Source organism: Sminthopsis crassicaudata, chromosome 5 (assembly GCF_048593235.1).
Source record: "Sminthopsis crassicaudata isolate SCR6 chromosome 5, ASM4859323v1, whole genome shotgun sequence".
Classification (NCBI taxonomy): Eukaryota; Metazoa; Chordata; class Mammalia; order Dasyuromorphia; family Dasyuridae; genus Sminthopsis; species Sminthopsis crassicaudata.
This window is the reverse complement of record NC_133621.1, coordinates 114,216,409-114,322,594: the sequence shown is the minus strand read 5'-3', so window position 1 is coordinate 114,322,594 and position 106,186 is coordinate 114,216,409. Positions and strand designations below refer to the sequence as shown.

Below are 106,186 nucleotides of genomic sequence, written 5' to 3'. Positions count from 1 at the left end.
TGAGAATGTTTTGTCCGGAGGAGGGATGCCTTAGAAGATGGGAAAGGGCAGTACAGCTGTCTCATGGAGGAGTAATGAGATCTGTTCTGCTTGAGAATTAGAAGCAATTGTTCAAATTGAACCTAGACATAAATTTACCCTTGAAGGAAGGCCTTCCTAACAATTAGAACTAACCCGGAGTGAGATGCTGCAGAGCTGAGTGACTTTACTGCCTTTGCCTGTCAGCCTTAATTTGCATCTACTTCCTATGTGCTTATGTAAGGGGACCGATGGGGGTGGGGGGAGTCCAGATCTCCCAACATGGGCCCCCCTCCCCCGCATCCTGGCTGCTCTTACCACATGGGTAGGAGGGGCTTCCTTTGATTGGCTGTGTGGCCAAACCAGGCCAGACTGAGCTAGTCCCTCCACTCTCCTGCTGCATCCAGAGGAAGATCGCAGTTCAGCCACTGTGTGGATGTCACAAGCTGGACGGGAGAAATGGGCCTGAACCTGTTCGTTTCTGTTCTGTTATTTGTCCCCAGCTTTAGCATTCCCCTGAACCTGGGAATTCTAGCCACGCCGACCTTGGAGCCAGGGGGCTGCTAGCCTGGCAGGGAAGCCTTAGAGAAACCAGGGTGCTGGCACTTGAGACCAAAGGCACTATGGACTAGGAACTTGGGACTGTGCTATAGAGGAACTGAATCCCCTCTCCAGAAACTGAGGTGGTGGGAGGGGAAAGGGCGATTAAGTATCACATGTTGGGCAGTAAGTTTGTATAGTTATCATTATACCTTTTGAAGTAAATATTTTTTTATAATTCCAATGGCTCCTGGTTAAATAGAACATGGGTGCAAGGGATCACCCCCCTGTCCTGGAGGAAACTGGAGGCTGGGACTGTAGCCCTTTGTGAAGAGCCAACCTCCACACCCCTTTAAGAGCAATGGAGAAGCCTGGGCATGGATGAAACGTAACACATCCGTCCTTCCTGGGAGGACAGGCCCAGGGAAGCCAGTGTTACTTTGACACAAATACATGCTGTTTCCCCAGATAGAATGGAATCGCTTCACAGGAGACGTTGCTCCCCGTTACCTAGGAGGTGCTGAATGATGCTTGTTGATTGATGGATTCTTGTTCAGGTTTGAGTTGGGCTTCTGAGGAGGCCCCATGCAGCTCTCAGATTCTACAGTCCTGAAATTTTCCTCATCACTCAAATGGCAGAGGGAGGGAAAGGGAGAAGGGAAGAGACTAGCACCTACGACACCATGGGATCATCAAGGGTCACAAAGAGAAGTTCAAAGAAATTTTTTTTGTTGTTCCAAGTTCTCTCTCCCCATCCCTCTAGCTTCTTCCCTACCCACTGAGAAGGCAAGCAAGATGATATCAATTATACATGTGAAGTTATGCAAAACCTATTTCCATATTGCCAAAAAAGCAAGAAAAATGAAATGAAAAAACATGCTTCAATCTGCAATCAGTTCTCTTTCTTTGGAAGGGAACAGCATTTTTCATCATGAGTCCTTTGGAACTGTCTTGGACTATTGTATTTATCAGAGTAGATGTCTTTCCCAGCTGTTCATTATTACAATATTACTATTACTATTACCCTGTCTTCTCACTTCGCTTTGTATCGTTTCATATAGGTCTTCTCAAGTTTTTGTGAACCTCACTCCTTCTCATTTCTCATAGCACAATAATACTCCATTATACAACTTGTTCAGTCATTCCCCAACGGATGAGCATCTCACCCTTTACCAGTTCTTGCCACCACACAGAAAGCTGTTATGAATACAGATCCTTTCACTTTTACTTTGATCTTTCTGAAATACAGACCTGGTAATGATATTCCTGGGTCAGATTTATAGCCCTTTGGACATAGTTTCCAATAGATCTCCAACATGATTGGACCGGTTCAAATGCTAGTTTTAATAGAGAAAAGAAGCTAGATTTCAACTAAGAGAAGAACCAGAGTTCATTATTCAATCTGCCTCACCTATTGGTCTAGGCATGAAAGTAAATTAAAGCAGAGAACAGAACTATGCAAACCAGAAAACCAGTAGAGTCAGATGGAGCCCAGGAAGAATGTGAGATAGGATTTCAGAATGGGGAAGGTTGTGTTTCCTTCAGACACTGCCAGTCAATATAATTCTAAATATAACCCATGGCATATCACTTGAAGTTCTGGGCTCCAAGGACCAGGTTTAACCTTGAAGGACTCTTGATAATAACTCTAGAAGTTTATTTTCCTTTCCACCCAGCAGTCTCCTTGGGAGAATCAGAATTTGTGTCTATTAAGGACCTAGACTATTGAAAGCTACCAAGGATGGCAACATTAACATAGTACATAGGTTTATTCAAACAAAGCATATAAAGAACAAAGAAGGGGAAGGGGCATTTATACAGTGTTTACTAAATGCCAAGCACTTTACAAACATGATCTCCTTTACCTCTAACAACAACCCTACAAGGTAGGGTTTTAATATTAGGTATTAATAGCCCCATTTTACAGCTGAGCAAACAGGCAAAAAGGTGACTTGTTCAGTGTCACACAGCTGGTATATGTTGGAGGCCAGATTTGAACTCAGATCTTCTCTACTCCAGATGCAATGCTGTATCCAGCTGCCCCTAAGCAGTGACCTGTCTCCAGGTTAAGTAGTGTTCCTTTTCCCTTACTTCCAGAGTCAATCACAGTTCTTAAAAACAAATTCACAAAACCAGCAGATGAAGTCCCAACTGTGTGACTGGTGGGGATAATTTCCCTGGGAACCTCCCCATTACCTCTTTTCCTCTGGAGTCTCAGCTTACTTCCCAATTCAGACATCCTTACATAGAGTCTGCATTGAGTTTCTCAGTTCTTGGCTCTGCCCACGTCAGTGAAACTACCATTGATCCCACTGTGGCTCACCATTCCATGGTTACCTAGGAAGGGCCACTACCTTTATAATGGCACCGTATTTTCCTCTTGCCCATAATATAGAAATTCTATTTTTCTTCATAGAACATTCTCTCAGATTTTAAAGAACTAGATATTTCGTTAAAAATAACATTAAACATCAAGAACGTTTGCTTAGAAACTATTTATACTTAAATTTCAACACATAAAGTATCACATGTTTTCATTTTTCCCCTTCAAATTTTCATTCTTGGTCCATTCATTTCCATGTACCTTTTCTCATATTCACAAGCATGAGTCCGGCATTTTTCATCCATTCTGCACATGGGAGGTAAAAAACTGCTCATGTTCTATCAAATAAAATCCTTTCTGTAGTCTGTTACATATATTTTTGTTATTGCATTTAAAAATATATATATACTTTCTACTTTGTTGCTCTTTGAAAAGTCTCAACTTTGTCACAATTGGACAAAGGGGAAGTGGGTTTTGTTCATGTTGAAATTAAGAGATTAATAAGGAAACTGAATATTTCAGAGGCCAAGCAAAGAATTATGGCAGTAGGAGAGCATGGGGCTTTCCCTCCTCAATCCAAACTTGGGGAATAGATTGATTAAGGAAAAAAAAAAACTTTTAGAGCTCAGAGAACCACAGGAGGTCAAAGAGCAATGGAATGTCAGACATGTGCTGTCCAGCTTGAGTCTGATCAAAGATCCCCAGCACAACTTTTCCAGTTATTAAGCATCCATCTAGTTTTAGACTGAAGCCTTCTATTGAGAGAGGACTTGACAAGGTCATTCATTTCATTTTGGGATAATTCTCACTGTTTAGGATATTTTTTCCTTATATCAAGTTATATTCTGTTCTATTGTCCCCACAGTGTCGTTCCACATTCTCCCCGGGTTATTTTCCCACAGATGCCTCTAGTTTCAAGCCATTAAGAAGCTGTTCGGGGTGATTAATATCACCCAGTGTTCTCTATGGGGATAAATTAGGACAGATCCAAGGAACAGGCTAAAGAAGCATGAAAGAGGTTGGATGGAGTGATACTCTCTGCAACAAAAGCAAGGGCTTTCTAGAATTTCAGTCAGGAGCCTTTTTCTTGAAGCTAAACAAAACCTAAAACTCTCAAACTTACCTCCTTGGGGGATGGATGCATGGAATAAATCAGCTCCTTATAAGATCATATTTTCATTTTTGTCCTTGTATCCCCAGCACTTAGCATGGTATCTTGCATGTAGTAGGTACTTACAAAATGCTTGTTGATTGATTTCTTGTCCACTGGTCCTTTTAGTCCTGTCAGATTCTTCATGATGCCATGTAGAGTTTTTGTGGCAAAGATACTGAAGTGGTTTGCCATTTTCTCTTCCAGCTCATTTTTTTCTCAATATTATTTTATTTTTCCAAATACATGTAAAGATAGTTTTCAATATTCATTTTTGTAAGATTTTAAGTTCCAAATTTTTTCTCCCTTCCTCTCTTACCTTCCCTTTCCCCAAGATAGCAAGCAATCTGAAATAGCTCGTACATGTACAATCATTTTAAACATATTTTTATATTTTTCATGTTGTGCAAGAAAAATCAGACCAAAAGGGAATGAGAAAGAAAAAGCAAACAGAAAAAAAGAGGTGAAAATACTATGTTTTGACCTACATCCAGTCTCCATAGTTTTCTCTCTGGACGCAGATGATATTTTCCATCCTAAATCTATTATTCAGCTCATAGTACAGATGAGGAAACTGAGGCAAAGTGAGTTAAGTGACTTGTCAAGATCACACAGCCAGTAAACGTCTGAAGCTAGATTTGAACTCAAGACTAAGAAGTCTTATGTCCAGTTTGGTGCTTTTTCCACTGTAATATATGACTACTATTATTATTCCACTGTAATACATGGCTATTATTGACTAATAGATGCATGCAAGGTGTAGTGAGCTGCCGTCTCCAGAAGCTGCCAGATCGCTCTCTGGGAAGAGATCTGCTGTGTCTTCTACTCAAATCTCTCCGACAGATTCTTCTTCCTGTAACGAACCGTTGTCTCCAGGCAGTTGCTGTTAACTCTTGTCCAAAGAAGTGACTTCCCTTCCTGCAGAGAGCTCCGTCAAGCCTGATGCAATTCAGAGTCTTCTTCTCTTCCTGGAGTGCTGTCCTCTTTATCCTCCCAGAGAATGGGCGTGGGATAATGCAAGGGCTTCTGGGAAGAACCACTTCAGCCAATGGGCTTGCTCCTTCTATCAAGTCAACCTGAGTTCTCACCTTGTAATTGTCCAGAAAACCTGAATTCTCACCTTGTCACTGTCCAGACAACCTCAGTTCTCACTTAGTAATCCTAACAGCAAGGATACCCTGACAAGCATTTATTCACCTAGGATTTAGTATCTGAGAAGTAACAAATGGCTGCTTCTTGACTTTATAACTGTATTCATGGGATTTCCTAGAGTATCTATGGGATGGTTTCTAGAGCAGTTGACACTTTCATGCATTTAGAAAATAATGACAAAATGTAATCTTTAAAAAGAAGTCGAATCTTTCAGTTTTTATGTTACATTCACTTTTTCCTTTTCTTTTTCAGGTTATACATGTGCATTAATTTTTATATATTTTCATATGAGTCATGTTGGGAGAGAAAAAATCAGAATATGAGAGGAAAAAACAAAAGAAAAAAAAAGGTGAAAATAGTATGCATTGATACACATTCAATCTCCATAGTTCTCTCTCTGGGTGTGAATGGCATTTTCCATCTAGAATTTATGGGGATTGCCTTGGATCACTGAATTGTTGAGAAGAACCAAGTATCATAGTAACAGCTTGCTGTTACTATGTGCAATGTTTTCCTGGTTCTGCTTGCTTTACTCAGCATCAGTTCATATAAATCTTTCTAGGCTTTTCTAAAATAAGCCTGTTCATCATTTTTTTTTTTTTTGGTAAAACAATAATATTCCTTGCCTTTGTGTACTTTTTCAGTCACTCTCCAATTGATGAGTATCCATTCATTTTCCAATTCTTTGCCACCACAAAAAGAGCTTTACAAAAATTTTTGCACATGTGTTTTCCCCTATCTTATGATTATTTTGGTATGCAAACCCAATACACACTCACTTTTAATTATATTTCTATACAACCCCCTGCCTGGTGAACTATCTCTTGTAACAAAGAACAAAAATAAGAGTTGTTCAGTCAAACAAGACTGATGCCATATTCAATATATTATGGGGACATAGTCCCCTAACTCCTCAAGGAAAGGAGAGAGGGAGATGCATTTTTTCATTTCCTCTCTAAGGTCAAACCCGATCATTATAATTATACAGGCAGTGTTCCACTCTAGACAACACACAAGTATATATGTTGGCGTGTTCATTTTTCGGGTTGCTGTGGCCAGAAAATCAATCATTTTGTGTCCAACCTTTTGATGATGAGGTGAACAAATCTACACCTAACCAGGCTGGTTTTGAACAACAGACCATTGCAAGTTCCTACTCAAATCTTTCCAAAGTAAATTTATTAGTTTAAGGACACAGCAATGTATTATATAAATATATATTATATATGTATATATCATATATAAAATATATTATAAAAAGCATAATGTTAACTATATTTTAAAATAGAAAGTTTTAGAAAATTTCAGAGAAGAAAACAACAAAAAGGTTTTTCAGGAAATAAAAGGCAAAAAGAAGTCCTTGGGGAAGAAAAACAACGTCCTCCAGGCCTTGGTCTGCAGAGGTGGGCCTCTGGCCAGGCTCCAGGCCCCATGCTGCTTCCTGATACACCAGGGAAGTCCATGAATTGGACCACAGCCACACTCATGGTTTGGGAAATACAGCCTTCAGGACCGTCTTATCAGCACTGGCCTCCCCTTACTCTGGCTCTTGCTCGCCTTATTCAGACAGCAAGGACTGATAAAGACCCCAAACTGATTCAGTGGTAGCACAGTGTTTGGATAACAGGGACGGCAGGAAGACAAGAGTGGGTTGTAAGGGGGTGTGAACGTAGAATGTGGTCACAGGGACTTTGGGTTCTAAAGCCAAATAAATGTTTTTGGAGATGGAGGCCTGTGGCAATAAATACTTCATGGTGAACTTTAACCTCAGAAGAAGATTGTGGGAAGGACTCATGCTGATAATAGATCCATGCTCCAGATGTGTAAGTAGTCCCTGCACATGGAGCAGCAATCTGGAATGTCTACAAGATGCAAAGTCTTCCATGATAGCTCCAGCCTACTTGTCCAGGATCATTAGCCATCACTTCCCTGCCATGCCATGGTTCTGCCAAATTGTTTTTCTTCCTGTTCCTTACACCAAGAAACTGCAGCATACCTCCCATCTCTCTATTCTTTCAGAGGCTGTCCTCCACTCCTAGACCGCCCTCCTTGCTCACTTTTGCCTTGAAGAATCCCCTAGTAGCCTTTAAAGCTCAGCAAAAGCACTATCTCCTACTTGAGGCCTATTTAACCTCTCCAGATACTATTCCCCCAAACTATACCATTTTAAATGTTTTATTCTAAATTTTACAAACACCAAATGAAATGGGCAGTCTTGAAGAGGAGAGAGACAGAGAGACAAAGACAGAGACAGAGAGAAGAGAAAGAGACAGAAAGACAGAGAGAGACAGAGAAGGGAAGAGAGAGCAGAGACAGAAAGAAAGATACAGAGACAGAGAAAGAGAGAAGAGAGAGAAAGAGACAGAAAGACAGAGAGAGAGAGAGAAGGGAAGAGAGAGCAGAGACAGAGAGAAGAGACAGAAGAGAAAGAGACAGAGAGAGACAGAAACAGAGACAGAGACAGAGAGAGACAAAACAAAGAGAGGCAGAGAGAGAGAGAGACAGAGACAGAGAGAGAGAGAGAGAGAGAGAGAGAGAGAGAGACAGAGACAGAGACAGAGAGAGAGAGAGAGAGAGAGAGAGAGAGAGAGAAAGAAAGAGAGAGAAAGAGACAGAGACAGAGAGAGACAAAACAAAGAGAGGCAGAGAGAGAGACAGAGACAGAGAGACAGGAGAGAGAAAGAGACAGAGAGAGAGAGAGAGAGAGAGAGAGAGAGAGAGAGAGAGAGAGAGAGAGAGAGAGAGAGAGAGGGAGGATAGCAGGAGCAGATCAGAATACTTCAGGCTGGGTATACTCTCTGTAGCTGGCTAAAATATGTGTGTGACCCAGAAACCCCCGATTTATTCCTTGGGCTCCAGATGACTTGAAAATGACTGCTGAGTCATGAGGAAGTTCCCACTCAGCAGACTGTCAGAAAAGACAATTGAGGCTGTGCCCTCTTTTGTGCACCACAAGTCAGAGCCCTTCCTGCTCCTGCCCCTAGTACTTGCAGCAAGGGGAGAAGGGGGCTCCCTGTTCCCTCACCATCCTCAGCGGCAATGGTGGCTGGAGCACAGCACAGAGAGGCAGGAGGCAGCTGGGGGCCTCCTCCCCGAGCACAGACCTGCAGGATCTAGAGGATGTTCTCAGCTTGGTGGGCCACTTCATGCATTCCTGAGCCAGTGCTGGCTGCCAGCAGGAGCTGCTTCCTGTGAGTGTAATGCCTGAGAAACTGAGGCAAGATAGAGCTTAGAGAGTTTTTAATATTTTATTAATTGGAGAATATAATTGACTGGACAGGACTCTCATCTCAAAGTATCCAGGGACGAATGTGAGTTCACAAGGATATATATACCTATATATACTCACATGGCTTAGCTACAGGGGTAGACCAAGGCAGGGGTGGAGTCAGAACATTGAGAGTGGGAAGTTTCTTAGAACCATTTGGTTCTGTCAGGATGGAGGGTAGGCAATAAATTCTTACTAAAAGCCAGAGTCAGGATGTTTGAATAAACAGAAGTATCCCCGATGGTCTTATCTCTTGGAATATTTTAGAGGGGCAGTGTCATAAATTCTTGAGGGCAGAAGGAGCTAGGAGCCAGGAAGTCTGATCTGCCCCCTCATCTCCCTTTGACAATTTATAACCTTAGAGCAAATGATCCTCAGTCTTAATGAACTGGGGGAGGGGGAGGGGAGGAGTTACAACTAAGAGGATTGAGGCAGAACAGTTAAGGAAACTGAGGTAGAACAATTTAGGGAAACAGAGCAATAAGGGAAATGGAGGCATAACCAATTAGAGAAACTGAGTCAGGACAATTAAAGAGAACTGTGGCACAACATGAGGACTCTTCTGAGAGGAAAAGGACAACCACAAGATCATTCTGAACCTGGAAGAAATCAGAAACCGTCCTGGCTGTTCCCTGAGTCACTCGGTGCAAGCGTAAGATGAAATTAAGATGTGTGTTCAGCAGCCCCACAAAATGGACAGCTCGATGGAGGAATGTGGGGAAAGCTGTTATTTTTAATAATTGGCTTTTAGGAGGTTTCAGTATTTCTTTTGTGATGGAGGAAATGAGCTGCTATTCATTTTGTACACTGAACATCTTCAAGAGTTTGGGAATTTGGGGGGGGGGGGGAGGAGTATTTAAGCTATAAACTATAAACCTGTTCTAAGCTTTTTTTTTTTTTTTTCCCTGAGGCAATTGGGGTTAAGTGACTTGCCCAGAGTCATACTGCTAGGAAATGTTAAGTGTCTGAGGCCACATTTGAACTCAGTTCCTCCTGACTTCAGAGCCGGTGCTCTATCCACTGCACCACCTAGCTGCCCCCTAGGTTTTATCTTAAAGTGATTCCCTTCCTCACCCCGGAGGGACATTGTAAGATTGGAAGCATAAAGAGCCACAGAGGTTATTTTCCCTCCAGGATCACACTGGAATTCTGAAGCTCCTTCTGCTCAGAGCCCTTCTTCCCTCACTCTTCCCCTCTGCAATCTATTGTCATGAACCTCCTGCCCATTCCTCTCGTTCAAGACTTTATCTCCAGACTCTAAGCATTTTCCTCTGGGTGTGCCCCATTTCAGGAGTGCCTTTCCATATCATCTCTATCTCTTGGCTTCCTTTTAAGTCTCTGCTAAAATGCCACAGTCTGTAAGTCTTTCCCAACCCTTCTTCATCAAAGTGCCCTCCCTCAGATACTACCCCCAATTTATCCTGTGGGACTCTTGTTTGCAAATTTGCATGCAGTCCAACTCCATCCAATAGACTGTGAGGGGCTTAAGAGCAGGAACAACTTTGCCTTTCTTACTACTATACCTGGCACATAACACATACTTAATAAATGCTAGGTGACTGAACACAAAGAAGCCAGCCTCTAACAAACGTTTCTATTTGGGATCAGGTTCACTTTCGAGATCAATTTGGACTCTATGCTAATCCAGAGAAGGAGTCTCAACTTCTGTTTTTTGAAGTTTTCCCAAATCTTAGTGATTTCCCCCGAGACCACTCCCAAATTATCCTACATGCTTTGTTTTCAGATTTTTTTTTTTTTTTTTTTTTTTTTGCCTGTTTTCTCTCCCATGAGACGGTAAGCTCTTTGGGACTGGGGACTATTTTTTGACCTTTTTGGTATCCCCAGTTCTGAGCACAGTGCCCAGCACTTATCAGGTGCTTAACAAACTGTAGTAAACTGATTGCTTGTTGATTGACTTGTTGGTTAACTGATGTCCAGGGTTAGGGAGAGTCAAAAATAGCAGGAAGCAAACTACAGATCTAAGTAGAAATCTTCCAGGATTGCCTTACAGTTTACAAGAACATTTTCATGCACGTTATCTTATTTTGATCCTCACAACAATCCACTGTAATGCAGAAAGAATAGGTATTGCCAATGAGACATGGGAAGCTTAAGGCAGATGAAATGGTCTAGAACCCAGGGCATCTACCCAGTCCTGCAGCCAGCATTCATTCCAGTAGACCAAATTATTCTTTCTCCTTGTACTTTCGTATTTCTTAATCCTGCTTCTCACTTATATACATTTCCTACTTCCCCTTTTCATGTCTTGGGTTAAAGGAAGCCTTCTCTTGCTCATAGTAACACTTAGTGGGCTTGGGATTTGTTTTGTGGACATAGTGGGAGGTGGAGACAGAAGATTGCAATGAAGCTCATTTCCTAGAGTTTTGAAGAAAAAGGAATAGTAGGAATAGCTGCTGGATGTTATGAATTTATTCTGTTCCTATCCATGTTTTAGAAGTAAATGCGTTAGCTATCTGGTTCTTCCCCCTCCCCTCAAGCCCCACCCCCAACCCAAAGACACAACTCAGTATATACACAAAGACCGCATCCAGAGCAAAGAATCTCCAGGCTGTAGCACTGAAGCTGGGAAGGAGAGGAGAGAAAGTTCAAAGAGTGAGGCGGAGTGCAGCCAAGGCCTGGGCTGGGAGCCAGGTAGGCTGGAAGGGGAGAGAACAACCGCCAGTTACCAGAAGACTTGGATGCTGACGATGTGGCAAAATCACATCTGGACAGCTGCTTCTACCACGGGCTTGTTGGTCTAGGGGTATGATTCTCGCTTAGGGTGCGAGAGGTCCCGGGTTCAAATCCCGGACGAGCCCTATTTTAATTGTTTGGTGTTTTTTTGGTTTTTTTGGACATTTTGGGTGAAGAGGCAGCTTAGTTTCTCCATCTTTAAAACTGATCCGCCCCTGAGGTCTCTTGTTCTAGGTTAGACCTTGTTCTAGGTTAATGACTATTTTAGAGCCAGGAACTGCCACTGAATTTCCCCATATGCATCTTGTGCTTATACCATACTAAACGTCTCTGGCTTTCACAAAAGCCAGACAGACACAGGATAGTTTAAGATGCATCTGGGGAACACTGGGCAAAACAGTTTTCCTTATGAGTCAGTGTCCTTAATTGTAAAAGGGCGTTAGCCCTAGATGGTCCTAGAGGTCCCTTCTGGTTCTGACATTCTCTGAGGATGAGAAGGGTCAGGGTTGATGGTCAGACCTCTAGCTTTCCTGGCTTAGTCTCCCTCTTAGTGATTCACAATAATCTTTTTTTTCTAAGAGACTCTGACAGAAGATAGTGAACCAAAAGAGGATTCCAAGAGGACAAACTGCAGGCAGAAGCTAAAGGATAGGAGTAAAAAAGTCCAGTTGCTGAAGTAAAACCCAGAAGGCTGCAGAAAGCAAATGAGGGCCAGGAGTGAGAAACCAAGACAGTCAAGCGAATGATTTTCATAAATCTATAGGAAGGATGAGCTGCTCAGATGGGATTAGGGAGGATGAGCCCCTGAATACAAGGAAGGGGTTTATTAGAACCAACTCTTCTCTGAGCTGATTACTAAGATGACAGGTTTAGGTCATCCACTATGGGCATCCCACGGGGAAGCAGTGTATTTTGGTGGTTAGGGCATTACACTAGGTATCAGAAGAGTTGGGTTCTAATACCAGCTTTGCCTCCAAAATAGCTGTGGGATTGAACAACTTGACCAAATGTCCCTGCCTTAATATTCTGACTTGTAAAAGGGGATAGAGGAAGGCTAGACTAGGTGACCCAGATCTAAAAGTGTTTGTCTTTAATAGAACAGGATTTGAGTTCCAGCCTTAGTAATCAACCCAGTCCCTCAAAGACAGATCAAATGCAGCAAACTACAAAGGAGTTATTCCTGAATTTTACCTCATTCCTGAATCAGAGCCCCTTGAGGCTAATCTGATTGGCCTTGACATTTTATAACAGACCCAGCTGAAAGCCCATCACTAAGGATGATTCTGGGGGTCCTGAGGAATTCAAAAGGCGCAAGGGGAGCCTCGTTAGAGGATCCTGAATAAATTCAAGATAAAATTGGAATCAAACTAAGACTACTTTGGAACCTGGGTTATGGATACACTTCAGTCTCAAGACTAAGGTAAAGAGAGTATAGACAAGTTAGAAAACTGGGAGTTAGTTCTATTAGGTATAATACATGTCTCTATGGGAAAGATTTCTGAGAAATGTGGTATTTATATGTTTGAAATTAACTCAGTAGAGGTTTAGGGATTGGAATTAGGGATGTATGCATGTGTGTGTGGGGGGGAGGGGATTGAATTTGCCCAAATGTCCTCACTTTAGTTTTCTGATTTGTAAAAGAAGGGGATAGATAAAGGCTAGACTAGACCAAGATCAAAAAGTATCTGTCTTTAATAGAACTGGAAAAACTTATTTTTTAAGGTAGGCTTAGTTTTTCCTAGTCTAATAAACTGTGTATATCCTAGCCATAGAAGCAGTTAGGTGATAGTGATTAGAATCCTGGGCCCAATGTCAGGAAGATCTGATCAAATATGGCCTCAGACACATACTAGCTGTGTGACTCTGGGCAAACCATTTAATCTCTGCCTTAGTTTTCTAAATTGTAAAATGGAGATGAATGCATTTACTTCTTAGGGTTGTTGTAAGGATCAAATGGGATATTTGTAAAGTGCTTGGCACAGTGCCAGGTACATAGTAGGTGTTTAATGCCTGTTTCCTTTTCTTTCTCCCATACCACCTCTGTATCTTCTTCCTCCTTCCAGTCTTTTTTCTGTAGTCCTAGTTGATTGGTATCTTCCTTCTTATGACCTCAGGGTGGAAAACTAATTAGATTCACTTTAAATAGAACCCTCCCCTATAAAATACCTGTACTATCCTGACCAGGGAGTTTCCTGAGCAACATGAAGATGGAATGCTGGATCAAATTCTAAGAACAGCTTCTTACAAATCATCTTAGATTCCCTTCTGTGGCCATAGCTAAGATTCCCTTGCAATACTTTGGTTGATCATTTCTTTGCCCTCCCCAGTCCCACTTTTGGGGAACTGGCTCTTTCCCAGCCGATGTGAGGGTTGGTGGGCTTCCTTAGTTTGGAGGTGTCAATCCTGGCACTGGTAAGGGGAGAGGCTGTAGACTGCTCCAGCATCCTTGCTTTGTTGCCTGTGGCCTCTCCACCTCGAGCTTCCTTGAGCATCAAAAATTGAGTTCCACAGCTTTCTCTTAAACAGGTCAAATAAAAAAGCCCATGGCTTTCAAGCCCTGATGAGGCCATTTAATTTTTTCATAAAGTCTTTCTAACCCTAGCAACAACTGATAACCATGTGTACTTGGCAGTGTGTGTCCATGTATGACATTCAAAATTGAAGGATTAGGCGAAGACCACATCAGAGTCATAAGGAGGTATTTCTGAACCTTGGGCAGAAGTGGGTTGGGCTGGGTAAGAGTAGAGATAGCAGGGGAGAGAAGGTCCTGTGGCCCCAGAAAAAAGAAATGAGCCAGGGGGTATCCCTAGGTTTCTAAGCTTCTGAAAAAGGACCAAGAAATCCTGGACTCCATACACACAAGCAATTTGGAAGTGCCCAGGAGAAATCACTTAGCCTATGGGCCTCTATGAGTAGATAGAAAAAACTTTGTGTATATCAATAAGCTTGTGAGTATTTCTGCATTGCTATCACTTTCTGGTGGTGGTACCAATTCCTATAGGAAGGTGGCCCTGGCAATGGAGTCCTGAAGGCAGCCAGCACCCAGAACGTCACTGATACTCAGTAAACTGGAAGGTCTGGCTTTCAGCTGGCATCTGCCATTTAACCAGCTGGATGAGCGGAGGTCCTATAACTTGTCCAATGAGTAACAGAGCCAATACCTTACCTACTAACAGAGTTGTCGGAGAATGAAATAGGATATGTGAAAACATCCTGGAGCACAAGCATGGCACACGTATGCACGTGTGTGGCTGGTGCCGTGAAAAAGCAGTGTAGGAAAGAGAGAGGACTGGCCACAAAGCCAGGACCACACGTACACATGTCCAGCCCCTGACATTCCTGATTGGGAGATCCTGAGCAAATCATGTGACCTCCAGGTCCCAGGTGCCTCTCCAAGGCTACTAATAAAATCACAGATCCAAGCCAAAACAAAAGACAACCCAATGCTATGTGTATACAATTCTTTCGATACATAATGGCAATCACATATCTACAGTAGCTACAGAGTTGACCTGGCAGAAGGCCAAGTACCTCAAACGTGCTTCCCCTGGTTCTATAACCAGCTTGGACTCCACCAATCTCTGCCTTGGCCATCAGAAAAGATTAAGACTTGGCCATCTGCCTAGCTGCTGAATGCATCACCACCAACTCTCCCAGCTTGCAACCACTTCCTCTGAAATTGATAATCAGATCAACTCTATCTTTATTACACTGGCACACCAATACACTTCTATACCCGTGACTCTGACTTGCAGCCTGCTGAGGCCATAGGGCCACCCCCTGTCCCTCATACCAATGTGGTCCCCTCTTCCTCGTCTTCCACTATGCTCTCTGAAGACTGTTTCTATGCTCGCAGAGTCGGGACCTATGGCCCTATCTCCAGAAGTTAGTTTGAATATATTTAATATTTGTTGTTCAACATGTCCAATTCGCCATGAGCCCATTTGGGGTTTTCTTGGCAAAGATACTGGAATGGCTTTGCCATTTCCGCCACCAGCTAATTTTACAGTGGAGCAGACTGAGGCAAATAGGGTTAGGTGACTTGTACAGGATCCCATAGCTAGTGTCTGAGGCACTCTTATCCAGCATGCCCTCTAGATGCCCCATATTTCATATTTACTTCCAAGTATACAACATTTTCTTCTCATAGACCATAAGATCCTTGGGGACAGGGAGTGCTTTGGTCTATATTCCCAAGCACTTTAACAAAGTTACTGTTATGAGGAAAGACACAATAATGGCTTGTGGAATTCGATTGTATTAGGGAAAGAAGAAGGTAGAAGTTCGGCATTTATAAAGAAACCAAATCCCACTTAACAAAGGGCCGTGTGGGACTGTGGATATATAATAAAGCCTCATGACCTGACTCTAGAGGCGGAGGAGAGGGGCATCCGGGAACAAGAAAGGCCCCCATGTCACTCAAGAGCACTACTGAGATCTGGGGTGGAAATATCCTCCCTCTCTGGCCCGGGGTGCTTCTCTGAAACGAGACAAAGCCCAGGGCTGGCAGTTAGCTGGCTGAGGTTCTTTGGACTTGGAGTGTGCTGTGCTTGCGGATGATCATTCATTCCATCATGGGAAACGCCATATTAGAGGGGTGCTCCAGCTTTCCCGGACAGTCTAGATGCGCCAGAGTGCTGCCTCTCAGTCCCCGGTGCTCCTGGGGCAGACCCTCTACCTTGCTTCTCATTGCCTCCCGGTGTGTGTGTGGGGGGGGTAGAGGTGTGTGTGGGAGGGACAGTGCTGAACCCTCTCCTACCGCAGATCTAGCACAGAAGCAATTACTGAACTCAGAAGTCCAGCCCAGCTCCCAGACTGCTAGCCAGTGAACCTGTACTGGCCTTCCTTCTTGGGGCCAAGGCTGTGGCGCGCAAGGAGCCCCGGATTTCTGGGTCCCTTTCCTAGGAGCAGGGCAGGTCGGCAGCAGCGAGCAAATTGGGGGTGGGGAGGGGCTGGACTCTTTGGGACCCTGGGCAGAGAGAGAGAGAGGCTATTCCCTCCCTCCCCACCCCCGCCAGTGGTTGCGTCAGGTAGGCTGGGGAGGGGGGAAATGATGGAGAAAAGAGGGGAGCTGGTGGGGTTGGGCTAGGTCCCCGCCTTCTGCACGCCCTCCCAAACGGCTCCTCCTCTTCTCCTCCCGCCCTTGCTCCCCAAGGCTCTGCGGCTTCATCCCTCAGCAGAGCGGGCCGCGGCTGCGGCCATGGACACGGAAGCTGGGGATGGACCGGGAGCCATGAGCTGGAACAGCCAGTGCTCAGGTCAGGGCTGCAGTTCACCTGGCTTCTCCCATCCTCTGTTCCCCTCTCCCGTCCTCCTCCCCCGCTGCCCTTCCTCTCCTTGTCCCTTCAGCGCTTCTTCTCGGTCCGCAGTTCTTCCTGCCTCTCCCTCCCGAGGCCGAGATCTCCATCTTCCCCTCCCTTTCCCCCCTCCCCGCATGGCCAGACCCTCGGCTGCAGCCCCCCCCCCCCCAGAGGCTTTTTTTGTCATCCCGGTCCTAGCTGCTGCTCTAGAAAGCCGCTTCACCTCCCTTACCTCCCGGGCTGGCCCGGGCTCCTGGGGGAGCACACATATTTACAGCCCTCTCTTACCCTAAGCATAGTGAAGAGTGAATAACTGGAGGGGGAGCGCGGGAGGGGGCGGGGAGCGGGGAGAATTAGGTGGCAGTGATGGGATTTTACTCCCAGTTCAAATAACAGAAGCCCCCTTCCCATTGCCCCTTCCCTAATCCCCAAGCTTTTTTCTCTTCACTTCTTCTCCCCCTTCCATTTCCTCTACCTTCCTCCTGCTCCCTCATCTTCTCTCCTAAATATTCACCCTCTGCGCTTATGGGGAGGGAGACAGATAGACAGATACAGATACACACAGAGACAGACACACGGAGAGAGCTGGGTTTTGATCAATCTTGACTCTTCAGTCAACAGCAGAACTGGAAATATGGGGGACAAAAAGCAGCCGATGTGGGAATCAAGAAGCTAAAATTGGCAGGAGAAGGGAGGAGAATGATTTAGAGAGTCAGGGGCAGCAGCAAAGGTGGGTGTGGAGGGGAACTGTGGTAGGCTAGAGATTCACAGAGGCAGGGTCAATTGCAGAGCTGGGGGTGGGGCTGATAGATGGGGACCTGTATTAGGGAGAGGTGTGTGTGTGTGTTGGGGGAGAGGTGTTCACTGAGTCAGAAGCAGAGGTCTGTTGTGGAGGGGAGTCACATTCAGGGTACACGGCAGAGCTGGGGATGGGGCAGGACAGGCACAAGCAGCCGACGTATGGGTGTTAGAATGGAGAATTGCCACAGATAACAAGCTAGCAGCAGAGCTGGATGTGGAGGGTAGGTAAGAAAGCAGCCTCAGAAGTGACCACTACAGTAAATGAGGGGGGTCAGTCAGGATTAGAAGTAGACCTAGGGTGGAGGCTAGAGCAGATGGAAGCAGTTGAGGTGGGGGGAAATCAGTCAGGATTAGCAGCAGAGCATCCGCAGCAGCAGAGATGAACATTTGTTTTTTGGGGGGAGGATCAGTGACAGAGGCAGGTGCAGGGATGGTAATGGGGGTGGGGTAGAACAGAAAGCAGCCACAGAGCTGGGAACTGGGACAGGATAGGCAGGGTGGTAGGACCAGGGTCAGCAGCAGAGCTGGGGCTGGGGTGACAGGGTAGAGGAGCTGGAACCAGCAGAAGTGGCAGGAATGGGGAGGTGCTTTCTGGATTTACATCAGACATCCTTGACTTAAGAAGCCTAAGGTGGTTACGCTCCCCAGTCTTAACTATGCCTGTCCCACTTCTTCCACAGGATTTCCAGTACCCCCTGCAGGGTCCTGTGAGGGATCTGAGGGCTGTGAGAGGAAAAAAGGCCAATGTTGGGGGTCCCTGGAGCGCTGGGGTCAGACCATGGATGGTAAGTTTTCTTGCCCTAAGTGGTTTTCTTTTCTTTCTCCCTTCCTACTTTTTAATTCCTTTCCTCTCTCCCTCCCTTGACCCCATCATTTCTCCTAAATTTTCCCATAATCCTCACCTCAAACTAAGGCCCAATTGTCGATTCGGACAAAAACCTATCCTCACTGTTTCCTGAAGAGGCCCAACTTTAACTAGGGTCTATCTTGTGGGATAGGAGGAAGTCACACCATAGCAAAATATTTCCTCATGAGCTCTTTCATCTGAACCACTGGTCTTCACTTCATCCCCACAAAATTGCTTGTTCCCACCCCCAAGGTTGTAGTTTGCCTTTCAAGCTAGACTCCCTTCTCCCCACAGCTAGACCTTCAAGGTTGGAAGAAAGGCATCATGGTAGAAAAGTCCCAATCTTAATCACAGGGCTGCAATCTGCTGTTGCTACCATTCAACCAACATTTTGCTGCTCTGCTAGCCATGCATCCCTCCCTGTACATTGTTTAAAGAACATATTATCATGTAGGTCACAATCCCACATTTGCCTTTCTGGAATCCGAGAGCTACTTCTTTCATCCCAGATGGCTTCAAAGGCTCCTACACAAAGTCTGATTTTCCTAGATTAGTGGACAAGCAGATGCCCTAGAAATTGATTTTAGAACTGGACGAGAGTTTGGAATCAATAACCTCTAAATTTCTTTCCAACTCTCTAATTCCCTATTCACTTGCCCCTAGACTCCAGGAGTCAGAAGTGGAAGCCAGGTGTCCATGGGAGAGCTTTCCTTCATAGTTTTGTCTCATGCTTTTGAGGCCCCACCAAAAAATCCTGTCATTGTGAGAGGTCCCAACCAAATGAAACTCAGTTGGCAAACTCCAGGAAGACTCAGGGAAATGAAAATATCCTGAACCCAAGTTCTACAGAGGGTACTAATGCATCATCTTTATCTGGTTATTTTAGCTGAATGTAACAGTCACAAATTTGAGAAATCTCAGCTAAAAAAAGATGATCTTGATGCTGGTGTGTGTGTGTTTCTGCATGTCTGTCTGTTTCATAGGAGAAGTATTGCTCCCAGCTTTGTATGAGGAGGAAGAGGAAGATGAAGAAGAGGAGGAGAAAGAGGAGAAAGAGAAAAAGGAGCCACAGGACAGTGATGTGAAGTCTCTACAGGGAGGCAAGCCTCGGGGGCTGAGCCTCACTGAGACAGAGCTGGAAGAGCTGAGAGCCCAGGTACTGCAACTAGTGGCTGAGCTGGAAGAGACAAGGGAGCTGGCTGGACAGCACGAGGATGATTCACTTGAGCTCCAAGGTAAGTGGAATCTAGGGTCACAAGTTCTCTACCTCTCAACATCTTCAAGCGTGATCTTCACATCTGGCAAAGCTCTTGAAAACTAAGAAGGGGGAAGCTGGCAGGAAGAGATGGAAGCCTTGACAAAAGCCAGGATGTTCTCAGGACTTGGGACCTCTCCTTAATCTACTCCTGCTTTGTTTCAGGACTCCTGGAGGATGAGCGGTTGGCCAGTGCCCAGCAGGCAGAGACCTTCACCAAGGAGATCCAGAAACTCCAGGGTAATGCTAATATTTGATGTAGAAAGCAAGGGATAGGGGGATGGCGAGGTGGGCTCCATTTTACCATTTTTCAAGGGACTAATCCCATCTCTCTTACCACTTTTTTAGTCATCCAAGATGATCTTTTCAAAATTAGAGAAGCTAGCCCAAATGTTCATGGGGACTCTTTGTGCCCAACCTAGAGTAGAGCATCCCGAGCTCACATGGGTCTGATAAGCCACAGGCAGACACACTAACTTGACTGATAACATTTTGGTCCTCTTCGAATACGAAGGACAGCAACCAACCAACCTTTTCTTTACCATCCTCTTATTTCCCCTGTCTCTCTGGATTTCACCTTCCACTTTTCCAACCATCTTCCATCCTCCTGTCCCATGCTTAGCTCTTTCCCCCTGGCCCTTCTCTCTTTATTCACTCATTTTCTATTGAAATTCCTCTATCTCACTCTTCTGATTCTTCCTGTCTTTTTTGCCTCTAATCTCCTTTTAACTTACGCATCCATTTTCCTCTGATGCTCAGGTCAGTGCCAGAGGTGGGTAACCCAGCTGGATGTTGGGATAGGTGGATTAGGAGTAGGGGCAGGGTCACTCCAGTTCTGAAAAAAACTTCAGCATGGAGAGTGCCGCATGCATCTTGGCTTGGCCATATTCCTTGACCCCTGTCTCTTGCTTCAGAAGGAATCAGGATTAGGGCAACTGAGTCAAGCAGAATCAATAATACTCACAAAGCTGCAAAGTTGTGTAATAAGGGCTTGTATTCAAGAGGGGCTCTCTTTAGCTACCAGGAACCCAACAGATGACCTAGAAATCTCTTCCCTTGTGCAGCTATCTCTGAGGAGCAGCAGGGTAGGTGTTCCAGATCCCTCAGCAACATCAAGGCGGCTTTAGTTGGCTCCTTCCAGCTTCCAGTTTCTGGGAGATGTCCTAGAAAACAGCTTCAGAGCAGCCCTCCCCAGGGAGGCAGGCCAGTGTGGGACAAAAGGAGGAGGAAATGGGGAAACAAAGAACAGAGAGAACAAAGAGACGGGCAGGAATAGAAGCAGACAGCTGGGGCAAAGGGAGGAACAAAGAAGAGCCGAGAGAAAATGACAGAAGGCAGAGAGGTAGGAAAAAGGCAGACCGTGAGGTAACCATGGATAGAATGGCCAGAGTCCCAAGTCAGCGGCCCTGGGTTCAAATTCTGCCTCCGCTGCTATTCCCAGGACGAGTTCAGAGAAGCTGATGAATGTTCCTTGGCTTCCATTCCTTATCTCTGGAGACATCAGTAACCTGGGACCCTCAAACACGCTCGTTCTCAGGAGCCCTTTGCAGCTGGGGTCGCTTCCTGAGGTCAGCGCAGCTGATTCTCTTGCTCCGGGCTCTGAAGCGCGGGCCGGATCTCCGAGTGTATTTATAGCCGCTGACTGTAGGCTTCAGGCAGGGATCCAGTGCTCCTGCGGACCGTGCACACGCCGGCAACGCGTCCGCCGGGCCCAGGCTCTGAGCTTAAAAATATCTGTGGGTCACACGCGCCCGTGCAAACCCAGAGGCAGAGGCTGAGGCTGGGGAGGTTGTGGAGGAAAAAACTGTGCGGGCAGTCAGAAGAGCAGGGCTCCTTGCTGGGCCCTGACCCCGGCTCTGGGACCTGGGCTGCTCTCTCCTTATTTGTAAATTAGCCAGCTCCGCCCCCCCCCGGGGGCTGCACGAGGTGTCGGGGCAGTGCCGAGTCCGGGGCGCACGCAAAAAGTGCTTGTGACCCCTCTGCTTCTTAAGACGCAGACTACTGGCCGGTCACGTGGTTATAGGGCATCGGCGGGCGGAATCGGAGGCTGATCCTGGGACTGAAGTGGTCCTCCTGGACGCAGTTTCCTTATCTGTTAAAAAAAAAAGGGGGGGGGAATGAGGAGTAGAGAGATCCTTTCCAGCGCTCTCCTCACGATTCCGTGGTTCTCCCCAGCTTATACAGCGAGCACACGCATTATGCCCCGGGCACACGCGCTGACACCTGCCCATGCGCATACACACACACTCACCCACGTGCGGCCCGAGGCAGCCGGATCAGACCGCATCCCCACCTTCCTGCAGGGGGCGGCAGAGCGTTTTTCTCTCTCTTCTCTCTCTCCCTCCTCCCCCTTCTAGCTCTTTGCAGCTCTGCGCCCGTGCACTGCCCGTTTCCGCCGGCAGGGGGCGCGCGCCCCCGGGGGGGGGTAGGCCGGGCCCCTGGCCGGCAGGAAGCGGCTACTATAGCCCCACGGGGCCGGGAGGGCCACGCGCAGAGGGGGTTCACCCAGAGAAACTACTAAGCGAGCCGGCGCAATGGAGTCCCTGACCAGTGAGTGAGAACCGACTCTCCGACCCGGACCCAGACCCCAAAGCCCAAATTCGGCGCAGAAACCCCGCCCTACCGCCAATCAGCACAGACCCCCTCGGAGACCCGCCTCGTCCCCTCCTGCCCCTTTTAAGGCCCGCCCTATTCCTGCCAACTCCCGGCGAAGCCCCGCCCCCTTCAACTCCCAAACAAGCCCCACCCCCGGCGCCCACGCCCCGCCCCAAGCCCCGCCCACGCCCGCCAATTCTCCACCTGAGCCCGGCTCCCGTGCCCCGGCCCCTGCCCGCCTCACACCGGACGCTGCCTCCAGCTCCGAGGTGGGGAACGCCCGGCCGAAGGCCGTAGGATTTGGAGATGGAAGGGACCCGGCCTCAGCCTCCACCTAGGACCTTGGCCACTCCCTACGCCCGCTCTCTCCCTCACACTACGGTCGGTCCGTCAGTCAGTCACTCAGCGAGCACTGGCCCCGCCACGCGGCCAGGGGCTGGTGTGGTTCTGGGCCTCTTACAGAGGCCAAAAAGAGAGAGGGGGGGCCAGGCCTTCTCTCCGGGAGAGGGAGAGGGCTCGCAGCATGTACATGCTCAGTAGAGATGAGATTTGTGCAAAGTAAGTAAGGGCAGCGCGCTGCCCACCTGCCGCTGGCGGCCGGCGCCGGAGCAGCTTGCCTAGTGTGGGGGGTGAGGCCCTGCCGCGGCGTAGCCAGAGGGCACCTGACACGGACTCAAGGCCAGAGCTCCCGGGGCCGGAGCGGGCCACCTCCGCCAGCGAAGTTAGGCGCACTGAGAGCCGGCCTTGGAGTCAGGGAGCCCTGAATTCAAGTCCTGCCTCGCCTAGCAAGTCTGTGGCCTCCGCTTGTAAAGTGAAGAGACTCCGGGCCCTTGAAGGTCCCCTTGGATCTCCATGTATGTGGTGTGTGAGAAACGGCCTCTGTCGCCCCTTCTAGCTCTGAGGACCCGAGGAAGTGGTGGGGGTAGAAGAAGGGCCAGAGGGAGTTGCTCCCCACACGAAAGCCGGTAGACAGAGCCCCGGTCACTGTGGAAGAGTAAGGCCAGAGGAAGGGGAAGCCCGAGGCTGCCTGCTGAGCCGAGGAAGAGGAGGGAGAAAGCTGTCCCAGCACCAGGGCCAGCCTAGGCCCGCTTAAGGACGCTGATGAGCTGAAGAGGAGATGTCAAAAGGCCTTGAGTGCGGCCTGAGGATAGGCCCTGGGGGGGGGTAGTCCTTATGAAAGAGGAATCTCAGTGATTAGACGCGGCCCCCAGAGGAGACCGAGAGCAATGGTAGCCCTGCTCGGGAGCGGGCTTGGTGTCAGGAAGAAGGCGAGATGTCTGAACGTGGGGAGGTGGCGGGCCCTGGAGGACTCTGAATGACCCCAGTCCTGTGTCACCCGAGGGGGCACGGACGGCGGGAGCTCAGTCACAGTCTGTTCTGTGAGGTGGCTTTTTGCCGGCAGAAGTACTTTTTAGGCCCTCTCTTTCAGCCATTCATTGGAGAAACTCCATCAAGGCTCTCAAGTGACGCTGCCACCTTTCCAAGCTCATCTCACGCAGCCGGGCTCCACACCACTGCCGGGCTCCCCGCGTGTGTCACGCACTTTCTGCCTTAAGAGTTAGAGCTGGAAGGACCTTCAAGGTCCCCCAGCCCAAGCCCTCGTTTTACAGCGAAGGGACTGAGGCCCAGTCCCCGCTCCTTCCTCTCTTCAGGACTCACTTCTTAACCTCCTTCCTCTTAGGAGCCTTCTCCGGATGGCCCTCCTCTGCAGGGATCGCTCCCCTGACCCTCCCTGCAGGAATGATCCGTTCAGACTAACTGACTTCTTATGTGTTTGCATATTGCTGCTTTGTGACTGCGCTCCAGTTATCTCACTTGTCTGTGTTTTGTATTCCAAACTAGACAATAAGCTCCTCAGAACCAATACTATCCATTCTAGCACTGAGTTCTAGAACTGAGGCAAGCATCGAAAACATGCCTGGGTCAAGCACCAGGAAAGGTCCCTCCAATTCAATTTTATAGAAAATCTTTTTGGGGGGAAGGGGTGTGGAAGGGACTTTGGACCCAGGAACCCTATTTGGTGGTGGGAAGACAGAGGTCAGGCTTCTTCCACCAAAGCCTGCCCCTGGGAGGCTGGTACTGGTGGTGAGAGCAGGGAGCGGTGGGAGCGGGCTGGGGGACTGGGCAGCTGGGGAGGACTTTCTGGGTAATGAGGACTGGCCTTGTAGTCTGGGACCCTGGGTGATCTCTCCCTGACCTTGTAGAAAAGTGTAGAGAAGATGCTGGCCTGCATTAAGAGAGGATAGTTCCTCTACTGAGAGTTCCCTGTACCATTGAAATCCCTAGACTTACCACAACTACTGTTGGTACCTTCTAAATTTGGGTACACTGGCAAAGCCTGGTTGCTCATTCCTAGTTATAGTTCTGAAGTTTCCTGCTGTTAGGGATTGTCTTTTACTACTTTTGTTCTCTTTCAGGAGCTCATTCTGTGCCCAGAGTAGTTAAGTAAATACTCGTTAAAGGAATGACTCCCAGCCACCCAGCTTTACTTACACTGCTCCTATAGCGTCCTCACTTCTGAGTTTTATCCCTGCTAGTGCCCCTTACTTTCCTTATTTTCCCAATATTAGATTTCTTTGGAGATAGGTATGACATATAGAAGTCCTTAGAACAGAGGCATCCAAATTTTTCAGTAGTGTATCATATGTTCGAAAATCTATTATGTGTGTGCGGCTCACATTAACCTAAATGTATAATTGCATTCAACCGGTCCAAGCCTGCCAGCATGACCCCTGGTGTCAGTCACAAAGGCAGCTGGTATTGGCTACCTAGCTTATATGTGCTAGCTAATTAGGTTAAATAAAACTGGGAGATTGAAAAGATCTCATGTACAATCCAACTTGGGCTCGGACTGGCTGCATCTGGCCGATGAGCCACAAAGACGCACATCCTTTTGAATCCTTATGTTTCCTTGGGTAGGTTTAGGATATTAAATTCCTATTGTCCCATAGAGCCACCACAACATGTAACTAGAAGCAGTGACCAGTTGTGAACACCCAAACTAACTCCAGGGGAGCATACATCACTGGTTTACTTGGATGACTAGAAAAAACATAGGGAGAGTTGGAAAAAAGATGAGGTGTTTGTAAAAAATGAAAGGCTTGGCTGTGTTCTTTAATCACCCTCCACTCCTGGTCCAAGCTCTCATGGCCTGACTAATGAAGCGGGGCTCCCTTCTACTCTTCACTCTTAGTTTCTTGGCTGGTAACCATTAAATATCTTTCTCCTACTATGGGCAGAGCTATTCCTCTCCAATGGGGCAGAGCTTGGGGCCCCTAGAATACCCATAAGGGAAAAGAATTAGTTGTTCTCTGGGGATCCAATGGATCTGTGCGCCAGTTGTCTGACAGCCCCAATTTCCATCTCTCCTAGGTGAACTAAGATCCCTTAGAGAAGAGATCTCCATTCTTGAGCAAGAGAAAGAGACTGAACTGAAGGACATAGAACAGGAACTGCAGATGGCCCAAGACGAGATCCATACTCTGCGACAGGCAGCAGAGGATGCTGCAGTGGAGCATGAGGGTGACATAGCCTCTCTGCAGGAGGACCTGTGCCGCATGCGCTCCCAGCTTTCGGGCATGGAGCGCATGCAGGAGGAGTACGAGATGGAGATCAATTCTTTGCGGTCTGAGATCCAGTTGAAGGATTCTGATCACTCTGAGAGCTTGGTCCTCTCAGATGTTAGCTTGCTGCAAGGTACCAGGGCAATTTTTTGGTTCCTAGGCCAGGGAGGTGGGGACAAGCTAAACAGAGGAAGGCAGTGGGGAGGTCTCCATTGACGGCTGGGTGCAGTACCTTTGGGGAAAGTCTTCTGAATCTGGAGTACTGGACTTTGGCTTCTCGGGTTAGTTGTTATTTTTGGATAAAATATGAATGATAATGGCTGTAAAATATGAATAATAATGGAGTAGAAAGATGGGGGATTCAAGGTTCTCTCTGGTTAAGAAATATCGACAAGATCTACCAGAGTAAGACCATTAAGAACAGTAGTTTCTATCTGGTCATTCAGTTGAATCTGACTCTACATGATCCCATAGACTTTGTCCATGATGTTTTCTTGACAAAGATATTGGAGAAGTTTGCCCTTTCCTTCTCCAGTCTATCCCCATTTTACAGATGAGAAATTGAGACAAATAGGAGTAAAGTGGCTTGGCCAGGGTTACACACTAAATGCCTAAGGCTAGATTTAAACTCAATTCTTCCCGACTCTAGACCCAGCACTCTATCCTTTGTATCACCTAGCTGCCCCTAAAAACAGTGGTAGAAAGGAGAAGAGACTGTGCGATGTTAGCACCATGACACAACTTTGGGAAAATGAAAAATAGAGGAGAAATCTTGCCTGGTAGCCAGAGTCAGTGGTGATGTTAGGCATGCAGGGCAAAAATCCCAGCCAGTTTACAAACAGGGCTTGCCTTGCTGAGAAATCATTCCCTGGAGTTATTGTGGCCTTTTGCCTGGCAATTTCTAAACCAAATCCTGGCTTTCGGTCTAGTGCTCCACCTCATTAGCCTTAACAACTCTTACCACAGGAGAGAGTGGCTTCAAGTACATCTGAAATTAGACGGGAGGGCAAAGAGCTTGACCCTAGTAACTGCAGAGATGTCCCCAAATTCAGGGATTCCCTCCCCCACCCAAGTGAATAAGTCTCAGTTCTTGTCCAACTGTCTATTGGGACTGAGAGCAGAAGAGACCTTACTTTGTCCTGAGCACAGATTTAGTTTTGGAACTTTAGGAAGCCACTGTTCTATAACCTGCTTGCAATGTGGGTTAAAAGACAGGTGGGCAAGCCTTCCTAAGCAGGGAAAAGTCATTACCAGCTCTAGACTGGGGAGTTATTTTGGGAGAATTTGGACCCAAGGTAAAGGAGAAGTAAACATTGGTGCATTATCATGATTGAATAATCAAGAACGAGGTCAAGTCAAGGCAACATTTATTAAATATAAGCAAAGAGTAATATTATAATATTATAAATAATACTATACTCTGTCAAAATTGCTAATTGGCTAGAAACACAATGAGTACAGTCTTGTGTTTGTGGAAGTAATCAACAAGAATAACAATAAGACATGTTCTAAGACATCTTCAGAAGCTACCATATTGGCTAGTTCCTGAGGTTTTATGACCTCCTAGAGGGTTAATCAAAAGTTAGCAGATTCTTTCAAAGATTTCTGAGAGTCTTATTTCCCTTGGGGGACCCTTTTAAATGCTTGAGAGTTTCCGAGGGAGCCAACAAATAAACCATAAAGGGGAATCCCATAATCCCCACACATTGGGCTTCTGGGAGTTATCTAGATCAGTCTGTTCATGCCAGGTAGATATAGGGTGGCAGAGAGGTCAAGGGACAGCAGCTCAGCTTTCGTTCAATCTTTGTCACTTTTACAATTTACAATTGTTATCCCAGAGAGCTGCCTAAAGGAAGGGAAGATCTATTTTCAACATAAACTTAAGATAACAAGATGTTAGAAGAAAGCTTTGAGAGAATCTGCTAACATTGGATTAACCTCTAGAAGCCAAAGAATCTCCAGAACTAGTCAGTATAATGGTTTCTGAAGGCATGTTAGAAGGATGACTAGGGAACAAGGGCAGCACTGCCTTCCCTGGGGCTTGTCTTCCAAGGAACTCTGAGTTCTGGCTTTGAACCTTCCTTCTGGCCTTTGGGCATCAGTGAAGCTGGTGAGCTTCCCCTAGTCTCTTCTAGAGGAGGAAAACAGAAGCCAGCTCTCAGTGCTGTTTTTCCTTAGCATTCTTCATTATGTTTGCTCTCCACAGAGGAACTGCAACAGTTGCGGGACCGTTGCAACCTCTTGACTGAGGAATACAATGCCCTGCAAATGAGTAACAGCAGCCTGTGTGAACAGCTTGAGGAGATGGAGTCCCAGAGGTATTGCAGTGAGGATCCATTGGAGAAATGCAGGTAGCCTGGCCTCTCTGTAATTCTTTGTGCAGCTGCCCCACTCTTGCCTTTTAGGGAATGCTAGAAAAAGATGGTAGGTGGTATTATAACCGAGGAAACCAGGGAATATCTCCCCTCCTGCTAGCAGGTAGAGAGACACAGAGTCAGAGAGACAGACACAGATAGGCCCGAGCCCCTGGCCCCATCCAGACCAGATCATCCCATGTGCAAAGGGTTCCTACTACTAGGACTGATCTGCAGAATCCAAAGCCCATTCAGGCTCTCCCCAGAGTCTGATTGGATCTGGCTCTGAGGCGTATCCAAAAGTAGCTCAGATGCAGTCTCCATAGGTATTTTAGCAGTGACTTACTCTGTCACCTGAGGTCTTCCAGATATGGCAATAAACTGGTCCTGAGCTAAGTCCCAAGCTTGTCTTAGATCCATCCCAGAACCCACTAGCCTTGAAAGATTGTGGTGGGTGCAGCTCTCTAGGAATCTAGCTTAGTATGTAGCTGAGTGGGTTTGAGGATTTCATCCCAGTAGTCTCTTGTTGTTCGGCCTTGGATGGTATTGACAGATATAACACTGTCCCATTGTGGCTTTGGGGTGGTGGGTTCCAGAGAAATGAGGATGGCAGAAAGATGGTCAAAGAAGATGATGTCAACAGCTGCATGTCAGACTTCAGGAATGGATATGTTTGTGGATCTCCTATACCCCTGTGAGGAAGAAGAGGAAGAGGAGGAGGAAGAATCTGAGAACCTTCGGCAACAGCTTCACGGTGCTGAGGGGCACGTGCAGGAGATGCAAAAAAAGGTGGGCACCATCAAGGAAGAATGCTTTCTGCCACTTCACTTTCCTTCTGTGGTGGCCTAGGGATAGACATATCTATTCTATTCCGTGAACTTTTCTAAAAGCACCCACTCTGTGAAAGGCACTGTCCTAGAGCCAGGGACACAAGGATGAGAAACCACTCAGTCCCTGCTGTGAATGCACTTAGGGTCTAATTGAATGGGTATGCTATCTACATAGACAACATGGGGGTGTTTGTAAGTGAAATCCTTCTCTGACACCTTACCTTCCCCAAGGCCTGTTCCCTGTGTTCATAAGCTCTCCCTGCCATCCTTCTTCCAGTGTAAGGACCTGCATATTGAACTACAAGAATTACAGAAGGTGCATCGGGCCAGTGAGGAAGAGCAGAGGCGCTTGCAGAAGGAGCTGAACAATTGCAGGGATGACATTCATCGACTTAAAAGTTCCCAGGATGCCCTTATCAAAAGCCAGGTAACCCCTTCTCAGGGGAAGGAGAGAAGGGTAAAAGAGGTACCTGCTAGAAGTTGCCTTGCCAGGTGAGGGAGGGAGACCTGATGCTAGGCTAGACTTAACTAACCTTTGATCTTAATTCAGAGGTTTAGCCTGTGGGGACCAATTTTGGGATCCATGCAATGCTGCATTCTGGAAGCACTAATCATTTCTGAATGCATCAGAGGAGAGAATAAATTGAGACATAATGGAAATTCCTCAAGGTATCTGCATCTAAGGAGGAACCAAACAACACTATGAAAGGCCCTGCCATATCTGGTGGTAACCATACTTGCTCATGTCTTCTTCACCACAGACGGACGAGCTGATGAAAAAATTGGCTGAGCTGCAGAAGAAATACCAAGAGAGCCAGTCAGAGCAGGCAAGTCTCATAAAGGCACGGAATCAACTTCAGGGAGAGCTTCTTGCAAGTAAAGAAGAGCAACGTAAGCTCATGATTAAGAGGGGATCCCTTGCAGAAAGCAACAAAAATGAGAAGGTAATAGCAGCAGTGAGAAGTGAAGGAAGAGGCTGATATAGCCTGTCTTGAGACTTTGGGGGAGACAGCAAATAAAAGAAGAGTTAGAATCTGTGAGAGGGCCTTTGCATGACCTGTGGGTAAAGGAAAAGAGGGCAGAATCCATGTAGCACTGCCTGGATCATTGAAGAGCTATAGCTTCATCTAGGTATCTGCATCAGAGAAGATGCCAAGCTAGTGAAGTAAAGGGGAAAGAAAGGAAAGAAAGATAAGGAAAGGAGAGGAGAGGGGAAGAAAAAAAGAAAAGAACAAGAAGAGGTTCAAGGGAGGATGGGGAAAAGAGGAAAGGGAGGGGAGAGGAGAGGCCTCCAAAGGGGAGGAAAGGACAGAGGAAAGGAGAAGAGAAGAAGAGAGAAGGAGAGGAGAGGAAAGCTCTCCAGGCTGTCAGAATCTGAATGAGCTAGGCAAAGAGGTGAACAGGCAAGGCTCTCCAAAGCTAACTGCACTGCCCAAAGTTCTTTTCTACCATAGGAGTTGAAGGCCAAGCTTGAAGAATTACAGAATCGGTACAGCAAATGCCAGGAGGAAAACAGTCGGCTTTTAGATGCCCAGGAGAAGTTACAGGAGGACCTGGAATTTTGTGGATTGGAGGTAGAACGCCTCAAAAGTGTGGATGCCGCCAACCAGGAGGCTTTTAAGAAGGTAAAAGCAATCTGAGGTGAGGGACACAATGGCAAGAGAGAGTCTTCTTCTCTTTGGGATTCTGTGGGAGATGGGGGGAGCAAGAACCCATTGGAGTAATGAGCAAAAGGAGAAGAGATTGGGAGAGATTGGAGATTTAGGACTGTTTGCAGTCCCATGCTTCCCTCAACTTTGCATCTGAGCAACTTGTACACTTTTTAGTGTCCAAGTGAGCTAGGCAGAGAGGTAAACAGATAAGGTTCTCTAAGGCTAGCTGCACTGCCCAAAGTCCTCCTCCACTACAGGAGCTGAAGTGTAAAGCTGAAGAATTTCAGAATCGGTACTGCAAAAGCCAGGAGGAAAACTGTCGACTCTTGGATGCACAAGAGAAATTACAGGAGGATCTGGAGTTTTGTGGGATGGAGGTAGAACGCCTCAAAGCTGCAGAGGCTGCCAACCAGGAGGCTTTTAAGAAGGTAAAAGCAATCTGAGGTGAGGGAGAGAATGGCAAGAGAGAATCTTCTCTTTGGGGTTCTGTGGGAGATGGGGGGAGCAAGAGTCCTTTGGAATAATGAGCAAAAGGAGAAGAGATTGGGAGAGATTGGAGATTCAGGGCTGTTTGCGGCCCCATGCTTCCCTCAACTTTGCACACTTTTTAGTGTCCAAGTACACTAGGCAGAGAGGTAAACAGGTAAGGCTCTCCAAGGCTAACTGCACTGCCCAAAGTCCTCCTCCACTATAGGAGCTGAAATGTAAGGTTGACGAATTGCAGAATCGGTACTGCAAAAGCCAGGAGGAAAACTGTCGACTCTTGGATGCACAAGAGAAATTACAGGAGGATCTGGAGTTTTGTGGAATGGAGGTAGAACGCCTCAAAGCTGCAGAGGCCGCCAACCGGGAGGTTCTTAAAAAGGTAAAGGCATCTTAGGTGAGGGAGAGCATGGCAAGAGAGAATCTTCTCTTTGGAGTTCTGTGGGAGTTGAGGGGAGCAAGAGCCCCTTGGAATAATGAGCAAAAGGAGAAGAGATTAGGATTTGCAGCCCCATGCTTCCCTCAATTTTGCATCTAAACAGCTTGCAGACTTTTCATGCATTAGGGCATGCTGGGAATTGATCTACTCTCAGTAGCCCCTGGTAGAACAGAAGATGAGGTTGAACAAGTCAGGGAATCTCCTTTTAATCATAGAAAAAAAAGACCAAGAATAGGGTGAAAGCCGGTTATTGCTAGGGAGATTTCAGTGATTGCCTCCTATATCATAGAACAAAGACTTGGAGGCCAGAGTTCAAGACCTGGAGGTTCTGTACCAGGACAGTAAGGAGAAGCAGGCCCGGCATCTCCAAGTACAGCAGGAGCTGCAGGAAGCTCTTGACTTCTGCAATCATGATTTGGAGATGCTCCGGAATGCACAGAACCAGGATAACAAGGCAAACAAGGTAAGTATCCACAGAGGAAGTAGGGAGGTTCTCCCAGGGGGTAGCCAAGCTCCTAGTAGCCAAGCTCAGGGCATCCCCTCCTGTGGAATGAGGAGCTGCCCAAAGATACACAGCTAGGAAGAGAAGCCTGAGAGACTGCTGGAACTGTCCTGCCTGGCGGGGACTAGCCTAGGTCCCCCACTTTAAAATCTGGAAAATGTGGGACAACCACAAGGAAAATAATATGCTTTTTATCTAGCACCTTTTACATAGGTCATCTCATTTATCCTCACAACAACCAAAGAGAGGTGCTCTTAGCCTTCTTTAAAGATAAGGAAAACCAGGCAGGCAAACATTAGGGGACTTGACCAAGATCATGCAGCTAGTAAGTATCAAAGGCTTCTGAACTCTTCTTCCTACCTCCAAGTCATCCCTCAGTCCATTAACTGCTGAGGCAGAAATTTAGAAAGGCCTTGATGGTAATTAGCATATATCTGGTGCTTTGTGGTTTGCAAGGTACAACCCTGGAAGGTAATTGCCATCATTATTCTCACTTTTCAGATGTGAAAACTGAGACAGAGGTGAAATGACTTGCCCAGGGTCATGGCTAGTAGGTATCTGAGGCAGGATTAGAGTTCAGTCTTCCTGACTATTTGCTCTTTTGTTGCTGGGGTTCTCACAAAACAATAGATGGTGGAATTATTGCCACTATCTTTTAATCCAAGGAGAAGCACAGACAGAGATGTTCTGTACACACCTCATTATTAGGGCTAGACAGGTGCATACGGTGGAGATAAAGAAGCAGGCTCCTTCCAAGGCCATGTATCTGGTGACTAAAGCACTGGCAGGGGATCAGAACATCTGGGTTCTATTCCTGGGCCTTGCAGAAACTTTGGATACCTCTGGGCTTGCTCGCCTCCTTCTCTGCCCTTCTCTTTGGCCCTCTTCAGACTGAGCCTCTCACCTCACCTCTTTGCAGGGATGGAAGCAAAATCAATGGCTTTTGCTTTTTCCTCCTCATTATTAAGGTACCCAGATATTGGTAATTATCTTAATGGGGGCTGATATAGATGGAGAGATCTGAAAGCCTGGGGGAGAAAGAGGTAAGATGCTCATGAAGGAGGGCTGCTGGCTGTTCTCATGTGAGGGCACACAGGTGTCCCCAGCTGTCTCCTTGGTGCCTGTTCTCTCCCCGTGTCTGCATGAGGGAACTCCTGTTTGCAGTCCCAGCCCCCCCCCTCCACCCTCTCCCTGCTCTGGGATCGGGTATTTGGAGGATAGCCGGGCCAGAAGTCCTCCAGAATCAGAGGGTTCATGTACCAGGGGAAAGGGACAAAAAAACGAAAGACTACTTTGCCTCTCTGCTTCCTCCAGCCCCATAGGCCTTGTTCAGAGCAGCTTGTTGGTGGGGCGGGGGGAGCGCTTCAGGGCCCAAGTGCAAATATAGCCTTCAGATACCTACTATTTGTGTGACCCTGGCCAAGTCTGTCTGCCTCAGCTTCTCCTCTGTAAAACTGGGATTGTAGCTTCACCGACCCTCACACAGTGTGGGGATCATAGGAATTGATATGTAGACAGCACTATATGTTAGCTGCTATTATTATGATTATTATGACCATTTGCCCTGATCATGAAAGCAATTTTTAGAAGACTCTTTATCCCAAGATCTAATGGCTGAGTGGAGGTCAGATTCAAAAGGAAGAAGGGGCACAAGAGGGAGGGGGTGCTGAGTTCAGGGCAGGAAAAAGAGTAGTGGGCTTTCCCAAGATGACCAGCAACAGCTTCTACCTCCCCTCCTCCACAGTGTGAGGACCTGGTGTCTAAGCTGAAAGAACTGCAGGAACTGTACAACGTCAGCCAAAAAGAACTGGCCCAGCTGCAGTTTGAGCAAGCCGAGCTCCTGGAGAACCAGAGGAGGATGCAGGAGGAGCAGGGCCAGCTGCAGGAGGAGCTGCACAGGCTCACCTTCCCTGTGCCTAAGCCCAACCTCCTCCAGAAGGTAATGGTATTAGAAAGAGGAGGGAGAAAAGAGCAGAGGGGGCTCATGGAGAGGAAGAGAGCAGAGGGGACTCATAGAGGGAAGAATAGAGGGAGGTTCATGGGGGAAGAAAGGAGGCTTATGGAAGGTAGAGCAGACAGGGGCTCATGGGTAGGGGAGAGCAGAGGGGATTATGCTTTCATCAGGTCCCTTCCAAGCCCCTGTATCTGGTGACTAAAGCACTGGCAGGGGATCAGAACATCTGAGTTCTATTCCTGGGCCTTACAGAAACTTTGGATACCTCTGGGCTTGCTCTTTCCCTCTGCTTTTCCCTCTCTCCCTCTTGGGAAAGCAGAAGGGGCATGGAGGGAAACAGGTGGTTCACAAGGAAGAGAGCAGAAAAAGCTTATAGAGGGGAAATTCATGGGAAGAGTAGAGAAGACTTATGGGAAGGGGGAGAGCCGAGGGGACTCATGACAAGGGGGCAGGAAAGCAGAGGCAGCTCATGACTTTAGATACACTCTGACTTTTCTTGTACCCAAAAGGAGAAATTTAAAGGGTGGCAGCTGGATTTCTTTCTTGCCCACCCTTTCCGCAATTGGTTATTAAGAACAAGATTTGAGCTACTTAATGGACTAAATGCTAAATACAGCCTTTCTTAATGTGGCCCCTGACTGGTGTAGTTCAATCCCTGTCATCTATCTTGAGTGGCAGGTCACCAGGTAGATCACTCTTTCATTGGACCAGGCCAGTCAGGAAAGGCCCTTGGGAGGGGAGGGATAAGGCAAAGGAGTGGGCAAAGGCACAATACTCCTTGGTAACCACCCTTCTACCTCATCCCCATAGAGTCAAGAGTTGTTGGACAAGTTGGGTGAATTGGAAGAACTACAGACCAGCTATCAAAACCGGCAAGAAGAGCAAAAAAAACTGGTGGAGAGTCAGGAACAGCTGTTAAAGGAGCAAGTCCATGTGCAGGAAGAGCTTCGACATTTAAGGGAGAGCCAGACAGGGTTTCCCATCCAAGAAAAGTCATCATCTGGAGATAAAAGTAGCAAAGTAAGTGTAGCCAGGGGTGCTTGGGGGCAGGGCCACTGGGGCCTTCCTAAAGGGAAGCAGAGACCACTACTGCTGGAGGCAGAAGGATGCATTGGCCCAAGTCTGCCATCCAGCCATATGTGCTGCTCTGGGGGCTTGCATGGAGAAGGGCCTAGAAGCCCAGCCCGGGGCCAGTGCAAGCAACAAATGGGCACCCAACACAGTGCCACACTGCTAGCCTCTCCCCCTCCAACCAATTCTTTTTTACCCCTATTTCCCCTATTTCCTCATTTGTAAAACAAGGTTTTGTGGTTGTTTGGTCCTTTTGGGGATGTTCAACTCTGTGGGACTCCACTTGGGGTTTTCTGGCACAGATACTGGCAAGGTTTGATAGATGAGAAAACCAAGGCAGACAGGGTTAAGTTACTGTTGACTCTACAATTCCATGATTTTAGCATTTAAAATGTGGCATTCAGTTGCCATTTGAGTTCCTTTTGACCAAAGTTAATAGAGCCACTTATTTTTAGTTGTTGACAGTCAGTTTTCTATAGATCCCATTAAAAAAATCCACATTTCAGTGACCACAGCAAACTGTTCGTTGACAAACTACATTTAGGGAACACATCCCAATGTGTCAAGTACTTAGAACTCATACTGTCGGTGCTGGGATTTGGATGGGCTAGGAACCAGACCAGATGGGCCAGGAGAGCTAACACTGGGTGTCCAGAAAGACCAAAGGGTTATGGTGAGTCTTGAGCTCAGCAACAGGTGAGGACCAGGAGGTCATCCATTAGAGAAGTAGCATGGGAATCCTGGAGGTTTCTATGGGAAAGCCAGATTTTGGGGGCTTAGCAGAGACGGGGAAGATTTTTTAGAGACAGGACATTTCTAAGAAGAGGGGCAGAGTATGAAGAGCTCAGAGACTGGCGCAGTTAAGTAGGAGCGTTGGTCTTGGCAGGCAGGATGGAGCAGAATCAAGGAGATCCTACAGAAACTAGCGGAAATGCAGGCCAGAAGCCTAGAGAATGGGAGTGCAGGGCCCCGTGCACCCCGGAGCCGTGTTTGTGGAACAGATCTCACATTTAGCAAAGCTGACTCCAAGCCCTGTCTGAGGAACAGTCCCTAAACCCCAATTAGGTGAGCAGGAAAGGGGTAAAGCCAGGCCCAGAGCCCTGGTGACCCTCCTGCCACTGCCGATGCATGACCCTGCACCCCTGCAGAGCGGCCTATGAGACCAATGGGGGGGCTGCATTTCCTAAGGCCATGGCACCCTCTGTCTCCCGCACTGTAGCCAAGTGAACTATCCATCAAGATCCAGGAGCTGCACGTGCTGTACCAGACCAGCAACGTGGAACAGGAGCAGCTGCAACAGGAGCAAGGCAGGCTGCTGGAGGAGCGCAAGAGGCTGCAGCACGACCTGCAGCTCTGCCAGGAGGAGATGCAGCTGCTGCAGTCTCTGACTCCACGGCTGAGCTTCGACAACAGGGCCTGTTTTGCAAGGAGTTATATCAGCAGCAGCAGCAGCAGCTATAGCAGCGAGGATTTCTGCAATGACAGTGAGGACTCAGAGGTAATGGCTGGGGAGCTGGGATGCTTGGGGTCCCTGGGAGGTACATAACTGTGTCTGAGAAGCTCTCCTCCCACTCACCCCGCTAGCCTGGGTGCTGGGGCCCCCTGCCCAACCCCGCTGCTCCGGCCATCAGGTATCTGCCCCTGGCAGTGCCCAGAAGCTCACCACACACTCTGTCCCACAGCAGGTCCAGGAGGTGGTTGCTTGTGTGATGAACAGGCTACAGGCGGTAAAGGCCATGTACTTGATCAGCCAAGGTGAGCACAGCCAACTGCAGCTAGATATGATGCAGTTACTGAGGAGGCTAAGCTGTCTCCAGGAGGAGCTCGAACTCTGCCAGGAGGAGCTCAGGGAGTGTGAAGAGAGCAAGAAAATGGAAGAGCCTCCTCCCGTCGTCCTGCCCCAGAACAGTCCTGAGGTAAGTGCAGTGGGGCCTCGTGTGGGTCGCTGCCTCCAGAGGAGGCTCATGAGGATGCTACCAGGGGGCCACAGGGGCCCAGCTGGCCGGCTCCTGGTCCTCGCTCTCCCTTTAGAGCCATCGGTCACAATCTGGTCAGGCACCCACAAGACAAGGAGAGTGCAGACTGATCGGCATGAGTCCCTACAAAAGGAGGGAGGAATCCTGGGGAAGACAAAGCAGAGGCTGAACCGCAGAACAGAAGCTCTCTGCTATCTTCTTCTACCTGTCTCCCCATGCTGTGTCCTGTGGGATCTTTGGAAGTCAGGCTTAGTAACATTCAGGGCTTCCTTCCTTTGTCCCCAAGAAGGGGGATGACAATTGCCAACCTCTATTCTGACCCTAGAAACTCAGTCCCAAGTGCTCAAGTCCTCACGATTCCTTCAGGTCTCAGGAGCCAGAAGTGAACACTTCAATTGTTCCTCAGGAGATTATCAGTTAGAAAAATAAATATGTGATGAGCCTGCAATGGTTAGAGGATTGGACTGTGGGAGTCAGGAAGAAGACTCTAGTTCAAATCCTGACATTTAGCCTCTCTTGGCCTTTATTTCCTCACCTGGTAAATAGGGATGATAATAGAACCAACTTCACAAGGGTTTTGTGAGGCTCAGAGGAGATGCCATGTAAAGTGCTTTTCAAATAAAAGTGCTATGTAAGGGCTAGCCAATATTTTGTTGTTGTTCCGTTTGGAGTTTTCTTGGCCAAAGTCCCATAGTGCTTTGCCATTTCCTTCTTCAGCTTAATTTACAGGTCAGGAAACTAAGGCAAATTGAGGCAAGCAGGGCTAAGGAACTTAGCCAAGGCCACATGGTTAGTCAGTATCTGAGACCAGATTTGAATTCAGATTTTCCTGATCCAGGACCAGTGCTGTATCTACTGCACCACTACCCAGCTCTTCCTAACTGCTACTATATAATTAATAACAATAATTTTAAAAAATTGCTCACTGAATCTATATCATTGAGTCAATAGCTATTTTAAGGCCAAGTGAGAGACATCTTTTCTGTTCCTTCTACTATTTTCTCTCTCATGTGCCCTTCCTTGAGATATACACATTGGGGCAGGGTGGTGTGGTCTCTCCAGTGGTGGGGTTAGGTTGGGGGCAGTGCCCAGAGGCCAGGTTCCTTTTGTCTGACCTCGCCTTCTCCTAAATCTACAGTACAAAGAGCTCCAGTGCAAGCTCCGAGAGCTGCAGCTGCAGTACCAAGCTAGCATCGATGAGCAGAGCCGGCTTCTGGCCGTGCAAGAACAACTGGAATGTCAGCTGCAATACTGCCAGGAGGAGCTTTGGCAGCTCAAGGCCGAGAAGGTGTGCGCCTCGCCGCCGAAGGACACCGTGGACTGGTGCGACAGCAGCACCAGCGATATCAGCAAAGTGATGGAGAGGACGGGCCTCAAAAGCGGCAAGGCGTTCTGTGTGTCTGGCAGCCAGGTAAGCACCAAAGAAGCGGCCAGGTAAGTGGCTATTGCCAGGGAGCTCCCAAGGCTTGGGGTGCTTAGAGCAGGGCCTTTGGTCCAGCTTGGTGGTTGGGTTTCTTTGCCTTGGGGCACTCATGGACCCTTCTCAGAATTTCAGCATTTTTAAAATAAAGCATAAAATAAAATACACAGAATTTTAAACTTAACCAAATAGATTCAAGTCTAGTTATCTAAACAAGATTTTTAAAAAGAAGTTTACAGACTCAGGTAGAGTCCCTGCTTCCTGGCCAGCGATGGGCAGATTGGCAGAAGAGAGCTATGTCAAAGCCCTTCCAGCTTCTGTCTGGAGGGGCTACGGATGCCACTCTCTATGGTTTGGTCTCCAAGGGCCCAGCCACACGTTCTGGAACTGGGGTGTCTATTCTTGAGGAAACAAATATAGAGATAGGAAGAGGCAGGGCAGCTTTCCTTTCAAATGATTGAACCAACTGAGGAGAGAGGGTTGGCTGAAATAGAAGTTCAATTGGAAGAAATGGGGTTTTGTTAGGGGAAGCATTAAAAGGGAGACTGGGGTGCCTCGTGGCTGGTAGCCGCTGGGGAAGAAGGGCGGGCAGACAATGTCCATCCCAACTAGCTGTGTTAGAAGCTTTTGGCTTTTTTCTTTGAATAGAATAAGGAACGAGAGGAGAGAAGGAAGGCCAGAAAGTTAGAGAGGAAGGGAGAGAAGAGAGAGGGAAAGAAGGGAGAAAGAAGAGACAAAATTGGGAAACAGAAGAGATGTGGAGAGAGAGGAGAAAGAAAGGGGGAGTGGGAGGGAGGGGGAAATTGGAGAGTGAGTGGAGGATGAAAAGAGAGTGATAGAGAAAAACAAGAGGGGAGGGAGAAAATGGAAGAGATGGAAAGGGGCTGTGAATGTTATCCTGCAGTGCTTTGTTGATGGCCATATGGTCCAGTACTCTCACAAAGCATGGTTTTCTTGAGAGGGCCCCAGGAGGATGCATAGAAGTCCTTCCAGTAACCCTGTGCTCACTCAGCTTCCTCCTCTCTCTCCACAGAGTCAGGAGCTGGAGGTGGTTCTATACTACAAGGCCAGCTCGTGTGAACTGGGAAAAGAGGAGGAGCCTGAGGAGCTGTGTGAGACCCTGGAGGATGAAGAGCTGCTGTTCCAGGAGACGGAGGAAGACGAGCCAGAGGAAGGGCCAGAGGAAGAGCCAGATCCTGAGCCCGAGCCCGAGCCCGAGCCCGAGCCCGAGCCCGAGCCCGAGTCTGAGTCCGAGTCCGAGTCTGAATCTGAGTCCGAGACAGAACCCGTGGCCAACTGTATAATAGTGCCCGTGGTAAAGCACGTAGAATTCCAAGACCGACTGGACGATGGGCCAGATGACCTGTGGGGACAGGTAGGCTGCTTTGAGGATGAATCAGTAGAGCAGATCAATGTTCAGGATGCCAGACAGGAGGAAGAAGTCACCAAGTCAGAGCCCAAGGACCCCACTACCATCAAGATCCCTGAGAGCAAAAAGGTAACTGCAGCCTGGGCTGGGGGGCAGAGGACCCAGGGCAGGGCACCTCAGCACAGTGGGGAACCCGGCACAGGGGTGTGGGCAAGAAGAAATGGCGCAAGGAGCTGTCTGTAAGCCTGAGAGAAGGCTGGGCAGGCACATGGGAGAGAAGCGGACTTGCCCTCCAGCCGGGCAGAGCCGTAGTAAATTTCCTAAGGAGCAATCCCCAAAGCACCACTGACCCTGGGAAATCAAAGCCAGGGCCTGTGGAGGACCCCTGGAATGGGCCCAGGCACCATCCTGCCTTCCCTTGGGGCCCACAGGTGAGAAGTGACACAGTCTTTTCCTGAGCAGTAAGGAGACAGGGAGGCCCCAGAGCTTCCTGGCCTCCCGGAGGTGTACTGTCGGGGCCAAGCCAGACCTCAGCCAGCCTCTAGGGAGGACCCAGAACTAACCCACCTTGTGGCCCCTCTGGGGTGATTATGGGCCTTCTAGACTAGAATCATTCTTGCCCCAATCCAGGGCCTCAGGAACTCTTGGTTTTTCCCTCTCCTCCCTCCCACTTCTTTTCTCCTCTAGCAGTATCTGTTTTTAAATTGGGGCTAGGGAAGGGGAGGATTGGTGAAAGAAAACTCTTATCCTGTAAAGCCTTCTGGAAAAAAAAATGTGGGTATCCCTTAGAGGGATGAACCATTATCCTTGAGCTGGGTCCAAGAGCTGGAGTGGTGCAGGCGTGTGACTCCGGGGTCTGGCGAGGGCAGGCCTCTGACTCTGCCTGAGCTGCAGCACTGCAGCCAGAGGGAAGGGAAGAAGGGGAGCCTTGGAGAGAGGCCGGGCAGGGGGTGGCGGGCAGGCGGGGGAGGGCCCCCTGGCAGGCGAGGCCTCTCCGGGCCCCTTCCCCTCCAAGGGGTGCCAAGGGCTCAGCCGGGCCGTTGGCCTGGAAAACGAAGGAGGGCCATGTGCTGAGCCCAGATGATGCCTCCTCTCCTGGCTGGGGGCTGCCACGGCTCAGCCCCTGTAGCTTTGCACCCGCTTCCAGCCGCAGGCAGGGAGAGCCAAGGGCCCCCCAACAGAAGTGCTGCTCACCTGCTCTTTAACCTCGTGATTTCTTTCCCTCCTCTCTCCCCTCTGTTCTGCCATCTTCACTCTCTGTTGGCTTCATGTGTTTGCGTGTCTCTTGCCTTCCTCTCACCCCCTTCATATGTCCCCTGTGCTTCTGTTGTCACCTGACATGTTGCAGCCACCCCCTGACCCCGACCCCCCCCTCTTTTCCCTGCCTCGCGTAGGCCTGGTGGTCATATCGGCTCTGCTCTGGTGCTGGTGGGCTGAGACCTCATCCTAACACAGGTACTCGTATTGCTTCCTCAGCATCTGGGTGCCAGAGGGGAGGTGCAGGCGGTCCTGATGGCTCCCTCCTCCTCCTCCTCCTGCTCCCTCCTCCTCCTCCTCCTCCTGCTCCTGCTCCTGCTCCTCCTCCCTCCCTCTCAGCTTCTTCTGCCTGCTCCACATTACCCCTTCCTTCCGCATGGTGCCTAAGACAGAGCATTAACACCCGGGCTCTAGTCCTGGCTGCTCCTTGAACTGCCGGCAAAGATTCTGTCCATCTTCGAACCTCCTTCTCTAAAACCCCAAGAAGAATGGATGTGTACCTCTCAACAGAGAGCTTGTGGCCCTCCAGTGGAAAAGCTTCTGCTAAGCCCAATACGGTTGCTGCTTTTGTTTGCTTGTGGCCCTCCAGTGGAAAAGCTTCTGCTAAGCCCAATACGGTTGCTGCTTTTGTTTAACCATCTTTTCCTAGCACCATTGAACCCAGAGCTGCCCACTGAGTTCTCCCTGAAGCTACGCCTGGGTCTGCAAGAATAACCTGGACCCTGGTCAGTCCTGTAGCAGACCTCCCCACTACTGCCACTGCCGCCACAGAGACTAAGTATGCACAGGCCTCTCAGCTCCTCGACAGGGGGCTCACAAGCTGGGCCCCAGTCGCCCTGCCCCCCCCATCCCATCCCCTATGTCACTCACTGGCCAGAGCCATACATTTCCCTAGGGATCCAGGCTAGGTAGAAATGTGCTGTGCCTCTCCCACCTGGCCTGGCCCTTATCACAGGGACTCTCAGCAGGAAGCACACCGTGGGGGAGGTGGCCACGGAGAGAAGCCAGTGTATCTCGAGACAATCAGTCTTCAAGGACCTCGAATCCATCTTTCTCCTGGCCTCTTTTCACCTCCATAAAATAGTGAGGAAAGCCTCTCATTATTTTTACATCTCACAAAATCAAGGTCAGGCAAGGGACCGAGCAGAACCTAAAGCAACTGGCAACATTCTTCACCATATGTGAACGTTTTCTTCTCCATCCTTATTCTGACTCTCTTCCTTTCCTCTTGTCTCCCATCCCCACCCTACCTTTTTGCTTCCTCTTGGTCTTTGCTTTAGGTCTGCCAGTGACAACTAAAGGCATTGCTTACCTTCATTAGTGCCATTCAGAACTCGAGTTTGCTGACTCTGTTCTAAAGTTTCCTCTTTTTCCTAGTCTTCTCCTGGATCCTGACCCAGATTTTTAAAGCCCCGATAAGGGTACCCAAGGTTTTTAGCCCCCATACATTTAAACTATTTAGCAGTCTCTTAGACTCATTTGATATAGAATTTGAGAAGGAATTGGTGGCTGTTGGGCTAGCTGAGGCTGGATAGAAGCAGGGGAAAGGGGAGAAGAGGTATTAGACCACTGAACAGAAAATCTGAATTCTAATGCTGGGTGAGGCAATTTATTAGCGTGTGACATTGGGCAGATCATTTAGCCACTTGAGAGTCATCATCTATAAGGGAGGGATAATAATATGCCTTAACTACTTCAGGATCAAATAAGGTAATGTATGCGAGTGCTATGTCAACTGGAAAGCACCATGCAATGTTCTCTAGTATTAGGAAAGGATGAAATTCATTTTTGGAGAGCAGCTCTTTGGCTGATCCTCAAATTTTCAGGGGATCACTACAGTTGTCATAATATTAATGACTTTGATAGGTCCAGGATCTCATCAATCTGGGGACTCGATTAAACAATTCGGATCGAACTCATCCATCCCGTCTCATCTCCGGGATCCTTACCCATGATCTCCCGTTAGTCCTGCACAGGGTGTCCAATTAACTCGCTGGGGGCCCTCCTGCAGATCACAGGCTCTAGTGGGGCTCACGGACCATCCAGCTAACCCTTGGGTAGGCTCTTTGGTGAGCCGCCCGCCTTCCTCCTCAATCAGATACCCCCGAGGGCATCCGCTATGCTACTGATGCAGAAGCCATCCGTGGTTTTGATTCTTAAAGAGACTCTGGCATTCCACAGCTCCAAGCCACACCTGATCCCCAAAGAGAGCTGATCTTAATGATGATCAGATTGAAGAGCCTGGAAGAACTGGGGTCAGGGGTGGCCTGCCTCTCATACATGCTATTTGTGTGATCCTGGACCAACCACTCAGGCCCCCTCAGGGCCTGAGGCAGTTTGGGGTTGTAAGCTGTTGGGGGAGAGGAAGTTTCTCTCCAGGAGTAATCTATCCTAGGGAAATTGCAGGTCTGGTTAAAAAAAAAAATTAGTTCAAATCTGGCCTCAGACCTCAGACACTTAACACTTCCTAGCTGTGTGACCCTGGGCAAGTCACTTAATCCCAATTGCCTCAGAGGGAAAAATTGATACTTAGATTACTTTATGAGATTTCCAAAATGACTTACATACATTATCTCATTTGATTCTCACAAAGAGCCAAGGAAGTAGATACCCTGGGGGATGGTATTCAAATTTTACAGATGATACAGTAGAAGCTCAGCCAGGTCTTAACATGTCTGTGGTCATGCAGCTAGCAAATAGATAGGATTCAAAGCTGAGCTGTCATTGCACCAGCCTACTGCTTTGAGGACACATAGGAAAGATGCAGCTGCTTCTAAGTGTTGTCCTCTCTTGCCCTGCTCTCCCCCATCCATTGCCATGACGACTGGAAGTCACATCCGGACTTGCCTGTAAACCTTCACGGTGACTTTACCTTATCTTCCTCATTGGACCAAGGGGAAAAGTGAAAAAATGGATGTGAATAAAGAGAAATGGGTCAGAGGCAGATGTGGACATGGAGCCTGTTGGTGTCCAGGCTAGGTGACCCCACTTGTTCAGTGAGGAGCTAGAACATAGGAGCAGCTGATCCCCAGTTACCGAGAGGTCCCTCTCTAGTTCTAGTAGGGTCTGTCAGCAGCAAGGGTGGCAAGGTATTAAGGATTTGTCTGGCCTGTCAAGGAAAGGGTCTTGGAGGCTGGTGGCTCATTGTTGTTTTTGGTCCCAACAGAACTTGTTTGGAATGTGGAAACCGTTGGTGTTCCTAGCCATTGCAGCGGTGGCTCTGTACGTGTTACCAAACATGCGCCAGCAAGAAACAGAGTTCTGCCTCACTGAGTAAGAGGTCAAAGCCATCTGGTATGGCAGACCTATAGTTCCCATCATCCCCCAGCAGGACAGACCGGCCAGAACGACATTCCCATCCATCGATCCCATCTCCTGTTGGTCCCATTGCAGTCTTAGTCTCCCCAGCTCAGAAAGGCCTATGGGGAGTTCCTGTCACCATTCTTCTGCTTCCCACAAGAACCTGGGCTCCTTGTAACTAAATATCAGCTCAATGACATGAGTTTGTGATTCTTTATTTGCTCTACCTCACATGGCAGCCAAGCCAGTTCACCTTTGATTTCCTATCTCACAGAAGTCTGGGATCCCAACTTGCATTGTTTCTTCAGGTCCATCTTCCATTTCTCCTCTGACCACTTCATTTTTTCTAGCTATATTGGGAACAAATAACAGCAGAAAAGCAGTTCTGTTCATTCAGCAGATATTTGTTGATCCCCTGGGGTGTGCAAGATACAGCCGGGAGTATCACTTTATTTTGTTTTTCCCCGTGGAAGGAGAGAAAATAAAGGGACTTAGCAAGAACATTTGGAGATAGATTTTTCTAGTGTGTTATGTAGCTTAGAAGAGTACTAAGACTAGATGAGGGCCACATCACAATAATCACAAGGGCAGTGCGGAGATTATCATCAATTTGGAAACTTCCACTAAAAGTAGAGCAGGTGCTCCTCCATCTCCTGATCTGCCTTCCCCTAATTGTTGTGGGGGGTAACACAGTAAACTGGCTTCCACTTGCAATGGAATTGCCCACAGCCCACCTGATGCTAATCTCTTCTTCCATTTCAGTGGAGAGGGATCCCCCCTGTTAACTTATCTAACTCTAGCCACCAATTGACTAGAGAACATCAAACATAATGAAAATCCCAGGAAGGTACATGTACCCTGGGTAATACTGGAACCTGTAGCAAAACTGATTTAAATGCTGAGCTGGAACCCGGTTAAGGCTAGTCCCAGGTGAAGGATGTGACTAGCAATCACACGGTTTGGGTACCAATGGGCTTTCAGCTTCCCTGCAATGGACTGGCCTTTTCTTGAACCAGAAGCTCTTTGTTTCCTCAGATCATACCCCTCTTGGGAATCCAAGGTTCTTAGAGCATCGTCCCTAGACAATATAAAATCCTCTGCTGTACCTTGGAATCCGGCCTCCTCTCTTGGGAATTGGACAGCAAACCCAGTGTGCATGTAGTTTTTTTTTTTAATTCTTTGTAATTGATGTGCTTATAAGTTACTTAGTTTGCTATGGCACACCTCTAGGGAAAGGATAATGAAAGGAAAGGGAATGCTTCAGTAACATGGTTTAGCTGCTTGGCAAGGGATGACAGAGTGAAGGTAAAATTGAGAAAAGCCACAAATTACATCTAAGGAAAAATCCCTTGGTTTCAGATTTAGGTAAGCGGAGGTTGGACCACAGATTGTCAGGAAAGTAAAGAGATGGCTGGCAGACAGATTATGTCGGCCCCTTATGGGGAGAATTGGAACCCAAGCTTAGGTATGAGGAAAGCACACTTGCCACCAAAATCTGGTTGGGTCTCTTAAGACTTTTTGAGTCTCACCCTATCCTAAGAACCATTAATGGTTCCAGGCACGTGCCCAACTTGCCTGAAATGATAATTCTTAGAAAATAGGGTCCTTAGTATATGGGACTCCAATTCTGCTCAATTGGAAAAGTGTGATTAATGAAGGTGACTGACAGGCTACTCTGTAGGAGAAGTGGGATCAGGAGTTAGATTGAGCAGCTTGGGTCTATAGGGACAGGTCAGCAGGTGGTGAGTCAAGCGGTTATAAGCAGCCTGTAGCCCAAATACTCGGCTGATGAAACCCCCTTGCAAAACTCCTGGGGGACCCCACATGGCCCAGAGGAAGAGGATAGACTTGAGTCCTCTGCCAGGAGACAGGGAGGTGGGGGAGGGAGGGGGTTTTGGCAAGACAAGATGAGCATTGTGCACGGTCTGTTCCAGCCCCATGTTGCTGCCCATCCCAGGGCCACAGCTCATGGACTATATTGAGGGCTGAGTCACCGTCCCTGCTGGGTCAAACTGACTAGTGGGCCCTGAGTCAGGACCCAATTTATCCTGGAGAGCAGCAGGCTCAGATTGCAATGGGGGAGGGACCGGGCAATGGAGGGGTGACGGGAAACATCTACTGGCACTGTTCCCTCCTCTGCCCCATTCACTCCCCTGTATACTAAACGATTTGGGGTTGAGGGAAGACTATCTCTTTGTGGACCCTCTCCCCTTCTCTGGGCACTGTTTTTGGATTCACGGGGAATTTTCCTTCATTACCCATGATTGATTGGTATTTTCCCCACAGGGAGCCAGGAATCACCATACTGTCCTATTGGTGCTAGAGAATTAACACCGAGATAGCTTAATTTCTCTAGTCCTAATGGCACGAAATCCCTCACTGTAAACTTCAATTAACTCTTCATCAGATTCAAAGATCATAAAGTCAACTTATAGCTGGAAAAGACCTAAGAAGCTTATAGTTCAGCCTTCTCATTTTATATTATAGATGAAGGAACTGACACTCATGTTGATCAAATGATTTCCCCATGTTGGTCAAATGACTTCCCCACACTCAAGGCAGAGTCAGAAACAGAATCTGAGTTCGAACACAAATCCATATGTGCCTGGGGAACTCTTTCCTCAAGCTCAAGTAATGAGCAGTAGTGATTGCCATGATTTCATGACTTTGTTGGTGGAACATTAATAGCTTGGTGGAAGGGAGATTGAGGGAGTGGGGGGCAGGGTGAGGGAGGTGAGCTACAACCAGGACAGTGGAATTCCTTAGTATCGCGTCATAGCCAGCAGACAGAACATGAGCCTTGGAGCAGAGGGCTATTTATATTCCAGCTTGTCACTATCAGGGCCCCCAGAGCTCTCCTCTCTTCCCCCCCCCACCACAGTCACTAGCCAAGGCTACCCCTACCTGCTTTATTCCTGATGCTTTGTGCTCCTTTTCCTACTCAAATTCTTAGAACATTCTCTTGGGGAGTAGGGGAAGCATATATTATTGCCATAAGTCCTCCCCCCAAAATAATAATACTTCCCTATAAATGACCCTAATGAGGACAGCCTGGGGAAAGAGTCTGCTAAGTTCCCTACAGCCCAGCTCCTCACAAAATTCGGTGAGTCACTCACTCACTACAAGGGCCCCAAGAACATTCCAAGAGTCTCCTCAGCTCCACCGTTCTGGAAAATGGCAACACTGACTGAGTGAGGAAGCTGCCTGGTCTGAGGCCTTCCCACTTGTCTCTCAGGGAGACCTTGTAGTACAGCTAATTCCCTCCAGACCCCCTACTCTCATTTCTGAAACTGATTACAGAACTGTTAAAGATGGGCTAGCAAGGACACAAGGCAGATCTGTTCCTCAGTTTCCCTAAATTTGTCAACCTTTTGGGCCACCATCCATTCCTGGAAGAGCCAGGGATTTCCATAGTATTAGTCCCCTCCCCCTCTTCACAGATCCAGTGCGGAGGGTCAGTCCCACTGCTCTCCTCTCTCCAGGGTTCCCTCTGACTACTTCCATCCTATCTCTACCAGACTTCCCACAACCTCAGCTCACATTCCCCCTTGGCTGATGCCAACAGGGATCTCCCTGGCTGGCTGGCCAGACGGTCCTCCTTTCTGGCCAATGATGGACACAATGAATCGGGAAGTGGGGGTTCCCTGTCATTGAGGGGGAGGTCTGTCCTCACTCTTGTCCCTGGAATATTGGCTGAGTCAATTTCTGGGGTCTGAGAGGATGGGGGAGTGGAGAGGAGTGACTCATAGTCCAGAATCGGAACGTTCTTCTCACCCAATTCTGAGAGGGTGAGCCTAAGTGGGTTGAGGAACACTCAACAGAGAGTGGAGTGGGGTGCAGGGCAATTACTATATCTCCAGTCACGGAGGGGAAACCCATTCTACCCCATAGGGACACCTCTGTAACCTCTGTACTTCAATCCCAGAATAAGAGAGAAAGGCAATCCTTAAGAAAGCCTCTTTTTCAGTCCCATTGCCTTTATTTCCTATTATCCTGTTTCCCCCTCTCTGCCCAAATGCACTCCTTCTTCTACCCCAAAGAGCTGTGACTCTGACATGGATGATTAATAATTGGACTTTCAAGCTCAGTCATTGCCATATTAGAACTCTGCTCTCAGTTCTAACCTCTCCACTATTCCTCAGTTTCCCAAATCTATCTCTTCTCTAAGTCTTAGTCACCTCTGTTTCTCTTCCTCTCATCTTCAAAGACTTCATTCCCACCTGTGACTCAGCTCAGACACGGGGAGGGAGGGGAGAAGGAGGGGACCAGAAGGGGGAGGAGAAGGCCGTATGATCCTCCCCATTTTCCTTATTCACCCCCATCTCTGAACTTGGCAGAGAGGCAGATTTGGGGAGTAACGTCTTAATAATAGATCTTTGTTCCTCTGGCTGAGGAAGGGGTCAAATTGGTATGAGACTACGAGGAGGGACTCGGGGAAGACCCCCTGTCGGTACCCCTTCCCTTCAGATTCTCTAAGCTACTGAGGGGTAGGCGGGGCCTTCCCTGATCCCCCCCTCCCCGCCCCCCCGCCCCCACCCCCCCCGCAGGCCAGCCCCGCCGGCCGGCATTCCTGGGAGGCCGGCGCTCTGACGTGAGCCTGAGGAGGGGGAGGCCCCCCCGCGACCCAGGGGCTTCTTAAACCCCCCGCCCCGGGTCCGGCCCTGCATTTCCCCAGAACCGCTCCGCCCCCCCAGAGGGAGAGACAGAGACCCAGGTTCAGCGAGAGGCAGGCGTGGAAAAGGAGGAGAGGAGAGCCCGAGATTCCCGAGCCTGAGGACTAGAGCCCGAGCGAGCAAGCTCCCGAGAGAGCCCGAAGTTTGAGAAGTGAAGAGGAGGCAGGAGCGCCCAGGACCGCTATCCAGAGCCAGCAGCGGACACTGCCCCTCTAGGCCAGCCCCAGGCTCCGGCCACCCCCCGCTCCACCGAGCCGACTCCGGACCCTCTCCACCGGGATCTTCAGGCGCTGCACGCCGCCCCTCCCAACCTAGTCCTCGGGACCCCGGTTCGGGATTCCCGCCAGCTTGGCTTAGCCACTTCCCCGGACTTAACCCGACCTCCCGAAGCGATCACGATGAACAACAGCAACTACCCAGAGGGCCTGGGCGAGGAGATGGACGAGATGCCGTCCACCGAGAAGGACCTGGCCGAGGACGCGCCGTGGAAGAAGATCCAGCAGAACACCTTCACCCGCTGGTGTAACGAGCATTTAAAGTGCGTGGGCAAGCGCCTGGGGGACCTCCAGAGGGACCTGAGCGACGGCCTGCGCCTCATCGCCCTGCTCGAGGTGCTGAGCCAGAAGCGCATGTACCGCAAGTTCCACCCGCGGCCCAACTTTCGCCAGATGAAACTCGAAAACGTGTCCGTGGCGCTCGAATTCTTGGAACGCGAACACATCAAGCTCGTGTCTATCGGTCAGTGCCTGGGGAGGGACGGGAAGGGGCGGGGTGGGGTGGGGGGGGAGAGAAAGGGCCCGGGGGCGCCCCGTACCCACGCGGGGGCGGGACGGCTCCCCCCACTTCCCCAGGGCCGTAGCGCTAGGGTGGTGTCCACGCGCGGAAAGCCAGAAAGGAAACTTTGGGGCTTTTTCCATTGGCCAGTAGAAGGAACCTGGGGGAGGAGCCTGCTGTGGTGGAACCTACTGGGCTTGAACCCACTGGCTATTGGGAGAGCCCCTGGGGGGTTGGGAAGGGCGGATAGTCGGGGAGCCCTCCTGGGGAGTGGAGAGGAAGGGGGGTTCAGCTACGGGGACAGAGAAGTTCACTGGCACCGATGTCTCCCACACGCAGACACACTTCTACCCACACCAACCCCAAAGCGGAGCACTCTCTCCTGCAGTCACAGACACACACACCCCTTAGCTAGACAAGGATCATCATGGGGCTCACCCCTTTCTCTGCCTTTCTCCCTTCCATTCCTGACCCACCCCAGCTTGGCACCTACACCACCTTCTCTCTTCAAAGCCCTTTGCCTTCCACACCAGACCCTTGCTGACAAGTGCAACAGTCCTGGGATCCCCTCAGTTTCCCCTTCTGGAAACTAACAGATAACCTTAAAAGCACCTGTCCCTCTCTTCAGTTTTTTGTGGTCACTAGAACAGCAAGTGGGGTTTAGGAGAGACCAGGAGGCCATTGTGAAAAGTGGCTCTGTGTGTGGTGAGGTTCCTCCAAAGAGTTCCTTCTAAATGAGGTGAAGGTGTTGGGGGCTGGGGTAGCTGAGTGGTAGCAGGCAGCAATGACATCTTCTCGCTCCTCTTGTCCCTCAGGCTAGGCATGTGCCTGGCAGCTGGGCCCAGCCCCTGGGGGCCTTTCCAGGGAGGGGGGGGGAGAGAGGGGTAGGACCCAGCCTTTGAAACCTAAAAAGGCACTGAGTGAGCATAGGAAACATTAACCCCTGCCTGTCCTTACCCATTCTCCATCTACCTATGAAGGGTCTTCATATACAATCCATTCCTCTTCCCACCCCCAGGCCAAGGGCAGGGAACAAGGGAGGGGTCCCCTTATACAGAGAAGGGGAAGTAGAAATGTTGAGTGTAACCCAAACCTGAAGTTGTGTATGAGGAGGGTTGAGGCAAAAGAATCACAGCTGGAAGTGGGGGGCGGGTAGTGGGGAGAGAGGAAGAACCAGTAACATCTGTCTGGAACTTAGAAGAGTTCTGAGAAAGTAGAATTCCCTTCTCCTGGTTTCTATCAGGAGAGAATTGCGTGGGGGAGGGAAAGGGAAGGGAGAGAGGAAGGAAAGGGCAGTGGCAGCACCAGGGAGCTGTGGACGTGATTTGAGCAAGAATAGGGTTATGGAGGACTTAGGATCAGTTATTTAAAAGGGATGTCTGTCAGCTAAAAATAGGAGGCCCTCCCATAAGGGTGCCCTCCACAATTCCATGGGGCTCAGAAATTGAAGGGACACGGAGAGCCATAATGTGGGATGGGATTCCCGCACCGAAATAGGGGTAGCTGGCATATTGCACACACATGATGTGGGGGCAGGGGAGAATCCTTCCCAGTGGGAGGTAAGGAGAGACATTCCCTGTTAATTCTGCTATCTGTTGGGCCCCGTATCCTCCCCTGAGCCACTACTAGCTGTGGGCCTGCCTGAATTAGCAGCTGAGGTCAGCATGGGGCCCCTTCTCCTGTCCAGTCCCCTCCCTCAACTTCACAAGCTCCTTCCCCAATGACCGACGTCCCCCTACCCCACCCCCACCGCCTGCTCCAGACTGGAAATAGCATGGCCTGGTTGTGACACAGCAGATGTCTCTGAGCTTTCCAGAAGGACAGGCTATGTTGGAGCAGGGGTGAGGGTGGGGGTGGAGGTGGAAGAGGGGATGCCCACTGAGGCAGGGGGATCTGGGGAACTGGCAGTTTATAGATGGATGGGAAAGGCAGAGAAGATCAGTAGAGTCTGGAACAAGTTACAGAGGAAACGAGGAACAAGTTAGGGGGTTACAGGGGACAAAAGGCACCTCCTCAGAAATACCTGACCTGGCTGAATCTGAGGAGTGGGATCAGTTGGAGAGAGAAAGATGCCATCTCAGTGACTAGGCTGAAAGCAGAGGGTCAGCGGCTAGTACAATTGTTGAGCAGAGTTTATTAGAAAAAAGGGTCCTGTTCTTCAGGAACTCCTGCATCTGCCTGGAGAGAGAAATCATTGGTGAAACTGTCAGCCTCATACACTACTTCCAACTCCCATCCGGGGCCTCATCCTCCCTGGCCCTCATTCATCTCTCTCCACATCTTCACAAAAAGTTTTCAGACCACCACCCTCACGCCCAGCACTGCTGGAGGGAGCTCATGGGAGACCGGGAAAGGGCTGAGGTGCCGTTACAGGGAAAAGGAGGAGTAGATTTGGGAGGAAAGAAGGATCAAGACAGAACTCTTGCTTCCTGTGGGGAAGAAGGAGAGCCGTTCACTGTCTGGGCCAAGTGGCTCTCACACATCTATGAGATAAGCTGTCAGCAATGCAGCTCCAGGGGTTAGGAGGGAGGGAGGGGAGAGAACTATTGACAATGGAGGGGTCTGCCCAGCTGTGAACAGATGTGAAGAGTTGACTTTTCTGCTCTCTAGCGATATTCTGCCAACTGTGGCCAACTTTTTCCCTGCCCATTGAGTGTGAGGGGGGAGACCCTGACACCAGGGGAGGAGCCTGACTCAGCTCTTTCCTGTTGGTACTGTTGACCCAAGATGTCTCTGCCTGGGTATCTGAAAATAAGAATTTGCTGGGTTTTCCCTTATCCCACATCTTTGAGGGATCTAAGGCCCCCACAGTTTTCTTCTTTCCCCCTTAGTTCTCTTATCCAGGCATTGACTTATTTGTGGGGAAGTAGGAAGAACTAGGATAGGGATAGAGAAGAAAAAAGGCTCCCTTGGGAGAGAAGGAGGAAGGGTAGATTCTAGATTTCCGGATCCCCCTCTCCACCTGGCGTCCGCCCTTAGACTTCCAGCAAACACCTTCACTCCCCTTAAAGTCAGAAAACCACCATCAACAAGTGGCCCCCTTCTTTTCCCGTCTCAGTCTTTATTGAGACTCAGCAAGGGAGGGGGGAATTTCAAGCTAGGTTAAAGGTGAGATTTGCCCCTTCCTAACTTCTCCTCCTCTCCCCATCCCATCCCCCAGGACCTGTGAACAAAGAGCCCAATGAGCCAACCTTGTCTCTCAGCTGTTCCCCAGTTGCTATTCCTTCTCTCAGAGCCAACAGCTGAGGGGTGGGGGTGGGAAGAGGGAGAAGAGAGGGGGGACATGAGGGAGTGGCAGCTGTCCCACTACCTCCCTCAGCTCATCCTTCTCCCTCTTCTCTTGCTAAGTCTCAAAGAAGGCTGAGACAGGAAAAGAAGGGGGCCACTTGTTGATGGTGGTTTTCTGACTTTAAGGGGAGTGGAGGTGTTTGCTGGAGGTCTAAGGGCAAGAGCCAGGTAAAGAGGGGGATCTCCAGCAATTTAGAAGTCTCTTGCCTCATAGTTAACGGTCTGCCTGTTCCCTGCCCCCAGCCCTCTCCCTAGCCCATGGCTAACTTCAATGCTTGGACTGGTGCCGGTTGCTGGGGGAGACAAGTTTTCCTTCCCAGCAACCAGGAGCTATCTCGCCCCTACCCCCAACTCTTACATCTCCTTCCCCCTGGGGGCTTCCTCCTCCCCTTCTCATTCCATCTTCATGTGGGCAAACACTGGTGCTAGAAGGGAAGTGTGGGCTTTTTTGTATGAGGTTCTAAGTGCCCCCCCATTAGGGTGTCAGAAGTGTGAGTTTCTGCAACACTAGTACGTGTGTTTGTGTCTGTTGTATGAGAGAGAGGAGAGAGTGAGAACAGGCTGGGGGAGTGAGTGTGTCATGGAATCCAAGAGCTGCCAAACTATTGTGCTGTGGAGTCCAGGGGCCAGGGGAAAAGGGTGGGGGGAGGAGAACTGATGGGGAAGGAAGGATGAATCAGTGAAAGGAGTATGTGAAGGGGTGGGGGAAGGTGAGGAGATGAGATCAGAGACATTCAGCCAAAGATAGTTAGAACTTTCTCTGGGCCTCTCTTTCAGAGCATCAGGGGGTATCCCCAGGTCTCCTATGATTTTTCCCCCAAAGCCAGGGAAGGAAGGGGAGGCGTCCCACCAGCTCATTTATACCCCAGTCTTCCTTATTCTACACAATTGATTCCTATTCAGGAAAAGAAAGGAGTTAGAAAATTGGGGGATTATTTAGAAGAAAGCCTCAGTGTTATTTCCTATCATGGCCCCTCTGCCCTAAATAATTACTATAAACATTTTAGCTACCCCTTCCCCAGCTGTGAACAGCTCAATTTCTCCCTCCCCCCAAATATTCTCCAAAAAGCTGACAGGTTTCTGGCCTGTGTCTACCTTTATCAACAAGGGAAAGTTTTCAGTTGCTACTGGTGCTGGAATATCCTTGGATAGGATTGGGAGTGGGGGGAGAGAAGTGAGTATTTGGTTATTAGAACAATCTTCGGCTTCTCTAATCCATGAAAGGAAGTCATGATTATCATTATCTAGAAAACTAGGTGGAGTTGCTTTTGGGTGAAGGGGACTTTCTGAAGCTAAGATGCCTCCAAATCATAAGTTTATATACTCCTCTTAGCAAGTGCACAAGAAATTCTTAAATTGTCTTAAATACTTAAATACAAACCTTGGACATGAGAAAATTCAGTTCTTTCTCGCCCATCTCTGGTTCCAAAGACTTTTTTATTTGTTCAGGGTATGTTTTGTTCACAGCTCAAATAAGTTTCAACCCTTCACCTCCCACAAACTTTGGGAAGCAAGGCAGGGACCAGCCCAGTCCAACTCGATGTTTTAGACCTTCTGCCTCAATGACACCATTGCTCACAAATTTGGGCTCTGGCTCAAGTATTTGTCCCTCTCCTTGAAGCATCTCTAGGAACAGCTGGTACTGTCCCTGGGCCCCTTTTTTGGGGCCAGGGGGAACAAGGGGAATTAAAGACAAGGACAGAGCCAACAATTCAACCAAACTGACATTTCAGTTCCTCACATAGTCCATTTTCCATCTTTGTGCTTTTGTATGGGCCACCCCCGAAGTCTAGAATTTACTTCTTCCTCACTTCCACAATCTCTCAGTCAATTCAAGAATCATCTTCTACACAAAACTCTCTTAATTTTCATAATGTTTCCAATTGCCAGAGCCCTCCTTCCCCAACTACTTTGTACTTATTTTGTATCAGTTCTGTGGGTATGCACATATACAAATATATATGTGTGTATATACATATGTAGAGAGTATCCTAGGGGAGAGAGATCTGGCCTTGAAGCCCCTTCTGGCTCAGGTCCTATCTTTGATAAAACTGTCTGTGTGACCCCGGGCCATTCATTTAACTTCTCAATGCTCTTAGCCAACACTAAAATGATAAGTTTTAGAGAAACTGTTGATTTACATAAGTAATCTATGTATACAATCATGTGTGTTCATATTTGTATATAGACATAATCAGTGTATGCACATGCACATGTATGAACATATATGTATAGTCACATATATGTTCATGTTATCTCCTCTAATATTATGTAAGCTCTTTGAAAACAGGGAGTGTTCCATGTTTTACTTTTGAGTCTCTAGTGCCTACCATATTGCCCGGCTCAGAGTAGATGTTTAATAAATATGTGTTGATTTATTGATTGATGAAATTAAAGCTGCAGAGGGAGTGACTTCTTTCATGACACTTCTGCCCACAGATAGCAAGGCCATTGTGGATGGGAACTTGAAGCTGATCCTGGGTCTTATCTGGACCCTGATCCTGCATTACTCCATTTCCATGCCCATGTGGGAGGATGAGGATGATGAAGATGCTCGCAAACAGACCCCCAAGCAGCGGTTACTCGGCTGGATCCAGAATAAGGTGCCCCAGCTGCCCATCACCAACTTCAACAAAGACTGGCAGGATGGCAAGGCCCTGGGAGCCCTTGTGGACAACTGTGCCCCTGGTAAGAGATTTATATGATTCTGAAGAGGGATTTGAGGAAGTCATCATTCTATGATAATACAGAATCTGGATGTCTTGGGGGGAGGGTTGGGAAGTATAAGAATCCTTGATCATTGAATGAGAACTGATCAATTGGTCTCCAAAATCAGAAGTCACATTATTCTCTGTATATAGCACTTTATTTTCCTTACTATTCTGTAAAATGTCTATGATTATCCCCATTTTACAGAAGAAAAACTGAGCTTTAAAGATGTTGTCATTTTCCCCTTTCCCATTTCCCATGGATCACATGGCTCATAAATAATATTGGTTTAAACCTATGTCTATTTAGTCCAAGATCAGTGTTCTTTCTACTTTCTATCTACAATAGGCAGAAGATAGAAGGAAGCGGGACGGAGACTATAGCAAGAGGGCTGTAAGAAGGAAGTGTTTTCTTCCTAAGAGCCAGGGTGATGAAACATTGAAGCTATTAAGGAGGGGAGGTTTTGGGGATCTCTATGATGAATGCTTCCCACAATGGGGTAGCTAGTCTTAGACCACTGAGATAGAATTAGAAGGGACCTTGAAGGCCATCTAGTCCAAACCTTTCGTTGAACAAATGGGAAAGTGTAGGCAAAGGAAGAGTGAATTTAAGTCATATGGCCAAGTTACTAAAAAAAATCTAGAGCTATTCTTTCACCAGTATAGGGAATTCTCAGGGTGGGGCCTCTTTTCACCCATGTAGATTTTCAGCTTATCCATGCCTTGAGTCTTAGAGAGTTGTCCAGGAGTGGGATAAGTAGTGGAGGTTGAGTTTCAATGCCTTATCCCCTGGTGTATGGCAGAGGCAGGACTTGAATCTAAGTCTCCCTGACTCCATGACTTAATTTTGTCCACTTTGCCGTGTTGCCTTTTGATAACAAACATACAGAAAAAAAAAATCAGACTCGGATTCAAACCCAAATAGTCTGTTAGGGTATAAGCTTATTCTCTCTACTGTGGGAAACATTATGGTGAAAACAGTGCTTTCATTACTAATTAGGACCGGAACCCTTTTGCCCCTCTTCCTGTCCCTGCCTACTACCACACTCCCAGGAGGCCTTTGAGCAGAGTATTAGAGTTAGGGAAAATCAGAACCAAGCAGGAGCTAGCGAAATATCCAGTGCTGTTGGCAAATTAAGGATTTATTTTCTAATTCTCCCCAGTTTCCAGTCGGAAAGGTTTATCTTCCACCCAGCCAATCAAGCAAGGAAGGTTATTTTTTTGTCTGCTGACCCCTCGTGGTCAGTCTTGGTGCTGCAGCCCCCAAAGGCTCTTGTAAGCCTTTGTAAAATCCTACATCAATTTCTGTTTCCTAGGACCTGGAGCGTGTGTGTGTGTGTGTGTGTGTGTGTGTGTGTGTGTGTCTGTGTGTGTGTGTGTGTGTGTGTGTGTGTGGCGCGCAAGGGAACCAGTGGACGGCAGTCCCGTAGCCTCGGGCAGCATTCCCAGCTGTTGAGCCACTGCCTGAGGCTGCTCCTGCCAACAGTGAGCTCAGCCCTTGTGCTTGTCATGGATTGCATGTTTTTGGCTGGCCCCTTCCCCCGTCCGCTCTCAACAAACCGTTGCTCTTCCTTTTCTTTCCGGGCCAGCCTGGGACCAGGGCCTTCCTCCACATCCCACCTTCCTTTCTGGTCACTGTCTTGTAGGACAGACTGGGAAATGCCTCAGAGTCCCACCAAGCTAAGAATTAAGACTTCCTAGTGATTTCCACAGAGTATTCCCCACTCCCCCCCCATTATCCCTTTGAATATATTAGTTTCCTGGAATATATGGGAGGAAATGGGGAAATGTTCTTGCCACCCTTCCAAGGATAGTTTGTCAAGTACTTAGAGATCCCAGGCAACAAGCTGAGATGGTAGGGAACTTTCCGGGATCAGAGTAGAAGCCATGGCTGGCATTAGAATGCTGCTTTCACTCGCCTTGCCATGGGTCAGCTTGAGAGTGGGTGTCAGTTCCTAAGGACGGAAGGTAGCATTCTTGAGGTTTCCTTCTCAGAGTCCATTATGGGGCCTGCACATGCAGGAGGCTGGCCCCAGAGGAGCACTGGTACCAGGCAGAGTCAGCCTCGGGGCAGAAAGAACTCATTGTTGGCCTGACTTGGAGCTGTCCGCATTGCTCCAACCTTGACTGTGTATCTTTGGGGGGGCATCCTCAGAGTCTCTGTTGAAGTCTGGGTGGAAATGTCTTAGGGAAGGGGGAAGGAAGTCTGTCCAGCTCTTCAGGGTAAGCAACTGCGTAGCTAGCTACATTGCGGCTCATCTCGACTCCCTCATCTGTAACGTGAGAGAGCTGGATTAGATGCCGTCTAAAGTACCCGCCAATTCTGATTCACCATTCCTTCTCCTCCTCAGGCCTGTGTCCCAACTGGGAGGCGTGGGATCCCAACCAGCCAGTGGAGAATGCCCGAGAGGCAATGCAGCAGGCTGATGACTGGCTGGGTGTGCCACAGGTACGAGTATAGGGGAGCAGAAAGAGGGCATGGGGAGAGGCTAGCACCAAGGTCAGGAGGTGAGTGTAAGTGGGAGTGACTCTCGGGAAAGAGGGCAGAGTCAGAATGAAAGTTCTTTTTTGGGAGAGACATGACCAGGAGCAGAGGCTGAGGAGCTGGGCTCTTGTGGAGTGGGGGGCTGACTTCTGGCCTTCCCCATGGCAGGTGATTGCCCCTGAGGAGATCGTGGACCCCAATGTGGATGAGCACTCTGTCATGACCTACCTGTCCCAGTTCCCAAAGGCCAAGCTCAAACCTGGAGCCCCTGTCCGATCCAAACAGTTGAATCCCAAGAAGGCCACAGCCTATGGGCCTGGTATGTACCCTGGAAGGTAAACCTGCCCTGGCCCATGACAGGCCTGTAAGAAGGAGGCTTATCACCCGTCTGGAGAGACATCCTGGGGGGCTATCATATACTGGGGATTCTTCTTGCACAAGCTAGGGGTGGCAGAAAAGCCGTTTTGCTGTTCCTATCTATGTTTTCTCCTCTTATTGGTCCCTTCCAATTCCCTTTTCTACAGGCATTGAGCCTCATGGGAACACAGTACTTCAGCCAGCTCATTTTACTGTACAGACGGTAGATGCAGGACTGGGGGAGGTTCTCGTGTACATTGAGGACCCCGAGGGCCACACTGAGGAGGTATGGCAAGGGAAGACTTTGGGATGGGTCGGGGCTGCTGAACTTAGCCACCATTTTTGGTAAACTATAGGAAACTGTTTCCATGTAACCCTACGTGGACTATAGAAGAGTTAGGAAAGGATTACAGTTAGTATCTGAATCACTAACAATTCCTATTCCCTCAACAGGCCAAAGTGGTTCCCAATAATGACAAGGATCGGACCTATGCTGTTTCCTATGTACCCAAGGTGGCAGGGCTACACAAGGTATCTCCATTAAAAAAAAAACTCTTCCACTCTTCTAGGCTTCCTCAGTTCTATAAATGATCGTGTTTTAATGTTCATCCGTCAAACTCCATATTCTTCCTAGTCTCCAGTGCAGAAGTGGGAAATGTCCAAATCCAAAGTCTGACTAATTAATGAGCCTATAATGACTTAGAGGGAAGTCCCTAGTACTCCAAGGACCTCTTCTCGGCCCTGTGCTGTTTAACTTTTTCATTAATGAGTTATATGAAGGAATAGATTACATACTCGTCAGATTTGCAGATGATATTAAATCGGGAATACCTCTTAGTAATGCTCACAAATATTACTAAGAGACCATACAGTTAATAAGTTATAATCAGGATTCAAAAGTGATCCTGATTAAATTTAATAGACATAAATGTAAAATCCTGGACTTGAGTTCAAATAATTAACTTCCTCTAATATAGGTTGGGGGAATTGTAGCTAGTATAGATAAATGTAGAGAAAATATAGAAAAGACTATAGCTATAAGTATAGAAAAAGATCTGAGAATGTTAGTGAAATGTAAGCTAAAGATTTCATCAACAGGATGAAATAATAGATAATAATAACAATAATAATAATAATACTATTTTGAGCTACACTGAAGGATATAGTGCCCAAGATTAGGAAGGTGATAGTGGTTTTGATGTACCTTGCCCTAATTGGACAATATTGGACCTATTATATTTAGATCTGGACACATATTTATTTATTTATTTTTAGGGGTTTTTTAAATAATAATATCTTTTTATTTTTCAAAATACATGCAAAGATAAATAGTTTTCACTATTCACCCTTGAAAACCCTTGTGCTCCAAATTTTTCTTCCTTTCTCCCTCCTTCCTCTTTCCCAGGATAGCAAATAATTCAATATAGGTTAAAACATGTACAATTCTTGTAAATATATTTCCACATTTATCTTGCTGCACAAGAAACATCAGATCAAAAGGGAAAAAATGAGAAAGAAAAAACCAAGCAAGCAAACAGCAACAAAAAGCTGAAAATACTATGCTGTGATCCACATGCAGTCCTCTCTCCATCACAAGTCTATTAGAATTGCCTTGAATCATCTCATTGTTGGAAAGAGCCAAGTCCATCACAGTTGATCATCACATAATCTTCTTGTTGTGGACACCATATTTTAAGGGTACCAACAGAGTGGGAAATATGCAGAGGAAGATAAAGTTGGCGATAGGACTAAAGATGAAGTCCTTGGGGATTAATTGAAGGAATTAAGAATGTTTAGCCTTCAGAAGGGAGGGCTTAGAAGACTGTCTTCCAATATTTAAAGTTCTTTGGCCTATAGAAGATGAACTAGTTGTGTTCTATTTGAACCCAAGAGAAAGAACTCAGAACAGTGTGAGTGAGAGAGATGAAGTAGGCAGGTTAAGACTAGATGTAAGGAAAAACTTCCTAAAGGTTTGTTGTTGTTTAGTCGTGTCTAACTCTTCGTGTCTCCATTTGGGTTTTTTTTTTTTTTTCTTAATCAAAGGTACTGGAATAGTTTGCCATTTCCTTCTTATCTCATATTTATGAATAAATAATTAAATTTTTATAAATTTTGTAAGGGAGGTAAATAGGATTAAATAACAGCTAATAAATGTCTGAACTCAGGTCTTTCTAACTCCTGGGCTGGTGTTCTATCCACTGCACCATGTCATTATTCTTCCCAAGGGTCGGTGCTATCCACAGATGGAATGGGCTGCCTCTGGAAGAGTAGTGGAGTTCCCCTGTCTAGAGGTCTTCAGATGGAGGCTAGATAATCCCTAAGAGTTGAACATAGTTTCTTCATCAGGTTCAGGTTGAGATTGGACTAGCTGCTTCCAGAGGTCCTTTTCAATCTGTAATTCTATGTGTTTATTTTGTACCTCCCCCTCATTTGTTAAAATGTCCCCTGGGACAGTCTCTGATATTTAGTGTCACCATGCTCCCTGCCCCTTACTACCCGACCCTGAGTCTTTGACTCTGACTTCCCAGGTAACGGTGCTCTTTGCTGGCCAAAATATCGAGCGTAGCCCCTTTGAGGTGAACGTGGGCATGGCCCTGGGTGATGCTAACAAGGTATCAGCTCGAGGACCTGGCCTGGAGCCAGTGGGCAACGTGGCCAACAAACCCACCTACTTTGATATCTACACTGCAGGTAGGGGATAATGGGGGGTCAAGGTGGGAGTACCACTGGCTAGTAGGGATTCTGCATTGTTGTGAGGAAGAGGAGAAGGGGAAGAAGAAGAGGGAGAAGGAGGGAGGGGGGAGGAAAGGAAGAGGGATGTAAAGGTCCTTGAAGGATCCCTTGCAGGAGAGTTGAGGAAGGGTGTAGAAAGGTGCCCAGTTGCATGTCCTGTCAGACTTAGTTTTACCAGGAGCAATCAGAGAAGGGGTGAATGAGGGGAGGGAGGGAGCGGAGCTTGGGGGAGAAAGAAGAGACAGAGGAGAGATAGAGGGAGAGAGCAGAAAGAAGAGGGAGAAAGAGAAAAAGAGAGAGGAGAAAGAGAGGTGAGAGGGAGAGAGGGACGGAGGGAGAGAGGATTTGTAGGTATTAGGAAGAGGCAGCTTAGACCATCTAAAACCAGAAATTGATACTTGTGTCTTCACCAATAGGGGCAGGAAATGGCGATGTTTCGGTGGTGATTGTTGACCCTCAGGGTCGGCGGGACACAGTAGAAGTGGCACTGGAGGATAAGGGTGACAGCACCTTCCGCTGCACCTACCGGCCTGTGCTTGAGGGGCCCCACACAGTACACGTGGCCTTTGCCGGGTCCCCCATCAGTCGAAGCCCTTTCCCTGTTCATGTGGCTGAAGGTGAGGACTCATCCCCTTCCCCCCTCTCCTGACCATCCCTGCTGGACCAGGGCACAATCTATAGTCACATATAAGCAACAAAGCTGGATAAATGCTGTGTGTAGGAAGAATTTTTAAACTTGGGGGTGCTTGTTGAACTCCTGAAATGAGCAGAAGAAAATCCTAGGTAGGGGGACTTATGGCAGAGATTCTGTCCTGCCCAGACCCAAAAGACTTGGATTAGTGGAGAACCACATTTCAGCGCAGCTGAGCTATGGAGCAAAGGGTAACAATGAAGGACTGATGAATGGCTCCTACCTTAGAGGCATTAAGAAGAAGTTTATACAGGGATTGGGGCAAATCAGGGTTGCCTAACATCCAAGGACATCCCCTCCAGACTGGTGACATCCTATACTCATTCTTTCCCCCTGTCCTCAGACCTCCTGATGCCGGTTACCCCCTTCATACCCATCATCCACCAGGCCAAGAGAGTACCACCACATTAGTACTATCCAGCTAGCTCAGAGGTGGGATTTAGCTGGTCACCCCAGGCATGCCATGGCTGCCTGGCACTGTCTCTGTTCCTTGGCATGGCCCATACCCTGAGAGTATCTTTTTACCTGGTATCACATAGCAAGATCTGAATTCTGTGGCATTGCCTCGTTTCTATGCCATCCTGTGTATTCTCTGGCAAGACCAAGCTCCTTGCCTGTGCCTGTGATCTTAAGCAAGACCAGGTTCCTTGCCTGTAACCTATGGCAATACCTAGTTCCTTGCCAGTGTCTGTTTCGTGGCAAGAGCAGGTTCCTTGCCAGTGCCTGTAATTTATGGCAAGACCTAGTTCCTTGTCAGTGCTTGTGCTGTGGCTGGACCAAATTCCTTGCTAGTGTCTGTTTTCTGTGGCAAGACCAGGTTCCTTGCCAGTGCCTGTTCCGTGGCAGGACCAGGTTCCTTGCCAGTGCCTGTGATCTGTGGCAGGGTGGGGCGCCTTGTCAGTGTCTGTTCTATGGCATTGTCTTTGTTTCATGGCACATTTAGCTCTTTAGGGACTAGGGCTGGTTCTGAGGTGTGCAAAAGTCTCTAAGGAGGTATTTTTTGAAGGGGAAAAGTTCTCTGCCCTGTGGTTCTCTTTGTCTCACTGCTAATCCTACTAGTTCTAAGTGTTGATACTACTGAAGAATGTTCCTCAGGGCCCAGCAGAGCCTCTGCTGCTTGTTACTGGGAGGCCACCTCTTGCTTGGGGCTCCAGCCATTGTGTGGGCAAACATACTGGCCCAGGGGGCAGGCAGGTGGGGATGGGTCCTGAGGGAACATGTGGGGCTGCATGTCAGGATAAAAGGTGCATGAATAGACAGTGAGGATCCTAATGGTCTGCATGAGGATATGAAGTTCTGAGGCCACAAACAGGAAGGAAGGCCCGACCAGATTGCATGCCCACTAGGGCTGAGAAGCAGGGATAATGTTGACCAAGTGAGAAGTCTCCTGCCTGGTCCCTCCTACCACTCTGTCTCCTCCCTCAACAGCTTGCAACCCAAATGCTTGCCGGGCAGCGGGCCGTGGCCTCCAGCCTAAGGGTGTCCGAGTGAAGGAAGTCGCAGATTTCAAGGTGTTCACCAAGGGAGCAGGCAGTGGAGAGCTCAAAGTCACCGTGAAAGGGCCAAGTAAGTGGGCTAAGTTGGGGAGGACAAGGAAACAGAGAAGTATAGCTGGCAGTCCTTCTGAGGGAGCAGATTGGGCAGTGCTGCCCCTTCTCTTAGAGTCTGCCAACCTATTAAGTAAAGCTCAACCACCTCTACCAATCCCCAGTGTTCTTGTGAAGATACAATGAGAAGATATGTGTGAAATATCTTTGAAAAGTAATAATAGTACTCAAAAAATATAAATCAGCATTATTGTCACTAATTAACTCTCTATATAAGAACATGTCCTTTGATATGTCCTGGTGAGACCCATGGGTTTTCGCTTTCCGTGACAAGTACCTAGAATCCTATTCCTCCATGGGGAAATGTGGGGAGGAGGAAGGTGAACCCTCACAGCACCGTCTGCCTCCCCACAGAGGGTACAGAGGAACCAGTGAAGATTCGGGAGGCAGGTGATGGCGTGTTTGAATGTGAATACTATCCTGTGGTACCTGGAAAATATGTGGTCACCATCACATGGGGCGGCTATGCCATCCCGCGCAGGTGAGTCTCCATGCTCTTTCTTTTTCCAAGCCAGGCCCCAGCAGCACTGGATAGTGTTAGGGTAGGGACCTCCTTCTCTGTGCAGTGTTAGGATCACAAGATCCCAGGCTGGAAGCTGAGAATGCCAAAAGGATTGGCTTTTTTGACCCTTTCTAAACTTGGTCTGTTCTGTGCCAGGAGGGGTACTCCCCTACCTTTTGACATCGGAATTCCCTTTATTTGTGAGGATGAGGCAGTCCCAGATTGGGGCCTTGACATTGATCTTTTCCCTTTCTAGGATCTGTCCATAAAATAGATTAACTTTCTTATCTTGTTTAGTAGGGAATATAAGAAAGTCAGGTGTGTCTGGAGCAGAAGGGAAAGGGGAAACTTTGGAGAGCAATTCTTTCCTATCTTGACTGAAGCTCCTTCCCTCCCCCCTCCTCCTTTCCATCCTTCCTCTCTACCTTCATTCTTTCCATATCTTCTTCATTCTTTCCTTCCCCTCTTCATTCTTTCCTTTCCCCCTTCCTTCATTCCCCTCTTCCTTCATTCTCTACTTCTTTCCTTCCTTCTTCTCTTTGTCTCTTTCTCCCAGCCCCTTTGAGGTACAGGTGAGTCCTGAGGCTGGAGTCCAGAAAGTGCGGGCCTGGGGCCCGGGCCTGGAGACGGGCCAAGTGGGCAAGTCAGCTGACTTTGTGGTGGAAGCCATCGGCACAGAGGTGGGAACATTGGGTAAGTGACCAGGAGAAAGAGGCTGAGGCTGTCCATTGAGTGGCAGGGAAGCTAGGAGATGGGAATGCTGGCTCTCATCCGGCCAGGACCCGAAATGTCACACCTTTAGTCTGTTTCTCCCTCTCTGCTATTCAGGCTTCTCCATCGAGGGACCATCCCAGGCTAAGATCGAATGTGATGACAAGGGAGATGGCTCGTGTGATGTGCGTTATTGGCCTACAGAGCCAGGGGAGTATGCTGTCCACGTCATCTGTGATGATGAAGATATCCGTGACTCTCCCTTCATCGCCCACATCCAGCCTGCCCCTCCAGACTGTTTCCCAGACAAGGTACTGCTTCTGCAGATCTCTGCTCAGTTCTCTGTGCATGAGGCTAGAGGCTTCCAAACCAGCACCCCTAACTCTTGTCTCCCTCCTTCACTGTAGGTGAAGGCCTTTGGACCAGGGTTGGAGCCTACAGGGTGCATCGTGGACAAACCAGCAGAGTTCACCATTGATGCTCGTGCTGCTGGCAAGGGTGACCTCAAGTTCTATGCCCAGGTAAAGACATTGTCCTGCATCCCTTGACTTTCTGAGGATTATAGAAAGGCTTGAAAGGAGAAAAAACTCCAGCTCAAAAGCAAACAGTTCCCTGGTCCCCAAATTATTAGACAGCCAGGAGACATAGATCGAAATCCTCCACCAGACAACTTGTTAGTGTGGCAGGTCAGTTAACCTCAGTTAACTGTCTCAGTTTCTTATCTGGAAAACGATGATAATAATAATGTGTATGTGTGATAATAGTGATGAACCTAGCCCACAAGATTGTTTTGAAGAAGAAATGAGGTAACATGAGCTTTGCAAATCTTAAGATGCTCTCTGACTACTCACTATTATTATGAATGTCAAAATATTAGAACTGGCAGGGATATTTAAGGTGAAATTACTTACCCAAGGTCCTACAGCCAGTTAGTGTCAAAGCTAGGAGTAAAATCCATGGCTCTTCCCTCTGCCCCTGCTGTCTGTTACTCACAACCACATGTGGTACTAAGAACTGGTGGCTGTGCTGTGACTGAGATAAAGTGGAGCATGACAGCAGGGGATATTTCAGGGACTCGTTTGATGCTGGCAAGAGATCAGTGGCTGAAGTCAGAGGTTCTTTCTGAACTTAGCCTGTGTATCTGCTTATTTTTACAGGATGCCGAAGGCTGCCCTATTGATATCAAGGTGGTTCCCAATGGAGATGGAACTTTCCGATGCTCCTATGTGCCCACCAAACCCATCAAGCACACCATCATTGTCACTTGGGGAGGTGTTAATGTTCCCAAGAGCCCCTTCCGGGTATGTCTTCCTTATTCCCACCCAGAATTCATGTGACAACTTCTTCTTCCAATAGTGACCCTATACACATAATCTCTAAATGCTGGTGAAAGAGCAGATCCTGGGGACTTCCTAGACATGCTGCTTCTCCCCTATCATCAGGACCTTTGAGGAAAGACTTAACTTTATCTGAGAGTCAAGGGAGGGGAGATGGGGACTTGCAGGGGCTCCCGATCTCCTTGGGAAAGGAATGGCTATCAGCACTTCATGCTGGGCATTGGTGTTTTGCAGGTAAACGTGGGAGAGGGAAGTCATCCTGAGAAGGTGAGGGTGTATGGTCCAGGAGTAGAGAAGACTGGCCTCAAGGCTAATGAACCAACCTACTTTACCGTGGACTGCAGTGAAGCTGGGCAAGGTAGGCAGGTGGAAATTGAGCTGAGAAGTGGTGGGACCAAGGATGGGTAGGGGGGGTAAGATGTAGGAAAGAAAATGTAGACTCAGAGATAATTAGAAGTGGAAGAGACATTAGAATTTTTGGTTTACTTCCTCTGTACCTTTATAGAAGAGGAGAATGAGATCCTGCTAAAGGCCACATAGCATAAACATGGCTGAAAAGCAAGCTGTACCTAATAGAGATCCACAGTTTCATGCACAATACTCTTTTTATCTTCTATTATGTATATCAAAATGGGAAAAAAAAAAAAACAAAAAAAAAAACCTGTTCTTAAAAATCCCTGGCTGTGACTACCTGTGTGGAGTGTGGGAGAAGGGTGGTCAGGAGGAGGCAATCAGAGTGGGTGGGGGCTTTGCAGGTGCCTCCTTCTTCCATGGGAGTAACCAGGCTCTTCATCCCTCAGGGGATGTGAGCATTGGCATTAAGTGTGCCCCAGGCGTGGTGGGTCCTGCTGAAGCCGACATTGATTTTGATATCATCAAGAATGACAATGATACCTTCACTGTCAAGTACACGCCCCCCGGGGCCGGCCACTACACCATCATGGTGCTGTTTGCTAACCAGGTACCCCCCCCTTTCCCTTCCTGGTCAGGATGGCTCCTTTTCTCTTCTCCGTCTGTTCCATGAGCCCCAATCTTTGAAAAGTGAACAATACCCTCTTAAAGATGCTGTGTTTTTCAAGCACATTTCCTTAGGAGATGCAGAACATAAAGAAGAGGGGAAGATCAATAGTGCCCCAAGTTCTGAGGTGGACAAGCTCTGGGCTTGAGGATTCCTGGGTTCCCTTAATACATCCCCCTCAGCTGTCTTGTTTCTCTCCTCTGCCTGTTTTCCCCTTGTCAGATAACCTCTTCTTCCCTTTACCATTTTGCCTTTCATTTGGCTGGAAAGGGGCCAGCTGAGCTGGGACTCTGTGGCCACTCCCCTCCTGTGGATACCACTGACTCTGTTTAGGAGCCCATATGCTGGGGGATCAGGCTGGGAGGGGACTGGAGAGTTCCAACCTGTCCCTTTACCTTCCCTCTCCTAGGAAATTCCAGCCAGCCCCTTCCACATCAAAGTGGATCCATCCCATGATGCCAGCAAGGTCAGAGCCGAGGGTCCGGGGCTCAATCGCACGGGTGAGTGTCTGCCAGCATTTCCTCCTGCCTGGGCCATCCTAAGAGGAAAAATTGGCCCACAGCCTCCTCAGTTCTGGAACTTCCCTGACTTTTTCTTCTCCCTGTCTCTCCTCTTGGATTCCCAGGCGTGGAAGTAGGGAAGCCAACACACTTCACGGTGCTGACCAAAGGTGCCGGCAAGGCCAAGCTGGATGTTCAGTTTGCTGGGGCAGCAAAGGGAGAGGCTGTTCGAGATTTCGAGATCATTGACAACCATGACTATTCCTACACTGTCAAGTATACGGCTGTCCAGCAGGTAAGTGCCCTTTTTCCTGTCACTCCCCCACATCCCTGCCTAGACCATAACATCTCCAGGGCTCTGGGTCTTACCCCCTCTTCTCAAGACCATTTTGTCCCTCTTTAATTCTTCCCCTCCCCATTATCTTTCCCTAGTAACTGTGACTTTGGTTTAGTCTGTTTCCTCCTCTTTAAAAGATGGTGGTAATGGTGGGGTGGGGATGGGGAGAGAGCTATAACTTCCCATTTATTCAACAGGGTAACATGGCAGTTACTGTGACTTACGGCGGGGACCCTGTTCCTAAAAGTCCCTTTGTGGTGAATGTGGCACCCCCTCTGGACCTCAGCAAGGTCAAAGTTCAAGGCCTTAATAGCAGTAAGTGTATGTGTGTATGGGAGAAACAATATTGTGTACTACACATGTGAGGGGTTGGGGAAAGGAGAAAAGGGAGGTTGGTGAGAAGAGGGAAAGGGGAAACTTGGAAGGAGCTGGACTGTGATTTCTCTCATGCTCATCAATGCCCCTTCCCATCTGTCTCCTCCCCTACCTTCTGTGGCACAGAGGTGGCAGTGGGACAGGAACAGGCATTCTCAGTGAGCACTCGGGGCGCAGGCGGCCAGGGACAGTTAGATGTACGGATGACTTCGCCCTCACGCCGACCCATCCCCTGCAAGCTGGAGCCCGGAGGTGGAGCAGAGGCTCAGGCGGTTCGCTATATGCCTCCTGAGGAGGGGCCTTATAAGGTGGACATCACCTACGATGGACACCCAGTGCCCGGCAGCCCCTTTGCTGTTGAAGGTGTCCTTCCTCCTGACCCCTCCAAGGTAAGCTGGGCATGACCAAGATGAAACTTGAGAGGAGCTGGCAAAACTAGGGCTGGAGACAAAGTGGAGGGTCTGAGTCTTAGAGGCAAGAAAGACTGATTTTCCTGGAAAATGATCATGTAGAGTGTATGTGTAAGAGAGAGGCAGAGACAGAGACATGGAGAGAGACAGACAGAAAAACATAGAGAGACAGAGACAGACACAAAGAGAGATAGAAACAGAGATAGAGAGAGAGGCAGAGAAATAAAGAGAAAGACAGAACGGAGACAGAGAGACAGAGAGAAACGGAGACAGAGAGACAGACAGAGATAGAGAAATAGGGATGGGAGTAGGGAAGTTCCTCTCAGCCCTTGTGGAATAGCCCACAGAAGAAGGAGGAGACCTTGGTGGGAAGAAACAAATCTCCCAGTATAGTCACTGGATTCAATGGGTTCCTGGATCAAGGATCCTCTCTGCATTGTCCTTGACCAATGGTCACTCAGCCTCTGCCCATTTGAGTCTAAGTCAGGAAGGATTTGAATCTGAGTTCAAATCCTGCTACAGTCATTAACTAACTATGTGACTTTGGACGAATCATTTAATCTCTTAGTCTCAGTTGCCTCATCTATAAAAATGGGGAAAGTAACAGCACCTCCTTCCCAGTGTTTCTGTGAGGATAAATGAGATAAGTAATGCACAGAGAATTCTTTGCAAACCTTAGGGAGCTTACTAGGCCTTTGCTACAGGATAGACATGGAGTGCAGTGAGGACACAGGAAAGACACATCCTCTGTCTTCAAAGACTTCATGATCCTGTGGGCAAGATAAGACCATGCACATGAAACAAGGAATATTGTAAAATAGTGAGAGGCAGCACGGCATAATGGATAGAGAGTTGGCCATGTGGATTCAAAACCCACCTCAGGGGGCTCACTCAACCTTCTAATGCTTAAAACGGAAGGTCTTCACCTGGACGCCAGAAGCCTATGAATACTGGATGGAATCTTCATTTTCACTAATTTCTTAGTAAAACATGAGCAATTCTTTCAATTCTTTGAAAACATTATTCTGAGGCATTCATGTATTTTATCAATTTGTTAAAAAAAAAAATTAAGAAGTTCTGTCCGCTTGTAACAATACAGTTGTAAGAGGTATATTGTCCATCTGCTTTGCCTCAACTTGGCATAAGTTAATGCTTCAGGAGTTCCGAGAAGGGAGTTTATTATGGTTTGAAGTAGTCAGGAAAGTCTTTGTGAAGGAGGTAGGATTTAAGCTAGTAGGAGGGAAGAAGTAGCATCCCTACCCAGGAGAAGTGGGGCTTATCTCCTTCTCCAAGGGCCCTCTCAAGTCCAGGACCTCTGAAACATAGGATGACCCTGAGGAGGTGATGGATGTTTGAGGGTTTAAAGAGAGCACATGGGACTACTGGGGAGAGATGTAAGAAGAAGCAGCTCTCATTATGGTATCTTCTCTCCCTTGCTTTTCAGGTGTGCGCTTATGGCCCTGGACTCAAAGGCGGCTTGGTGGGTACACCAGCGCCATTTTCCATCGACACAAAGGGGGCAGGAACAGGAGGCCTGGGGCTGACAGTGGAAGGTCCCTGTGAGGCCAAGATTGAGTGCCAGGATAATGGCGATGGCTCATGCGCAGTGAGCTACCTGCCCACAGAGCCAGGAGAATACACCATCAACATCCTCTTCGCCGAGGCTCACATTCCTGGCTCACCCTTCAAGGCCGACATCCGCCCGGTCTTTGATCCTAGCAAGGTTCGGGCTAGTGGGCCCGGGCTGGAGCGAGGCAAGGCTGGGGAAGCAGCCACCTTCACTGTGGACTGCTCGGAGGCGGGGGAGGCCGAGCTGACCATTGAGATCCTGTCAGACGCTGGAGTGAAAGCTGAGGTACTGATCCAGAACAATGCTGACGGCACCTACCACATCACCTACAGCCCCGCTTTCCCCGGCACCTACACCATTACCATCAAATATGGAGGACATCCCGTACCCAAATTCCCTTCCCGCGTTCACGTCCAGCCGGCAGTTGATACTAGTGGCGTCAAGGTCTCTGGACCTGGTGTGGAGCCCCATGGTGAGTGAAAAACAGGAACAAGGGCAAGGAGGAGCAGTTGAGTGTATCAGGCTGGAAAAAAGAACTGGGAAGGGAGATATAGAAAGTAAATGGAACGAGATTAGGGAGGTTGGAATGGGGGAAAGTAAGGAGGTGGAGGAGATTGAGCAATCGAGAGGGGAATAGTATAGAAGAGCTGAAAGACCAAGACATGGAGATGGATGGTGGAAATTAGAATGAGAAAGAAGGGAACTGTTGGAGACAAGGTGAAGGGTCTGAGTCTTGGAGGCCTGAATGAAGGAAATGATTGTAGGGTACGTCTGAAGGTTGTGGGGGGATAAATGGCCCCAGTGAGATGTCAGGGGAAAAACAATAGCTGAGGTATCAAGATGGAAGGAGTTGCTCTAGGAGCCCAGGGTGGAGAAGTGACCATAGGATATTGGGGCTGCCTGCCACTGGGGTTTGGAGAAAAAGAGGCCCCGAGGAAAGGCTTACACGGGGGTACAAATGGGAGACTGCCAGGGCTTGGTTCAGAAACCAAAAACAAGAAAGGAGAGGGGCTGCAGCTATGGGGATAACAGTGGAAATGTGGAAGTAAGGGCAAAGACAGTGGCATGGGACTTGAGTCTGCTGGCAGGGGGAAAAGGGCCTGTGCTTGCCTTTGAGAAATTTCTGAGGCAGGTTAGGGGCGGCGTGTGCAGACCGACCTTCTCATCCTGCTGCTGTGCTCTGGCTCCCAGGTGTTCTCCGAGAGGTGACCACAGAGTTCACAGTAGATGCTCGATCCCTGACTGCTACCGGCGGGAACCACGTGACAGCCCGGGTCCTGAATCCCTCAGGAGCTAAGACTGACACCTATGTGACAGACAACGGGGATGGCACCTACCGAGTGCAGTACACGGCCTATGAAGAAGGTAGGGGAGGCAGGGATGTTGGGGTACAGGCACCCACTAACCAGGCAGTGGGAGGAGGCGAGGGGCACATGACATGGAAGTTGTAAGGGCTGGGGAGGTGGACCTCCCCTGGGGAGAGTGCCACCAGCCGCTTCACCCCTCCTCCAAACCCGCACACCTTACATTGCTATCCTCAGGAGTCCACTTGGTAGAGGTATTATATGATGATGTGGCAGTGCCCAAGAGCCCGTTCCGTGTCGGAGTGACCGAAGGCTGTGACCCTTCCCGCGTTCGGGCCTACGGGCCTGGCCTGGAAGGAGGGCTGGTCAACAAAGCCAACCGCTTCACGGTAGAGACCAGGTATGTGCCAACTGCTGTTCCCACTCTCCTTCACACATCTTCCCTCCCTCCTGGGTTAGCACGTCTAGCAACGGTCAAGAGTCAGAGGATCTGGTTTTAAATCCCATCTCTAACTGTACCATTGTGACATCGGGCAAGTCATTTTATTTCCCATGGCCTCAGCTTCACCTTTAGGTGGGTGGGAGGGTGGAAGTGGACTGGAACCTTTGTGGTTCCTTCTAGTTTCAGAGCTGTGAACTTATGAATAAGGGTGGGAACTGGCAGACTATATCTCTAGATCCCTAGATCCTTGTACCTGGAAAATTTCCAAAACAATTTCTCATCTCCCCTCCTGGTTTGGATACAATAAATACTAGGGGGAAACCCAGACATTCCAAGCCAGCATATCCCAACTAAACCTGAGGACTTGTAATGCAGGTCTTCCACTTAGTCTCCTAAAAGCTTTGTCTCTCCCCTTCCTTCCCTTTCCACGGCTCTCCTTCCCCTTCCCCGATCTCTTGCCATGAACTAACGGAGGCTGTTCTGCAGGGGAGCTGGCACTGGGGGCCTGGGCCTGGCTATTGAAGGTCCCTCAGAGGCAAAGATGTCCTGCAAGGACAACAAGGATGGCAGCTGCAGTGTGGAGTATATCCCCTTTACCCCTGGAGACTATGATGTCAACATCACTTTTGGAGGACGTCCTATTCCAGGCATGGTTACTGAGACAGGGGAAAGACTGAAAGGGCATGGGTAGGGGTGGCACATTGTACAGGAGAGTGGTGGGAAGAGAGGGGAAGGAATGGATAGCTCCTAGAGGAAGACATTACTAGAGGCACTGGTGGAGGTTGGGAAAGATATAAATATATACATACATACATATAAATATATGAGGCCAGAATCAAACTCTGTGTCTCCAGACTCAGCACTTTATCCACTGTACCATTTAGTTTATAATAGTTCATGGAAGCAATAAGATTTATACTTCCTTAAATTATTTTTATCAATGTGGGTTTCTACCAATGCAAATAAGACACCTTCTTCCATCCCCTTTGCCCTGGAATATTAAAGTTTTGCCATATAGTTCTCAACATCTAAGTTGGTTGGCACTTGTTTGTATTCTGATACATTTCATGAGATGGCTAGAGTATAGAGTAGAAAAGGGGCTGGACTTGAGTCAGAAAGATCTGAATTCAAATCCCGTTTCAGACACTTCCTAGCTGTATGACCCTGGGAAAGTCAATTAACTTCTTTCTGCCTTGTTTCTTCATTTGTAAGATTAAGATGACAACACCTATATTTTGAGCATCAAGTTGGATACAGTGTGTCCTCCATACATACACTCTGCACTCCATAAAGCATTATGTAAATGCTAGCAATTAGTATGAAAGTGCTCTGTGATGCATTGTCCTACAGTCCTGTCTCTGCCCTGGGACTGTGGGCTTATGGATGGTGAAGCCTGTGACTCTTCTTTCCTCCCTGTCCTCTCTCAGGATCTAGTATATACAGAACATTGGTGGTGGTGATGGAGGGTGGAGGGAAAGAGGGCTTAGAATGTTAGTCTATCCCTGGGAAGCTAACCCTTTAATTCGCTTCTCCTTCCAGGGAGCCCATTCCGAGTGCCAGTGAAGGATGTGGTGGATCCTGGAAAAGTAAAGTGTTCAGGCCCCGGTCTGGGAGCTGGCGTCCGAGCCAGGGTCCCTCAGACTTTCACCGTAGATTGCAGTCAAGCTGGACGAGCTCCACTACAAGTGGCAGTGGTGGGACCCACAGGTATGGAGAGAGTTGGGGAGCCCCACAAAAGTAAGATGGGGTGGAAGGGAATAATCAGAATTTTTTTAGAAACAGATTTTTAGAGAATTTTATGAGACAACCTGGATAATTTTTTTGCACTCTCCTCCCTCCCCAGGAGTGGCTGAACCAGTAGAAGTGCGAGATAAGGGAGATGGTACCCACACTGTGAACTATACGCCAGCCACTGATGGGCCATACACTGTGGCTGTCAAATATGCTGACCAGGAGGTGCCACGCAGGTGAGCCACAAAGAGAGACATCTCGGGGCAGGGGAGCAGGCAACCATGGCAAAGCCAAAAATGATATGGCAGATTGTGGAGGCAGGGAAAATCTTCAGAGTCAGCTTCTCTAGAAAGCACCTATGCTCAGGTTTTGGGGACTCATCATGTGTTCTACACTATTGATTTTAATTAAGTTGGGTAGAGAAGAGGTCTGCTGAACCTTGGGGAGACTGTCCCCTGCTTTCCACTAAGTCCTGGCTCTTTAATCCCAGTAATCTCTGTCTTAGCACAGTCTCAGAATCTGGCATGCCTGTGAGAGTAAAGTAGGGACATGGGCCTGGGATGAGAAGTAGGGGAGGAGTGATCCCCCTTCACTCACTATCTGAACCCCCTTTCTTTTACCTCTAAGCCCCTTCAAAATCAAGGTGTTGCCAGCTCACGATGCCAGCAAGGTCCGAGCAAGTGGTCCTGGACTCAATGCCTCAGGCATTCCAGCCAGTCTTCCTGTGGAGTTCACCATCGATGCCAGAGATGCTGGAGAGGGGCTGCTTACTGTCCAGATCCTGGTGAGGGCTTTCTCCCATTGAGGGCTTAAGGGGGAAGTCCCAGGTTTGGAGCAGGGAGCACCTGGTGTAAGTGCCAAACTCACTCCTGGTATCTTTCCTCCTCCCCCACCCCAGGACCCCGAGGGCAAACCCAAGAAGGCAAATATCCGAGACAACGGAGACGGCACATATACCGTTTCCTACCTGCCAGACATGAGTGGCCGATACACCATCACCATCAAGTATGGGGGTGATGAGATCCCCTACTCTCCCTTCCGAATTCATGCCTTGCCCACTGGGGATGCCAGCAAGTGCCTTGTCACTGGTGAGCACCTCCCCTTGTCTGGTCCCTTCCCCTCAGTTTTGCTGCTGTCCGTCATAATCCTTCCTATGCCCAGCGCACAGAGACATCCATACTTGTACTTGCCACACCAGAGGGTATAGAGTTGGGGTGGGGAGTAAAGCTTTTCTTCTCTGCTTGCCCCACTCTCCCAGATGTTGTCTATGCTCTGTCTACACTGGTCTCACATTCTTCTCTCTTTCCAGTGTCCATCGGCGGACATGGCCTGGGTGAGTATGCATCCATACTTTCTGGGTGAGGGTTTGGACCACAAGGGATCAGGGGAAGGGATGGGGATCTAGCCCCAAGTCTCCATGTACTTCTCTGGCTGTCATGTGTATAACATCATGAAGGAGGTTGGATTGAAGGATCTCAAAGGGCCTTTCCAGGATGAAAACCATATGATCCTGTGACAACTGGGTACTTTGTCCTATGACTGAGCTGGGACTTGAGGATACCTCACATCTTTCCTGATGGTCATCACTCTTCTTGATGATTTCCCTCCCTCCTGAAAAGGCCCCGATCACAGCTCCTTCCTTTGCTCTCATCAAATGCCCTGTCCTGTTCTTCCCATGTGGCCACACAGCCCCTGACTACATCTTATCACCCCCACAGGTGCGTGTCTGGGTCCCCGCATCCAGATTGGGGAGGAGACAGTCATCACAGTGGACGCCAAGGCGGCAGGAAAGGGCAAGGTGACGTGCACGGTGTCAACTCCAGATGGAGCAGAGCTGGATGTGGATGTTGTGGAAAACCACGATGGCACCTTCGACATCTACTACACTGCCCCTGAGCCGGGCAAGTATGTCATCACCATCCGGTTTGGAGGAGAGCACATCCCTAATAGCCCCTTCCACGTGTTGGTAAGTACCTGAGGGCAGATGGGCTGAGGAAGGGAGACCAAGGGTGGGGTCTGTGAATTAGGCCCTGTTAGAGGCATATATGACATATAATATATATATATATATATATATGTATATATATGTGTATATATGTATATATATTATATGTAGCATATAATGCATAATATATACCACATAATGCAATTATATTACAGATTGTATTTTATTACATATAACATCTATAATGTGTGATGTTTAATATATGATCATTTAATACATGATACATACTGTTGTATGATGAAACTGTTTTAAAATACTTTCTTATACTTCAGATTGTGTGTGTGTGGGTGTGTGTGGGGGTCCCATTCAGAACAGATACAGTCTCATATACTTAGTAGGCCTTTGTTAGATTCATTTTTGATTTCAGCACTATTCCTATTCTCAGGTGAGAACTATACTTTCATGTAGGCATAGGGACAGAGCAGTAATCATTCCCCTGCATCCTCTTTGAGAAATTAACCATTCCAATAAAGTTGTCAGCTTTCATCTAGTGGGCTGAGATACACCCTGCCTCTCCCTTCTCAGTGTGGGCAGGACAATGGTGACTCATGGTCTGAATTCCCAGACCTTTGTGTATGGGCACTTGAGCTCATCAACATTACAAAGGCTCGGTCAGTCTTGTTAGCCTGTTCTCATGTCAGCTTTTGAGATTATATTGACTAATGTTGTTTTTCATTCTACCAAAATAATGCATATTGGCCTGTATTGGACCATTTATTAAGACTTCTTTGTGGACTAAGCACGTGCTATCACCCTGTGTTGATCCTCTCTAACTCCATGTTATTCCCTATCTTGCTTCCTCAGGCGTGTGACCCCATTCCCCATGTGGAGGAGCCATGTGATACCCTACAGCTGCGCCAGCCCTTCCCTACACACCAGCCCAGTAGCTACCCCACCCACTGGGTACCTGCCTTAGCAGAGGGGTCTCTATCTTCCCTTTCCACTCCCTTCTTTCTTACTCTCAGCCTTCAGGATCATGTTAGGTTAAAAGCCTCTCTTCAGAGTTAGGGTCCTTCCCCAAAAAAGGGTCTGCTCAGGTTATGCAAATGAAGGGCCCAGCTCTGGGAGGGTGCACTGACATGGGGGGGTCTGAGCCAGAAGCCTTAAGTCAGGGAAGGGGAAGCCTTTCTCAGCGTCACAAGCACAGTCTCTCATCCTTTTTTCCTCCACCTTTTCTCTTGCAGCTCCTGCCTTCTCTTCTGCTGTTGAGCTACCTCCTGCCATTAACTTTACTTTTCTTTCCCCCTTTTTTCCATCTGACTTTTTTTTGGGGTATGGAGTGGGACTTCCACTTTCCTTGACCTGCTGTTACTAATCATACCTTTCTTCTTCCCTTCTCCTTCTCCAAGGCCACGGATGAGCCAGTGGTTCCAGCAGAACCCATGGAATCCATGTTGAGACCTTTCAATTTGGTTATCCCATTCACAGTCCAGAAGGGGGAGATCACAGGTACTCCAGGATCATAGTAGCAAAAAAGTTCAGAATTAGATTATTTAGAGATTACCTTAGTCCAACTTCCTCACTTTATAGAGGCAACATGCCTAGTTAGTGGCAGAGTTAAAATAACAACCCAGGTCTTCTTATTACTGTATGAGTTGCTTTCTTCTTCATATACTACAATTGCTTTCTGAGCTAAAGCAGGCCCCCTGGCCTGGTGGGAAAAAATGGTCAAGTCTTCTTCCCTACCCAAGGAAGAGGCTAGCCCTCCTAGATAGGATAAAAGTAGACAGAGGCTGAGATAGCCTTCTCCTAAATGCTGGGATGGGAAAAGATTTTGGAAAATATATGGGACAGGGTGGAGAGATAGAGATCAAGTAGTTTGTGAGGTCAAAGGGGCAGATGCTGTACTCCTATTGACACTGACTATGCACTGACATACCAGGTGAGGTACGGATGCCTTCTGGGAAGACTGCAAGACCCAATATCACAGATAATAAGGATGGCACCATCACAGTGAGGTATGCGCCCAGCGAGAAGGGACTTCATGAGATGGGGATCAAATACGATGGCAACCACATTCCTGGTAAGTTGATTGGAGAGAAATGCTAAGATCTAGATGACTAGACAATCAGATAATCAATTGAGGGACTATCAAATACAGTTACAATTGATTTAGCACAGTTTGGGGAATAGTGAGATTGAGAACAAGGAGCCATTTGGAAAGGGAAGTGGGGGAAGTCCTGGAGTTGGAAGATGAGGTTGGGGTGAGTTTATTTAGAGGCAAAAGAGGCTATAGGCAACTTCAAATATATGGGCATCAGGGCAGCTAGGTAGAGTCAGGAGGACCTGGTTCAAATCCAGCTTCCAACTTACTAGATTTGTGGCCAAGTCACTTAACCCTGATTGCCTCAAATAAATAAATATATAGGTGTCAGAAATTTGAGAAGTTGGAAGGATTGATGGACGGAGTTAGAGTAGCTCCAGAATTCATTGACTTAAGCCTGTGGTCTCTTCTCCTTCCCTCAGGAAGCCCCCTGCAGTTCTATGTTGATGCCATCAACAGCCGCCATGTGAGTGCCTATGGGCCAGGCTTGAGTCATGGCATGGTCAATAAACCAGCCACTTTCACAATTGTCACCAAGGATGCTGGCGAAGGTAAGAGGATGGAGGAGATGAAATTTGGGGGTGGGTTGGGTTGTGAGACGGTGTGCAACCTGAATCTCTAACACCAGTTCTTCCCATACTTGCCTAGGAGGCCTGTCTCTTGCTGTGGAAGGCCCATCTAAGGCAGAGATCACCTGTAAGGACAACAAAGATGGCACCTGCACGGTATCCTATCTCCCTACTGCTCCTGGGGACTATAGCATCATAGTCCGTTTTGATGACAAACACATCCCAGGGAGTCCCTTCACTGCCAAAATCACAGGTACCATCTGTTCTTCTGTCCCCTAAATGAATAACCATTCAGTAGTGCTCACTAAAAGTCCGCCCACTAAGACTATCCACTATCCTTGCTATGGACGAGCATGTGAAAGACATGGGCTTAGGTTACTGACCTTAGAGATCTTATGGCCCCTCTTGGGGAGATACAACATGCACACATGTGGAATGGCCAAGGAACATTGAAAAAAGGCAACCAATCTTGGAAAGAAAGCTGCTTCTTCAGGAAACTCCAGAACAGAAAAACCTAAGGGACATCCTCTTGAAGCTTGGAAAAAAGATAGCTTTAGGGTGAATGAAAGTAGGTGGTAAATTTCCCGGAGATTCCATTTGGGCGTCTCCCTTCTCTGCTCTCCTCTCACTACCACCACCCTAGGTCAAGCCCTTGTTTCCCCTTTCTCTCAGATCATTGTAATAGTCCTAATTAATCTCCTTATCTCCTGGCTCTCCCTAACTTAATACATCCTCCATGCAGTTGTTAAAATAATCTTCCTACTGTGTAAATGTAGTTATGACACTTTCCTGGTCAGGGAAGAACATTTCATGACTCCCTTTTGTCAATAAGATAAAGCATAAACTTCATTCATTCAAAACTCAATAAGTTCTGACTGAAATTGATTTTCCCATATTCTCTCACATATTTTTGCTCCTGATACAAGATTATAACTTGGGTTTCCTCAATATAGAAACTCTAGGTGGTGAATTGAAACTGTAACAGTGCATAACAATTTCATAATAATGTTACATTAATTATGTTACATTATATTCTACTACTACAACATTCCATAACAAAACTCCACTGTAATAGTAATCAACCATTTGACTAATTAATACTGACAGACTACATATATTTTAGAACATTGTTTCTTTGAACGAATAGATTTTATGATATTGTTTCATCTGATAATCTTTGTTAAAAGGGACTAGAGAAGTTATGTTATCCAACTTCTCCCTCACTATAGGAAATGCCTCTATAACATTCCCATCTGGTAATTCACTTTATCTTGGACACTTCCATTGATAGGGAGCTTACAAAGTAGCTTATTCCATTGGCATGTTGTTAAATCAATAAAAAGTTCTTTTATATTGCGCTCCAAACCTTTCACCTATTTTGGCCCTTGGTCCCCCAAAAAGTCTACTATCAATCCTACATAAAAGGCATTTTAAATGATTGAAGATAGCCTTAAATCACCTCTTCTATCAGTTAAATATACACAGTTCAACCATTCACAATGTGACATTGCTCTTAGGAACCATCATTAGCTAGATCACTTTCCTGTACATGCTCCCTAGTTTATCAATGTCTTTCTTAAAGCATGATACCTTGAATGAAAGAGCTTCAATAAGGGAATGGGAAATAAAATTTTAACTCGCTGATCTCAACAATATGAGTCTAAGATCCAGGGGTGAAGAACACAACTGTCCATTCTGCTTTTCCTATTTCCTCCCTTTCTTTCCCTCCCTCCTTTCCTTGCTTCCTTCCTTCTCCTATAATAGCCTAGTTCATGTGTTCTCATAAATCCCCAGAAGGGTGGCCGCTCAGCCTGCCAGTAGCCTTCCTCTAGGCTTCTTCATTTGGAAAATCCCAACAGTCCTAAGGCAGTTTTAAACAATCCAAGCTTAGAAATATCCTTATGCTACATTCAGGCTGATTATCTGTTATCCCTCAGGATCACTATGTGACTGGCCCACTTCTTTTCCAGACTTATAGCACTTTGATTAGATTTTTTATGCTCTTTCTGGTGCAGTTACCATTGTTATTATGCTAGTCTCATTCAAGTCCACATGAAAATTTATGAATGGTAATGCCCCAATTAAGAGGAGGCAGAAATTGATCAATCTATAAGCATCTATTAAGTCCCCATTGTTTGCCCTATACCATGTCATTCTATGTGCTGGGTACTAAAGATACAAAGACAAAACATACCAGACCCTGACCTTGGGTAGCTTATATTCTTTCATGTTTAGGGTCACATCCCTAATATCCACTTATAGATGTCATGGAATAGAGGCTTTGCCACAATTTACTCATCTATCCCCCCTCAGAGGCAGAACTTTGAGTGAACTTGATCCAACAAGAGATTTTGCTCCTTTGTGTCATAGAACAACCTGAGTTCATAAGTACCTTGCACATAGTAGTTGCTTGATATGTGTGTGATATACGTTGAGACGAATTTAATAAGATGCAGAGTGATCAAGTGATCAAGATCAGATGAGAGTTAATTGAGGAAGACTTCTTGAAGCAAGTGGGTTCTGAGAATTGATTTTGGAAGCTAAAGATCTGAGTTTGGAAGGGAGGAAGGAAGATGTGGCCAGAATCTCAGTTCTTACTCTCTGTGCCCAGGTGATGACTCGATGCGGACTTCACAGTTGAATGTGGGCACATCTACAGATGTGTCACTGAAGATCACAGAGAGTGACCTGAGTCTGCTGACTGCCAGCATCCGGGCTCCCTCGGGCAATGAGGAGCCCTGTCTGCTCAAGAGGCTGCCTAACCGGCACATTGGTGAGCTGGTCCCAGGAGGCAGCCTAGAGAACCTTCACTTTTCTCTTCCTGGGCTTGGGAACATATTTCAGGGCTCCCTATCCTTCCATGTCAGGGACTTGGAGTGGGTGGGAAGGGATGCCAAGCAATGCCAAGGGGTATGGTCCCTGATGCCCAGGCCTCTGTGCCCATTACAGGTATCTCATTTACACCCAAAGAAGTGGGCGAGCATGTAGTGAGTGTTCGGAAGAGTGGGAAGCATGTCACCAATAGTCCCTTCAAGATTCTTGTGGGGCCTTCAGAAATTGGTGACGCTAGCAAGGTTCGAGTCTGGGGCAAAGGTCTGTCAGAAGGCCACACCTTCCAGGTGGCAGAATTCATTGTGGACACAAGAAATGCAGGTATGTATCTCTTTGGTACCAATATCTCTTCTCTAGAACCTCTGAGCTTCAGTGTATCACATTCTTCCAAGTGACTTTCCATGTCCCAGTTCAGTACTAATCTAAATCCTTAATACATAAGCTTTTATCTTCATGTCACTTATTAGATAGGTAGCCTTTGGCAGGCCACATAAGCTGAGTTTCAGTTTCCTCATCTGAAAAATGGGAATATTATTTGTATTTGTACTATTATAGAATTTATCCTGTATTATTGAATTGACATGAGCAAAATGTTTAATAAGCCTTAAAAAAAAAATCTATAGAAATGTGTGGAGGTATCATTCCTGGCCACACACAACTTCTCAAGGAGATTTGGAATTTATCTTCTTGGAGTCCTTTGAGGGAGAAATTAATGTATTCTATGCATGAGTCTTAGGCTTGAAGTGGAAAGACGTCCTTTCTAGGAATTTAACATTGTCCTTAACCCCTGTCCAGGCCCAATAATCACTACTCAGTCAATTAGAAAATACTTCTAGGACATAATCATGCGCCAAGATTTGCTCCCTCCTCCCCACACCCCGGCAGGCCTAGTGCTGAAGCCCTTGAGAAAGAGGAAAGTGGTGGGATTGCCACTGAGGCCACTGTGGCACTCGCTTTCCCACAGGGTATGGTGGTTTGGGGCTGAGCATTGAGGGCCCCAGCAAGGTGGACATCAACTGTGAGGACATGGAGGATGGTACTTGCAAAGTGACCTATTGTCCCACTGAGCCTGGCAACTACACCATCAACATCAAATTTGCTGACAAACATGTGCCTGGTAAGCTGAGAGGCTGGGGGTTGCCAGAGTGGGAGGTGCTCCTAGGAGCCTGGGAGAAGCTGAAGGAGAGCACTCTGAGGAGCAGGAGGGGAGGGACTCACAAGAGGCCTGAGTGCTCCCTCCTTTTTCTTTAGGGAGCCCATTCACTGTGAAGGTGACTGGTGAGGGGCGGATGAAAGAGAGCATTACGCGGCGCAGGCAAGCAGCTTCCATTGCCTCTGTGGGGAGCACCTGTGACCTCAACCTGAAGATCCCAGGTTAGGGTCTGAGGCGGGAGTGGAAGGGAATTGGGGAGGGGCAATTCTTGTTTGTTCTTTTATTGATGCTTTCCCTCATCCTCTCCTTCATTCCCTTTCTTCCTCTCTGGATTCCACTCCCTGCTCATCTTTTCCCCTTCTCTCACTCAGGAAACTGGTTCCAGATGGTCTCTGCCCAAGAGCGCCTGACCAGAACATTCACAAGGAGTAGTCATACATACACACGGACAGAGAGGACAGAGATCAGCAAAACGCGGGGTGGGGAAACCAAGCGAGAGGTCAGGGTGGAGGAGTCCACTCAAGTAGGGGGAGACCCCTTCCCTGCTGTCTTTGGAGATTTCCTGGGTCGTGAGCGCCTCGGCTCTTTTGGCAGTATTAGCAGACAACAGGAAGGTAAGTGGAGGTGGACACGAGGGGGTACCTCCCATCTAATACTGGGCAATATAAGTGGTTAGTGCAGTGCAGAAGGGACCATGGCTGAAATCAGGAACACCAGAGTGTAGATCTTGGTGACCCTCAATGAGTCATTTAACCTTTCTAAAGACAGTAACAGTGCTTACCTTCCAGAGTTGCATAAGGATCGACAGGGCTAATATATAATAAATACTGTATAATAAATGCTGGCTCTTATGTGGAAAATCGGGCCGATTTTTGCCTACATCCCCTTTTGTGGGGGATCTGAGTGGGTGTAGCTGGCCGACTCCTGGCTTCATCCTGTGACCGTCCCCTAGAATTCACCATAGCCAGAATTGGTCCTGGATCTGGCAGGTCACTAAAGATGTTGTATCTGAGCCCCTTGGGCTGGGTTGGCAAGGGCAAGATTAGAGTCTGTTTGGTAGTTTGGTATTAGGTCATTTCTGATCCCCTGGTGTTCATTTTGGCATCTTTGCACAAACTTCTCTTGCCCTCAAACTTTTGTTCTGGAGTGCCCATCCCTTATCCCCTCCTCCCTTGCACTTAGCAAGAGCCAGGCAGTCACTAGACCCTGGCCCGGTGTTCTCTCTCAGATCCAACATTGCTGTGAGGCTGTTTTAGGCTGTTCTGTGAGCTTGGACTAGGTCAGAGAAAAGAGCTTTGCAGAGCATGAGCTCTTTGGCTCTAGGGATGGTTTCATTCTTTGCATCTATATCCCCAGCATCTTATCCAAGCCTGCCATATGTATGGTAGATGGGTAACAAACACTTGTCATATGATGAACCACTGTATCTTCCCACACGTCCCTGTTTTGTCTCCCAGGTGAGGCGGGCTCTCAGGACATGACAGCCCAGGTGACTAGCCCCTCAGGGAAGACTGAAGAAGCAGAGATCCTGGAAGGAGAGAACAGTGCCTACAGCGTGCGTTTTGTGCCCAAAGAGATGGGGCCTCACACTGTCACTGTCAAGTATCGGGGCCAGCATGTTCCTGGCAGCCCCTTCCAGTTCACTGTGGGGCCCCTTGGTGAAGGTGGTGCCCACAAGGTGCGAGCTGGGGGCACAGGACTTGAGCGTGGTGTTGCTGGAGTGCCAGGTAAATGAAGCCAGGATGAGAAGGGATGGGGAGCTAGTTAAGGCAGGGTCAGGGATGAATGATGAAGACTTCAGGTATGTGAGTGCTGGGCTTGGGACAACAAAACTGGCAGATCTCTGGCTAGTTGACCCAGACTAGGTTAGGGACAGGGCAGAATTGGAGGTTTAGACTTTGGGGACTGGCACCAAACCCATTCTCTCCTTCTCTGCCCCTCAGCTGAATTCAGCATCTGGACCCGGGAAGCAGGGGCTGGAGGCCTATCTATTGCTGTGGAGGGGCCCAGCAAAGCTGAGATCGCCTTTGAAGACCGCAAGGATGGTTCCTGTGGTGTCTCCTATGTTGTCCAGGAACCAGGTAGCTAGCTGGGGAAAAGCCAGAGGGATCCTGTGGGGAGGATCTCTGGACAACTGGGCCCCTCTCACATCTTGACCCCTGCTGAATAATCTGGGATAATTACTTCTCTTCAGTTTTTTTCTCATTCTGAATTATCAGAGGCCCCGCATGGTACAGTAGAGAGCTGGCCTCTGAACCCAGAAGACCTGAGTTTAAGCCTTGCCTCTCGCATTTACCACATGAATGACCCTGAGCATCTCATTGAACTCCTCAGTGCCCTGGTGACTCTGAGAATGTAAGATGCAGAGAAGCTGCCAACCTGCATGCTATAGGGAGTTTCCTTACCTGGGAATCCCTAAATCAGTGAAATCTCAGCTCTAGTCTCTATTCCTATGAATTTAACAATCACCATTAAACAAAAACATTTCAATATACAAAGGAGAACAAGAAAGAGGATTACATCAGAAACCATGAACTTTTATCATATACAATTTGATTTAAGCATATATTAAATTTAACAAGGTAGTAACAGATAATTATAACTCTTATCTAGGGTAAAGCTTCTTAAAACTGGTCATAACCCCATATGGGGTCACATAACTGAATGTGGAGGTTGTGAAATGATGATTATCAGCAAATGTTTCATTTGCATACCTATTTTACATGTTTACAAAGCCAGGGTCATGTAAAAATTTCTTGGGCGGAAAGGGGTTACAAGTGGAAAAAGTTTAAGAAGCCCTGCTCTGGAGTATTGTTCCCTCTGTTCTTCCCTGTAACCTTAAGCCTCCTCCTCTTTCCTTTCTCCCTTCCCCCAAGATCTTTCTCTCCTTGGGATTCCCATTGGGATAGGAATTGCACTAGAGGACCTCGGAGGCTCCTTCTGACTAACAGAGCTTGTGATCCTTGCTCCATGTCTTTGGACAACAACTTGTTCACCTTAAATACATTGCCCTTGGGGATGTGGCATGGTCCTAGTGGTCTGCTATGGGAGGTAAAATAGGCTGGCCTTCATCTGGGGACCAGTATTGAGACAGGCTTTGTTCTTCCAGGTGACTATGAGGTCTCCATCAAGTTCAATGATGAGCACATACCTGACAGCCCCTTCGTGGTACCTGTGGCCTCCCTCTCTGATGATGCTCGACGCCTCACTGTTACTAGCCTCCAGGTATGAATGCTCTCCAGATTGTGGGGTGGGATACTTTGGATTCTCTGAAAGGAAAAGGGAGCTTCACTTAGAAACAGATGTATCTAGTGTCTCCAAATTTCTATCCATGTGGTACAGAAATGTATGAAGTGTATAAAAGGCTGCAACTTTTGGCCACATTTACTGAGGCCTCACTATGGACTCACCACTGGCTTAGAAACAACTATTGACATTTGAAGTGTCAGTTGTTTTTAATCATTTTTAATAGAATCTTAAAACAGAGCATTTTGAATTTAACTTAACTTTTCCAGGAGACTTGGGTCTTTATGATAGTGAATGTCACTTTTTGGACTGCTTAATACATGAGTAATGCTAACAGAGGTCTTTCTGGGCTGCCTTTCTCCTAAATGGGCCTAGATTGACGTCATGGCTGGGGCTTGCTGCTGCTCCTTTTTTACAATGGTTCATGCCCTTTTTCAGTATCAGTTATTAAGCTGTCATTTTGTGTTTTTATAAGCTGTCACTTTGTGTTTCTGAGCCTCATTATGCCTACATACCCCAACTCTAATTTTCAATTCCTAATCTGCTGGGGTAGAGTACTCAAGGAAGGGCAAGATTCTTAAATGTAGGTTGTCATCTTTTTTTTTTCTCTGTTATTCTAAACTTGACAAATGAACTCAGGTTTTCTAACTTCATGTCCAGTGCTCTTTCTATCACACCAATGCTTTATAAATATATTTCTTGCCAACATGAGCTTTTGAAGGCAGAAAGGCAACATGGTAGAGTGTTTTTATCATTAAAATAATCTTTATTATTTTTCTCATTTAACAAGTATTTTTTCCTCTCCACAACCCCTCCCCAACTGAAAAAAAAAAAAACCCAAAGCCTTTGCACAGTAATAATAATGCACAGTTGAGCAAAAAAGACAAAAATATGACATAGGACTAAAAGTACTGAACTTGAGGAGAAGACATGGATCTAAGTTTCCTGACATTATAATTTTGGCTAAGTCATATAACCTCTTTGAGCCTCAGTTTCCTCATCTGTAAAATGGGGGTAAGAATACCTGTACTACTAACCTCAATAAGCTGTGAGTAAAGAGGTTTATTAGTCTCAAATTACTATATAAATGTGGGAGTACCACTGAAGATGATGGTAGGCACCCAATTATATGATGGACTGATTACTACCATCATTCTAAAACCCTTCTTGAGTATCCAGTGTACATAACATAGCTTCTAGAAGGATAGCTCCCCATTAAATCTGGGTTCTTTTGGAACTCTGTGTTGCAGGAATAGTGTCATAGAGAAGGCACTAGAGCCTGGGTAGCTAAAGGAAATGGGAGCGGGTGCATCCCAGGGATTGTTTTGGGTTGGGACCTTGACCAGGCTCTGGAAAATCCTGGGAGCCAGAGGTTCAGTGAATGTTGAGATGTAGGGGTTTTTTGGCTTATTTTCCTTATTGGCTTATTTTTTATGTGGCTTCATTACAGGAGACTGGGCTGAAGGTGAACCAACCAGCTTCCTTTGCAGTACAACTGAATGGTGCCCGTGGTGTGATTGATGCCAGGGTGCATACCCCCTCAGGAGCTGTAGAGGAGTGCTACGTCTCTGAGCTAGACAGTGGTGAGGACCTTGTTCTCTAGCCAGTCCTGTTACCTCATGCCCCAAGTCCCCAGGCCCTGTCCATGCAAATTCAGAGTTGATCTTACTACAGATTGTTCTTGAGATATAAATCTTAGGGGACTTTCAGCTAGGTTTCACAACCCTAGGAGATTCTAACTAGCTCTCTGGGCAGCCGGCAGGAGGAGGACTCATCTGTTGAACTCTTCTTCTTATAGACAAGCACACCATCCGCTTCATCCCCCATGAGAATGGTGTCCATTCTATCGATGTCAAGTTCAATGGATCTCACATCCCTGGGAGCCCCTTCAAGATTCGAGTTGGAGAGCAAAGCCAAGCTGGAGACCCAGGGCTGGTTTCAGCCTATGGTCCTGGGCTTGAGGGAGGAACTACTGGTAAGCACTGGACTTTGGGTTGGGGCTAGTCAGCTGAGCACTTGAAGGGAAGCAACAGAGCTAGAAATGATGAAGAAGTCAAGGAGAACTGAGAACTCCTTCCCTATATAGCTACTCTTTCCTTCCACAGGTGTATCCTCTGAATTCATTGTGAACACCTTGAATGCGGGCTCAGGGGCCTTATCTGTCACAATTGATGGCCCCTCTAAAGTGCAGCTGGACTGTCGGGAATGCCCAGAAGGCCATGTGGTCACCTACACCCCTATGGCCCCAGGCAACTACCTCATTGCTATCAAGTATGGTGGCCCCCAGCACATTGTGGGCAGCCCCTTCAAGGCTAAGGTTACAGGTGAGAGATTTTTTTCACCCTAGAATCCTAATCATCCTGCTAGTCCAGGATGGTTCTAGGGAGGTATTCTCTGGATTAATATTATTCCCCCTCCCAACTGTAATAGAATTACACCAATTTTGGCAGATGTATCTGTCTGCATTTAATCTGTTAACTTTCAGCTTGCAAGTGTACCTTACTTTATAGAGCAAAGATATTCTTGAATAGTAGCTTGTAAATCATTGATGTTTACTTGTTTGACCAGCATTTTCTGAGTTACTTTAGAGAATCACGGGAAGATAAGGTCACGAATTTAGATCTAGAAGGGATCTCTGAGGTCTTCTAATCAAATCCCCTCATATCAGAGACAAAGGAACAGAGACCAGCAGAGTTCGTGAAGCCTGAATTCAAGCTCTGCTTATTGGATTCCCAACTTCAGACTGTTTTCATAGTCCTATTTCTTCCTACCCACTGGTCTTCACGTAGTAGTGCCTTAGCTTACCTTGCAGTTTGCCTTTCTCATCTTTTTCTCCCAAGTGTGGAGATGCATAAGCAAAAGATTATGTCCAATAAGCAGAGCTGGTAGTTCCAGAGAACATTTGAGTACATCGTTGAATGCAAGAGTCTTTTCTGTAAGGTAATGCTGTCTTGAGTGTTGAGGAAGACATGAAGTGGATTTTATTTATATAGCTCTGTTCAAAGCTACAATATGCAAATGTATAGAAAATAAGATAAAATTTTGCTGCAGCCAAAAGTCCTGCACTACGGAAACTGGAGTGTAATTCTTCCTGGGTCAGATGGTGTGGATAGCATGGTACAAAAGCATCTCCATTACTAGAGACATAATCTTAAGTACTTACCATAAGGAAGTGGGTCAGTTAGTTGTAGGTCTGGAGGAGAATAGAGTATTTTCTACTATACCTTTCTTTACTAGTAAAATGAGGGAATTAGACCTATTGGTCTATTATTATTAGTCCCTATTGGGACTTCAGAAAACTTAAGCATAAAGTGTGCCTCCTGCCCTTCTGTGGTGGACCATAAATGCAAACATGGTCAGTTTGTTCATTTTGAGAGAGTTCTATTGGGAGGATGGATGAGAATCACTGGGAAGTGATAGTAACAGTTTAAAAAAGCATTCAATAAAGCATTCTTAATGAAATTAATAGTTATAGGTTTTTTTTTTTTAAAAATCAAACATTTAAAGGAAGAGATTGGATGAGAGGGGAACTAAGGTCCTTTTCAACTCCAAATCCTGTGAATGCTCTCCAGCTTGTGCCTACGGCTGGGAACTTTCAAAGGAGAGGCAAGTTTTACTAGGAGCACTAGCCTAGTGCCTATTGGTTCTGTGACTTATTGGCCTCTGGGGGAGAAAGCTCTTTTGCCCTTCTGTGCCGCCTTCTCCTAAGGGTGCAAAGTCCATCTCCTACTCATGGTTTCTTTCTCAATCTCATCTTCAGGGCCCCGGCTGTCAGGAGGCCACAGCCTTCATGAGACTTCCACAGTGCTGGTGGAGACAGTGACCAAGTCATCCTCCAGCCGTGGCTCCAGCTACAGCTCCATCCCCAAGTTCTCCTCCGATGCCAGTAAGGTGGTGACCAGGGGTCCTGGGCTGACCAAGGCTTTCATAGGCCAGAAGAACTCCTTCACAGTGGATTGTAGCAAAGCAGGTAAGGTTGAAAAGGAAGATCTGGGGGCTATGTGAGATGCTGGGAGAACAGGATCAGTGAAGAAAAGAGGGGTCAGAAGGGATTAGGGATTACAGAGCTGCATAAGAAATGGAGAATCAGTGTTCTTTGGTGTAAAGTCCTTCCTTTTTCTCTTATTGTCTAGGCACAAACATGATGATGGTGGGTGTACATGGGCCCAAGACTCCTTGTGAGGAGGTATACGTGAAACACATGGGAAACCGAGTGTACAACGTCACCTACACTGTCAAGGAAAAGGGGGACTATATCCTCATTGTCAAGTGGGGAGACGAAAGTGTCCCAGGCAGTCCCTTCAAGGTCAATGTGCCCTGAGCCCCCAAAATGCCTCCCCAGCCCCTCAACCTCCTTGGCTGAAAACACACACACACACACACACACACACACACACACACACACATACATACACACCCAACAAACACACACACAGAGATGTCCAATACAGACATTTGCAGATGCGCAGACACACCCATATACATGGAACACCTGCTTTGGGGAAAAGGCCTGTACTTGGACTGGGGGAGCTGAATGATCAGATTCTCCCACTGACCCTTCTGGGAAAAGATGGGGAACTTTGTCGGCTAATGGAAGACATTGTCTATCCCCTAGAATGTGATCTTGGTAGGATAAGTTGATACCCCCTTCTCCTCATCCCAAACCAAGGCCAGAAGGATAGTGGGTCATATATTAACTGGGGGAATTCAGGGGGGTGCATGTGTGTGATTGTGTGTGATTGCCCCAAAGTGCACTGATAACTAAGACCCTGGGACAGCTCCTCCTCCCTCCCCTCCCCTAACTTTTGTAAGACTTCCCTTCCTACCTCCTCCCCTCCCTCCTCAAAGACTGTGCCTTGCCTCTCTGGTGGCCAGTAGTCTGTGGTGCTAAGGACTCTGAGAAGCTAAAGAAGAAAAACCATGTGGAGAAAAGAATCCAGATGGAGCAAGAATAACAGCACCTTGGCTGGCCCTGGACTCTGAGGGCTTGGTACACTTCGTCCAGCCCAGCTTTCCGGGGGCCTGGTTTTTTTTTTTTTTCCTGTTGTCATTTTTAATTGTTGCACAGCTCTGCCCCAATGGGGGCCTTTTGTACACATTGCGCAGCCCAGCATGGAGCTACTTGGGTAAAAAAATACCAAACAAGCCGAAATAAAGGATGGCCTGTTGCAGAGGCTCTGACTCTTCCTTCCATGGGATCTCTAGTTTCCTGTTCTTTTTCACCTACTTGATGCATAGTTTCCAATTTTTTCTCACCTGGACCCACAGGCCCAATTGAAGAATACATGAATTTTATATAGAAATGTCCTTTCGTTCTCTGTCTATCCCTCTCTATTCTAATATGTGCATATGTATATATACATACGTATATAGTTACATACAAATATATACAAACATGTAAATATACACACAAATATATGTCACTTTCTATGTCCAATGCACAGAAGACATAAAAACAAAATAAAAAATGGCCCATGCCCTCCAAAACTTATCTTCTAGTCTAGTGAGATTTCTGGATTTTGACTCTGGTCCGGAGAGTGGGTTCTCAGTTTTGGGTTACCTGCCGATTTGATCAGCGTGCTATATACAGCTTTATTCAAGTCAGTGATAAAAGTGTTACAAAGCACAGGGCCAAGCGCATTCCCCTGGAGGGCTCCACTGGACAATGCTATCAAGGTGACATTGGGCCACAAGTACGACATTCTGAATCTATCCATCCTTCTCCTTATTTGTCATAAAGTTAGGAGTACTTGACTTTGCTACAACCTGGGTAACTTAGGGCCATTTTTGTTGCTGACCACGAAGGCTTAGATGATGAGTGTATCAGCTCTGCAGCCGATGTAAAACTGGGAGGGAAAGCTGGAGGCGATCAATATCCAAGTTTCATGAGATGAAATTTGACAGAGACGTGTGAGCTCTTACACTTGGGTTTAAAATCAATTTCACAAGTACAAGGCGAGTATATTAGGTAGCAGCTCGCTGGAAAGATCCGGAGAATTTAATGAGTCAACAATGTAATTTACAAGCCCAGAAGGTAATGCGAACCACAAAACCATCAGAAGTGGCAAAGTTACAAAGATCAGACACCGCCCCTTCTTACAGACGGAAGGTCCGCAGTGTCGCATTCCGCATATTTTAGTGTGAGTGTCGCGGGAACTTTTTTTCTGGCTTTCTCAGTGGGGAAGGGGAGAAAAAGAAGGCGTCAGATCTTTTGGCGATAACTTCTAAAAATGGGGAATGGCTCCCGAGACAGAGAGGGGAGTACAGGGAGGGAAGGGGGACGCGTGACAGAAAATGCTTAAAAAGTTGAGCAGGCAGTTCGCTTGGAGCCATCCCCGACGCTTCCTGGCATCTGGGGGTTCTCCCCGCCTCAGCATCTGCTCAGGTGCGAGGATACCCTCCCACCGCCCATTTTCCAGGGCTCGAGAGAAAAACGAGCGCAGGTCCGAACTCGGAGGCAGCCTCCCCGCCGCCTCGACCACTTACTACCTGCGAAATGAAAGAGGTCCTCCGTGCTCCCTTCCACCTCGGTGATAGTCCGCTATCATCCCGAAGGCGTAGTAGGATACTGTTTTGCCTGTACCTAGCCGGGGTCTTTTATTGAGTCGCAAGGAACTATGGGATTGAGCCACAGGGAACTCTGGGAATGGTAGTTTTACGGTCGGAAACGAGTAGTTTGGCGCAGGCGCGGCGGAGTTTCGAGAGCTGGACTAATCACAGGGCTGCTCAGAGCGGAGGCGGAGGGAGGAGGCCGTGGAGAATAGCCAACCACAAGCAACGCGCATGTCTCGAGAAGAAAGGTTGCCGCCCCCTCAACATTGTGGCGAACTAAGGGGGCGGGCGGTGGGAGGAGCCAGCGGGAGAGGTGCTTCTACCTTTCCGCCTCTGGGCTGTGTGAGACCGCAGCCCCGCAGCGTTCGCCATGGCTGTGCGAGGGAAGCTGATCGCGGTGATCGGAGACGAGGACACTGTCACCGGTTTCCTGCTGGGCGGCATCGGGGAGCTCAACAAGCACCGCCACCCGAACTTTCTGGTGGTGGAGAAGGACACGACCATCAATGAAATCGAGGACACCTTCCGGTACGGTGGCCCGCAGGCTTCCTCCTGTGTGCGGGAGCGCGCGGTGGGGACGGGGCTGCTGGGGACCGGAGAGAGGAGGAGAGGAGTGCGGGGAGGCCCTGGCCGAGAGGCCTCTCCTTCCCCCACTGCTGCAGCGCCGCCAGGCCGGCGCAGCCTCCCGCCCCTCCCCGGCTCTCCGCGGACCGTCAGCCCGTCATATGACTGTGCCTCAGAGCAGAGAGGGGGCGGCGGAGCTCTGGGGTGACCGACAGCTCCTCCTCCAGGCTAGTGCGGGCCCACCCTGCCACCGAAGCTCCCGCACCCCGCCGCAGCTCCGGGAGGCAGGGCCGGCCCGCGCACAGCCGCGAAGGAGCCTCCAGCCCCTTAAGCTGGGGTCCAGGGGGGCTCCCAAATTCGGGTCTGTCTTCAGTAAATGCTCGCCGGGTGTCCCTGTGGTGTGTCCCCGTGTATCCGCTGAGTGGGAAAAGCGGAACCAGCCCTGTCCAGCCCAGCCCCCTCTTTTTACGGTAAAGTCCTAAAAAAAACTAGGCTGTGCGCTACTGGTGACCCAGGTGCTCTTCTGTGTCCTCTTATCTCCCCTCCCTTCCCTTTGTTTTCCAATCGTGGAATCTGATCCAGATTGTTCCCCAGCTGCGGGCGCTGTTTTTTTTTTTTTTTTTTTGATCTCTCTGCGCCGGTGGCTGAATCCGAGTTTAAAGACGGATCTGGGCCTAGGACACACTAGGGCTTGGGAGGAGCAGCCCCTGAATTCTCCTTGCATGGGATGAGGGCCGGACAGCCCGGGACTGCTCCCTCCCTCTGATCTCCGTGCTCCCTGGGGACGCCCCTCAGCCCCGAGGAGGAGGAGCACCCGGCCGCCCTGTGTGACCTATTCTGCTCCCTTCAGATCCTGGCCTCTGTTTTACCCCAAACAGCCGGCCCCGGTGTGTCAGGCTCGGGCTGGTTCCCGCTGCTTCGGGCCGGCTCAGCCCCACTCAGGGCAAAGCCACCCGGAGAACATCCCTTTTATAGCCGCTATGGGTCCTAAACTGCCCGGGCTCCGGGTTTGGTTTGGTTTTATTGCTGGGACACAGGGGGCAAAAGGGAGCGAGCGGAGTTTCCTTAGGAAGGAAAAATGAAGGCTCTAGAGAGTTTTTAGTTGGCTCACTTTTTCCCCAGGGGAACTAGACCTGAGTCACTACGTTGGCCACGTCCATTTTCTAGAACAGCTTCCTCCAGTCTGAGCTCCCCTGTCTCAGCCCTTCCTCTAGGCTTCACACACACTTCCAGGGCCCTCCCCCGGCTGGGGAGTGAAGGTGGTGAGTCCGCTTCCTTCTCGCCTTGACTCTGCTCCTCTCTCTTCGCCTCCACAGGCAGTTTCTGAATCGGGATGACATCGGCATCATCCTTATCAACCAGTACATTGCAGAAATGGTGCGGCACGCCCTGGACGCCCACACTCGCTCCATACCCGCCGTTTTGGAGATCCCTTCCAAGGAGCACCCCTACGATGCGGCCAAGGACTCCATCCTCCGGCGTGCCCGAGGCATGTTCACGGCTGAAGACCTTCGCTAAGGGACAGCCCCTGCTACCCTTCCAAATGTCCACTACTGAAATGAAAGGGGGAGGGCTCACGGTACCTGCCATTTGTTGGGCCCTGAAGTAAATCTAAGACAGAATGAAGACTGGAAAACATAAAGCCCAGCTCCTTAAACGTGTCCCTTTTGATCCCTCTTCCTTCTCCTGGTTGATTTTGTGCTGTCTTTGTCTTATGTCGATGCTAAATTAAAGTTCATTTCCCCAGGAATCTTTTACTTGGGGGGTTGGGGACTTGTAAAGGGGGTATCTGCTTCAGAAATGGAAGCCAAAATTGGGCTTGACTTCTCCCTACCCCGCTATCTCCTGGGTTGGAAAGAGGCTGCAGGCTCAGAAACACTGGAGCAAGCTGGAAGCAGCTAGAGAAGGCCATGACCCTTGTTCTGGGATGAGGATCCGGAGCTCCTTCTTCTAGGCTGGGACCTTAGAAGTCATCTGGTTCCCAACTTCAAAAGCTGGTTCAAAACCCCATGTAGGGTCTTGCAGCTGAATGTGGGGGGTTTGAAATTATGAGTTATTATCAGTACATGTTTGATTCGTATACCACTTTATATGCCTCCATACCCAGAATCATGTAAAAATTTCTCAGGCAAAAAGGGGTCTTGAGTGGATAAAGTTGAAGAAGCCCTGACACCTCACATATTTCACAGGTGAGAAAACAGGCCCAGAGAGATGAATGACGACCCATTACCCAAGGTCACACAAATCACAGATCACTAGATTCCACAAGAGGTTCTATAGCATGGTCTGCTTAGAGGAGGAGAATCCCAGTGTGATGTTAAGAATGGGAAAATAAAGCCTGGCTTCCAGGGCTAAGGGCATCACTTCCATTAGGGCCAGGGATGGTTCCTAAAGTGTGCCTCCATCCCAGGGTCATGTAGGGAGGAAAAGGAATGGGAGCCCTGCCTAGGCCCAGGGAAGGCAGCATATGGAATCCCTAGGACTGTATGAGGTGAGGCCAGGTTGCCAAGGCAACTGCTGTCCCTGAGGCCGTTGCTGCCTGAACCTGTCCGGAGGCAGTTCGCCTCTTCAGTTGCCTTAGCCCAGGTAGCCCTTCATCCCTGAGACTGTTGTTGCCTTAACCTCTCAGAAGGTCTGTTCACCCCTTGTTGCCTTAGCCCAGGTAGCCCTCCATCCCTGAGTTGCCTTTACCTCCCAGGAGGCCCTTTGCCCCTTCGGTTGCCTTAGTCCAGGTAGCCCTTCTCCCTGAGCCACCATGGCACGGCACCTCAATATGGACACACAGCGACTGAACTTCTGGAAAGAAGAACACCTAAAGGAGATGATGTTGCGTTGTGACTGGCACCGAAAGTATGGGGCGAAGGTGAAAGCCAAGCAGATGGCGAGGGATGCCACAAGAAAGGGCTTCAAACTGCCTACCTTGGGCCCCAAGGCCCCACCTTCTCCTCCACCTCCACCAAAAGAGCCTCCCAAAGCCTCACCTCCCGTTGTGGAGACTCCTGTAGAGGCAGAAATGTTCCCAGTGCCACCTGAAATACGGGAACTCCTTTACCAGGGAATCTCTCATGATTTCCAGGGTCGCTTCAACTACTTGCAAAAACGCAGAATTGCCAAGCCAGAGGATCGCTACCTCTTCCCCATCACTACTAACTTCACCTACGGCTGGCAGTTGGGTAAGACCACGCCCCTAGAGAAAACCAGACCCCCTTCCCCAATCTCTTAAACCACTTTGTGGCTCCTCACCTTCCCGGTTTCACGCTTATGCCTTGTCTTGCTACTGCTGGGGTTCAGGTGAGGGCAGAAAGGGGCTGGTGAAAAAGGAAGCTGATTCACTGCTTCTTCCATCTTGTTCATTGTCCCCAGCCCCAGTGCTGACTGGGGCTAACGCTACCACTAAGGCGCATTTGTGACCAGGGGAAGGGACCTTTATCCTTGTCCTCTCCCCTACATCAGCATCCACAGCCATTCAGGACCCCTTTTTTTATTTATTTACTCAGACCAATGAAATGGCAGCCACAATCACCTGTGGCTCACAAAGCAAGATTCCCCCATCCCCCCCTTCTTACTTCAGGAGCCCAGCCCCAGCTTTTGCCCTCTCTTCTCCCAGGCACCCCAGTGGAACGAAAGATGGTCTCCTGTAAGATGTGCCGAATAGAAACCTTCTTCCGCAAGAATGGGGCCTTTGCTCTACTGGACCCTAAGGACTTAGCCCTCTGACCTTGGGCTTGGGGGGAGGGTGGGAAGGCAAAGCAGGGAAATGGAGATTACATGCCCTCAGGTGGGGCAAAGCTGGCTCCCTCTGTGGTGGGTGTATATGTCTGGGTTTCCTGGGCACTTGGGGTTGGTTAATTCCCGGGCCTTTCTGTAGTTCTGGCCAGCGCTGCTGACCTCTGGTTTCTGATCGTCAGAGAGCACTCCACTGCCTTTCTCCCCAGCATCCCCTTGGTCACTAATCCTCCTCAGGCCCCAAACGGGCTGGCACAGAGCTGGGAGGAGCCGGTTCTCCCCAGGTCTCTGGGGTCGCAGTAGCTCCTGGAAATTCCTAGTGTTCCTGGGGGAGACAGCCATCATCAGTTCATGCACCAAACTGTGTATCCCTTGCCCTTGCCCCAGCCCGGGGAAAGTCCACCCCAGAGGGTCTCTCACCTCTCCCGCTGGGCCTGCAGCAGCCCTGTCCTTTCCTTGTGTCGCTGCTCCAGCTGCTCCCTCAAGGCACACCTCTGCTGGGCCACGTCGCCCTGGGGGGCCAGAGACCCAGTGAGCCCATGGGCACCCAGCTACAGGCGGCATCAGCCTGAGAGCGGGGCCTCTCTCCTCCCTCCCTTCCCTCCTCTCCCAGGGACCTGCCTGCATCCGGGGCTGGGTGGGAGGGATCCGGGAGCTCAGGAGGTCCTCCTCTGAGCGGCGATTCCTGGCAATGCGCAGGCGCTCCTGGACCTGAAGGCGGATGAGAGCGTTGTAGGACCAGTCACCTAGAGGCGTTCCCCTTTCCTCTGCACTGACCCCCATCACGATGGACGACCCCTCTTACCCTGAGCCTTTGCTGTTCTCGGTCCCTCTGGTGCCTTCTCCCAGCCTCGCCCTGTAGCTCCAGAAGCCTTTTCAGGGTCTGGTCTTGCTGGCTCGGAGTGAGCCCCAGTAAAACCAGCTCCTTGCTGGGGGGATTGCGGAGTCGTTGCTGAAGTGTGAGAGAAAAACGGGAAACTTCGGTCCACCCCTGCCAGCCATCGGGACGACAGGAGCAGTCTGCCATCCTCAGGTAGCTTCCTCCTTGTTCATCCCCACTTTCCTTACCTGGAGCTCCCCAGCCCTGGGATTTGGCAGCAGGGATGGCGGCTGAAGCCAGCCATCCTCCGTGTCCTTCAGTCTGTTCTCCCCTAGGTCTGGCCCCTTTTTCCCACTGGCTCCTAAGGCTTGCTGGCTCTCCCCTCTGAGTCTCCCCAGCTTGACTGCATCGTGTTCCCCAGCTCTGTGCTCTGCTGGGGTTTTCTGTCTGGTTTCCTGACTCGGCAGCCACTGCCCTTCTGGTACAGCCCCCAGCCTCGCTTGACCCCGGAGCTGTGGGGTGACCTTTCCCAGGGACCCTGAGACTTCTATTCCCCATATGGATGCAAATGCTTCTCCTCGACCCTGCGGCATCTTATTTCTCTGAGGCTGCAAGGTTGCCTTTTCCTGGTACTGTGGGTCCTCTTCCAGGGGAAACAGAGGCGTATCCTCTTTTGGGGGCCACTTGGTCTCCTTTCTTTGAAGCAGAATGGGAATCTCTCCTTGAGGCTGTGGATTCTCCTTTCCCCATAATTTTAGAATATCCCCTTTCTGGAACTGTGAGACTTCTTCATGGGATTGCAACTTCTCCCCTTCCAGGGAATGTAAGAACTGACTTCCTTGGCATTGAAAAGTCTGTCTATAGACCTGTTTTTCCCTTTCCTGAATCAGTGTGATTTCCTCATGCTGGGCCTGGGAGGTTTCTCCTTCCCGAGGTTCAGCAGTTTCTTTCATTAGGACTTGGGGGATTTTCCCTTTGTGGGCCTTTGGGGTTTCCTCCCTCTGAGCTTGGGAAATTTCTCCTATGTCTGGAGTCTCCACTTGGGTCCAGGGAATCTCACCCCTCTGGACTTTTGGAGTTGCCTCCCTTTGAGCCTGGGTCCATGGGATCTCCTTTCCCTGAGCCCTGGGGCTCTCTTCCCTTGGGGTATTTTGGGTCTGAATCTGGGGCTTCTCTTCTTTTTGAGTGCTTGGGGATTTCTTTCTCTGAACCTTTGAGGTCTCCTCCCTCCAGCTCTGGGAACTTTCCCCTTTGTGGTCCCTGGAGGTCTCTGTCCCCACGAGTGCCTGAGCTCCTGCCCTCTCCTGCTCAGGCTTGGCCTCCTGTAAGCCCTCCAGTTCCCTGAGGGGCCATAGCTCCCCTGGCTTGAGAGTCTCTGGAGAATGCAGAATCCGTGATGGTGGCTGGTCGGACCTCTGCACCCTGAATTCTGGAAGGTTTCTCCCTATTCCTTGGCCTGAGTCCTACAGAAATGAGATGTATATATTGGAACCTGACTTGTTTACAGCAAATCCCACTGAGACTCTGGGCCCTTAAGCCAGGGATCAATGTCCCCAAGGACTTGAAGGAAGATTAGATGTATACTGAGTCCTATGAGGCAAATCTCTACTTCCACACCAGCTATTCTGCTCTCTCCTGAATTTTTGTCTTAATCCTAAAAAAGGATTTCCATTTTATAAAATATAATAGGGAATTTCCGTTTTGATCCCTTCCTGACATTCCATGTGTCCCCCACTTCCTCACTGATCACCCTCCTGGTAGAACACAGGCCCAGCCACCATCCCACCATATTCCCAATGATTCCTTCCCTCCCATGAGAAATAGGTGGTGCTGAGACCTCTGACCTTCCCCCTCCCCCAGCTCTAGCATGAATAAGAACCCCTGCAATGTTCCCCTCTTTAGTCTTTTTTGTCTCCCTGGGCTTCCCTCGTCCTTGGAGATGCTCTCAGCTATGACGTCAGGTTCTAGTGTAAATCCTGAAGGAAGAAAGGGAAGAGAGGATTATTAGAAGGCTTTCCACTTATGTCTGCTCCTCTCGCCTTTCTCAAGCACCAGTTCCTCTTCTACAGAAGACTAGGACACCTGGGGACACTGAATCACAGGGAATCATAGGGACATTTTATGGTCCATAAAGATAGGGAAAGGGGAAGGCAGCCCGGCCTAGAACTTGGGTACGGCCTTGGAGAAGAAAGATACCTTAGTCCAGATTATCTCCAAACACGATGGCCTTACCCCTTCCCCATAGGGCATTGGACTCGGACCTCCCTAGCCTGTCCAGAGGGAGCTTTGTGTGCCTCTGTGAGTAGACTGTGCTGAAGGGAGAATGTGTGAAAGACTATTTGCTGGGGCACATGCCATGTATCTTTGCTGCTGACTCTGAATTCAGGGTCCTCACTTTGATTATGTCTGCTGGCTTCCACCTCCCTTTTACTTTATCTTCCTAGAAGCAAGAGAAGGGGAAGGTTCTTGGGTTCTGAGGCTGGGGGGTCTTACTTGGCTCCTCCCCAGGCTGTTCTCGTTGGCTTTTCTCGAGCAGCTTCCAGGTATCAGCCCCAACCTCAGATTCTGGACCTTTGAGGAAAGAGGAAATAATTGTCCCCCAGTCAGCAGAAGGCCCATCCCTCCCCTGCCAGACGTGATGGCTTACCCAGGGCTGCCCATCCTGGCATTCCGGGGCTCTCCCCGCTCTGCTCTGGCTCTGTACCTCCTTCAGGGTTGGCTGTGCTCTGCATCCCTGCACGGCCTTGAGCCCTACATCTACGGTCCAACCAGAGTAGTCAGTCACCTGACAGGAGGCTTGGCAAAGCCAGCACAAGCCTGGTAGATGGGACTGGCAAAACCATCCTCTCTGCCTCCAGGGCTTGTCATCTACAATTATTTGTCTCTTAAATGGCACCTCCACAATAGACACATCCACACTCATCCTCTGCAGCTCTAAACATGCTCCCAATGCAGGACCCAGGCCCTGGGCCAAGAAGGCCTCCCCTCTGTAACCTTGACTCATGCCCGACCCATCTCCCAGGAAACGCCTCTCATTCTGCTCCGGCTTGTCTCAGGAACAGAAGCCTGGGACCAGGAGAAGCCAGGACTGGGCGAAGGGAAAGTCTGAAATGAGGCTTTCGCCTTTAGTGCAACCCTCCACTAAAGTGTGGGAAAATGTAACAACTTGACCACTTAGGACTCTGGGACCAGACTCTAGGTGTTCTGAGTCCAAGTGAGCTTCCTTTCCACTGCATTGCATCGCCTCTAAGAAACGACCCCTTTACTCAGAAGGTTTGACACCTGGGTCCCCCGCTCTGGAGAAGTGGGTAACAGGAACGGACCCTGGATACAGGAAAAGGCTTAATCAAGAGGGCGCTGGGAGCAAAAGGAAGAGGGAAAGGGCTTATTAGGCACTTTGATCTTGGGATGGGGGAGCACAGGAAACCATTAAAGAGGACTCACTTTTCCAAAAGCTGTTGATTTTGCTTCTGGATATCCTTCTCTCGGGCCAGCCTCCAGTGCCGGGGATGCTGGAGAGGAGATGCTGAAGAGGACTCAAGGCCTCAAGCCACCTTAGGAATCAGGCTTCTACCCTACCCTCATTCTCTTGCCTCCTTTCAGCTGTAGATCTCTCCCCAAAACAGCTTAAGGGAGAGGCAGAAGGCTCTGATCTTCCCTGGGGAAGGTGACAAAACTATAGGACCCCAGAATTTAAGATAAAAATGGTCACAGAGCTCCTAAGTCCCTGGCCCTTGCTGACCATGAGACTAGAACCCAGATCACCTGAATTCCACTTCAGACTCTCTCCCACCCAGCCCCTTGGCCTCTCCTTCTGAGGGAGTCTGTCTCCCAAATAAGACACTTGGACCAGCCACTCTACTGCAATTCTCTCCATCATTCCACAATGTCACACTGCCCTAACAAGTGGCCAATCACTAACTGAGCAATTGATCCTGGAGGGGAGAATGTAAGGAAGGCTGGTGCAGGACAGGCCTTCTGGCTTTTTAGGGGGGTCTGGTGAGACCCAGAGAAATGGGGCTTCAAGGAGACTCGTCCATCTCCATGGAGACCCCAGGGCTTAGCCTTCCTTTTCCCACTTGGGTCTTGTTCCCCTACGTCACACTGCCCCTCTTCTCCTGTGGCCAGCACCACCTCCTCCCTGGCCTGTGTCTCCCTTCTCATCCCCAACTCACCACCAGCTCCTCCTCCCCCCGGGGCCAGACGCAGGGCTCCCAGGTATGGTTGCCTGAGCTCCCGACCTCGTCCCAAGGGCTTCCGAACTGTCCCTCTCTTGGCCAGAAAAGACCAAGTCTAGCCCCAGTCAGTAGTTCCAGGTCCCATAGAACCTGAGGGAAGGTGAAAACAAGAGAGGTGTAGGGGAAGGATGTCTATGGGGGGTGGGGGTGGGAATGGGCCTGTCCTCGGTGCCCTGTACCTGTTCCTGCTCTTGCCGTCTCCGCTCCATCTCCAGCAGCACCAAAGGCAGTTCAAGTTCCCGAGGGCTGTGGGCCCCACGTACCTGAGAGTTCCCGACAGTGGGGTCAGGCCCCCACCCTGGCACTTGGCTGCCACTTTACTCTCCCTTCCCCACCTCTGCCTACCTGCTGCATGGCCATCAGGAGCTCCTCAAGCCTGGCAGGAGCTTGGAAGAGCTGCTGGTAAAGAGCTAGTATTTGCTCCGAGGGGAAAGGGAGCTGAGGATCCAGGACCACTGCATCTGACTCCATGGGGTGAGTGCAGCCCCCTGCCTGCTGTCCCATGAAACCTGAAGACACAGACATCTTCAACTCTCCAAGGGTACCCCTGGAAACCTCCCTCCCTTGTATTCATCTGAAGCTGGAAGAGACAGGACCCCCTTTTTTAAAGGGGAGTTGCCTCCAGAGGCTCCTAATGACCCTTAGGAAGTAGGGGAATAAAGGTGAAGAGGAAATAAAAGGAAGAAAGGAAGGGACAATTCTATCCCCTCAATAATGCAAAAGTCTCTTGACACCTGAGCTGACTTACTGGAGAGGCACCTGTTGGGAGCAGGGAGAGACTGAGCCAGTTCAGTGTAATGTCCCACGGCCCCATTTATGGAAATTTTATGGTTACACTGGGGGAAGCAAAGTTTCTTGATGATTTTACCAGTGTCTGGTCAGGAAAACAAGAATAAGCTGGTAAATTCAGAATTCAGAAAAAAAAATGTGGGAATTAGGAAATTTGCCCAATAGTACACAGTTAACAAATTGCAAGAGTGGGATTTGAGCCCCAGGCAAAGCAAGAGAAATGAGTGGAAGCTGAAAAGAGGCCGGCTTAGGATTGATAAGAATTTCTTAAAAGCTGTAGCAATCCAAAAAGTGGTATGTGCTGCTGCTGCAGGTCCTGTCTCAAATAACTGTAATAAGGCTGGGGGCAGGGGGGGGGGGGAAGGAAAAAGGGGCAGGACTTCGCTCTAGGGCCCTGGAAATCAGATGAGGCTGACGGCTGTTGTACTCCAGCAGGTAGTAACAACTGAATCTAACAATTACCAAGAAAATAGTTAAAATAGAAAGCTACTAGATTGTTTTGTTTCTTCAGGCTGGCGTCCTTGCTCCAAGTAAGGTCCTTCCCAGCCCTGCCCTGCCCTTCTCCCTCCCTTGAGGTCAGTCTCCCCACCTCTATAGACAGAGCTTTGTGGGTCAGAGCTGCTGAGACCTCCACCCTTGCCCCGTTGGCCAGTTGAGCTTTGTGTCTCAAGGCTTGAGGTCCCTTGCTGAGGTCCACCACCTCTCCCTTTGAATTTGTCTCATTAAGTGATTTGAGAACTTCTTTCATGTGGCTTGTCCAAGACCTCAGAATTTCTAATTATGGCCCTGCATCTCATTGAAAGTTTTTAAAGGACTGCTTGTTTGGAATGATACAGGGACTTCTTGCAGCAGCTCTGGAGGGTCCTCCATTGCTCCAAATCTAGTGCTTCCCCTATTAGACCATAGCCATCACAGATAATTTTTTTCTCCTCCCCTTCTTCTATGCCTCTATTTTCTTTGTGGCCTTTACAAATATAGTGTTTCAGAGACTGGAAATGATTGAGAATAGGGAAAGAAGCCAAGGGGGCAGGAATACAGGATGGTGGATTTTTTGAACCCCTGTACCCTCATCTTTCACTGATGTTGTAGGAATTGGATTTATTGGCTATTCTTCCTCACCAAAAGGTAACTCTGTTAAGATGGTGGAGTAAAGTAGGAACTCATCTGAACTCTCCCAAATTCACCTCAAAAAATGATAAAATAAGGCCTCAAAAGGTACCTCAGAATGAGCCAACCCTTTTGTGTCTCACTTATCTCTCACCAATAACCATTCCATTCAAGGAGAGGAGTAAATATGTGTCTATGGTAATCTTATGTTGGACGAGTGGAAATATGGGAGATATATCATTGGGAAGAAAAACCTGTTGGAAACTATAGGATTGACAGGTACATGGGATTGAATTGTTCTGATTTTGAGGTAGCAGAAATGTTCTAGCTATCTGTAATTCCTTCTTTGTCCCTCAACGGAGGAAGGCAAAGTTAGTGTACCTTTACATATTTAAGTGATTACAGGACAGGGCACACATTACATGACAGAACCTTGCCACAAGCTAGACATAACTCTGGAAGCTTCCTGATGTACTGTGAGTGAACCTGAGACTGGTCCAGAGAATCCATATAGATGAATCCCAAGTTCTGCTGACATGAGCTGTAGAGAAGATCATGGATAGAAGCCCCATTTATGGCTGGCTCAGGGGCAATCAGGAATAGCCAAAGTCTAGAAGAAATTTTAAAAGAACTCAGGAAATGTAGGGCTTAGTCTGGGATTAGGTAGATTCATCTTATGTAGAATCTAGTTACCTTATCTTGAGGTATATTTCCAGAATTTATAATTCCTTTTTCCCTTAAGAATAAATCCTAGGAAAACATCTTTTTGACACTGACTCACACCTAACACCATATACCAAGGTAAGGTTGAAATGGGTTCATGATTTAGACATAAAGAGTGATATTACAAGCAAATTAGAAGAACAAAGGATAGTTTACCTCTCAGATCTATGGAGAATAAAGGAATTTGTGGCCAAAGAAGAAATGGAATTCATTATTGAACAAGAAAAGGATAATTTTGATTACATTAGGAAGTTTTTGTATAGACAAAACTAATGCAGACAAAATTAGAAGGAAAGCAATAAACTGGGAAAACATTTTTATATTTAAATATTCAGACAAAGGCTCCTTTTTAAAAAATATAGAGAATTGACTCAAATTTATAAGAATTCAAGCTGTTCTCCAATTGATAAGTGGTCAAAGAATATGAACAGACAATTCTTAGATAAAGAAATTAAAAACATTTCTAATCATATGAAAAGGTGCTCCAAATCACTATTGATCAGAGAAATGCAAATTAAGACAACTCTGAGGTATCACTACATACTTCTCAGATTGGCTAAGATGACAGGAAAAGATAATGGTGATCATTGGAGGAGATGTGGGAAAACTGGGATATTACTACATTGTTGATGGAGTTGTGAAATGACCCAACCATTCTGGAGAGCAATTTAGAATTATGCCCAAAGGGATATCAAATTGTGCATATCCCCTTTGATCCAACAGTGTCTCTACTAGGTTTATCCCAAAGTGATCATAAATGAGGGAAAGGGACCCACATGTACAAGATGTGGCAGCCCTCTTCGTAGTGGCAAGAAATTGGAAACTAAGTGGATGCCCATCAGTTGGAGACTGGCTGAATAAGTTATGTTATATAAATCTTATGGAATATTATTATTCTATAAGAAACAGTCAGCAGGATGATTTCAGAGAGGTCTGAAGAGACTTTCCTGAACTGATGCTAAGTGAAATGAGCAGAACCAAGAGATGACCATATGGCAACAAGAAGATTATTTAAGATCGATTCTAATAGACATGACTCTTTTCAACAATGAGATGATTGAAGCCAGTTCCAATTATCTTGTGATGAAGAGAGACCATCTTCATCCAGAGAGAGGACTATGGGAACTTAATGTGGATCACAACATAGCATTTTCACTTTTTTGTTGTTTGCATTTTTTCTCATTTTTTCTTTTTGATTTGATTTTTCTTTTGCAGCAAGATAATTGTTTAAGTATGTATAAGCATGTATACATATATTGGATTTAGCATATATTTATATTTAACATATATTGGATTACTTGCCATCTAGGGGAGTGGGTGGGGGGAAGAAGGGGAAAAGTTGGAACAGAAGGTTTTGCAAGGGTCAATATTGAAAAATGATCCATGCATATGTTTTGAAAATAAAAAGCTTTAATAAAAAATAAAAAGGAATTCATGAAGGCTGAAGGCAGAATTCCTTGGTCTACCTCAGAAAGGAGGACCTAGAGTTGTAGGGCAAGACCTCAACAGTAGAGAGAACAGACAAGGGCTTCAAAAGTATTATGAAGGTTCACTAGTCCGGTGACAGAGGAGCACTGCCACTTACTTGACCTTTCAATGTGTGAGGTTGTATCCACTATCTCAGGCAGCCCATAGAATGATCCCCACAATGCTACTCTCTCCAGGGCATTCAGAGTGAATCCCTGGTGATGTAGGAATTCAGGGGGATCCAAGGGCATCAGGCTCCCTAGAGCTGTACTCCTCAGCCACAGTAAGGTTCCTCCGAATCTTCTGTTCTCCCTCCCTCCTGTAGATTCAATTCTACAATCATAGCAACCTCTAGGGAGGACACATATCCAGAGACGATGGCTGTTCCTCTCAGCAGAGATATAGGCAGGAATAGAGAAGGCAGATGCCTTTTTAGGGCTATGGTTATTAAACTGTTGAGTTGATTTCCTCATTTCCTATTCTAATTCCTTGAATCTCTTTCTCGGCTCTTATTGCCGAGGCTAGAGTTTCTAGTACTATATTGAATAGTAATGGTGATAGTGGGCAACCTTGTTTCACTCCTGATCTTACAGGGAAAGGTTCTAGTTTATCGCCATTACATACAATGTTTACTGAAGGTTTTAAATATATGCTTGTTATTATTTTAAGGAATAGTCCATTTATT

The 106,186-nt window shown here is 48.2% G+C and overlaps 5 protein-coding genes, 2 long non-coding RNA genes and 1 other non-coding gene across 21 annotated transcripts; 5 read left to right on the top strand and 3 right to left on the bottom strand.

Moving 5' to 3' along the window:
- The first annotated feature begins 11,198 nt into the window (after positions 1–11,198).
- Positions 11,199–11,270, top strand: TRNAP-AGG (transfer RNA proline (anticodon AGG)). Its single transcript has one exon. It is a non-coding gene; the product is annotated as a tRNA-Pro (tRNA).
- A 5,010-nt stretch (positions 11,271–16,280) lies between these two features.
- CCDC136 (coiled-coil domain containing 136) lies at positions 16,281–44,310 on the top strand. 13 transcript variants are annotated; one of them, XM_074267985.1, is made up of 21 exons: positions 16,281–16,403; positions 17,927–18,031; positions 19,077–19,328; positions 19,514–19,588; positions 25,316–25,639; positions 27,713–27,857; positions 28,457–28,649; positions 28,968–29,117; positions 29,452–29,634; positions 30,145–30,315; positions 30,600–30,770; positions 31,037–31,207; positions 31,554–31,727; positions 33,511–33,705; positions 34,531–34,740; positions 36,011–36,289; positions 36,477–36,707; positions 37,906–38,178; positions 39,221–39,685; positions 40,951–41,011; positions 43,980–44,310. In XM_074267985.1, exons 1-21 carry the CDS (start codon positions 16,346–16,348, stop codon positions 44,084–44,086), a joined length of 3,993 nt encoding a protein of 1,330 aa, XP_074124086.1. In that variant the 5' UTR covers positions 16,281–16,345; the 3' UTR covers positions 44,087–44,310. The 13 variants fall into 13 exon arrangements, with proteins under 13 accessions (XP_074124086.1, XP_074124090.1, XP_074124084.1 ...); XM_074267989.1 differs by having other exon boundaries at positions 40,905–41,011; XM_074267983.1 differs by having other exon boundaries at positions 36,474–36,707.
- On the bottom strand, positions 20,325–23,760 carry LOC141543115 (uncharacterized). Its single transcript, XR_012482337.1, has 2 exons — positions 23,603–23,760; positions 20,325–21,440 (listed from the first exon to the last, which is right to left on the bottom strand). It is a non-coding gene; the product is annotated as an uncharacterized LOC141543115 (long non-coding RNA).
- Positions 44,311–48,706: 4,396 nt separating the features above from the next.
- On the top strand, positions 48,707–90,689 carry FLNC (filamin C). Of its 2 annotated transcripts, XM_074267978.1 has the most exons (48): positions 48,707–49,524; positions 55,288–55,536; positions 57,908–58,005; positions 58,210–58,360; positions 58,566–58,684; positions 58,852–58,929; positions 60,927–61,089; positions 61,548–61,748; positions 63,251–63,388; positions 63,784–63,910; positions 64,488–64,624; positions 64,760–64,953; positions 65,050–65,163; positions 65,800–65,943; positions 66,214–66,337; positions 66,780–66,940; positions 67,407–67,497; positions 67,623–67,792; positions 68,032–68,149; positions 68,336–68,598; positions 70,064–70,661; positions 71,381–71,554; positions 71,731–71,893; positions 72,422–72,582; positions 73,475–73,642; positions 73,779–73,902; positions 74,294–74,450; positions 74,565–74,754; positions 74,976–74,999; positions 75,385–75,632; positions 76,476–76,574; positions 77,021–77,120; positions 77,554–77,694; positions 78,138–78,266; positions 78,364–78,537; positions 80,896–81,057; positions 81,234–81,437; positions 82,081–82,233; positions 82,368–82,490; positions 82,641–82,883; positions 83,727–83,996; positions 84,213–84,350; positions 85,379–85,494; positions 86,966–87,098; positions 87,314–87,490; positions 87,621–87,839; positions 89,276–89,485; positions 89,649–90,689. In XM_074267978.1, exons 1-48 carry the CDS (start codon positions 49,185–49,187, stop codon positions 89,834–89,836), a joined length of 8,166 nt encoding a protein of 2,721 aa, XP_074124079.1. In that variant the 5' UTR covers positions 48,707–49,184; the 3' UTR covers positions 89,837–90,689. The 2 variants fall into 2 exon arrangements, with proteins under 2 accessions (XP_074124079.1, XP_074124080.1); XM_074267979.1 differs by lacking the exon at positions 76,476–76,574.
- Positions 90,690–91,957: 1,268 nt separating this feature from the next.
- On the top strand, positions 91,958–94,381 carry ATP6V1F (ATPase H+ transporting V1 subunit F). Its single transcript, XM_074267982.1, has 2 exons — positions 91,958–92,595; positions 93,948–94,381. Exons 1-2 carry the CDS (start codon positions 92,438–92,440, stop codon positions 94,147–94,149), a joined length of 360 nt encoding a protein of 119 aa, XP_074124083.1. The 5' UTR covers positions 91,958–92,437; the 3' UTR covers positions 94,150–94,381.
- A 134-nt stretch (positions 94,382–94,515) lies between these two features.
- On the top strand, positions 94,516–96,423 carry SPMIP1 (sperm microtubule inner protein 1). The gene is made up of 2 exons (XM_074267981.1): positions 94,516–95,804; positions 96,239–96,423. Exons 1-2 carry the CDS (start codon positions 95,387–95,389, stop codon positions 96,346–96,348), a joined length of 528 nt encoding a protein of 175 aa, XP_074124082.1. The 5' UTR covers positions 94,516–95,386; the 3' UTR covers positions 96,349–96,423.
- Positions 96,424–96,503: 80 nt separating this feature from the next.
- Positions 96,504–98,721, bottom strand: LOC141543110 (uncharacterized). The gene is made up of 4 exons (XM_074267980.1): positions 97,426–98,721; positions 97,163–97,309; positions 96,778–97,068; positions 96,504–96,682 (listed from the first exon to the last, which is right to left on the bottom strand). Exons 1-4 carry the CDS (start codon positions 98,128–98,130, stop codon positions 96,674–96,676), a joined length of 1,152 nt encoding a protein of 383 aa, XP_074124081.1. The 5' UTR covers positions 98,131–98,721; the 3' UTR covers positions 96,504–96,673.
- A 74-nt stretch (positions 98,722–98,795) lies between these two features.
- On the bottom strand, positions 98,796–100,626 carry LOC141543113 (uncharacterized). The gene is made up of 3 exons (XR_012482333.1): positions 99,825–100,626; positions 99,671–99,748; positions 98,796–99,153 (listed from the first exon to the last, which is right to left on the bottom strand). It is a non-coding gene; the product is annotated as an uncharacterized LOC141543113 (long non-coding RNA).
- Positions 100,627–106,186: the final 5,560 nt, after the last annotated feature.

Coding starts and splice junctions, on each gene's coding strand:
- CCDC136 (XM_074267983.1), top strand. CDS start 16,346: ATGGACACGGAAGCTGGGGATGGACCGGGAGCCATGAGCTGGAACAGC. Junction 29,635..30,144: donor AAAGCAACAAAAATGAGAAG/GTAATAGCAGCA, acceptor TTTCTACCATAG/GAGTTGAAGGCCAAGCTTGA. Junction 36,708..37,905: donor TGCCCCAGAACAGTCCTGAG/GTAAGTGCAGTG, acceptor CTAAATCTACAG/TACAAAGAGCTCCAGTGCAA.
- FLNC (XM_074267978.1), top strand. CDS start 49,185: ATGAACAACAGCAACTACCCAGAGGGCCTGGGCGAGGAGATGGACGAG. Junction 65,164..65,799: donor ACCTCAAGTTCTATGCCCAG/GTAAAGACATTG, acceptor TTATTTTTACAG/GATGCCGAAGGCTGCCCTAT. Junction 72,583..73,474: donor TGGAGGACGTCCTATTCCAG/GCATGGTTACTG, acceptor TTCTCCTTCCAG/GGAGCCCATTCCGAGTGCCA.
- ATP6V1F (XM_074267982.1), top strand. CDS start 92,438: ATGGCTGTGCGAGGGAAGCTGATCGCGGTGATCGGAGACGAGGACACT. Junction 92,596..93,947: donor GAAATCGAGGACACCTTCCG/GTACGGTGGCCC, acceptor TCGCCTCCACAG/GCAGTTTCTGAATCGGGATG.
- SPMIP1 (XM_074267981.1), top strand. CDS start 95,387: ATGGCACGGCACCTCAATATGGACACACAGCGACTGAACTTCTGGAAA. Junction 95,805..96,238: donor CACCTACGGCTGGCAGTTGG/GTAAGACCACGC, acceptor CTCTTCTCCCAG/GCACCCCAGTGGAACGAAAG.
- LOC141543110 (XM_074267980.1), bottom strand. CDS start 98,130: ATGAAAGAAACTGCTGAACCTCGGGAAGGAGAAACCTCCCAGGCCCAG. Junction 97,310..97,425: donor CCAGGGCTGGGGAGCTCCAG/GTAAGGAAAGTG, acceptor CTCACACTTCAG/CAACGACTCCGCAATCCCCC. Junction 97,069..97,162: donor GAGAACAGCAAAGGCTCAGG/GTAAGAGGGGTC, acceptor ATCCGCCTTCAG/GTCCAGGAGCGCCTGCGCAT.